Source organism: Pyrgilauda ruficollis, unplaced genomic scaffold, assembly GCF_017590135.1.
Source record: "Pyrgilauda ruficollis isolate IOZ18807 unplaced genomic scaffold, ASM1759013v1 scaffold48, whole genome shotgun sequence".
Classification (NCBI taxonomy): Eukaryota; Metazoa; Chordata; class Aves; order Passeriformes; family Passeridae; genus Pyrgilauda; species Pyrgilauda ruficollis.
Genome location: NW_024526377.1, coordinates 3,031,276 through 3,169,204, shown reverse-complemented (window position 1 = coordinate 3,169,204; position 137,929 = coordinate 3,031,276). Strand labels below are relative to the sequence as shown.

Sequence of the window (137,929 nt, the reverse complement as noted above, 5' to 3'; positions counted from 1 at the left end):
AACCCAGAGCACTGGGAATATTTCTCTGTCTGCTCTGGGGTGCCCTGACCCCCAGGGGAGCACCGACTTTGACTCTCATTCATGGAGAAAGGTCAGTTTAGTCTTAAAAGACCTTGTAACAAGAGGTTGTTGGCCATTTTGTGCCTTCTGATGAAAAGCAGCCAAACTCACAGCAGTGAGACTGTTTTATTGATAAGAAATAATAAACACCTGAGTCCAAACGTGAACTGAGGTGCCTTCAATCCAGACCCAGAGAAATCCACAACTGGGACCCTGGCAGAGATGGCTTTTCCTCTCATTCCACCTCCTCTGTGGCTGCAGACAGAGGGAGGAGAGCAAAGTCTGTGTGCAGGACAGCTCACAAAAAGGGGCAAAAAATTCCTTGCATGGTGATAAAATCAGTGATTTGGTTTTCTTGCTTGGTTTGTGTCCCTGATCCTAGTTGGAGTGAAAGGTTTATTGCATGAACAGCTTGGGTGAGTCCTGCTTGTTTCTGTGTGAAAACAGAATGCAGAGCAGAACATAGAGACCTCTTGGACATGGGGTGGGAAGAGAAGAAATCCTTTCCAAATACCCCAAAGGGGAGTTTATTTACTCACGAGAGTAAAGATCAAAATGTATTTTTTTTTTGTCATTAGCACGTTCTAAAATAGCCTGTAATGAGTGAGTCAGAGGAAATGCTGGGGAGAGAGTGAGGCCTGTCATTCAGCACATGAAAGGCTGGAAAAGCTCTTTGTCTGTTTTACAGATTAAAGTATAACGATTGGAGATTACTACAGGCTGCAGATAATGGTGGAGCAGCTACAGCCTTGGAGCAGTGGAAGGATGTGCTCTGGGCTGCTTCCCTTCTGCTGGAACAATATTGGCAGAGAGGCCAGAGCCCTGACCCTGTCTGTCTGTCCTGGCTGCCATCCCTGCTCTGAAAATACAATATTTTTTTTCAAGGAAACACCTCTTTTAAGTGCTAATATTGATATTTAAGAGTGTTTGTTTTTAAGGGCTCTTTAAGCAGAATGGAGCGTTATCTGTGATTCACCCCAGCTTGCCAGTCAGGCACAGAAGGGTGTGTGTACAAATCTGTGCACACCCAGCTGTGGCTGTGGCTGGTGGAACTGGAAATCAGTCAGTGCTGGGATGTAGTGACTGCTCATCAGGTGTGTTTGGCCACCAAATTTGGTTAATTGCTGCACTAATGACACCCTGAGTCAGAAATGCAGGAGAAAATTTAAAAATCTTAACAAATGAAAATGGCATTAAATGTAAACTCAGTCTGGACATTGCAGGATGGTTTTTAAAACCAGCAGCTGAATTACAGATTCACCAACAGGAACCTTGTTTCCAGCTCTGTTCTCCATTTGAGCAGGTCTGAAAGCTCATTCATTTTGTGCCATAAAGAAACTTTTCCCAGCAGCGAGTGCCTGCCACTGCTCAGTGGCTCGGGGTGGGAGCCACTTTTCCCTTTCCAGCAGAAAATGGGGCTGCATTTTCAGTGCTGTGGGTCATGGGTAGGAAGGGACCAGGGAAAGGACGTGGCCAGGCTCTTCCCTGGGGCAGTGGGGCATGGGGGGCTCTCCCAAGGTGGGGACATCTCAGGAGGTCACAGCACAGGTGACAGCAAAGGCTGGGGCTGGTTTAGGGGCTGGGTGTGTGAGGAGGGAGCTCCTCTGCCCCCTCTCCACCCCTAAAGCTGGGGCTGCTCAGCCTGGAGAAGACTCAGGGGTGCCCTCATCACTCTGCACAGCTCCTGAAAGGTGCCTGTGCTCAGCTGGGGCTGGGCTCTGTCTCCAGGGACTGACAGAACCAGAGCACGCAGCCTTGAGCTGCACCAAGGGAAATACAGGTTGGATATTCAGAAAAGGTTTTTTATGGAAAGAGTGATAAAGTTCTGGAATGTTCTGCCCGGGGAGGTGGTGCAGTCACCATCCCTGGGTGTGTTTAACAAAGCCTGGATGTGGCACTGGGTGCCAGGGTTGAGTTGAGGTGCTGGGGCTGGGCTGGACTCGATGAGCTTGAAGGTCTCTTCCACCCCAGTCATTCTTCCACTCCTCCCTCTCTGCTCTCCATGGTTATCTGCAGGTGGATGGGGATCAGGTCCTTCACCTCCAGCAAAGCTGGGCTTGAGCTGGGACATGAAAACTGTATAATTTTCTGATGAAAGGGTCAATTTGTGCATCCTCATCAAGAGGAGCAGGACCAGGAGTGGAATCAGGACCTGGGACTGTGATCCTGGTGCTGCCCAGAGTGCAGGCAAAGCCTACCAGGGCCCAGGTAGTTTGATTAGAAATGAATTGGCCTACATCAGAGCCTGAAAAATCCAACAGATTTGCTGCTGATCAAATTAAAATTAGAAACTGAATTGATTAGCCTGTGCCAGCAAAGGAACCAAAATGTCAGAGGCACCAGCTGCACATTTGCATTTGGTACTTAGCAAAGTTCTCACCAAAGCGAGTGAGAGATGTTTGACATTTCCATGATTTCTGCAATTCTAATGTATGATTTATTGATATTAATTTCAAAATGCAAGGGAATAATGAAGGGAGGAATGACAGGAGGGAGTTTGGTCATTCCAGCTCGGTGTCTCCCACAGAGTGTGGTGTGTGGCTCCTGCTCTGTCATTTTTGGGAGAAATTGGTGTTGGACGGGGCGTGTGTCATTTTTATGCATATCATGGTGGAAAAAAGAAAACCTGGGAAGTGTAAATCCTGGTGAAGTTTTAATTGGGAACAGTTATTTTGAAACATTTTCTTCTCTGATGTATTTTTCCTTGGGGACTTATTACTGTGGGAAAATCCTATCACGTTTATGCAAAGTTTTCTGCCAGAGTCTATTGGGATATTTTAATTTCAGTTTCACAATGAGATATTCCGGAATATTGTGAATAAATTGGAATTATTTTACAATGGGAAATTACGAACATTTTCACCAAAGGGGGAAATTTTTTGTTGTTTTTTTTTAAAACAAAAAGCTCCAAAAGTTTGTTTTCCCCTCCTCAAATCCAGGGGCATTTCCAGTGTGCTTTGTGATCATGATTGCTGGCATTCACCAGCTGCCCATTGTGCCAGTGCCTGTCACTGCCCACCCCAGCTCTCTGCCATCCCTCACCGTGCTTGGCTTCCTTTCTGTCCCTGCAGACTGAAATTATAAATATGCCAGATGAAAAGCTTTGTTCTCTTAGAGTGAAGGTGAAGGAAAGCCTATAAATTTTGCAGCCTATGTCTGACAATCCAAAGGACAGCTGCAAATTCTCTTTTAAAGACAAATCCCTCCTGCTTTATAAATATTAATTGCAAGTCAGTGGTAAGGAGAGAGAGGAGCAGCCTTTGGCTCTGATCTGTGATTGTTTGACTAATACAAGCAACAGCTGAAACACGCCGGTTATTATTTGATATGACACTAAATTAGGAGTTTCACACTTCATGTTAAAGCTTGGCTTCTGGAGAGCAGGAGGAATGTGATTCTGCAGGTCAGGACGATGCTCAGCAGACCTGGAGATTAAATCACTGCCACGTGGGACAGGAAGGTGCCACCTGGGGGAGGTCCCCAAGCTGTCCCCAGGGATGGCATGGGAAGAGTGAGGCTGGGCTGATGCCTTTTCTGGCTACCTAAAAACAGAGGCCACACAAAATTAAGGGAATAATGTCATATTTAGGGAATAGTTTATTATTTATATTCATATATTTATTTTATTTTTATATTTAGATATTTATTGTTTATACTTATATATTTATATTATTTAATTTTATATTTATAATATATATTATATATAAATATATAAAAATATATAATATTTATATATAAATATAAACATATATATGTTTATATTTATATATAAACAATAGTTTATTGTTTATATTTAGTTTTTTAAGGGAATAATGTTATATTTATTGAAGGGTCTTCAGGTACATTTTGGGCAGACAAAGAACCCCAGGGGCTGCACCCAAAATGGACAGTGGGTCACAGGTTTCCCAAGCTGTCCCCAGGGATGGCATGGGAAGAGTGAGGCTGGGCTGATGCCTTTTCTGGCTACCTAAAAACAGAGGCCACACAAAATTAAGGGAATAATGTCATATTTAGGGAATAGTTTATTATTTATATTCATATATTTATTTTATTTTTATATTTAGATATTTATTGTTTATACTTATATATTTATATTATTTAATTTTATATATTTACATTTTAAATATATGCATATGTACACTCCAGGAACAGAACTGCCCCTAAATCTTATAACTAGGCACTGGAAATGTGGGAAAATGGAATGTTCCTTCCTGCCAGCAACGTTTCCTTAGGGTCTGGGGGTCTGTGCAGTGAAGCCTCGGGAGAGCGTGGATGAGGCACAGCCCAGGGAAGGAGCAGGATGCTGGTCCTGTGTTTTCCCCCGAGAATCCTGGGGCTGGCAGAGAGCTCCTGCAGCGGCACAGCCAAAAATCAGCTCAGGTGTCTGCACAGGCACCGGGCAGCAGCTGATGGGGAGGAGAGGGGTGGCTGCAGAGGAGCAGGGAGAGGGCACAGAATCAGTGGTCATCTGGGTGATCCAGGCAGAGCTGGAATTCATCCTGTGGCACATTAACCGGGCATTCCTTGTACCCACCTGCACCACAGGCTTGGGGGAACACGGGGCATTTTTTCTTTTTTAGGGCTGGAATTCATCCTGTGGCACATTAACCGGGCATTCCTTGTACCCACCTGCACCACAGGCTTGGGGGAACACGGGGGCATTGTTTCTTTTTTAGGGCTGGAATTATCCTGTGGCACATTAACCAGGCATTCCTTGTACCCACCTGCACCACAGGCTTGGGGGAACACGGGGCATTGTTTCTTTTTTGTGGCAATAATTAATTCAGCTGCTGTTTGTGAGCTGACAGCCTCCTGCAGTCGCACCAACACCACAAACAGCACCAAAACCTGCCTGGGGCTGAACAGAGTCCTGTGGATCCCTTGGGAAGAGGCATACAAGGAATAAGCTAAGGATAACAAAAAAGAAACCTCCCCTGGATTCCAGGAGCTGCTGACATCCACTCACAATTCAAAGCCCAAGGCAGAGCGACCCTGAGCGACTCTGACCATTTGAAGTCTGGGCTGTAACGCTGCTAAAATTACCAAAGCCCACAGTTCTTAGGAAATAGCCATTATCAGAAGCTACTTTTATTGCCATGGAAACAGAAAGATAACAGAGCAAAGTCCGGCCACGTCCCTCAGCTGAGGGTGGATGTGTGTGGTGTTTGAGGATGAGCTGCTGGCCGGGGGCACTGCCAGCACAGGGGTGTGCAGGGGCTCATGTGCACCTGTGTGTGTGTGGATATGTGTGAGTGCACAGATAAAAATGCACCTGGGAAAATAAGGAAAATACAGCTTTGTGTCAGACCTCCAGAATTCTCTGTTTGTGGCCAAACACTGAATTTTGTGTCCTCCTGAACTGGAATTTTTCTGGACTTGTAGAAGGTGTAAGACTGATTCAGGCAAAAGCCAGAGCAGGAAAGCCAGCACAGCACAAAGGAAGGTTGTTACTGTCATCTTTTCTGGAAAAATCCTTCGCCAGGGTTTCTCTCCTGGGAAGCTGAGAAGCCTCAGAGAAAAAGGAAAACAATATTATCTCATTTGCTTCTCCTGTTTTCTCCTGAAAACAGTATTATTCTCATTTGCTGCTTTGGAATGTGGTAGGAATTGTTTCATTGGTTGCATGTGAATTGTTTTTACTTATTGGCCAATTATGGCCAGCTGTGTCTAGAATAAGTCAGGAGTTTTTCATTAGTATCTTTACAGCTTTCTGTAAGTATCCTTTCTGTATTCTTCAGTATTCTTTAGTATAGCATTCTATAACATTTATATTATATTATATTATATTATATTATATTATATTATATTATATTATATTATATTAACCTTCTAAGAACATGGAGTCAGATTCCTCATTTCCTCCTCTTCATCAGGGTCTCAGAAAATACCACAGAAGGTCACCTCGTTAGCCCCTGCTCCGTCTGCACCCCAGATTCCTCGTTGTCCCTCAGATTTGGGACGAAAAGCTCCAAGGCAGGGATGTGGAGCAGAGCATGGAAGGATGTGGGGCTGGTGCCACTGCTCCTGCAGGGCTCTGGGGCAGGGCCAGTGCCAGCTGACAGAGCAGCCTGCAGGGCCCCTCTCTGCTCTGTGGAGGAAAGAGGAGATGAAGTTTTCATCAGAGCTTCCCCAAGGTGCACAGGGCTGGGGATGAGGCCCTCAGATGCTGCTCCACCTCCATCTTCCTCCTCTTCTCATCATCATCATCTGCGGAGCCACCTCGGAGTGTTCTGTGCCCAGACTTTCCCCAGGACTTCACACCACCCAATTTACATTCCTTTGAAGCAAGAGACCTGCTCAATCTCTAATTTATATTTTTAATTAGGACACCAAAGCGTGAGAGAGCTCAGGGGAACCATGTCCCTTTTAAAAACAAAGTTATTGCTTTAATAAACATGGGAGGAAAGCGGTAATGGACATGGGAGCTCCCCCTGGTTAAAAATTTAGTAATCCAGCCCTGCTCTTAATGAGTCTGAGGATTAGTCCCAGGGAACAGGAACCTTTTTCTTGGCAGTGTGATAAGGATGGATGATGTGGGGAGTGTGAAAGGCACGGCAGAGCCCCTCTGGCAGGGGGCTTCGGGGCTTTGGAGCTTCCTCACCTCCAGCATTGTTTGGGTCTCTCCATAAGGGAATTCCTGCTCATGGCACCCCCACCTGGCAGCCAGCTCCGAGGAGATGCTGTGTCCTAGCTGTGATCTGGGAAATGACTGTGAACCCTGTTAAAGCCCATTTTGTGTTGTGCCTTTCATTACTCCTGTCACCTTCTCCATTCCCCTGCTCCCCTCCACAAGGGAATTCCTGCTCATGGCACCCCCACCTGGCAGCCAGCTCCGAGGAGATGCTGTGATCTGGGTACTGACTCTGAGCTCCTGTTAAAGCCCGTTTTGTGTTGTGCCTTTCATGACTCCTGCCACCTTCTCCGTCCCCCTGCTCCCTTTGAAGCAGGCACTGCTTTGCACCTGGCCCTGGCTGGCCCTGAGCTGTGGGGTCTTTGTTTTTGAGGAGCACATCTGCACAGTGACAGCAGCTCTGTCCTGGAACAAGGAGCCCAAACACCCCAAGGAGTGTCGGGGCAGTGGTGGGAGCTGGGGGTGCCCACAGTGGCAGTGCCAGCACAGGGGACACTCACAGCCTGTGCAGCCCTGGTGACTGAGCTGTCGGAAGGCTGCTGTGTGGCAAGTGGCTTAAAAACAGCAGTAGCACCTTTTTGGAAACAGAGCCAGTGAGACCAGAGGTGCTCCCACCTCTGTCTGTGCTCGGGGTAGCTGATTGAGCCATCAGGAACAGCCCAGTGTCAGGCAATAGGAGTGTGGCTGCCCCTTTATTCTGCTTTTCAGCTTCTCCCTCCTCTGTTTCCTAGTTAAAGGCATAATTCTCTGTCATATCTTGCTTGGCAGCATGTCAGGAGCCCGTGCCAGGCAAAGTGAGAAGTGAGACTAAAGGATTTCCTGTAGACATTCACTCAGTGTAAGATTTTCTCACTGTTCACCACATTGTTTTGCATTTGCCCTTGAAAATGCTTCTTGTGCAGAAAACTCTCACCCACCCCTGTCCACCTGGCCTGAACCTCCTCGAGACTGGGGCAGTGTCTGGCTGTTCCCTGAATGGCTCCAGCTCTGTTCCAGCAGCAGGAAACCCAAGGGCAGCACCCCATGGAGCACACACAACCATGAGACAAAGAGGACAGGTTTGCAAGACAAGCCAGTATAAAAGGCATTTATTCCTTCTTTATAGTTCATTACAGCAGAAACTAGATATTTCTGCTCAGAATTCAGATGCTTGGGATCCTTTCTAAAAGTGCTGTGAGCTCCTTCATCTAATTTTGGAAGGGATGCATTCACATTGCTCCTGATGCACTTTGTTGTGTCCTGAAAGGCTGGCAAACCTGCTGGCAGAAATTGCAGGAAAATGCAAGTAAAGCCAGATAAATGGTGATTACAGTGCCTGCCACAGACCCAGGGCAGGTGAGCAGTCACTGAGCTGTCCTGTGGCTCCAGAGTGTGCAGGGATGGACATTCCCACTGCACTGTGACCTGCTGCTTGTCCCCAGGTGCCCTTCCCAGTGAGTCCTGGCCAGGCTGGTGCACCCTCTCCTCCTGCAATCTCTCCTCCACCATTTAGGGATGTTTTCAGCCAGGCCATCCTTTCCCCAGCTGCAGTGCAGAGTGTGACACTGCCCTGCCCTGCCAGGGGACAGGAGTTGCCTGATGCTGTCATTGGGGTCATTCTGGGGGGTGGCTGTGTGTCCATCTGACATCTGCGCTGTGCAACATCCTCCTGATGCCCTGTGCTCCCTGCTCTGGGGTTCTGATCCTGGTTCTGGGGTTCCAATCCCTGTTCTGGGGTTCCAATCCCTTGTTCTGGGGCTCTGAACCCCATTCTCACTGCTCTGGGGTTCCAAACAATTTTCTGGGATTCTGATCCCCTGTGCTCCCTGCTCTGGGGTTCTGATCCTGGTTCTGGGGTACACACACCTTGTTCTGGGGCTCTGATCCCCATTCTCACTGCTCTGGGGTTCCAAACAATTTTCTGGGATTCTGATCCCTACTCTGGGGTTCTGATCCTTGTTCTGGGCTTCTGATCCCCTGTGCTCCCTGCTCTGGGGTTCTGATCCCTGTTTTCACTGCTCTGGGATTCCAGTCCCTTGTTCTGGGGTTCTGATCCTGTTCTCCCTGCTCTGGGGTTCTGCCTTAATGCCTTTGCACAATATATATGCATTTATTAGTCCCGTGTTAAGCAGTTTAATGAATCCAGGCCTTCGGGGAGAATTAACAGTGAATTAACACTGCATCTGAAAAATTAAAGGAATAGTCAAGCAAATTTCTTTTTATTGACTTTTAGTGAGCCATTTAATCCAAACATCTCGTTAACTGCAGTATAACGATACACTGTAATGGGTTCTGCAGTAAGAACAATTAGCTTTGCAATTAGCAGAAGAGTGAGCTCTCTGCAACCAGGAACACCCCGTGGAGAGTGAACAGCAGCGTTTCCATGGGCAGAGCAAATCCATTTCACTTTAAACCCCAATAACATTTCCCCTATTGTGACCAAGGTGTGGGGTGCAGGATGGCTGCTCAGGGTCACCTCGTTTCTCCCCTGTCACTGGCATGGCAGTGATCCCTTGCTTTGCAGGGTGACCCTGCAGCCAGCAGTGCCCACGGGCTCCCCAGAGGGTACAGATGGATTTTTGGGGAAGCCTGGCTGCTTTGGTGCGGGCATGCAGCACCCACTGCCGCAGCCCTGCCCGCCCCAGGGATGCTGCTGGGGAGCTCGTGGCCAGCCAGGCTGCATGGCTGAGGGCACACACAGATATTTCTGCTCTAGGAATTTTCTCTCCCAAAGGCAGAGTGTCTCTGTGGCTGCCCTCAAGCCTGTTTCTGAGAGAATATCCACCTGGGATCGTGCTGAGGTGTGGGATGTAGTGGCTATCCATCACTCCAGGCCTGCTTTGGCTGGAGCTTCTCTTCCTCGCAAAACTGAAGACAACAAGGTTTGACATCTCAGGCTATTGAATAAATAATAACCATCAAAATGTCAGCATTTAGGTTTTATTTAAATCTCCTCACCAACAACACTAACTTAAACTTTATGATGCACCATTACAGCCTCAGAGAGCGTTCTGCCTGCTGAACAATATGTTCCATGAAAACTGATATCATCTGCTTGTTATCTGCAGCACTGCCTTGTAGTGGGGCTTTATTGATTTTCTGCACAATCACAGTAAAATGCCTCTTTTTTTTCCCCCCCCCCCTCTGGTATCTTTTCGTGATTCTGGATGATTTGTTTCCGCTCATCTGTCATTTTTCACCCACTCTTATCTTGGCTGGTTTATAATGGTGAAAACCCACAAGTCACTATTTATTTGCTGAGCCACACTAACAAACAGAAGCTGGAGTGGAGATGAGGAGAACTCCCCAGAGCTGCACAGGCAGGCAGACAGACAGACAGACAGACACACAGACAGACAGACAGACACCTCACAGGGGGTGCTGGAGCAGGAGACAGGAGCTCACAGGAGCTCTGCCACCCTGGGGGATGCTGGGGATGTCCTGCCCACCCAGCTGTTGGTGCTGGGGGACACCTCAGTGAGGAGGAGTGTGGTGGGGAGGAATCTGCTGGCACGGGTCTGCGTCTGCTCTCTGCCTCAGGGACCAGAAAAGGGTCACAGCTGTCTCAGGGACCAGAAAAGGGTCACAGCTGCCTCAGGGGGGATGAGGGGAGTCCCACAGAGGTGTCACAGCAGTGGCTCTGGCTCGGCCATCGGTGTCTGAAGCCATCCCTCCCGCAGGGTCAATGCTCACACCCTGCTCAGGGAGCTGCTGCCCTGTCCTCACTCCATCTCCAGCAATAATCTAAAGTCAATTTGCTATAACAATTGAGACTGTTCCCTCTGATGAATTCCTGTTTGCCTTTAATTTGTTACAAGATGATGAGAGTTGGAGGAAATGTTCAGCTGTCAGGAAAGTGCACTCTCAGACACTTAAATTTGTGAACTTTGATATCATCAACTGAGTCATTTTCCAGGGACTCTCTTCTAACTCCCAGCACTGTCAGGGCTGGGTTTTCTGTCTTTCTCACATTTTCTAAGGCACCAGGCTGGATATTTTACATTAGGAAGCCTACCTGTGCCTTGGTGAGATTTAGATGCTTTGAAATGTCACTTGCCATATGTTGCCATGATCATTATGAATTACATTCAGATGAAGAGCAGCTTCTCCTGGGTCTGTAGTGCCAGACCTTTGCACTTCACAGGATGCCAAAGAGCCCCTCATGAAATGCCACTAATAAACAAACCTCATCTCTGCCCAACCGGGCACTTGCTTCATTTTAAGCTTTTGAGTTGGTGGTGTTTGAACCGAGGCTTTTGACTTGCAAGGGCCATGGCAGGGCTCAGCAGGGACATTTTAGTGGCACCAGGGTCCCAGATAATGCCAGCAGAGCCATTACCTCAGCCCAAGGGAGAGGTGTAGGCCAGCACTGTCTGCTCAAGCAAGGGATGCTGGAGCTCAATGTCAGACACAAACTGGGATGGTTTTCCTGCTCTTCCCCCACAATTTTGCTGCAGCTTCCCTTTAAAGCAGGCAGGGATACAAATGGGAAAAAAATATCTCTTTGCATTTCTGAGGGTTATGAAATAATCAGGTGGCATTTCCTTTCATCACTGCTAATCACAAGAACAAGCTCTCACAAGGAATTAGTTTGCACTAAACCTTCTGTAAATCACAGAACTGGAGATTATGACTTTTTAAAGTTAAATTCATTGCCTCAAATTAGCATCAAACTCCACAGCCCTGCAAGCAGAGCTGATGGCACAGCCCCTGCCCTGAGCTGTGCTGCACAAACCCAGCAGCTCCAGTGGGCTGAGGCAGAGCAGACTTGAGAGCCAGGCTGGAGAGGAGCAGTTCATGCTGCTGCGTGCTCCAAACAAGGATCTTCTCTTGCTAGAAAAGATCATTGGTTATTAGGCAAAATAGATTTTAGCATTGATTTCTCATCCCCTTCGAGATGCCTTTTGCTATGCTGGTCTGTTTAAGCTGAGCCTAACAGCCTGGGCATGGGAGCTGTGCCCCTGCTGCAGTGTGAGCCAGAGGTGAGGGAGCAGGAATCCTGCTCTTAGGGTTCTGCTTGGATGAGCTCCCATCTCCCTGGCAGGGACAGAAAAGGGGCAGCAGGCTCTGGGGGGTGTTAGTGATATTTGTACCTATCAAAAAAAACATCCCAGTCTGAAGAGAGGAGATGAAGAAGCTGCTGCTGGGGATGGTGGACCTGCTCCCCTGCTCCTGGGGGATAAATTATTACAGCTCCAAGAGCGGTGGAAATTTCGGAAATAAATTTTGAAGCTGATGAGTGTGAAATTCCAATAAATCCCTGAGGGGTGCTGGAAGGAGCTGGGCAGTGGGAAACCCAAAGCTGAGCCACCCTGGTCCTGCCAGGAGCAGCATGGTCTGCCTGGCCCTTCTCAAGGGGTGGGAGAGGAGCGTGCAGAGGCCAGGTCTGGCTCCAGCATCCTGGGAACATGGCACAGAGTGCAGCTGCCCCTCCCTGTGTCAAGAGCCATCTGTGGAGGCAGCTCATTGCTCAAAAGCCAATCCAGGTTCATTTATATCTGCACAATGGAGGGAAATGGCTTTGCTGCTGGGATCAATCCTTCACTCTAACGCCTCTCACTCCATTGTGACTGTATTTCATGACCTGCTCGAGGATTTTCAGGTTTTTCACTTGAGGGAACAAGAGCTGTGGAGAGAAGGACGTGAGGATAAAGAGCTCTCTGGTTTCCATTCAATGCAGAATGACCTGGGCAGGAAAGGAAAACTCATGAGCTGTGATGATACACTGCTCATGTCGTGCTGCTCTGTTTTATGGCTTTGTGGGGTTTTAAAGCAGGGCTCACCGCCTACTTGAGCATCTTCTGCCACTCATGAAATGCTCCTGCCAGCATGTGGCTGTGCTTCAGCCTGTGTGTGAGGGGATCAGGGCTGGCCAGGCACAGCCAGAGCCCCTCTGCCAGCCCAAAGGGGATTTGGCAATGCCAGAGGGGCACCATGAGGGTGCACAGGGGCTGGGTGAGGGTTCCTGCAGCCCACATTCCCTGAAAGGCTTTTCCAAGCAGCCTGCCTGGCAGCTGCTGCAGAGCTGGAGGCAGCCACAGCACTGCTGAGTGCTCACTCAGCCTGAACCAGAGGCTGTGGCAGGGCGGGGATGGCCCAGCCCTTCCTCTGTGCCTGCAATCAGGGGATGCTCCAGTGAGCCAGAAACTGAGCTGCAAAAGCCATTAGATCCAGCAACAGCACAGCCAGGCTCGTGCTCGCAGCCACACAGAGCTGTCTCCCCAGGCTGACCCAGCACTTCTCCTCCCAGTCTTGTTTTCATCCATTTTTCATCACCCTGGGCTGCAGCAGCTTCAGGCTGTCCCAGGAGCAGGGCTTTGGGGGTTTCCATCATGATTTTGCAGCAGACTGGCGTGGGGAGGGCATGACCTGGAGCCCTGGGCACAAGCCAGCGGTAACAGGCTCCAGGGCTGTGTCCTGGGGGGACCAAGGGGTCCCCAAGTGCCACCAGGTCCCCAGAGAGCAGCGGGGCCGAGCCCAGGTGTGTCTGGCAGCACCAACCCTGAGCCAGGAGGGCAGGGCAGGAATGTCCCATGCCCCGCACCTCCCTGCACCATCCCCACGGCAGCAGCACCGTAACAGTCCGTTAATTATGCCAGTTAATGAGATACAAATATTCATATTTCAGTAATGACTCTGCTCTGCTGCATTCAGCTCCTCGGCTGCAGTGACGCAGCTTCCACCCCTTCCCTCACTCCTAATGAACAGCCACTTAGAATTTTAAAAAGTGGAGAATATCTTTCTGAGTTAATTAGCTTGAAATTAGCTTAATCACAGCTCATTTAAACTTATCTAAACAACAGCATGAGGAACTCTAGGAAAACTTGGGCTCAGCCTTACTCAGCTTTCCACCCAGTGAGCGGCCGGCTGGGGGTTTTACTCCTCTGTATCAGGCTGATTTGAATATTAATTGTGTGTGACCTGTTGCATTCAGCTCATGCAGATCCAGCCCACAACTACTTTATTTACCTGCTCTGCCTCCTGCAGTAGCTGTCAGGAGGAATGAATAAAGCCTGAATTTGATCCTGAACAGAGAAACGTCATGCTGGAACAAGTTTATTATTTCATGTGCTTTTCAGGGTTCCTGAACACGATGTTAAGATCTGATCAATTGAACATCTAGGTTTCCTGGAGGCTGAGGCAGGATCATGCAATATTTACATCAATATTCTGAGATCAAAGAAGGCTGTGAGTCTCCAAGAAAACCTCCACGCAGGAGGATGAAATGGAGTGCAGGAAACCACAGCTGAAATCCAAGTCAAGCCCTGTCCTGCCCCGGTGGAACCTGACAGAGGAGGACATGAGGAGGTCCCTCAGTGCCATAGGGAGCTGCTGGGACTTGGGACCAGCAGAAGGAAGGGATCCACGAGATCCTGGGATCCACTTGGCCCACTGTGGGTGGGAGCACACCTCAGGAGTTTGCTCTCGTGTGCTCCTTCCCAAACTGCCATGTTTTTAACCTGCTCTTAGCTTCAACTTCAAAGAAGGAGGCACACCCTTTAATGCTGAATTTTGGTTTCCAGAGCAAGTTCCTCAGCACATTCCCCCCACGAGCAGCTGGGAGCTGCCTGGTAGGAGGAGATACTGATGGCTGCTACTGCAAAAAGGAAGGAGAGAGAAGGGTGAGGGCAGAACCCTCAGAGACCTCATTAGTGGGAAGCATCCTCCAACTGCTGCCTATGGCTGCCAAAGCCCAGCCTGCTCAGGGTTCCACCACAGCCCACAGAACCATGTCCTGGGACAGAAGGGAGCAGGGACAGGCTGGGCTGGGCTGGGTTACCTCTGAGCAGAGAGGTCTGGGCTGCAGCTCGTTCCTGAGCTGTGCCCACTGCCCATCTCCTGCTGCAGAGATGGAGGAACACCCCCCCATCCCCACTGCAGAGCAGCTGCTGATGGAATCAGAGGTGGAACGTGGGAGGCTCTGTTTCAGTTCCATCACACCAGGCTGAGGCTTGTTCTGCTGAGGAAGAGGAGCAGCTCACCCCAGCACATCCTGCTGAGCATGAGGAGCAGCTCAACCTGGCATGTTCTGCTGAAGATGAGGAGCAGCTCATCCCAAAACATCCTGCTGAGGATGAGGAGCAGCTCAACCTGGCATGTTCTGCTGAAGATGAGGAGCAGCTCATCCCAAAACATCCTGCTGAGGATGAGGAGCAGCTCAACCTGGCATGTTCTGCTGAAGATGAGGAGCAGCTCATCCCAAAACATCCTGCTGAGGATGAGGAGCAGCTCACCCCAACACATCCTGCTGAGGATGAGGAGCAGCTCAACCTCGCATGTTCTGCTGGGGATGACAAGCAACTCACCCAGGTACCTGTGTAATTGCAGGTTTGCTGCATGAGCAGATTATTTTCACTGTGTCAGTGCTTCCCAGAAGGAGCTCCCTGCAGGGACACTCTTGTTTCCCATATCATGGAAAATGGAAGTAGTATTTAGGGCCTGTTTCACCACTCTGGTATTTGTGCCACTCTCATTAGCTGTATGAGGCAGCACTGTGCTGCACCACAAGTGGCACAACTCCTGTTTTTAAATCAGAAACAAGATCAAAATACTTCAGAGCTCCTTCAGCAGAGAAACAAACACCCTCTGCCCACTGCAGTGATACCTGGTCCCTCTGGCTTAGTCATTACTCTGCAGTTAGCAGCAAGGTGAATTTTAATTCCAGACCATTTTTTTCAGTCCTGCTGCTCCTTGTGTGTGTTGTGTCTAATAACAGTGTGAGCCATATGGTGCCTCCAGCGCTGGGACTGCAGCCATGGGGTAACAGATGCAAAATGGCCCAAGATAATAGATGGAAAAGTTTGTCTTCTCACTTTTGAGGAGTTTGAAGAGCTACCAAAAACAGCAACATGAAATATTCAGTAAATTAAACAAGGCTGGAGTACATAAAGTCCAGCCCAGCTGGAAATTAGTTCTTCTGGGGACCCTTTCTAGGACACTTTGGAGGCACAGCTCCAGAGCCATGTCTGCAGGATGCACTGCCTGAGAGCTGCTAAAACATCTCCTCCACTGATCCTTTTAGGAACTACCCAAAAAATGTCCTTCAGAGCTGACTGGGCAGGGCCTGGAGCAGGGAGAGGGCTGAGATGGCACCCTGAGCCATCTCAGCCACACTTCCTTTGGCTGGATTTGAAACTCCCAGACTCTTTTCCTACCCAGATGCTGGCCTTGCCTACAACACACAGCTGAGCTCTGCAGAGTCCTGTCTCACCCAGACAGCCAGGTCCCATTGTCCAAGAATTTCCAAACTTATTGGCACAAAATAATTAAAGCAAAATGAAAGTTAGATTCTAAGGGATAACTTTTACAGCTCCTGTAAAAGTAGGATGTAGAGGACAAGTCAAAGCAGTTCCCAGCCCAGGTCAATACTGGGCTGAGACCCCACAAAGGCTTGGCTTTGCTGCCAGCTCTTCCCAGCCCCTTGGCTGCTCTGACACAGGGAAAGGAGTGGACTGGAAGGCAGGAGTGTATTGAACACCAAGGAGAGCTCCTGAGGATGATGTGTTTGGGTTCACTGCTCTCAGGGCACAGCCTGAGTGCTGAGGAGCTGCTATTGCTCATTAGAAAGGCATTAAAACACGATTTATAAATGACTTGTGGAGTTCCACAAATGCCACCGCCCCATCAAACAGTTATTCAGTTATTGATTTGCATTAAACAAGTAGATAAATACTTAATCTGAGTAGCAGCAGCACTCTCATCATAAAATGAATTAGTGCCTAAAATGTCTCTGGCTCATTAGCAGACTCAGAGCTGTCAGTGCTCCCAGGGCTGCAGCCAGAGCTGTTCATGACCCACATCCCCCCCAGCCCCAAGCTGAGCCCCCCAGGCTGCAGGACATGAAATGAACTGAAGAAAAATTCTTTTTTAGAAGACATTCTGCTGAGGATGAGGAGCAGCTCACCCCAACACATCCTGCTGGGGATGAGGAGCAGCTCACCCCAACACATCATGCTGGAGACGAGGAGCAGCTCAACCTGGCATGTTCTGCTGAAGATGAGGAGCAGCTTACCCCAATATGTTCTGCTGAGAATGAGGAGAGCTCACCCCAGCACATCCTGCTGAGGATGAGGAGCAGCTCAACCTCGCATGTTCTGCTGGGGATGACAAGCAACTCACCCAGGTACCTGTGTAATTGCAGGTTTGCTGCATGAGCAGATTATTTTCACTGTGTCAGTGCTTCCCAGAAGGAGCTCCCTGCAGGGACACTCTTGTTTCCCATATCATGGAAAATGGAAGTAGTATTTAGGGCCTGTTTCACCACTCTGGTATTTGTGCCACTCTCATTAGCTGTATGAGGCAGCACTGTGCTGCACCACAAGTGGCACAACTCCTGTTTTTAAATCAGAAACAAGATCAAAATACTTCAGAGCTCCTTCAGCAGAGAAACAAACACCCTCTGCCCACTGCAGTGATACCTGGTCCCTCTGGCTTAGTCATTACTCTGCAGTTAGCAGCAAGGTGAATTTTAATTCCAGACCATTTTTTTCAGTCCTGCTGCTCCTTGTGTGTGTTGTGTCTAATAACAGTGTGAGCCATATGGTGCCTCCAGCGCTGGGACTGCAGCCATGGGGTAACAGATGCAAAATGGCCCAAGATAATAGATGGAAAAGTTTGTCTTCTCACTTTTGAGGAGTTTGAAGAGCTACCAAAAACAGCAACATGAAATATTCAGTAAATTAAACAAGGCTGGAGTACATAAAGTCCAGCCCAGCTGGAAATTAGTTCTTCTGGGGACCCTTTCTAGGACACTTTGGAGGCACAGCTCCAGAGCCATGTCTGCAGGATGCACTGCCTGAGAGCTGCTAAAACATCTCCTCCACTGATCCTTTTAGGAACTACCCAAAAAATGTCCTTCAGAGCTGACTGGGCAGGGCCTGGAGCAGGGAGAGGGCTGAGATGGCACCCTGAGCCATCTCAGCCACACTTCCTTTGGCTGGATTTGAAACTCCCAGACTCTTTTCCTACCCAGATGCTGGCCTTGCCTACAACACACAGCTGAGCTCTGCAGAGTCCTGTCTCACCCAGACAGCCAGGTCCCATTGTCCAAGAATTTCCAAACTTATTGGCACAAAATAATTAAAGCAAAATGAAAGTTAGATTCTAAGGGATAACTTTTACAGCTCCTGTAAAAGTAGGATGTAGAGGACAAGTCAAAGCAGTTCCCAGCCCAGGTCAATACTGGGCTGAGACCCCACAAAGGCTTGGCTTTGCTGCCAGCTCTTCCCAGCCCCTTGGCTGCTCTGACACAGGGAAAGGAGTGGACTGGAAGGCAGGAGTGTATTGAACACCAAGGAGAGCTCCTGAGGATGATGTGTTTGGGTTCACTGCTCTCAGGGCACAGCCTGAGTGCTGAGGAGCTGCTATTGCTCATTAGAAAGGCATTAAAACACGATTTATAAATGACTGTGGAGTTCCACAAATGCCACCGCCCCATCAAACAGTTATTCAGTTATTGATTTGCATTAAACAAGTAGATAAATACTTAATCTGAGTAGCAGCAGCACTCTCATCATAAAATGAATTAGTGCCTAAAATGTCTCTGGCTCATTAGCAGACTCAGAGCTGTCAGTGCTCCCAGGGCTGCAGCCAGAGCTGTTCATGACCCACATCCCCCCCAGCCCCAAGCTGAGCCCCCCAGGCTGCAGGACATGAAATGAACTGAAGAAAAATTCTTTTTTAGAAGTGGTAAATTGATAATCCCAGGTTTTGTCTCTTTATATTGTCAGTGGGAAGGAAAGAGGGGCTGGGGGGAGAAAGGTTTTCTAAAAGTTTGTTTAGTTCTCATCATTCTTCTTTTCATTCTGTTAATAAAGTTTTCTTTATACCCTTTAAAGTTTTGAGCCTGTTCTGTCCCTAAAACATTTCCTCCTAATCCTTATTTCAACCCCATGAGCTTTATTTTAACTAGTTTTCCCCTCCTCTGCTCCAATTATAGCAGAGGAAGACGAGTAAATGATTTTTGTGAGTGCACTGGCCTTTGGCCAGCGGTCAGCCCACCACACAACCTGCTTTGTCCAGTGCCTCCAGAGGATCCATGGGTAGCAGGAGCAGCTTGGGGGGACACAGCCTGCTCCCACTGTCGGTGGGAACTGAGGCACCTCCCATCCTGCCTTCCTCAGCACCCTGGCTTAGCCGTAATGAAGTGTGGAGTGCCAGGGCGAGGGAACAGTCGAAATCCGTGTTCCTGCAGCTCCCCCCGTGTGGCGTTCACATTCTCTGAACAGACAGAGACATAATTCTCTCTCTCAGGTTTTTTTCCTGGAGAAGCACAGAGATCAAAGCAGTTCTTATCTCATTTGCTGCTCCTGTGTTTGTGCCCATGTGGAATGTATTCTGGAGATTTTTTACCCAAGATGACCAATTGCATCCACGTGTGTGGGTCAGGACTCTCAGGCAGAGAGTCACGAGTTTTTCAGTGGTGTTAGAAGTTAGAGGTAAGTATGATGTAGTATAGTATGTATCTCTCTTTAATATAGTATAATGTGATATAATACAGTCTTAATAAAGCATTCCATTAGTTTTAATTCAGCATTCCAAAGCCATGGAGTCAGATGCCAGTCATTCCCCAGATGTCAGGGGCTCCCTGCTTTTACAACACTCCTGTCTGTCCAGGGGCTGTGCTGGGCCACAGGGGCCATCCCAGTCCCCTCCAGTGGCTCTGCACAGGGTGCACTGAGCTGCTCCCACGTTCCCTTCTCCCCATGGGTCACATCCCTCTTCACAGAGAAAAGCAAGGCACATTTCTTCCCAGGAATATTTCTGGGATTCACATTCTCTGAACATCAGAGAAAGAAAACACAATTCTTATCACTTGCTGTGCCTGCATTGTGCTAAAGTAGAATGCAATATGGATATTGTTTACCCAGAGTGAGGATGTTTTGTTCCCTTGGCCTATCAGGGCCAAGTGTGTGTGTGTTGGACTGTCACGAGACAGTCAGGAGAGAATCAGAGATGGGTGCAGTTGTGAGCAAGGGTGAGTGCAAGGCAGGCTCAGTTTAGATGCAATGTATATAGTATAGTGTAGTAAAGTAATTATTTAGCCTTCTGATAAGATGGAGTCCTCCTCATCATTCTCTCCCCTTGGTCAGGGGTTGCCTGAGCAGTAAAATCCCTCTGTTGCACTGGGGCTGGCTCCAGGCTGCTGGCAGAGGCACTGAGGTATCAGGACTGTCAGAACAGCCGCAGACGGAGGCAGGAGAATTGCAAATAGTTTTAAAAGGTAATTAAGACTTTGGACAACTTTCTTATTACAGGTGGGAACTAATATTGATAACCTTCTTCCTGAGCTATTCCCCTGTGGAAGGATTTGCTGCAGGAAAGTAACTGAGCAACATATTAAAAAAAAAAATCCATTCTCATCATCCCTTTTCACATCTCATCTTGCTTCCCAGGGCCTCCTTCTCCTCCTGCCACCTATCAACAAACAAACACTTTGGCTCTAATTGCGAAGGACACCCTTTAGAGCTGGGGGCTGCATGCCCAGGGGATGGATGGGCGGGGTGGGATGTTCCCCACACTGACACCGTGTCCCGGCACGGGGCAGGAGCAGTCTGGGCTGATTTACTCCAGATTTGAGCTGGGAGTAAATTGGAAGGCATGAATCATCCTGACGCAGCTGCTGCGGAGATGGATTACCTGCTTTGGCAGCTTGCTCCTCTCTTTCCACAGCCCTGCTTTTCTCCTCTCAGTGAAGTTTCATTTCCCAGACACAGAAGCTTCCTGCTGCATGCCCATGCCCCAGGGAGCCCTGTGTCACTCTCCAGGTGCTCCCATGGCCAGGCTGGACCAGTGGCTGCCAGAGGCACTGGGTGATTCCTGCTGGTTGGAAGCTGCTGTCCTCCTCCAGACCTGGGCTTAGGGCCCCCTCCTTCCATCTGGCAGCTCCAGATTGTCAGCCACAAACAGCTCTGGGCTGAAATAGTGCCACATTAGCTCTGTCTCCTACGAAAGTGGGTGCAAAGTGCACCACCTCTTTCTGCCCAGGCTGCTACTGGTGTTCAGCACATCCCTTCCCAACTTCTTCCCCACAAGAATTGCATCTTCTTTTGTCCCAGATTGCAAGGCAAATTGTATTCCATTTGCCATCTGGAAGAGAAGCTCCTGCCTTCCTTAACAGACATCTGTCTTTCGAAACCAAAACATCTTTAAAGACTTGTAGCTGAGCAGCCACGTGCAAGGGCTGGATGGCTGCTGCCCCTCCTTGGCAAGTGACTTTTGCCTTCTCCATCTCTGTGGAAACCAGAGCTGTAAGCACAGGGAATAATGCTGCTCCACATTTCCTTCACCAGGCAGACAGACTCTCCCACTGTGATCTCTGGGGCTCCAGCAAAGGGCAGCACCCCTAAAAGAAATCTTGACTCACTTGTATGATGAGGCAGGACTCAGCCTTGCTCTGGTCCAGCAGGCCTAAATTCCCACTTAAATATGGTCCTGACACCTTCTCACCTTAAAGAATTCAGCACTTCAACACCACAAATTATGAGGTAAACAGGCAAATAAGCCCCAGCCCCGTTTTGCAGTGATTGCAGCAATCAGAGCCCAGCTCAGGTTGGCTCCCAGGGACTGGAAATCCTGAACTCTGCAGGCACAGCCCCGGTTGATGGTTGATAGCAAGTGATTAGCCTTAATTCCACTCTTCCTCTCTTTTAAGATGGTTCATCTGGAGCCCCCACGGTGTTGCTCTGATCACAGCCCTGTGCAGGAGCAGCACAGGGGGCAGAGGCTGCCTCTGCTCCTGCTCAGACACTTCCAGCCTCCTCTTCCTGCTTTCCTTCTTGTCTCCAGCTTAACTCCTCCTGGCACTGATGTTTTCCCTGGTGGGAGGGGATTTGGAAGCAGAGGGAAATCTGGGGATGGAAGCAGCCCTTTCCTGAAGGGTCCTTACAGCAGCCCTGCACCCGACAAAGCTGCTGCTCTGGGGCAGGCACATTTTGGGACCCAACTTCTCCTGCCACTCACAGCATCCAAACCCTGACTTGGGACAACCCCAGCTCTCCCCAAACCTGGTGCTGCCAGACTATGCCATTCCCCAATGTTTCCACCTGGCCTGTGGGGCTCTGGAGTTAACAAGCAAGTTGTCTGCATTTATTTTTAAGAGAAGGTGGAATTTTGATCACAGCCTTGCTTCCGTCCTCCTCTCCATCCCCTTCTCCAGCTTTCTTTGAACAAATCATTCCATTTGCAGAGTCCTGTTGTTTAATTTTGCCAGTTGCTGAGTCTCAACCTCCCGTTAATTGGTTTTGCCCGTCTTTGTGCATTCCGTTAAATGAGAAAATGCCACACATAAAATTTTAATTTTGAAAGCCGCCTTGTTTGTTTTATATTGAAATTACCCACGCCACGTCGGCCCACAGAAACAGACGCTTTCTCATTTCATTAAAAACTCTTTGTGATGATAAAAAGCAGCAGAAATGAGATAAAGAGTGGTGTTTCCTTAAAGGCACATGAAAGTGAGAGAGATAAATCCCATGTATTGTAGGGATCAAATCCAGCGCAAGGCTGCGAAGTGGCGATACCAGGAAGGAGGCTGTGCCAGCAGCAGCGCAGCAATAGCTCCTCTCCCAGGACACTGCAGGCTCTGCCTGGCCTGGCCTCTGTCACCCACCAGTGCTTCTGTCCCCTCTGTCACCCACCAGTGCTTCTGTCCCCTCTGTCACCCACCACTGTTTGCCCCAGGAATCTGCGGTGAGGCGCGCAGGAGCCCCCCAGCTGTGTGCACCCCATCCCCTGTGTGTCCCCAGCCCTGTGTGCACCCCAGACCTGTGTGTCCCCAGCCCTGTGTGTCCCCAGCCCTGTGTGTCCCCAGCCCTGTGTGCACCCCAGACCTGTGTGTCCCCAGCCCTGTGTGCACCCCAGCCCTGTGTGTCCCCAGCCCTGCTGATGGGTGGCACAGTGAAAACATCAAAGCAACAAGGGCAGAGGGGCCCTTTCTGCCTGGCAGGTGGGTACGGGGAAGAGGGAGCAGCTCCTTCCTCTCCAGCCTCGTGTTTCAGACCTGCTGTGTGAGCACACACAGGGGATTTAACCAGCTCCTTGTGAGGGATCCTCAGAAGGACCAAAGCCCTTGATGCCTCAGGTTTTAGCTTTTGTATTTTTCAGATTCTGTGCTGCTTTAGTGTGCAGTTCTGAGCTTCATATTAGGGGATGGTGAGCTCTCTGCACAGAGCAGGGAGACAAAACAATTCCTGCTCTAGCTGGGACCAAGGACAAATGATCCAAATCTCAGGCCCAAGAGCACAAACAGCGTGGGCTGGAGAGAGAAAAACAAGAGGGATGGGACTTCATAACCTAAAGCTGTCATTGGACAATTAACTCCAATATGCAAATGGACCAGAACGTATAAAAATGACAGACCTTGTGACTGGTCGTGGATTTTGTGACCATTTTGGGTTCACCTGGGTGTAGCTGGGTATGTGCTCTTATACTGTCCAAGGGGGATCCATTGAGGCCTTTTAATAAACCCCTACTTTATTCTTTAACTCCATCTAGCCTCTGTTCTAGGTCAGCCTTCACAAGGCATCACCCTCAGCACCTTCAACCACTCTCCAACAGCTGCTGGTCGTGGCAAAGCAAATTTGTTGTCACCACTCTGCTGCCCCTTGCTCTGGGGCAGATGTGACCACTGAGCACGAAGGGAGCTGAGGCCACTGGAAGCTCCTGTGCATAGGGAGGTGTTTGCTGATCCCTTGGGTGCTCAGTGATCCCATATTTATTCTGCCCAATGGGACCTGTAGATCAGCACAAATGAAGAACAAACTTCCAGCTTCAGACTTGATTGCTTCACTTCCCTTTGCATCAAAGTGAGTTTTTTCTACTTGATTTTCAATCTTCTTCAGCAGTTGCTGAATAGCAATTCAGCTTTGCACAATTTTTCCACCCACTGCCATTTTAAAGGTCATTTAATTATTATTACAGAGAACTACAAAAAGATAGACAATTGTTTAAATACCTTAAGCTACAACAGGTTATTGGAATGGATTTTTTATAGTCATGTTAAATGGATCAGTATTTACTGCTCAGGAGTTTTTCATTGCACTGTAACCTGGTGATGCTCAGAGCAGTGAGCCAGCCCAGCAGCACTGCAATGGGAGGTGCTCAACCTCTCCCTTCAGGAAGAGTCAAAGACATTTCTTTGGTAATTTCAGACCCCTCATCCCCACAGCATTCCTCTCTGGGCAGTTCTGCAGACCCTCCTGCAGGGCTGTGGGGATCACAGCTGTGTGGGAGCAGCCTGAAGTGTGTGATAACAGCAAAAGCCAGAAAGTGAGGCTGCTGGCAAGGCACAGCACCTCCTGAGGAGTCAGAACAGGCTGCTGGGTCACTGCTGTTCATGGTTCTTAGGGAGCTACTGCATGCACAAGTTTTTCCCTTAATTTCATCAGCATATTAATGTGTCTGTTAAAGCAAACTAAAATGGGAAGCAAAAGCCAACCTCCTGTTCTCATGAAAACATGTTTTCTACCAAAATGGGCAACTTTCCACCCTCACGGAAACACTGCATGGAGCAGGGAGGAAGAGGAGGAGGTGCTGCGAAGAGACAGGATTGCAAACAGGGACAGGGGTGAGGCACACCAGATCCACCTCCTGCTCTGAGCAATCAGAATTTTCTGGTAGTTACTGCAGGGAGAATTTAAGATTATAAACCTAAGGACAAGTGTTCATCTTTGCACATCATATTGGACAGACAAGCCCAGCAAAGAACATGAGTTTATCAGCAGAACTGGAAGAGGCATTAATCAGCCTTGGCCAATCATTAACCTGCTTTCTGCATCTCATCATCCTTCTCATCCCAAATGCTCGTTCCACAAAGCTGAGACAATAAATCAGAACATTTAGTCTAAGCTGTAAAGCCTCGCTGAGGCCTCTAGGTGGAAGGCTGAGAAAGCGAATCTGATTCTTAGGAAAAGGGGTAGTTGTCCCAAAGAGGAAAACAAAGATGCAATCACTTCTTTGCCCCTTTCCTTGATGTCAGCTGTGAATCAGGTGTGTGGGCTTGGGAGGATGTTAAGACTGGCGAGGTCTTAACTGAAACTGTCTGACAAACAGACCTCAGATCCCACACACTGAATATTGTGTCTGTTGAGTCTCCGCTCCAGAAGCTGTTTTGCAATAAATGCATCACTCCTGCACACAGTTGTGTAAAAGTGGAAAGACAGGCTGGGGCCGGGCTGGGCTGTCCCGCTGTGGCACAGCAGGGGGACCAGGCTTTGGGCTGGGGGTGGCAGTGGCCCAAGCCTCCAGCCACAGCATCCTGAGTTCCGCGCTGTGCCAGGGGAGCTCTCCTGCCCGGCCAGCGCACAAAGCCACATCTCCCGGGCTGCAGGCAGCGCCCGGCTCTGCTGCAGCCCCACATCAGCAGCACACGCCTCGCAGCGGGGAAATCCCCAGCCGAGGGAAACGAAAGCGCGGCGTTGCCTCACTGCGCTGGGCTGTTCCCGCAGCGCAGCCAGCGGAGCGGCGGCCGGGCTGCTCGCTGCGTTGCACAACTGCGGCCGGGGCCGCTCCGCTCCCGCACGGCTCGGCCCTCCTCCAGGCACCGGGAACGACCTTTCCCCTGCTTCGTGGGCCGGCTGACACCTTCTCCAGGTGGAGCCTGAGCAGGTGGAAGCCACCTCCGGGCCCCTGCCTGCCACCACGCTGGCACCTCCTGAGTCACATCGCAGCGGCCGCTGGCGCTGACATCACGGCAGCGGCGAGCGGAGCTGCGGCTGTTTGTCTGTGTGTCCCGCTGACACACGTCTGTGTGTCCCGCTGACACACATCCGTCCCGCGGGACGCCCACCGCTGCTCCGCATTGCGCAGAGGGACCACAGGGACCCCATGACCACAGGGACCCCATGACCACAGGGTCCCTATAACCACAAGGTCCCCATAACCACATGGCCCCCATGAACACCGGGACCCCATGAACACACAGCCCCCACGACCACAAGGTCCCCATAACCACATGGCCCCCATGACCACACTGACCCCCTGACCCCACGGCCCTCACAACCACATAGCCCCCATGACCACATGGGCCCCATAACCACACGGACCCCACGACCCCACAGACCCCAAAACCTCATGGGCCCCATTACCACATGGACCCCATAACCCCACGGACCCCAAAACCTCATGGGCCCCATTACCACATGGACCCCAGACCCCACGGACCCCATGACCACATGGGCCCCATAACCACAGAGCCCCCATGACCCCACAGACCCCATGACCATCCAGCCCCCGTGACCCCATGGCCCCGTGGCTGGGGTCCCCACTGACCCTGCTGGCCCGCAGAAAGAGGAAATGAATTTCCTGGCCCCATAACCACACGGACCCCACGACCCCACAGACCCCAAAACCTCATGGGCCCCATTACCACATGGACCCCAGACCCCACGGACCCCATGACCACATGGGCCCCATAACCCCACAGACCCCATAACCACAGAGCCCCCATGACCCCACAGACCCCATGACCATCCAGCCCCCGTGACCCCATGGCCCCGTGGCTGGGGTCCCCACTGACCCTGCTGGCCCGCAGAAAGAGGAAATGAATTTCCTGACAGGCAATGTGTGGTGAGAGCCAGGACCTCGGATTCCTAAGAAAAGCATTGGGGAAACTCAGCCTGTCCCCCAAGTGATTCACCAGCCAGCTTTGCAGAGGAGGTCCCAAAGTTGTCCAGGATTTAACTGTTGGGTTTGGGCTTTCAGAGGGGCTGCCACGTCCTTCCCTGAATTCCTGGGTGCCCAGAGCAGACACTGCTGCTCTGCTTTTCTGTTCCTTAGAAAAAACACTTCCCAGATGGATGTGACTTCTCAGGAGGTATTTGCTTAGCAATAGGCATAAATCTTCTGCTCTTCACATCGGTCTGGGTGAGATAAAATATTCTGTGACTGTCTATTTAAACATCTTATGTTAATACCATGAAGTGTTTGTTCAACTTTTATTATTATTTTAGTTCTGAAGTAGCGAATGCTCCCAGGCATGCCAGAGTACAGCAAATCCAGAGCTGCAGACACTGCATTCAAACTAAACTGGGGCTGAGCAGGCGGGGATATTTCTGGATAAGGGGACCACTGACATTTTCCGGCAGAGAGGCCGCAGCTGGGAAGAGCTGAACAAAACAGTAAAAGCTGCTGTCACAGCCACTTGCGCAATCGCTCGGTTTTCCCCAATTATTTCTTACTTGAATTTGTTGCTTCTCTCTGCTCTTGATCTAGCTGCTGGAAAGCTGAGGTTGCCTGGTGAGCCAGGAGTGCTGCTTCAGAAGGGAGAGGGTGCTGCTGGAGTGTGGATGCTCTGGGCACTGCTGCTGGACACGATACTGTGATGAGGTGACACAAAGGGGAGGTATCAGCAGATATTGAACCCCTGATGCAGCCTGGACAGGGACAGTGGGACTGTTCCCCCCTGGCTTTGGCACAGGAGTGTCAAGGAACTGCCTTCAGCTGAAAGCCCAGGTGATGCTGCCTCTCTCACTACAGCCCTCACCAATGACAGATTTATAGCCCAAAAAAGGCTGTCAAAGGACAGCTCTCTTCTTGACAAAAGCACATGAGAAAAAAATTGTCAGGGTGTGCCCAATCCATCTGTCATTGAGGAGATAGGCTCATCCTATAACTTAATGCCATCAATCACTAAGACCAAAGGTAGAGATCAAGGCTGCTTACTCAGAGGAGTACCTGAGGCCGTGTCTAGTCAGGCACACAGTGACAGCCAAATAAATTTCCTTGGTATGGTCCCTGGGGAGCTTGCACTCTCCTCCAGAGCTCAGAGAGATGCCTGCTCTGCAAGAAGCCCTTGGGCTACTCAGGGAGTAGTTACTCTGCAGAGTGTTTACAAGGATCACCTTAAAGCCCATGGAATAAGTTCAAAATAGAATATTTCAGAGAAAAATCCATCTACTTGTCTGCAGCTGCATAGGAATCCCATACTCATGGGTGAAGGCAGCACTGGGAGCACCACAAGCAGTGTGACAAGGACTGCAGGTATACAAGCTCCAAACGTGAGTTCTGCTCTTTATCATTCTTGATAAGCTCGTCCTCTAGTCCTCCCTTCCTACGTTTCCTTTTTTTTCCTGAGAAGAGCTGAGCTTTGTTTCTCCTGTGGAATCACCACAGCACTGGGCTCTGGAGGCCAGGAGCTCTTGCCCAATATACAAGTGCGAGTTATCTCCCCTCAGTGCCTCACGCCACTGGGCATGTGTCCAGACTGGCTTTGCTCAGCTGGCAGGCTTTCACTCCAGCAGCCCGTGATGGTTCTGCCATCAGACCCTTGTTCATCAAGGCCACACAGAGCAGCAGATCTCTCAAGTAACACCTCCATGAACCTGAGTGATTGCACTGTAAAAACAACCATAAAGGGATTTTGCTCAGCTTTGCTTCCAGCATTACTGCTCAGCTTTCCTCATGAGGCATGATCACCCTCTTCAAAGGAAAGGGTGTAAATCATCATTTGTTTTCACTTTCATTCCGGAATGTGCTGAGTCCTCTGTAATAAATTATATTGCTCACTGTAAAAGAAAATCCAGAGGCAGCTCTGTGAGCCTCTTGAGTCCCTGAGTTGCAGGTGATGGGAGAATTTAGTTCATCAACAGAAACACCTGAGGGGGAGTGCACTGAGATGAGCCACCCACAGATGAGCAAGGCATTGAGGACACCAAAGCTGTTGGAGACACACAGATCCCAAGGCAGCCAGTCCCAGCCCTGTCAGCTCCCTGAGAAGCTGAGGAATGAGCTCAGCCTGGAGCAGGTGCCTTAGTAGGTACCTCATTGCTCAAGGTTTGTCTATACAGGATTCTTAAGAAAATTAAATTGAATTAACTAAGTTTAAAGTAGGACATTAAAATTCTGCATAAAATTCTCATTCAGAATTAAAGCGGCCTTAATTCAGTTTAATTTACTCCCAAATGCTGCTAAATAAGGCCATTTAAGTTGTCTTTAATTAACATAATGGTCCCACATAGGCTTTTATAAATGAGATTTAATTAGCCCTTTTTCAGAAGTGAGTTAGCTGCCTTGAGCTTCCATAGGGAAGCAGCCAGGTCCAGGGCCACTTTGCTGACAGGGCTCCTGGTTGTGGCTGGTTAGCAGGAGTTGCAAAGAGCTGGCATCACCTCCCAAGGAACTGGCACAAGGCCAGCTTCTTCCCCACCAGCAGATAATGGGAGCCTTGAATATCAACTATTTTGGCTGGGTTAAATGCATGAGTGGGAGATGAAAGGCTCTGCCAGAGGATGAGCTCTTCCTTTAAAATCTGGGACATGGGGGTGGTAATCCCTAGCAAAATGTGACAACAAGGTTTTGCAGACTTGTTCATGAAGAAGGAACCAGGCTAGAGGCAAGCTTACCGTGAGTCAGCAGAGAGGGAGATGGAGCTGGAGGACAGGGAGGCACTGACCTCATCCATGGGCTCCTGCTCTCACAGAACACTTTGGGCTTCCCACTGCTCCTGGATGCTCTAGTTCCTTTTTTGCATCCCAAAATTTCCAACTCAGCAGGATGGGATGCTGCTCTTAATGACCATCCTGAGAGCACCTGGCCTTGCCAGCCCCTGTCCTCCCCTCGGCCCCAGGTTCCTGCTGGAACAGCCTGGTGTTTTCTTGTGGGGACTTCCACCTCTGTCCTGTGGCCACGGACGTGTCACAGAGGGACAGAGGCTCGGCAGTGCCAGCTGACAGCCTGTCCCACTGCAGAAAGGGCATGATGCAGCTGCCCTGCTGTGGGCACGGCACTGCATCATCATCATCATCATTGTCTGGAGGTGGAGAGCCTCAGTGCATCCACTATCCCAGCAAAGTTCTGTGAATCTTCATATCCTCAGAAGGTGCAGCCACCACTCTTGCAGTACCAAAAAAAAACCCAAAAAAGTACTGTTCAAAGCAGTTTGCAGACGTGAAAAAGAAAAAAGATAGTCAAAATCTCCCATAAGGAGCTCTGAGGTGTGACCGGCATGTGACTCCCTCTGACTTTTTGGGTGGAGAAGCCAACAGCCTCCCTCTCTCCTGGCTTCTCTTTCACCAAATTAGAGCCATGTGGCTGCTGCCACTGCTTTGCATAAATCAGGACATTCAGCTTTGTGCCTCTTCCTTGGGGTATGTCCTATAGGAAGTACATCTGTGGCCATACTTTCTGGTGCAATAGACTTTAGCCTGGAAGCAAAAGCACACAAACAATGCTAAATTCATCCTGACTGGAGTAGATTCCAAAGGAAAGAAGTGTTGGGAAAGCACCTACTTAAGAACTGAGCAAGGATTATCTCTGATCTGAATCTCGCTCTGTGTGTGTGTTACTGTTGAGCACACAGTGCGGTTTCAGACACGGCCAGAGACAAGGAAAAATGATTGTTTCGGGGTAACCACAAGGAAGATGAATGCAAATGCATTCCTGTAACTGGGAGAGTTCCTCGCTCCCGAGTTGGGCTCCGGTACATGGCCTCGGGGAAGCAAATTTGCAACTACCTTCATTAAATTGTTTAGGCATGATTAATCAGAAGTCGGAGATGTGAAGTTTTAGCACGTTTCACAATGTAGATTTTAACCCCTGCAGTTCCACACAGGTGCGTTTTAGCGCTTGGCCAGGGGCAGGCACTGGAGGCTGAGAGATGTCTCCTACCAGCGCGTATCTCCTCCGCACGGCCGGAGATAAGCCACCAGCGGCTGAATCACGGCCACCTGCCTCGCTGGGACCCAGGTGGTGCAAGGGACATGTGTCACGGCGCCCCGCCCCAGCAGCGACAGCACCGGGCGGGGCGGGCCGGGCACAGGCTGGCGCCCCACCCCTCGCTCTGCCCTTCCGCCCTGCTGCCTCTCCGGTATAAATAGCCGGCCGCCTGCCGCCCTGCTCCGGCCCCATGGAGAGGCAGCGGCAGCCCGGCGGTGGCAGCGGCGCGGTGAGCGCGGGGCTCGGGGCCGGGGTTCGGCCGGGAGCGGGGCTGGGCCGGGCCGGGCTGCGGGGCCGGGGTTCGGCCGGGAGCGGGGCGGGAACCGTGACCGGGGCTCGGCCGGGCTCCGGGGCCGCTCCTAACGCCGCTGTCGCCGCACAGGTCCCGGCGGCGAGCGGAGGCCGCGAGTCCCCCGCCGGGAGCCATGAGCGCGGGCAGCGTCGCCCCGGGCTGGCCTGAGGCGCTGCCGGGTGCGGCCCGGCCCGCAGCGGGGATGAGCGGCTGCGAGAGCCCCGAGGGGCCCGGCGACGGCCCCGAGCTGCAGCTGAAGGTGGATTTTTTCCGCAAGCTCGGCTACTCCTCGGAGGAGATCCGCGTCGTGCTGCAGAAGCTGGGCCTGGGCGCCGACACCAACACGGTGCTGGGGGAGCTGGTGAAGCACGGCCCGGCCGAGCGGGACGGCCCCGAGGCCCCGCCCGAGCCCGGCGAGGCCCCGCTGGTCCCTCGGGGCGGCGCCGGCAACAAATCCCCCGCGCCCGGCCCCGAGGAAACGGAGAGCGACAACCTGAAGCCCATCGTCATCGATGGCAGCAACGTGGCCATGAGGTGCGTCCGGGGTGGGCGCGGGGCTGTCGGGCTGTGAGCTCTGCCAGGCGCGCAGGGCTCGGAGACCAAAAGCTGTGAGCGCCCCGCTCAAAGCAGCCGCTTCTGAGTGCTTGGAAGGGGGCTGGTAATATTTTCCAAGGTGTTTCTCCGACACACGAGGACGAGCATCACGTTTGCCGGTGCGGGCCTTGCCGCTGGTCTGCCCGCCCAGAGCCGCCAGTCACGGGGCAATGGTGAGGGCAGCAGTGCTTCCTTTGAGTTTCCTTTGAAACAGACACTTCCTCCTGTGCTCTGGCACTGAGGGGATAACTGAAGAGACGTTGTCCTCTCAACTAGTGGCTTTGTGTAAGTTTCCGTAGCAGGAAGTTGCTCAATAAATAATTACAGGGTTAATTAGAGAAGCTTTGTAATATGGAGCTCCATTGGAGACTTGTCTCCAAACTGTGCCTCTTGTACATTGGTGAATTTCTGTACAAGGTAGAGAGCCATGAGATGTTGCAGGTGTCACCAAGGCAGGGCTGTGACTCATCCTTAGCATTTCATTTGTCCCAGTGTTGCTGGAGCAGGTCCTGTTGGACGCTGTGACCAGATCCCCCAGTATCCATGAAGCATCCAGAATGTCAGGGCTGGATATTTATTGGTGTGATGTCCCCATTTTCACCCTGGCTTTTGCTCCCACTTTGGTGAGCACTGCTTGCCCTCACCCCAACCCCAGCAGTATGTGTTCCCCACCTCTGCATAGCAGACTCTTGAAATTTAACACACCAGGTTCTGAACTGGGTCCTGAAAGCTTTTTTCTGTTGCAGCTCAGAAGCCGCCTCCTTTGTTGTTTATGTTAGTGTATGCAGATTTTATAAAAAATAACCCTGGGTGCGGGTGGAGCTGCCGTGTCGGTTGCAGTAGGTTTGTCTGAGGTGAAAGTGCTGCGTGGAGGTTTGTTTGCAGGGGTGGTTTTTGCCAAGCCCTGGCTGACAGTTCTGAGAACAGAACTGAGAAAGATGGGGCACAGGTGAGCCCCGCGGCGAATGAGGAATGGTGGTGACAGTGGAACAGGGCAGGAGAGAGAAAGCTGTGCCTGGCACCCCTGAAGAGAACCTGTTCCAGTTCCTACCCTGTCCACAGCTCTGGGAACACTGTGGAAAATGGCCTATTGTGAGCTCAGGCTGATAAGTGACTCTGGCAACAAAGTTTACCTTGGATAAGTGCTTGGGCTTTGCCAGCAGGATTGGCTGTGTTTGTTAATGAGGAGCCTCTTAGTGGTGAAAGTTACCCCAAAATGCAGAGGGGAAATCACAGCAGCTGTGAGTCAGGGCAGGCCAGAGCCCAGGGTCTGACATGAGAGAAGCAGTCTGGCTTTTTTAAGCAATTCGCTAGAAGGGGAATTCCATTCTGAAACTTCCTGTATTGATGGTGTGATGTTCCTTGCTGATTCATTTTCAGTATGTACAGCGGCCTCCCTCAACAGCTCTTGACAAACTTATGCAAATCATAGTGGAAATTAGCTTTTACTTCCTTCTAAGGGAATTTTTCCTTGGCTGCTGCCAAATCAGATCAGCCCAATTAGCTGCCTTCTGGAGGTTTGAGGTTGGTTGCAGAGACTCAAACAATAAGAAACGACCAACAACCCAAAACAAAGACAAACAAAAAAATCCACCAAAAAGGATTTGTTTTTCACATTTATCTCTAAAAAATTATAGTAACCTGTGCCTGGCTATTTACAGCTAAATCGATCTGATACTGGAGAAAACTTTTAGATGATCTTCTGATGGTGATTTTCAGCTTTCTGTAATTTAGGATTCTTATTGAAGGTGTGTTAGGTGTCTCTTTAGGTGTTAGTTCTGTTGCCAAGTGTTTAATTCTTCTAGAATAAGTACTTTTGTACAGCTCTTCAACTTCCTTTGTAGTTTGAAAGAAAGGGTGAGGCTGGGAGGGGAACTGAAACTTCTCTGTAGTGGTGCTGCAACAGTGCCACTGCAGGAATGGCTCTGGCGAGGGGCTGGCCAGGGGTGCTGGGGGCTGAAATGCCATTCAGGTGCAGATGGAAGGAGGAAGATTTGGGACAGGTAGTGCCCGGGTGAGGAAAGTCTTCCTGAATTCTGAGAGCAGTTCCCCTTTTGGTGTAGTGCATCATCACAGAACATGGGCAGTTGGATCCCCACAGTGACATATCAGGCTGGAATAGAAGTGTTGAAAGTTTGCCAAAACCACTATCAGCAGAAGAGCTGATTGCACTGTAAATACTAGTGCTTGTAAAACAGGAGGGGTAGTTTCCTCCTAGAAGTTCTGGAAGCTTATTGATATGACCTAATGAATAATTAAGAAGCTTTTTGCATCAGTACACAGCTTCTGACAAGGTTGTCAAACTTTGTTCTCTAACTGCCATGAGCTGTTCTCTCATCCAGCACTGATGGCAGGAGATGTTGCCATTTAGTGCAAATAGTGCATTTGTAGATGAGGTTTTGAGCCATCGTGGAGTGAATCATCTTTCCTTGAGATGAGAGTGCATATAAAGTATATTGTTTTCCTGAAGTGTTCAGAACAAGTTTGCAAAGGCCCGGTGAGGGTACAGTGCGCCCTGGCAGGAAACAGCCACTGGCTTTAGCTGTCAGAGTAGCACAAAGGGCTTTTGGGTCACATTGTGCTCTGGGCTAAAAATAACCATCAGAAGTCCAGGCTTGAAGCAGAGACTGTTTCAGAGCAGCTGCAACAGTTCCAGCTGCTGTCTGTCTCCCAGTGAGTATTTGGGTGTTTACTGGTTTCCTGAGGTGCTGACATGAACGGGGGTGCTGGGCAGGTCTGAGTGAGGGTGTTGTTACACAAGACAAGTATCTGTGTTTTCTACCTGTGCTCCTCAGCATTTCACTGAAGCTCGTCCTAGTTGCCAGCTCCCTTTGCTCTGTGCACTGCCTGACTAGTGTGCACTGAATCATGAAGGGATTAAAGTCTTAATTTCTTCCTTTTCAGCCATGGGAATAAAGAAGTGTTCTCCTGCCGAGGTATCCTTCTGGCTGTCCAGTGGTTTTGGGACAGGGGACACAAGGATATTACAGTCTTTGTGCCATCGTGGAGGAAGGAGCAGCCCCGACCAGATGTACTCATAACAGGTATGAAAATATGGAAACCAAAAGTAGCTTTTCAGGATGACTGCTCTGTCATTCAGCGAGCTTGCAGAGTTCTGGCTAAGTCAGTAATTAACTTCAGAATGGAAAGTCTGAGTAGTAGGAGCTGCAATGAGCTGAACTGACCAGGGAGTATTAGTCATTAACTTCTCCTCTAAGCCAGCTTTTGCCAGAATCAGTTGGAATAATTCAGAAAACAAGAAATGTAATACTGCTCTGCTTCCTAACTTCTTGTCTTTTATTTCTTGATATTTTTCCTCTTGCAGGGACATGCTTTGTATTTAACTGAAGCGTATTTAGTCAGAATTATTCAAATTGAGGGGAGCTTGCAGAGAGCTGAGATTTGAATAACTCAGAACAGCAATGAGCAGGTCTGGGTTGCGGAGAGACAGAATGAATGTTTTTGTTTATTTATAATGTTACTTTATCTGCATGGAGAGCTATAGTATTCAGGGCAACCCCAATGAAGGGGAGAAAATGATGCATCTGACTCCATAGATATCAGAAGGCTCGTTGATTACTTTATTATACTATATTGTTCTATATTATATTACACTATATTACGTTACATCTAAACTGAATCTGCCAAGCACACAACTGCACTCCACTGCCCTCATCTCGTGACTGTCACCGACAGTCCCCACACACACACACACACTTGGCCCTGATAGGCAAGGAAACAAAACACCATCACTCTGGGTAAACAATCTCCATATTGCATTCTACTTTTACACAAACACAGGCACAGCAAATGAGATAAGCATTGCTTTTCCTTTCTCTGAGGTTCAGATTTTCTCTGTGAAGCGAAATGTAGCTACAGAGGGCTGTGCAGGTGCGCTGACAGTTGTGTTTGCTCTAGACCAGTACATTCTGCGTGACCTGGAGAAGAAGAAGATCCTGGTGTTCACGCCGTCGCGGCGGGTGGGAGGCAAGCGCGTGGTGTGCTACGACGACCGCTTCATCGTGAAGCTGGCGCACGAGTCCGACGGCATCGTGGTGTCCAACGACACCTACCGCGACCTGCAGAACGAGCGGCCCGAGTGGAAGAAGTTCATCGAGGAGCGCCTGCTGATGTACTCCTTTGTCAACGACAAGTATGGCTCGTGCCTGCAGTTTTTAGCAGGTTTTAGTTTTTTTCAGGTTTTTTGTTTCTCGTACAGCGTCAGTGCGTTACTCTAAACTCCTTATAGAGTGTTAGTAAGTTGTTGTTGTTAGTAAGTGTTGTCACGTGTTGGTCAGATCTTGTATTTGCGGGGTTTCTGGCTGAAGGAAGGAGTGATGCATCTGACTCCGTGTTCTCAGAAGGCTAATTTATTACTTTATGACCTATATTATTAAAGAATACTGTACTAAATAATACAGCAAGGATACTTACAGAAGGCTAAAAGATACTCATGAAAACTCGTGAATCTTTCTCCAGAGTCCAACACAGCCAAGTAAAAACAATTCATATGAAACCAATGAAACAGCCACCTGTTGGTAGACAATCTCCAACCACATTTCCAAGCAGCAAAACACAGGAGAAGCAAATGAGACAATATTGTTTTCCTTTTTCTCTGAGGCTTCTCAGCTTCCCAGGAGAGAAATCCTGGGCAAGGGGATTTTTCCAGAAAATATGATGGTGACAGTCAGACAATATAATCCTTCTGGGTCTGAGAACCAAGGACATCTTCTGCCTCAGGCCGTGAAAAGTATAAACAAAATTGAATTGGGGGAAGAGGAGCAAATTGGGGAATATTACTTCATTACTTGAAGCTGTAATTGGACAATTAACCCCTGATGTGCAAGTAGACCAAACTTAGATCTGTCTGAAAAACTCATGACCATGGTCCATCTTGGGTATAGCCTGTGTGAGGCTTTTGCACTACCCAAAGTGTACTTATTGAAGGCCTTTAATAAATACCCACTTTATTCTCCTAACTCTGGCTAGCCTCTGTTTTAGGTAGCCACTCCACAGCATCATGATCACATTTTCCTGGGCTTTTCAGAAATATCTGTGTGAACACACTGGCTTGTTCTGATGAAGGTATTCAAGTGATGCGTGAGAAGAGCAAAATGCTAGTGAAGAAATAATGAAAAGCTGTAGGATACAAAGCCAAAAGTAGTTGGTGATATCTTGGTAGCTGCTCCTAATTTAGAGGTAGGAGCTCCAAGGAGAGCCTCCAGGGTGTGATTTCCTCACAAGACAGTTGTTAGCAGCAGGTACTAATTCTGGTTGACAGCCAAGCATGGAACGACAATCTCCAACCACATTTCCAAGCAGCAAAACACAGGAGAAGCAAATGAGACAATATTGTTTTCCTTTTTCTCTGAGGCTTCTCAGCTTCCCAGGAGAGAAATCCTGGGCAAGGGGATTTTTCCAGAAAATGATGGTGACAGACAATATAATCCTTCTGGGTCTGAGAATCAAGGACATCTTCTGCCTCAGGCCCTGAAAAGTATAAACAAAGTTGAATTGGGGGAAGAGGAGCAAATTGGGGAACGTTACTTCATTACCTGAAGCTGTAATTGGACAATTAACCCCTGATGTGCAAGTAGACCAAACTTAGATCTGTCTGAAAAACTCATGACCATGGTCCATCTTGGGTATAGCCTGTGTGAGGCTTTTGCACTACCCAAAGTGTACTTATTGAAGGCCTTTAATAAATACCCACTTTATTCTCCTAACTCTGGCTAGCCTCTGTTTTAGGTAGCCACTCCACAGCATCATGATCACATTTTCCTGGGCTTTTCAGAAATATCTGTGTGAACACACTGGCTTGTTCTGATGAAGGTATTCAAGTGATGCGTGAGAAGAGCAAAATGCTAGTGAAGAAATAATGAAAAGCTGTAGGATACAAAGCCAAAAGTAGTTGGTGATATCTTGGTAGCTGCTCCTAATTTAGAGGTAGGAGCTCCAAGGAGAGCCTCCAGGGTGTGATTTCCTCACAAGACAGTTGTTAGCAGCAGGTACTAATTCTGGTTGACAGCCAAGCATGGAACTACTTCTGTGCCTGAAGGGAAGCATTTTGTGCTTGTATGGACTGGGTAGCAGGAGAATTATCTCTGGAGGAAATGGGAGAGCTTTGTAGGGCTCAGATAGCTTTTGATCTTTAATGAAATAGGAGGCTTTGAGAAAAAACCAAACCTCAACTTAGAAAAGTGAACTGCTTCTGATTGAGATTTGTTTTTCTTTAGGTTTATGCCTCCAGATGATCCCTTAGGGCGTCATGGCCCCAGCCTGGATAATTTCCTCAGGAAGAAACCTGTAGTTCCAGAACACAAGAAACAGCAGTGCCCTTATGGTAAGACCTGCCTTCTTAATGTGGAGACCAAGGTGTCTGTGCAAGTGTCTTTCATAATCTAGTCAAATCCAGCTGGTCATTCCATGCTCTGGCTTTCCTTACAGGGAAAAAATGCACTTATGGAATTAAGTGTAAGTTCTACCATCCTGAAAGGATCAACCAGCCGCAGCGCTCGTTAGCTGATGAACTCCGTGCCAACGCAAGGCTGTCTCCAACCAGAAGTACCAGTGCCAAGGAGGAGAAAAAGGGGAAGCGTGGTTCCCAGGCAGAGCTCTTGTGCTCTGTGCCCACGGAGAGTGACAAAGGCTCTTTACAGAAGGTCTCTGCAGAGAGGAAGAGCTTGGCCCACAAAGCCAAGCCCAGTGACGTTGTGCTTCAGGCCAAAGGCTGTGTGCCAGGCACTGTCTCCCCTGACAGGTACCAGCAGCCTCCCATGGATTCTCTGTCTTACATCTCTCAGGAGCATCTCGACTCAGGCATTGGGTCTCTGGAGAACCAGCTGTCTGACATGTGGCCTCACAGATGTACCAGTCACTGTGACCATTCCCACGCGGAGCAGGTGCCCGTCTGCTCCTGTGGCAGGCAGAGACCTGTGTACCCCCATTCCCCCAGCTTAGAGCAGAACGGTCTGGCCCCTTACAACCACAGCTCCCACAAATCATCATCCTCTGGTGCTAGCTTCTTGCAGTACAGCCCTGAGATGTCTCGCTCAGGGGCTCCCCCCTCTTTCTCAGGCTTTGGGGTGCCTGTGCACGCGGGGGCAGCGGGGCAGTACAGCCTGCCCGGGGAGTTCGGCGCCGCGCTGCCGCGCTCGCGGGAGTTCTGGTCCGAGCCGTACGCGCTGCCGCAGGTGAGATCCCCGGGCGTGCACAGCCCCCGCCCGGTGCAGAGGGCCCCGGGGCCGGCCTACGGGGACTCAGGGCCCTGGGCTGCAGAGGAGCAGTTCGCTGAGGAGAGGGCCAGCGTGCACGTCAAGCTGTGCGGCATCTTCCACCCACACCTGGTGGATGCCGTCATGAGCCGCTTCCCCCGGCTGCTGGACCCCCAGAGGCTGGCAGCAGAGATCCTCACCTACAAGGCCCAGAACCCAGGTGTGTGAGGCAGGTGCCAAGGGCAGGCAGGTGTGGGGAGAGCTTGAGGGGCTGGGTTTGCCTCTGCAGCTGCCACAGATGCCTTCTGAGTACTCCTTCTTGTTCCCTTGGAAGTACTGGGCTCCAGCTGGAGGCTGGGTGCCAGATGTGGTGTGCTCACAGCAAATTCTGCTCCAGCTATGACCACATGCCTGTGGGAGAGGTGAGAACACCCCAGCATCTCACCTTCCCCAGGGGCTAAGCAGGAAGGGAGGCTGCAGCTCTAGAGCAGAACTGTTCCTTTGGGGTTCATGGGAGTCTGGCACACCCTGAGCTCCTGCAGTTGTCCATAACTGGATGTGAGAGAAGTGGGTGCTGCCTTTGTAGTGGCCTAAGGCTAGTTTCTGAGGACCCAAATGCCTTGTCAATGCTGTTGTTGGGTCCTGACTAAGCCTCTTTACTAAATCCCACCGTTCAGATCTGTGGCAAATGCTGCATTATTAACGTAATCTGAAGCTGGGTTTATCTGACTGGTTTTACTATTGCACTTCTTGAATGATGTGTTCCACACCCCTCCCACCTCAACTGATTTTCCTGAGGTAGTTGTGCCCCATGGACCACAAGTGCTTAGTGAGCTCTCAGCTCCCAGGAGCACAGTCCTTGCTCAGGAGGAGCGGCTGGACATGCTCCAGAGCTGTGTGTGAGTTGTGTGTTGGGTATGTGCTGACAGCTGCAGTGTCAGAGCAGGTGGGTGAGCTGAGCATGCTGTGAGTGCTGCTCTGGAGCTGTCTGTCCCAGGATGGCTCTGTACAGCACTGACAAGGATTTATTATGTGCCTTTTGCCTTCAGACAGCAATAGAACAGCTGCAGTCACATCTGGACTGCTGCCAGGGGCCTTTCCAAGGAGTCTTTAATATTTTGTGTTGTAAAGCTGTTGCTTTCTCTTCTTCCTCACCAATATTCCCCTGTCCCCTTTGGCTGTGCCCAACTAGAGCAGCATCCAGAATTGTAGAATAAGAATTATTTGGCAAGACTGTTTCTGTTCCATTTCCTCTTACTCTGTAAGATGTTTTCTATTATAGGTACTGTAAGAGATTTTAAATATGCAAAACCAATTGCTGTAGTAATTGGTTCTGGTCCTGGAATTTTGCTGTGCAAGGGATGCAGAAATGTTCCTGGCACTTGCAGGCCAGAAGCAGTTGATTTGTTGATACACATTGTATCTGTGCGTGGTGTTGTTTTCTAAATACAATACACCCTTCTGTGGTTAAACCAAGGTTATTGAGTGGCAAGTTAGGAAGGGGAGAGTGGAAGGCAGCTGGTCCTGAAACCCTCCTGGGAGCAGTGTTGTCTGTTCCTGCTCTTCCCTCTGCTGTCCAAGGAATGACCTGCCCAGACTGGCACCATGTGCCATGAGACCACAGGGACACAGGAACCTGTATACCTGGTTAATAATGATACATTACAAATTAGTAATGTTTCATGTTAGTAAGCAAAATGCTTCTTAATTTTAAATAACCTGATACTTTGCATATATGTAAATTACAGATAAAATGGTTTTTAATGTTACTGTTCAGCACCTTGCTGCTTGCAGTTTTAATCAATGCTGTTCTCACCTCAGCCACATGTTACTTGGCAAGGTGGGTTTGGGTTTCTGGTGGAATGCTGGTATCTGCTGCCTCTCTTGCAATGAGAAGATTAACATTTTGTACTCCCCAGCTGACACTTGCTGAACTTTCTGTATCACTATGCAATATAGTCATGTACTGAATAGCCATGTGACAGCCCTGGCAAAGAAAAACTGTGTTATATAAATAAAAACTGCTGAGTTCACATATTTGACCTCTGGTGGCTTTGTGGAGGAACATTCAACATTTTGGTTGGCTTTCTGGGGAAGCCAGAGAAATTATCCTTCCTCCCTGAGTTCCTCTGACAGGCTTTGATCTCTGTGTGCTGTGTGAGGCTGGTTATTGACAGGCTGTTAATCGATGCAGTGAGACCAAAACATCCATGTGCTGTGGCAGATAAGGGCATGTGCAGTGTCTGCTGCTGATTTGGCTTCCCTGGGGTTGCTCAGTGCCCAGGGCAGGTGGGACAGGCAGCAGCACTGGCTCTCACTCACCACCACAGTGTGGGTGTCTCTGGTGCTAAAGCAGCATTTATTGCCATTGAAAGCAGCAGAATTGCCACACTCCTGGCAATTTTGGAATCAGCATGGACTGTGATTGGCTTTAAGGGGCAATTCCACAGTGCAGTCTGGAAATAAACACATATTTTATCCAGTTACAGTACATCTGTGTTGGATGTTGAGTGTGGAATATGTGAATGGTAACGTGTCCAGGTTTTGCTCTGAAGATTTGTTATGGACTGGAAGTGCAGCAGGAATATCAGTGCTCACCTTGTGGTGTAAGGATCTTCCCCTCCCACCTGCTCCCCTGCAGCACAGCATGTTCTTATCTCACTGGTTAAATAACTTTATGGTCTGTATTGAAACTTGTGCTCTTCATTTACCACAGGGCAGTGACTCTGTAGTTAATCAGAAACCAGGGAGGCAGGTGCTCCCAGAGACCAGCTGCATTTCAAAACAAACCTGCAGCTCTCAGTCTGAAATCTTTATTGACTGTGTGAGAGGAAGCCTGTGAGGCTGTCACTGCAGTGACCGAGCTCGTGTGGCTCTGTGTGTGTGTGGTGGGGGGATGGAGTGGTGCGTCAGGGATTTGAGTACACCTTTAACCAGGTGAGGAGTTTGCTGCTGTCTGTAATGGCATCTGTTGATGAAAAATGCTGCAGGATTTCAAGGCTGATGTTCCTGTAAAAGACAATAGGTAATTCTAGTTTTACATGATGTGTAAAGGGGTAAATATTCGTTTTTGTGTCTCAAAGCTGCACTGAGAGACAATTAAAGGAATCAGTGCAGAGGTTCATTATCACAACCAGGAGAGGAAGAGCTGGAGCTGGCTGACTCTGGTTGTGATGTTTCTACTGCAGGGACAGTCCTGGGGGCACATGGGGTGGTTTGGGAGGGTCAGGCCCCAGCACAGATGTGGTTGAAGTTTCTCCCCCAGACTGCTGTGTGTGCTGCTGGGGCAGCCAGCAAGCCCAGCTCAATCCCACTGCTGTGCTCTGAGTGTTCTCCTTCATTCACACAAAGTTCTGTGTCCCCATTCCCCAAGCTCACTGTGGTGCCAGAGATCTGGGAAATGGGAATGCTGATTGGAACTGTTGCTGCTGCACATTTTTTCCCCTAGACGTTCCTCAGTGCCTGGAGTGGTGGGGCTGCCTGCCTGCACTTTGGCAACCCTACTGGGGCTGTTAAATTGGAGTTTTTGGGGTGCATCCTCTGGTTTAGCACTTCCTGGGGCTTGGGGGTAGAGCCTGCTGTGACTGCTGTGTGTTTGCTTTTGGGTGTTTTGCCAAACTGGGTCAGATCTGTGTGTCAGCTCTCTGGGCTGCTGGAGAGAGAAGGAGGTCACACTTGGGCCTGTTGAAGGTTTCCTGTGCTCAGGGGCTTCCCAGCCCTCATCCTGTCAGCTGTGTGCCACTGAAGCCTCGTGCTGAGCTTCAGGAGAGGCTGGTTCCTCCAAGCAGGCCAGTCTGCTCTCCAGGGCTTGCTCATCTCTCCACTGCCCTGTGCTGCCCTTGCTCCCTGAACTTCCATTTGAACTCAGCTGGTTCCTCCCCTTGGGGCTTTCCAGGATGTGGCTAGCTCAGTTCCAACATCTTAAAGCATTTCCAGAGGCAGGAATGGGGAAGGCTCCTGTGCAGGCTGTGGGGAAGGGGATGGGGTGTGTGCACCATCATTGGGGTGCGGTGATGGGAGCAGATTCAGCATGCACCCCCTGCTCCCCAGTGCTGAGGCTGCTGAGCTGCTGCTCTCCCTGCAGAGAGGAATGGATGTACCAAGCATGGCAGCAGCTCTGCACCCTGTGCCCCAAACTGCTGCTGCAGCACAGCCTCCCTGTGAGACAGGAATGCAGGAAGAGAAGGGAAAGGGCTGGGGAGGAGCTGGGTGCTGCCCCAGGGCAATGGGGGGACGCTGGGGTGGTGATGGTGGTGCTACCCATTTAATTTCCTCTTACTCTCTATGTTTTCTATTGTAGGTACTGTAAGAAATTTTAAATACCTAAATTAAATTACTATAGCAAAACCAATTGCTGTAGCAGTTGGTTCTGGTCCTGGAATTTTGCTGTGCAAGGGATGCAGAAATGTTCCTGGCACTTGCAGGCCAGAAGCAGTTGATTTGTTGATACACACTGTATCTGTGTGTGTTGTCAAGATGCTGTCAGCACTTGCCCTCCAGCCACATGCTTTTCAGCTCTTGCAAGCTTTCCTGAGTACCTGAATACCCCGGTGTTCCCCAAGGCCAGGGGCTGCCCCTGGAAGCCAAAGCCATGTCTGGGGCAGCAGCAGCGTGACAAACGCACCGAGGGCCCTGGCCAGGGCTGGGGAGCAGTGTTGCACAAGTGTGCTGGAGTAAATGCAGCCTCAGGTTAGGCAATAGGTCAGGAGGCTTTGGCTGGGGAAAGGTTTCTGTGCCCTGCGTGGTGGCTCTTGCCTTGCTGCAGGGGCTGTGGGGAGGGGCTGCTCCCTGGGGGCTGCAGAGCTGGTGGCTGTAGCTGATGCTGCTTGATGTCACCCTCCTCCTCCTGCACCCTGGTCCCTGCGGGCTGGCTGGGGATTTCCAGCCCAAGGATTGCCACGGAGGGATGAGTGGAGGCTGGAGCAGGAGCAGGACCTTGTCACATGTCTGGTGTCCCCGTGGTCCCAGCATGGAGGGTGCTGTGATTCCTGCAGGAGTGCCAGCTTGGGGCCCCCATGGCACCTGCCAGCTCAGTGGCAGGACCTGGTTTTCTGTGGCATTTCTGAGCAGCACGGGGCTGTCCCTGGCTGCGGGGTGAGTCAGGCGGCTGCTATTGGCGTTGCATCAGTTCCCTGCAAGTGGGAGCTGCACGGGCACGTTGGGAGGACAGATCCCTGCCAGCCCTGCTGCTGCTGGAGCCCAGCCCTTGCTGTGGGTGGGTGCTGCCCCTGCTCTGCTTCAGTGAAAACTCATCCTGTCCCCCTCCCCAAAGAGCTGGGGGCCTGCAGGGCACTGGTGCAGCTGTCCCAGCTCTGCTGGGGAAAGACCAGGCAGACACAAGCGATGGAGAGCACTGTCTGTATTGAGCAGTGGCAGCCTGGGGCAGGGTGCAGCCCCCAGGCCCGGGCACTGGGCAGCCCCTCAGCCCTGCAGGCTCCTGGGCCAGTTGTTCTGGCCAGCCCAGGGCCCTCAGCCGTGCCTGGGAGCCGGCTGCCCTTGACCGCTGTCCCAAGGAGCCGGCCCAGGGTTGCGACATGTGCAGGAGCAGCTGGAGAGGATGGATCTGGCCCATCAGGAAGTCAGTGGGTGAGTTTTGCAATTCCTCACCCCAGTGCAAGGTGACTGAAGCTGGTGCTGATCAGACCCTTGTTCCTGGAACTCCCAGCAAGCAGCAGAGCAGGAGGATGCTCCTCGGTGGGCTTCACCAGGCACAGTCAGCCCACGGCAGCCCTGGGCAGGGAGGGCTGTGACGTGTCCTGGGGCAGACCCAGGGCCAGTGGCTTGTCCTGACCTGCCTCCAGCTGGCTCCTGCTCCTCGGGAATGGCTGCAGCTCTGCTGGTTTGGGCTGGGCCCAGCCAGCACCAAGGGACGGATGGAGGCACATACAGGGATAGAGCTGGGGCTGCAGCAGCCTGGCCCGTGTCCTGCAGTGCCTGGGCAGGGAGGAATGTGTGCATCCTGCCTGGTTTGCCGAGGCCCTGCTCACAGCTTCACTTACATTTTCTGCCTGTCACGCTGGATGGAGCCACGTGGTTGCTGAGGTGCCTCCATCCACTGGCGTCCTGGAAAAGAGCAAAGGAGAGAGGGGACAGCAGTGGGAGCACCCAGCCAGGCTCCTGATGGGAACAGAACTGGCAGCCTTTCCCAGCACCTACCTCCCCAGGCTGCCAGTGCCACCCAGTGCCCAGATGGGAGCTGGTGGATTACCCACACTGCCCATTAACAGAACATTGCCCCCTCCTCAGCCACTGGCTCCCTGTGCCCCTCCACAGTTCCCAGCCCCTACCTTCTGGGCTCTCTCCCTCACTCCCACTGGCACTTTGGTCCTCTGCTTCCCCCAGCAGCTCGGGGCTGTCCCCACTGTTCCACCGCCACGGCAGCTCCTGCAGCTGGAGCAGGGTGTGAGGGGCTGGGGTGGCACCCCCAGGCTGGCACCCCCGGGCGATCCCAGGGCACTCACCCGTTGGCGCAGGCTCTGCTGTTCCCGCAGCAGCTCCAGGAACCGGCTGCTCCACAGAAGCTTCTCAGCCCCCAGCTCGGTGCAGAGGAATCGGACATCGGCCTCCAGAGCCTCCAGCCTCCCCAGCATGGCCTCGCTGGCCCCGCCGTGCCACTGCCCTGGCACCACAGCTCAGCTCCTGCCACCCCCCACGGCACCGGCCAGCCCCAGGGACACCCCTGGGCCGGGACCCACCTGTCCGTCCAGGCTCCCAGGCAGAATCAGAGTCCACATCCTTCTCCTCCTCCTCCTCACTCCCCTCCAGTCTAAGCTGCAGAGCTGTGCCGAGCTGGAAGCCAACACGGACAGTGGGTGCTCGCAGGTCCAAGGGCAGCTGAGCCCAATGACCCCTGGCACCAGCCCTGCCTGGGGAGCCCCCCTGGTGCCACCCAGCAGGCGCTGTCACTGGGCTCAGCTGTCCCGGGGGTGGAGAGCAGCCCGGTCTCTCCCACCGGGGAGTTACCTCCTCGGTGACCTGGAAGGCGCCATCCCAGCAGCTCTTGTAGCACATCAGCAGCACCTGCGGGAGAGGAGGGCTCACACCCACCCTGCGCAGGTGTCCCCGCGTCCCCAGGGCTCTCGGTGGGCACAACCACACCCACCCGGCGCCTTGAGCCAAGCAGCAGCCCGGGGACGAGGGTCCCGCTCCCGCACCGGGTGTTGCGGTGAGGCGCTCCCCGGCTCCAGCTGCAACACCCGCCAGCCCCCCGCAGCAGCAGCGGTGCAGCCATTGCACCCCACTTCCAGCCCCCAGCTGCATCAGCCCTCGCAGCAGCAGCAGTGCAGCGCTTGCACCCCAGCAGCAGCAGCAGTGCAGCGATTGCACCCCGCCTCCAGCCCCCAGCTGCATCAGCCCCCGCAGCAGCAGCAGTGCAGCGCTTGCACCCCAGCAGCAGCAGCAGTGCAGCGATTGCACCCCTCCTCCAGCCCCCCACAGCAGCGGTGCAGCGATCGCACCCCAGCAGCGCCCCGGCCCCGCGCCCCGCGTGGAGCCGGCAGAGGTTTGGGCAGCTCCCCGGGGCAGGGCTGTGCGGTACCGACCCAGGCCAGGCTCCAGAGCCGCCGCAGCCCCCGCAGCGCCGTCCCGCAGAGCCGCAGGAAGCGGCGGCCCCCGGCGCGCAGCAGCCGCAGCCAGCGGGGCCCGGCCGGGCCGCGCTGCCGGCCCATGGCTCCCGCGGGCCCGCACTCGCGCTCGGGCTGCCCTCGCCCCGCAGCAGCGATCCCGAGCGCCAAGGGCTGTCCCGGCTCGCCGTGAGCACGGCGAGAGGGGAGCGGACAGGCGGGAGCCCCGCTGCCCTGCCCGCTGCCCCTTTCCCAGCCGTGCCCCTCGGCGGCCAGATGAACGCTGCCTAATCCTCTTGGTGACGAGGCTGTGCAGGGATTAGCGCTTCCCTAACGCTCCACCTTTGGGGTCCGTAAGGGCAGTGGCTGCTCTTCTGTGCTTTCCTTTGCTCAGGATTCATCTATCACAAGCAAAGGACTCAGGATGTATTTCTAACCGCTATTTTTAGCTTTAACTAGCATTCAGGTAAAGCGTGTGAAGGTCCCTCTGACTCCTGTGCCCAGGCATTGGCCGTCCTGGAGGTCTTTAGTCACTCAGGCTCTTTAGGAAGTAAAACAGAAGTGTCCAGAAGTCAAATGGAAGTTTTAGGCACAACTGCTGGAGTCAGGACCCAGCAGGGAAGAGCTGATCCTTTGACTGAATCGGGTGTGTGCCATTTCTCTTTCTGCCCCATCAATGTGCCCCCCTCAGGCTGCAGAACAGGCTGTCCCCTCCTTGGTGACAAACACAGCCAGAGGCAGGAACGGCTGCACTTTGTCCCTGCAGCGCCCCAGTGTGTCACAGGGAATGCAGAGCTGGCCCTGCCACACGACCTGCCTGCACACAGGCTCCGAGCTACGCCAGCCCTTTGCTGCCTCTCCAAAATGTTCCACCCAAAAAAGTCTGGCGGCTTTCCTCGAGGACAGAGGTGCAGCAGAGACTTCAGCCTCTGAAACCCAGGTGCTCCAGCCATCCCTGCTTGGAGCAGCAGCTGCAGAACTGGCTTCATACCAAGGCCAGAGAACCAAAACCATCAGCTGAGAATTCTTTTTTCCAGCTATGGAGGAGCAAGGCTTTGTAGTTCATGCTGTTTCCTAGATCTCCCACCCCCCTGCACTTAAACTGTAGCTTAAACCACAGAAGTAGGCCGGCTTTGCAGCTTGGCCTTTAAGCTGCTCTATCCCGACCCCCCCGTGGAGAAGCAGCCGCCAGACCCTGAGCACACCCAGCTCCCTGCAGGATAAGCCAGCTCCCTCCAGGAACAAACACAGAGCTGCCTTGATCCCCAGATCAGACACAGCCCAAAGCAGAACTCTGCTCCCCCACAGTCCCAGACCCCCAACCCCGGGGAGCAGAGGTGCAGCAGAACACACAAACCCTCGGCTGTTCCATGGGCCGTGCACACTCCAGAGACCCAGTGACTCTCCCATGGCCCCTGTCCCAGGGCCCCTTTCCCACGTCTCCCTCCAGCAGCAGGGGTTACACAAACACATCCCAGCACGGATAAAGCAATTCCACAGCTCAGTTCAACAGCAGCAGCAAGATCCTGACGTGGCTGCTGTGAGAAGCACCCAGCCGTGATTCCTGTCCCTCTGCAGGACAACCCAGCTGGCTCATCCCTGATCTGCAAGCAATGCCAGCAGAACCATGGACATTCCAGTCATGCCTTGCAGCAGGATCAGCCAAACTCAGCTAGAGAACAGAGCCTGGCACTCCCTGCAGAGCTTAGAACAGCTACCCCAGGAGAGAAAGCACCAAGTGAACGTCCCATGGGCCACGGGACAAGGAACAGCTCCAGTGCCAAAGGGGAAGGAAGAATCCCAGCAAGTCCCCATAAAGCAGGTGGACACTAAAAAGCACCAGGAGTCAAAGTTTGGACTGAATAAACCATGAGAAGAGACAAACATGGAACTTTTATTGTTTATGTACAAATGACAGAGGTTTGTATTAAAAAGAGAACCCACCCAAAGTCAGCGACAGTGAAGAGTTGGCTCTGAGTTCTGGCCCTTCCTGCATCTAATGCACTGAGCAATATTGAGAGATGGTGTTTAAAATGGAAGAGAAAAGGGTTAAAATGCCTCCTTCTCTGCTTGAGTAAGAATCAAGAGCTGTTCCACAAAATGAAGAACCTTCCACTGCACGGACTAAACAAAGAAACCCGAAGTCAACTTGTAACTATACACTTCAAAAAAGGCACAACAAAACCAACAAAATAAAACAAAACCAAAAGAAACCAAACCTGCAAAGCTAAATATCAGCAACAAAAGTAATTTAAGTCTCACAAGATGGATGGGACACACTGAATCCTACCCAGTTCCAGTGGAAAGGGAAATGCCTCTCTGTGGGTCTGCAGGTGACAGGGGGCAGCAGTATCAGCCTTTTCAGCAAGTTCCCGACCAAGGTGGAAGCACAGAACAGTCAGGAATTCAGAACTACTACAGCTACTATACCACCTTTGTCTCCCTGCAACTCAGGTGATTTAAAAATGATGCAAAGTACATGGTCCAGGATTTCCTCCCCCCATCCAAGTCCCTTAGAATGAGTCACTCCTGCTGCAGCTGCCATCCTGCTTCAGGGCTTCTCAGTGGGGAGTCACAGACCTAAATCCCAGGAGCATCAGCACTGATGGCTCTAGTAGTCCTGCAGAGAAAGGACAGCACATGCACGTTAACACCTTCCCACCTCCGATTCTGCTCTTGGAGCTGGGGGTCTCAGTCCTCTCTCATCTCACACACCACTAGCTGCAGGCAAAACGGATCTTTTCCTTGTAACTAAACATTGAAAAGCAGGACCCTTCCAACCTTGAGTATCAACTCAAACCAGATGCTTTTGATGCTCCAGATCATGACAAGATAACAGGATGCAAAGCAGCTTTTTCCAAGAGAAGCACATGGGAGTTATCTGTGACCTGGGCTCAGAACAGCCCACCTGGGCTCAGCTGCTGTCACAGCCAGGGGACAATGCTGATGTCACACTGTGACTCCTCAACCATGACAATAAGAACTCAAATGACAGCAGCAGCAGCAGGAGGGTTTTTAAAGCTTGTGAGTCAGCCAGCCCTTCCAGTGAGCAATGAAAACACAGACAGAGCACGGATACTTACGGCTCTTGGCTTTTTGTTTAACTTGAGATCAATCCTGTGGTTGGAAAGACAAGAGAAACGTCCATGTCAATACCTGACCCAACACCAGAGTTACTGCACAGGGCACAGCTAGACAGAGACTACGGTTAATCCATCCATTCCCAGCTGGCTGAGCCAGGGGCTGTTCCCAGGGTTACTGGGCACGAGAGCAGCAGAGGAGAGCCGGGTTATTATTTGCCAAAAAGCAGATTCCATCCACTCCCAGACAGTTAATCAAGGGGCACAATCAATCACAGGGCATTTAGGCAGGTGAACAAGGGGAACTAGGCATGCTTTATGTTAATTTAATCTGCCAGAGGTGTAACTATGCCACAGGTAATTAGCCAGACATAGCGTGAGAGTTATTTACTTGGATAGAGGAGTTAGGATGACAGGGATTATATGAGCCAAAATTACTGAGTTTAGTAAATTTTTCCAAAAGGAAATATCCAAGTCTATACTTATCTCCTTAAGCAGCAAAGCCAAAAGAATCAGTTTTTAAACTAAGTTTTAAAGTTAAAAAGTTTTATCTATTCAAATATGAAACAGAAAGGTAAAGAAGAGTGAAGTTAATTTACAATTTGCTGAAGTTATTAAATAAAATGTTACCTCCATCACGCTTTTCTGTTTTTAAAAAAAACTTCCCAGCCTAACCTAATATACATACCTACAATTAAACAGATAAACTAGGGGTTAGCGAGGTCTCAAAAGGCACATCGGTGTCTACACACTAACAACACAGCACAAGTACTAATTCAAGTCAAACTTACTCAAAGTCATAATCAAACATGCCAGACGGGCTGAGGGGCAGCATTTGAAAGGAAGAAAGCAATAGAAATTAATATACTAATGAATTAAATCAATTAATTGATTAGCCACCCTAGCGAGATTGCTAAAAAATAAAATGAAATAAATAACAAAGCCAGTGTTCAAACACCATCAAGTTCTTCAGATATCTTAACCAGGACTGGACACAAAAAGCACTCTGGCTTGGCACTCCAGTCCCCCTCCCCACTGGATTTCTGGGAACAAGAGGTGTTAGCAGAGGTGGGTTTGGCTCACACAGGGGATTTTGGGAGCTGAAGGAGGGGCAGCTGCCAGACTCAGGGGCAGGACAGGAACCCAAGGGCTTGGAAAACCAAAGTGAGGGGTCAGGAAGCTGGGGAGGGGGCTGGGCTGCCAGGGCGAGGCAGAGGTGACACAGAACTCGGTGCTCAACCCTGCACTGGGCTGCTCCCCGCACACCCCAGCGCTGCTGTCCCCTGGTGGCCCAGGGACGTTTGGGCAGAGCTGAGCACTTTGGTGACTGTCCCACCCCCCATACAGGTGACCTCCAGACACAGCTGTGCCCACAGCTGGCAGGATTGATCATGGAATCCCATTCCAGCACCGCTAAGAGCAAACAGCACTGGGCTCCCTCAAACCCTTGTTAGCCGTGACAAGAGCCGAGCACACAGAAATCTCCAGCCTGGCCTTGCTGAGGTGTGGCAGGGAGCAGAGGGACAGCACAGCCTCTGCAGCCACACCTGAGGCCCTGTGTGCACCTGAAGGCAGAGGTCCCCAGAGGGGAAGCCAGCGAGGCCGTGCTCCTGCAGGGCCCTCTCCAGCACCTCCTGCTTCTCCAGAGCGGGGCAGCCAAACCCAGAGTCGTGCTGGCAAGAGGAAGAGCTTCTGAATAAAGAGAAAAGCCAACATTTCTTTTTATTTTTCTCTTTGTCATGCCAGACCCCTCAAGGGACAGACCCACAGGTCTGGCTGGAGCACCTGTGGGGTTGTGGGGCTTGGAATGCCCTTGCTGCACGTTGTTGCTGGGGTGTTTTTAACCTGAACATACTCGAGAATTGTTTGGTCTTGTCTGCCAAAATTTAGGGGATAGTCAGTAACAGCAATCACAATTTTAACAGAGCTTTTATTACAGACAAATTTAATTATCTTGTTATCGTTTTTAATTCTCTATCTGGCCCTGCTAAGCATTACAAACAGTCAGGTCCTGCCTCGCTGAGCCCCTCGGAGTGTCTGACGGGGCCTGGGAACACAGAAGCTGCCACAGGTGAGCAGGGCAGGGCTCCTCTGTCCAACAGCCCGGCCTGGCAGCAGCAGCCAAAGCTGCACAGGGGGATGTGAAGGAACCCAGAGCCACACAACCTGTTGGGGGACAGCTTCCCCCCAGCTCCTGTCCCCTAAGTCCAGGTCATGGACCAGAGCAAAGAGATTTATGTCGGTTCCAGCACCTGCCCTGCACCCGACCATGTTGTTGGCCATGGTTTGTCCAGGGAGAATATTTTAAAATTTGTTTGAAATGGCAGTTTTCTTAAGCTGTACTTCAGTTTTACAGGTTGTTTCTCTGGACTTGTTCACGGATGTAGTTTCTTGTGTTATTCCTGAACTTCTTCCAAATATCTACAGGCAAAAAAAGAGATTTGAACTTCTTTGGATTCCCAGCTCATGGGGAACCAAAGGGACATCCAGTCCTTTCGGATATTTGCCCAATTCAGGCTGCTGTAGAAAGGAAATTCTGACCTAAGAATTAAAGACATGCTAATGATTCAACACTTAATGAAGGCAAAAAAGGAGTTAAGCATTTTTCAAGAATTGTACCTACCTCGTGTCCCCACCCCACCTGTCCCCAGCCCCCCTTGTAAAGTTTTACCACTTTAAACCCTTTCTCTAATTGCATGGCAGGTCCCTTAAAGAGGAGAGCCTGTCCCTAGGCAGAGCCAACAGCTCAGAGCCAGTCTGCTCAAAGCCAGCACAGACTGGCTCTGAGAGAACTTTTAAAACTCTGTAGTTTTAAAAGCTCCATTACTTCTATAAAATCCTTAGGACCCAGCTTCAGCAATCCTTCCAGACAGCTCTGCAGTGTCTCCTCTCCACGGTGTTCCTCCCTCAGGGCCTGACCACAGGCACTGTCACTGCCAGAGCCTGGGCTGAGGGCACAGGACCAGCTCACTGCCCTCAGTACGCCCTAGGGGCAGAGCTGGACAGGTAAATCCAACCAGAAAAGAGTTCAAGGAATCTGTTTCACGTGAATTTCAGGTCAGTTTAATAACAAACACTCTGAGGTGAAGGTGACACAGCAACTCCTCTATGCCAGCACTGAGACTCAGTTGGGATGTGAGAGCTGGAAGGGGCTGGATGGAAATCCAGACACGGGAGTGTCCAAAACCCCAAACACATTCCCATTTGCTTTCCACCCTCCCTCAAACAAAGCACTAACATTCCTGTCCTCCTGGGCTCTGCAGAAATCAAGCAGCAAGCTCAGGAGGTCAGGACCTGCTGGAAGGAATAAACTTTATCCTGGAGAGATGGGAGAGCTGGAGAAGCTGCCCAGAAGCACAGCTGTGCCACAGCTGGAGTGAGCACCCTGTGCTGCTTGTTTAACTTCCTCAGCACTTTCCCCTCCTCTTCCAAAACCAGGAAAACCACCCAAATAACTGACCCCAGTTGCCTCTCGGTTATTCCAACGTGTGGAATTTACTGGTTCCCCTCAGGCAATAAATTCAATCCAGCCCCAGCCAGCTGTCCAGGTGTGGTGAGCAGGCTGCTGGTCCCACTGACCTGTGTCTGTTTTTGTTCTTTCTCTTTTTGTGGCTGCTGTGGTGGCTCCCAGAGGAAGTGGAGGAAGCAGCTTTCTGAGGCTTCACACCCTGCACGGAGCCATCCAGCTCTTCAGCATCCTCCTGGTTGGGCTCATTCTCCTGGTTGTGGAAGTCTGGAGAAGTGTCACTCTCTGTGCCACTGCCTGGCTCCCCTAGAGCAGGACAAAGCCAGGTGAGCACCAGGGTGAGCTCCTGGCACAGCCCTGAGTGAGAGAAACAACCCCAGAACAGCAGCAGAGGCAGCTGAGCCCTGCAGCACCAGGTGAGTCACAGAGCCTGGGAAACAGCTCTGCAGGATGCACAGGCAGCTGCTCCTCAGCACTGAGGAACCACATCCTATTTGGAGCTGATCACAAAAAGGTTCCTCAGTGTCCTGGAGGTGAGTGGTCCCTCCCCAGCTCTCCTGTGACTGACACATCTACAGATGCAGGGCTTCAGCTCATCCAGCCTCTTCCTGCACAGAGCACCAAACCAATTTCAATCCCTTTCACACACAACAAAGCCCTCTGAGCCTGGAAAGAACCTGGGAAGTCAGGAGCAGCCTGAGGGCAGCAGACACAGGGACTGGGAAGGGGAGCCAGACCCCAGCCCAGATCTGAGACAGGGCTGAACAGTGGGGAGAGTGTAATTCTTCCCAAATTCAGAGAAAAATTACAAAGGGACTTACGCTTCTCAATGAGCTGGTCCTGCACTCCAGCTAAAGCACTGACAGCCTGCAAAACCAAAGGGGAGGTCAAGCCAAGCAGGGATTCACTTCCCAGTGCTCAAAGCACAGAGCCCAGGTCACACAGACACGTCCCTCTGAAGTGCCCGTGGCACCGGGGTCTGGGGCACAGACAAAGCCAGGGGACAGCAGTGACACCAGTGACAGGCACCCTCCCACCCCCAAACATGGAAAGGGGCTCTGGGAGAGGCTGAGGGTGGGATGGGGATGCTTGGGGCAGGGAGCCAGGGCAGGGATGGGATTTCAAACGGGGAAGTCATTCTGCAGGTGATCACAGCAGGACTGAGGCACCAAGGGACAGGGATGGGATGGGATGGGGATAAAACAGGAACAGGAATGGGGACAAGGAAAGGGATGGGAATGGGGACAGGGATGGAGACAGGGATGGGATAGGCATAAAACAGGAACAGGGACAAGGAAAGGGATGGGAATGGGGACAGGGATGGGATGGGGATAAAGCAGGAACAGGAACGGGGACAAGGAAAGGGATGGGAATGGGGACAGGGATGAGGACAGGGGTGTGCACAGGGACGGTTACAGGGTCAGGGCTCATCCCGGCACTCACCGCTGCTGAGGTGACCGAGGACTTGCTGAAGAGCCTCTCGGCCTCCTTGAACTTGCGGTTCCTGCGGTCGTTTTTGCTGTTGGAGTTCCTGAAACAGAGACAGGCGCGATGGCGGGGCCGGGCGGGCGGGGGGGCCCGGGCCGGCGGGCATCGCCTCCGCCCCTCACTCACTTCTGGTTGGTGAGATAGCGATCCCAGCCGCGGATGATGTTGCCGTACATCTGCGTGTCCTCCAGGTAGCTGCCCTCGAAGGCGTAGATCTGCCGCTCCAGGTTTGCCAGCGTCTCCTGCCGGGAACACCGCCGCGCATGGAGCAGGCCCGGCCGCGCCGCTCCGGCCGCGCCGCTCCCCGAGCCGCTCCGCCGCCACCCGCACCGCACCGAGCCCCTCCCCGGCGCTCACCGCCAGCTCCTGCTTGCGTTTCACCAGCTCGGCGAGCTCCCGGCGGGTGTCCGGGATCTGCGGGGGCCCGCCGGCCTTGGCGTGCAGCGCGGCCATGGCGGCGCGGCCTGCGCGGGGCGGGGCGGGCGGACGTTCCGTGATTTACTGCCTTAATAATTCAGGTATTCCCCCATCCTGTGTCTCTAGGGTCACTCCGGAAGGAATGAGGGATTTGTCCTTACCAGCCAGTGTGGGTCTGCTGGTAGATAAAACCAGCGCTGAGAGAGAAAAGAAATAATGGGAAGGATTCTGCTGATTGATGAATGGAATGAGAGGGATTTGTCTTTACAAACAAACTGAAGGGCTGATAAATAAAGTGGATACTGAGAGATGAAAGAAACAATGGGAAGAACCATAGATTCCATAGGAATTCCACTGATTGACAGGGCTGCTGATAAATAAATGGATACTGAGAGATGAAAGAAACAATGGGAAGAACCATAGATTCCATAGGAATTCCACTGATTGACACAAGGAAAAGAAAAAAGGTGGGGGGTGTACATTAAGAGGGGGTCTGTAATAGGTGATTTGAGAAATCTGTACCTCTCAAGTACCTCAGTCAGTGGAAAAAGAGAGGGAAATGCAGCAGGAAATTGGGATAAAAAGGAGGCTGCATCCTCTAACAGTTTGACAGATCCCAGGGGAAATGCCCCATGGCCTCTCCCTTTATTGGAATAAAGTTCCAGGACTCCTCTGCCTCCTTTTTGGACACAAATCTCAGGTGTTTGTGGATGAATTTCCCTGACACCTCCAACCCAAACCCTTCTGTGATCCCATTAAACTGTGCCACTCTGATCCTCTGCAGGGACCAGTTTGCCCTTCTGCAGTACAGCAATTCTGTCACTTCTCATTCCTGTGAGAACCCTGTCAGGGGACACAGAATGAGCCACCCTGGCCACGCTCAGGTGAGAAAGGGGAGTGATACAAACCTCCTGTGCTCACAGCCTCTCCAGGATACAAATTGTGCAGTCTTGAACTTAATTGGTTTCTTTACTACAGAAACAAGTACCAAAACTTCAATTCTTTTGAGAGAAAAAAAAAAAAAAAAAGAAAAAAACCAAAACCCCAAAAACCCAAAATGAAACTTCAATTCTTTTGAGGGAAAAAAAAGACACTAGAAAAATATTACAATTGAAAGCAATCAGAGCTAAATTTACAAATTGTTTATTTAAAAACCCTTGGAGTAGATATAAAGGAGCTCCTCCTGCTCAAACCCCATCCTACCCATCTGAAACCCCACAGCAATGCCCCATATTTACACTACCAATGTGTACAACGAGCACCTTTGTGTACAGTCTGCACACAGCAGGGACGAACAGGTGAGACCACAAACACCCAGGTGAGTCAGTGACGTGTGGGACACACACATTGAACATAGAGCAACGTTGGAGAGACACCAAAAACTGCAGCTCCCAGTGAGTGGGACTGGTGCTTCTCTCCCTAAACACTGACTTCTTTACTGTTAAACAAAGGACTTGGGTAAGTTTTTATAAAAAGAGAACTTAAATAGTGCAAACTGGTTAAAACATGTCACCCTATCAAAGGTGTTTCTGTCTGACACAAACAAACCCTGGGGAGGGGGCAGAAATAAGGGCTCTAGCTTACAGCCCAGTCACTCCACATCCAGGAGTTTCAGCATCATGTGTGGGAACAGGAAACTAGGGTCACAGTCTCATCACCTGAAATTCCAGGAACTGTTTAACTTCTGTTTCACATTCCCTTGTGATTTCCAGGCGGAATTCCAGTGAAATGCCCACCCCTCAGTCACCATGAGGCAAATTAAATACCCAAAACATACAAATACATGAGGGTCTTTGCCACATTTCTGCCATTTTAGCAGTGATCCAGGTAAATTCTCCTGTCAGAACTCCCAACAGGCAGAGGAATTTGGCAAACTACGGAACAGGACGTGAATCTCTAACTAACCTTTCAGTCTGTAGCATTTCCAAAGGGCTATAACAAAACAAGTCATAAAAATAATTTTCCAGATGCTGTTTGACATGGTTTGCTGGAAGAGTCTGGCAACATCTGTGGAGGGTTTCCAGCACCAGAGTTTTCACATCCAGGTGCTCTTCGGCTTCTTGGGAGAAAAATAAAAATAAAGCTGTATTTCCTGATATGCAAAACTATCAAACATGAATAACGAGCAAAGCCCTCAAAACAAACTATGGGAACAGACCAGCAACAGAGAAAGGACTTTAAGGCAACAAGAGGCATCAGTGCTGCAATGCTCCGTGTTCACATCCCAGTCCCCTTCAACTGCAAGGAGTTTCCCTCCTCTGCCTCTCCCCAGCTTCCTCCTCATCCGTTAACTGTCAGACTCTTCCTCCTTCTCCTCATCCTCGTCATCGTCCTTTGCGTTGGCCTCGGATTTATCCGAGGATTCGTGGAGCAGGACGTACTCCCTGCTGCTGAAGCCAAACTTGAGCACGTCCTTCTCCTTCAGTTCGTAGTAGCGCTGGGGCTCGATGCGCTGGTTGTTGAGGAAGGTGCCGTTCCCCGAGCCCAGGTCGATGATGTAGGGCCTCACCCTGCGGCCCACGGTGCCGTCAGCTCGGGTGTACTCCACCAGCCTGCAAAAAAAACACTGCTCAGCCACCAGAGAGACTGCAGATGTGTCCCAAAAACAGGTGAGAAATTGTGCTCTGCGAGGAGGTGGGCTTGTGCAGTGAACACTCGTGTGTCCCAACGAGAGCAACAAGAAACTGGGAGACAGAGCAGGTACTGAGAGAGGCTGCATCACTGCCTAAACCTCTGCTGGTGGAACACAGCAGCTCCTGCACTGGGACAGTGTTGTATTTGCTGGGAAAATGTCCTGACGAAGGCAGGAATGATGAATCTGACTCCATGTGCTCAGAAGGCTAATTTATTACTTTCTAATACTATAGTATATTAAAAAATACTATACTAAAGAATACAGAAAAGATACTTACAGAATGCTAAAAAGATAATAATAAAAACTCGTGACTATTACCTATGTAAAAAAACAAACTGCATTATCAAAAACAATTAAAAAAACCTTAAATTCCTTCCAAGCCCCTCCCAGTCCCAGCTCTCACTGACAGCTTATAACTAAGTATAACTTGTAACTTTTTAACCTATACTGTAAAATCGTGAACTAAACTCTTTTCTTACTTATGTAGGAAAAAAAAACTCCCTGCATTATCAAAACCTATTCAACAATCATCTTAAATTCCTTCCAAACTCCTCTCAGTCCCAAGCTCTCACTGGTACTGGAAGACAGCTTATAACTAAGAATGTTGTAACTTTTTAAACTATACTGTAAAAACATGAACTAAACTCACTCACCTACGTAAAAAACCAAACTGCATTATCAAAAACAATTAAAAAAACCTTAAATTCCTTCCAAGCCCCTCCCAGTCCCAAGTCTCACCAGCACTGGAAGATGGCTTATAAGAGTTTTGTAAGTTTTTAACCTATACTCACAAACACAAACTAAACTAACTTTTCTTACTTATGTAAAAAACCCCCAAAAAACTGCATTACCAAAACTAATTCAAAAATCATCTCAAATTTCTTCCAAGCCCCTCCTACTCCCTGAGCTCTCACCAGTACTGGAAGACAGCTTGTAAGAGTCATGTAACCTTTTAACCTATACTGCAAAAACATGAACTAAACTCACTGTTCTTACTTATGTAAAAAAAACCTCCAAAAAACTGCATTATCAAAACCAATTCAAACATCATCTTAAATTCCTTCCAAGCCCCTCCCACTCCCAAGTCTCACTGGTACTGGAAGACAACTTATAACTAAGAGTCTTGTAACTTTTTAAACTATACTGTAAAAACGTGAACTAAACTCATTTACCTACGTAAAAAACCAAACTGCATTACCAAAACCGATTCAAAACCCTTAGGAATTTAAGGGTCCCCTCCCAGTCGCGGCTCTCACCGGTACTGGAAGACGGCGTGCTGCTTGGAGCAGGAGGGGTGGTCGATGGGGATGTCGGCGATGCGGCGGTGCCGGCCCAGCAGGTAGGCGCTCTGCCTGTGGATGTACATCACGGGCAGGAACTCGTCGTTCTTGAAGGGGTACAGCCGCCAGCGCGTCTTGGGGATGCGCGCCTCGGGCGGCTCGCTGTACTTGATCACCACGCCCCGGAAGGTGTTGGTGTCCTCCAGCAGCGCCCCCGACAGCTCGAAGCTTGGCTTCTCCTTGTTGGCGGCGGGTTTGTCTTTGGGTTTGTCCTCCGCCTGCCAGGGCTCCGCGTTGGGCTCGCCGCTGCCCTGGCGGTGCTCTCGCCTCCTCTCGTTGTGCAGCTCCCTCTCCGCCTGCTGCTCGCGCAGGTTCTGCGTGTCCCGCTCGTGGTTTCGAGCTCCCGGCCTGTCGCTGGGGTTCCTCTTCCTGTCCCAGTGCTCCTTGTGCCTGTCCCTGTCCCCGCTCCTGTCCCGCTCCCGCCGCTGCTCCTGCTCTGCCGGGTGCCGCTGCTTCCGCTCCTCGTTGCCCCTGCGGCAGTGATCCTCTCGCTCCTGGGAGGGACAACCGCAATCAAGGAGCAGCACAGCTACCTCGGCCTTTCAGAAAATTCCATTCCCACACCCTGGGGATGCGTGCGTGCAGCTCTGACACCACGTGGAACACATTTCCTTGCCAAACTGCTTGGGTTCCCGCAATTTGCACGGAATAAAGCAGCAGAAACAGGCAGTGTTGGCTGCTCTGGGGAAAGGGCACAGCTCGCAGGGACGCCTGAGCTGTGGCACAGGCAAGGCTCCGACAGGAGCTGCAGCCCCGGGTGGCACAGCCTGAGCTGGGCAGCGGGAGCTCCTGACTCGCCCGGATCCTCCCTCTGCTCACGGGACACCATGCGGGGCCCAGTCGGAACTGACAAATGAAGAGGCGCCCTCTGTACCCGCCATGGCCGAGTCTCCGTGAACCGCGCCCGCCGGGCCCCGCTGTACCGACAGCCCCACTCACCTGCTTCACCCTCACGGCGCCGTGGTGCGGGCTGTGGCTGCGGCTCCTCCTGCCTCGCGGGGAGCGGCTCCTCCTCCCGGACCTGCTCCTCCGCCGGGGCGACCTGGGGAACAACGGGAAGGGTTGAGCGGCGGGGCCGGGCCGAGCGTGAGGCCGAGCGGCTGGGCCTCCCTACCTGCTGGCCGCGCGCGGTCCTGCCGGGCCCCGCCGCTCCTCGCTCGGCGGCGACGGACTGCGCCGGGGGCTTCGCCGCTCGGCTTTCACCGCCACCTCCCGCCGCCGTCGCCGCTCTCTCCGCCGCTCCTCTGCCGCTGCCTCCATGGCGCCCGTCCCGACGGAAGTGCCGCCACTTCCGGCCCGACAGCGCTTCCGCCCGCCGGCGCTTCCGCCCGGGCGTTGCTGCGCCTGCGCGGGGCCGCGCGGTCGCCATGGTGACAGGGCCGCGGCCGCCATGGCGGCGCCGCCGGAGTCGCTGCTGCGGTACTGCCCGCCCGTGCTGGTGTCCCGCCGAGGAGACAGGCCCTCCGCGGGGGTGAGCGCCCACGGGGGCACGCAGCGGGGTACCGCGCTCCGCCGGGGCTGAGCGGGCCGGCGGCCGAGCGTGCCGCGGTGCCCTGGCCGCTCCTAGGGCGCTGTCCCGTCGTGTTCCCGCAGGCTCAGGCCCCGCGCAGCCCCGCCAGCTTCTCCTCCACGCCGCAGCCGCAGGAGCTCCTGAACGCCATCCTGCCGCCGCGGTGAGCGGGGCCGGGCCGGGGCCGGCGGTGCCCGCGGGGCGCCCGGTGACTCCGGTAACGGCCGGTGCTTGTCTGGCAGGGAGTGGGAGGAGGCGCAGAAGCTGTGGGTGCAGGAGGTGTCCACCGCGCCCAGCACCCGCCGGGACGTCGTGCAGCTGCAGGAGCAGCTGGACCGGCAGCTGCAGCAGCGGCAGGCGCGGGAGACCGGGCTGTGCCCCGTGCGCCGGGAGCTCTACACGCAGTGCTTCGGTCAGTGCCCGCCGGGCCCCGCGGGTCTCGCTCCGGGGACGGCCTGGCGGGACGTGCCTGCACGTGGAAAACTTTATATCCTCGTAGTTATCCTCTTAGCTGCACTTCAGCCAAGTTTATTTAGAGTAACTTAAAGCCGTGTGTGTGTTACACGCTCCAGTGACGCTCCCAAAGGGGAGGGTGGCCCGGGTTGGAGAGCAGGATCCTCTGAGGGCTCCCCCATCACTGCAACAAGTCATGTTTCACGTTTTGAAGTGTTTGCTGTTGCAGCTTTAGGGGATCTGCATCACTGGCATTGCCTGAAGGGCTGCACCACCACTCTGCTTTTACCTGCTGCACTCAATGCTGCGGCTGCAGTGTAACAAAATAATCAGTTATTGCTGTCTCTAGTACATATAATGTGCTAAATGTGGGCCCATTTACCCCAAAGGCCCACATTTACCTTTCCAGGACTCTCTCTATTCCCTCAGAACACTCTTTATCCTTCTATATAAAACCTAAAACTTAAGGCATCACTTCCAGGACTTCATTTCCCCGTCAGGGCCCCATTTACCCTTCCAGAACCCCATTTTTTTTTTTTGAAAACTGTTTTTTACCCTTCCAGGACCCCATTTATTCTCTGACAACCCTCTTTACTCTTCCAGGACCCCATTTATTCTCTGATGACCCTCTTTACTCTCCATGACCCTTCAGGGCCCCATTTACCCTTCCAGAACCCTATTTTACACCGTCATGTAATAGGAACAATTATTATTAGCAGTCTTAAGCTGCTCCAAGGGAAATACAGGTTTGATATTAGGAAAAAGTTTTTAATGGAAAGGGTGATAAAGTACTGGAATGGTCTGCCGGGGGGGGGTGGCAGAGCCACCATCCCTGGGTGTGTTTAAAAAGAGGTTGGGTGTGGCGCTCAGTGAGGTGTTAGGGCTGGGTTGGACTTGATGATTTTGAAGGTCTCTTCCAGCCTGGCAATTCTGTGAATTCTGTGTGTGATTCTGTGTGTGATTCCGTGTGTGATTCCATGATTCCATGTGTGATTCCGTGTATGAGTCTGTGTGTGATTCAGTGTGTGATTGGGTCATTCAGTGTGTGATTCCATGTGTGATTCTGTGAGTGATTCTGTGTGTGATTGGGTGATTCCGTATGTGGTTCTGGATTCCGTGTGTGATTCTGTGAGTGATTCCGTGAGTGATTCTGTGTGTGATTCCGTGATTCCATGTGTGATTCCGTGTATGAGTCTGTGTGTGATTCAGTGTGTGATTCCATGTGTGATTCCATGAGTGATTCCATGTGTGATTCCGTGAGTGATTCCGTGTGTGATTCTGTGAGTGATGCTGTGAGTGACTCCGTGTGATTCTCCGTGTGATTCCACATCCCTGGCTGTGTGGCACAGTGAGTGGGTGAGTGTCAGCACAACAGGTCCCCAGCTGGGTAAACAGTGACATAGACTCCATGCATTTTACAGAAGGCTGATAATTTATTAAGAAACCCATTATTTGAAGGTCTCTTCCAGCCTGGCAATTCTGTGAATTCTGTGTGTGATTCTGTGTGTGATTCTATGTGTGATTCCATGATTCCATGTGTGATTCCGTGTGTGATTGGGTCATTCAGTGTGTGATTCCATGTGTGATTCTGTGAGTGATTCTGTGTGTGATTGGGTGATTCCGTATGTGGTTCTGGATTCCGTGTGTGATTCTGTGAGTGATTCCGTGAGTGATTCTGTGTGTGATTCCGTGATTCCATGTGTGATTCCGTGTATGAGTCTGTGTGTGATTCAGTGTGTGATTCCATGTGTGATTCCATGAGTGATTCCATGTGTGATTCCGTGAGTGATTCCGTGTGTGATTCTGTGAGTGATGCTGTGAGTGACTCCGTGTGATTCTCCGTGTGATTCCACATCCCTGGCTGTGTGGCACAGAGCCCTGTCTGAGATATTGGTCATATTCCAATATACCTGCAGAAAAGGGTCTAAAGGCCACGGGGTGTAAGCTTGTTTCCTTTCCCATAGTCTGCACAGTTTAAAGCAAAGAGTTTTAGAGTTTAAAATACAGAAAAAATAAAAATAGTTACAAAAGTAAAAAAAAAAAAAAAAAAATAAAATGTAATACTTAAAATGTAAGGCTTAAAATGTAAAATGCAACTTTGTGTATTATAACATGATCAACTAAGAAAGTTTACAGTGTAACATAAATCTAGAAGATAAAATATTTAAAGATTAAGTAAAAATACATGTTTTATTAATTAAAATTATATATTTTATTAATTAAATAATAATTAATAATTAGTAAATTAATAATATAGTATACAACAATTAATAAATATCAGTTTTAGTCATTTAATAACATATTTAATAAAAAATAATACATTTAATAAATATATAAGTGTATAATAAATACATTTAATAAAAAATCTTTTAAAAGTCTTATAACTAAGAGCCTTGTAACGTTTTAACCTATACTGTAAAAACATGAACTAAATTCACTATTTTGGTAATTCCAAACCTCTAAACCTTCATTTGCTAATTCCAAAGCTCCACCTTCCACCCTGACACCTTCCTGTTTGCCTTACAGCGCTTATGTCAAGTTTCTGTGGTGGTGGATTATTTTATGGGAATTTTTGTCCAATATGCTAATTCCAAACCTCCTCCTTCCACCTTCCTGTTTGCCTTACAGTGCTTAAGTCAAGTTTGTGTTGTGGTGGTTATTTTATGGGAAGATCCTTCTTTGATAGTGTTTAGAGAATTTCTGCTCTTTAAATCTTTAGGAGGCTTTTTTAAAGCTTCCAATTGTACAATGGATTCTAAATAATTACATTAAAAACATAGTCCACTCTCTCTGCTCACCATGTATGAACTATGATACTGAATTTCTCTCTCTTTTACTGTTGAAAACAATGCAAAAGCAGAGTTTAATTAGTCCTAGTATCCCAATTAATATAATACAATTATTTTACTGAAACCTGTTATCTTTTTTCAAGTCTTCACTGAAAATTAAAGTGAGACAATGTGAGTGATGCCTTGGGGCCCCGTGACGGAGCTTTCTGCACGTGAAAATAGCAAATTTTATATCCTTAAATTTATTGCTTCCGTTTCCACAGGAGGGCAGCAAAGACCATGAAAGTCCTCGGGCTTAGCTGCACTTCTGAAGCTGATTGTGCAGCTTTAAAGACTGCACCACACACCACTTTGTCGTGATGCCTTAAATTTCAGCTCTGGTATTTTTCAGATTCTGCACTGCATTAGTATATAACTCTGAACTTCATACAGAGTGTTAGCAAGTTCTCTTCACAGTTTAGTTAGACAAAACAATCATTTTTCCTGAGAACATCATTATAGCTTCAGGCCCAAAAAGTATGAACAGCAAATTGGGGAGAGCAAACTGGGAGGATGTGACCTCATAACCTGAAGCTGTAATTGGACAATTAACCCCCTATGGAAATGGACCAATACTTATAAAAGTGTGAAAACTCTTGACCTGTGGTGCATTTTGGGTGTAGCCACGACCAGGCTCTTGTACTGTCCAAGATGTATCCTTTGAAGGGCTTTTAATAAAACCTCCTTCATTCCTTTAACTCTGTCTAGCCTCTGTTCTAGGTAGCCTCTCAAGGTATCAGTCCTATCTGAACTGAAAATTGACTGTTTGCCAACAAAACTCGAGACATCTGTACTCTTTTCCAAGATTGCAGAGCTGGAAGAGGAAAAGGAGGCGCTGGAAAAACAAGTGAGTGAAGAGAAAGCGAAATGTGAGGCCATTGAAAGGCAAGAAACTGAACGGCGAGAAATAGAAGAGAAGAAACACAGCGAAGAGGTTCTGTTCCTCAAACGGACAAACCAGCAGCTGAAGGTCAGTAAAAACCCAGAATTCCAAATACTAGTGGTAAAATTCTCATTAAAACCATTAAAGCCCTAGTAACAACACACCATTTAACATTAATGTTACCCAAGAACAACTGTGCAGGGACTGGATAATTATTTGTGCTTGTGGCTTTGGGGAGAACAGAGCTTCTGCTCTGTACTTTGTTTTTAAAAGGAAAAAAAAATCCCACATCTTTTGAGTAAGGAAAGAATGTCACCCTGAACAGCATCAAATGTTTCTGGCTACAGCTAAAAACATTTCCCTTAGAGCAAGCTGCTTTTCCTGCAGATCCTACTTTTTAACTCGCATTTTCAGGCTGCCTTGGAATGTTTTAGGACACAAAATCTTAGATCAGATGCATGTTGCCCCTGAATCCAATCCTTCCTTGAAGTACCTGTGCTTGACCAGCTGTGTGTGCCACTGCTGAGGGTTACTGTAGCTGCTCCCATCCACTAACTGGCATCAAATTTTCTCAGTAATCACAAAACTTGCTGTTCCCAGCTACTCCTGTCCCAGAGTCAGTTCACGTTCCAAATGCTAGAGAGCCAAATACTTAATTTAGCTCACATAGTCCAGCTTCAAATCAGAGAATTCAGACCACTGTTTCAACAGCTTTTATTTAATTTCCCCCTCGATGCTTCACATTCTAAACAGAGTGTCTCATCGTACAGAGCCAAGGCCAGCTCTCTTCTCCTCAGAATGCAGCAAGTGTGCATGCCAGGAACGACAAACTAATTTATAAAACATGTAGCAGCGGAATTGCTGGGGAACAAACCTGGCCTGGCTCTCCTGGCAGCAGCACAGCATCCCTCAGCTCCTTGCTGTGAACATCCAACAGAAAATTTAGCCCTTCACAGCACTGAGGGTTTATTTTTTAGGTTAGGAAATCTAATTTGTCTCACTGTCTCATTTGTTTTTCAGGCCCAACTTGAATGCATCATTACAGCAAAGAATTAATTGTTTTGTTGTCCTCAAGGCAGGCTCAGAAGAGCTGTCAGAGCAAGAAGCTTGCAATTAGTGACAAAGATTTGTCTTCCTAAAATGATCTTGAGTTTTCACTTACCAGTAACAGCAGGCAGTGTAACTGTGTTCTTTCTTTCTCTCTTGAAGAGCTGAAATTCAAGAGCTCCATTAATTACTGCTCCCTCCTTCAGAGCCATCTTAGCAGTCAGCTCTTTGAACAGTGAACTTGCCTGTTGGTACCGTGCTAATGACCTTCAAAGCAATAACTAATAAACATTTTTAAATGCAAACATCTCTGACATCATTAATTTGGAAATGTTGTAGAAGATTCAGAAACGATATAGAAGTGCCTACAAGAAAAGTAAGTCACACGTACCAAGAAAGAAATGGCAGCTCACTCTTGGGACAGGTGTCTTGGGGGCATTTCCTTGAGTACCTGCAAGCTGCTGTCAGCTGTACATGGAAATCCCTTGTCAGAACCATCAGCAGTAACTGAGCCCAGGCAACACCAGAGCTCTGGGTGTGATTGTTTCTGGTGAAATGAAGGGGGACAATGGCAGTCACAGATTCACTTCTCAATGGAAGCAAATTAAATCCCTGCTTGAGGTACCTCTGTGAGCAGCTGGTTACACAGAAGGTGAACAAGGGAAAGAGAATTCCCTGTAATCATGTGAAAACCCCATAAAGCCAGTTTCCAGAACAAACCCACCCAAACCCCACCACTGAGCAACACTGGAATAGCTGTTTGGCTACTACTGCAGTGTTTGCTGGCCTGGGACAGCGATGTGGAAATACCATCAGCTCCAACTGCACAAAGAACTTTCAGATGATGCAGAAACAAAGAGAGAGATGCTGCTCCTGGGGCCAGGACAGACCGGTCACACTGGGCTTTGAACAGGAACCGCAAGTTTTATAGTAAAAAAAGCCACCGCATACTAGAGCTGTTTTATGTAAAATTTAATAGAATAAGCAGCTATTGCTTATGTTTGTATTTTTTCTGCTTTGATCTTTGTCCCTCCAAGCCAGTTTTTTTCTTGTTCTTATTCTTATTTTTCACGTTGTGAGTTTCATAATACCGGACTCCGACTTTCTTGGAGCGCTGCTGCCTCTCGGCTCGTCTCCTCTGCAAACACAAAACACATTAGCAAATCCCCAGCATCCAGAGCCTCAGTGTCTGCAACTCTCCAATGGTGTTCACTTTGCATTCCACACACGTTAAGTAAAATAAATAATTTCAAACAAAATGTTACTGATGTGACTCTATACAGAACCCACCCTCCCTGGTCTTACGAGAGTAAGCTCTGCTTCAGTGTTTGCAGCAAGATACAAGATTCAATCTGGTGTGCACAGTCAGGTAAGAGGGGGGTGACAGAATCTGTCACAGAACATTCATAACAGAATTCAGTTTTCATTCCCCTTCTGCTCATGCCCAAGTCTCAAAGCTCTTTGGTGACAACAGGCTCTTTAGTGATACTGCCAAGGATAAAAAAGCCAGCTTATTTCCCGGCTCAGCTGTACCACAGGAAAGCACACTTACTTCTTTGGATGTCAGCTTCTTACAAGGCTGTTTACCCAACTGGTCATCATCATCATCATTTTCCTCTTCTTCCTTCTTCTTTCTTTTCTTCTCTATGCTGCCTGCAAACAGCAGAGATCACACACTTGGTATCTTCCAGAGCAGTCATTAGTTTAAAGACCTTCAGGCTGAGGTCACCATTTCAACGCCTTGAGCAACACATTCCCTTGGCTGTATTTAAGAACTTCTACCAAAACAACATGAATGTTCCTCACAAGGGAATCACAGCTATTACTGTGAAAACTGCCCTCGAGAAGCAGGTTGCTCTAGCCCCATCCAAGTCCAGAATTCCACAGTCCTGTCAGGACAGGGCTCTCCCACCTGATTGTGCCTTTACTCAAACAATTGAAGCCTTAATAAAAACCTATAGCCTGAAGTATCTCTGCTTTTATAACATCCCAAACCCCATCCACTCCTTCCTATAACACCCAGGGCTGCTCTGGCTGCAGCCTGCCAGGAGCCCAGGCTGCTGGAACACAAAACTTGCCTTCTCTGGATCTTCCCTCACTGAGAGGGACATCTCCCATCACACACACAGCTGTTCCACAGGAAGGCTACACCAGGTGAGCAGCAGCCCTTGGGACAGCTAAAGGGAGATTTAAGTAGTTTTAGGGGAAAAGATCTTGCATGCAGGATCCAGTGGATGCTTCTCCCCTTAATGCTATTTTTTTCCCTCTGGCTCATAGGATTTCCAAATGTAGATTAAGAACATCTACTAATCTTGTTTTACCTCTGTCTTCAGTTTCTTTGGGTTCTTCATCCTTCTGCATGTATTTTGCAAACACTGTGTCACTCAGTCTCTTGGGGATTCTATGGAAGATAAAACCAGCAATAAAAGATTGTTGTTACACAAACAGTGACCACCTCTGAGAAGCCATCAGACTCCAGCAGATCCCAGTCCCCTGTCAGCATCAAAGCCAGTTTTTGCAGCAAGATATTGCAATACCCTTGCTGCTGGAGTTACTGTGCTTGTGTGCTATATGAGAGAGAAAATGTAGCACTTAAACCTTGAAATCTCTCTCCTCACAAGGCTGGTGGGTGAGCTTTGCTAAAACTGGACCTGCTGTATGGGCCAGGATTCACTGCACAGGCATATCCATTGGGATTACCCAACATAAGGAGATCCAAGGATGCAGTACTGCTGCCCACATAACCCAGATAATGCTAACTCTAATCCATAGTTTAAGAGGCAGCTTTCCAAAAGTGAGAACATTTTTAATTTGCTGGTAAATAGCAGCTCTTGGAATAATCTTTCAAAAACAAACTGCTACTTGACCCAATTCCCAACCCTTATAGCTAAGCCAGATAAGCTGTGGCAACTTATGTGTGTCAAGCAAGTCAGAAATGGAGTCAATCTACAGCAGAGCCTCATCAACCCTTTCCCCCCTGCAATGTATTGGGCAGATTCAGGTACCTTATTGCTGAGAATCTCTTGGCCTTGGCTTTATCCAAGAACTTTCTGTATTTTGCAATCTTGTCCTCCAAAGCCTTAAGAACTGCTTTAGAGCTCTCCTGGACACCTGGTGCAGCCACCTGCAATTCCTCCTCTCCTGGATCCTGATGTTCCTCATTCTCCTCTTCCTCCTCTTCCTCCTGCTCCTCCTCTCCAGATGAATCATCGTCTGTGTCATCAAAACCTGGCACATCCACAGGAACCAGGTCTTCTTCTGAGAACTGAGGTGCCACGTTAATCCTGCCGAAGTTCTGCCGAATGTGGGACATGAGCTGGCTGATTTCGGTGTTTGTGTTGTTCCCCTCTTCTGCTGGCTCCACACCTGGTGCCACCAACTCAGAGGCATTCTCCTCAGTGTTATCTTGGCTGGATGTCACAGCTGCTTCCAACACAGGAGGCTGCAAGGAAGAGCAAGATGTATTATCCCCAAAGTCTGTGCCACTATCTCCAGGATCAACTTCCATTTTCTGTTGTTAGAAAAAGCCTAAGATAACAACATGATTTCTGACATTTCTGGTAGTAATGACTCAGACATCTCTGTAAAGAGCACTGCTACCTGGTCCTCACCAAACTCAGGTGTCACCTGAAGGACCATGCTTGGGCAGAGCCCGGGACATGCACTGCCCAAGGTCCATGGCACTCTGGGAAAAGCAGCAGTGAACACCATCAGGAAAATCAAGTATGTGGAAAGAGGAGGCACAAGCATCACATTCTTACCTGGGGACCTGGCTGACCTGGTTGATCTGGTTCTGCAAATGGTGGCATCACAAAGTAAGGGATTCTGCCCCTCTGCCAGTCATTGAGAACCATCTTGCTCACAGTCTGCAAGTCAGGCTCACCACCCTGAGAAAAACAGAACAGTTTATGTCCATGTTTGGCACACAGCCCCCCCATGCCCCGTGAGCAACAGAAACATTTCCCATGTTCAGAACAGGCCACGGGCTCTTCCAGCCCTCAAATACAGGAAGATGGCACACCTTTAGCAGTTTTCCAGTCCTAGCAGCAAGTTTCTCAAGGAAGTCTTCTGTATCCGTCCAGCAATCAATTTTGTATGTCTTCCTGATGTACTCTGCTTTGGCTCTTTCCAGCACAGCACCAATATGGTCTTCAGGGCTCTTAATCTTCTCAACTTGAACCTGAAAAACCACAGCAGAGGATCAGCAGAGGATCAACCCTCTGAGACCATCACAGTGCCAACAAGCAAAGCCTTCCAGCACCCAGTGCAGACACATACCACTCCCTTCAGCACAATGTCTGTCTCTGAGTCTCCTGATGGATAAACCACCCCGGGGCAGTCGATGAGAAAGATCCGCCGCATCAAGGTGATGTACTGCCACACCTGGAAGAGATCAGCAGCTCCCCATCAGCACCTGCACACAGGCCTTGCTTCATTTCTGAAGACCAGAGTCAGAGAAACAAAGCCTAACCCAGCATTTGGATCAGGAGAGCACAGACAGGGAGCGAGGGCAGCTGAGCTTCCCATCACAGCCCTGCAGTATGACAGTGTGGGAACTGGGGAATGCTGCCTCAGAGCAGGGACTGTCCATGAGCCCCTCCTCAGGGTCACACAACCTGTGCAGGTCAGTGCAGAACCTGACAAGGTCAGCAGGCTGATTTCACATGACCACATTTGTATCTTTAACACTGGGGTGTTCCTACCTTTGTTTCCCCTGCAATGGGGGCCACGCTGCAGACCTTCTTGGAGCGTAGGGTATTGATCACTGAGCTCTTGCCAACGTTGGGGTAACCAATGAATCCCACACTGATCTGCTTCTTGTCAGAGTGTAACTGGTGAGAAATAACAGATCCTTTTATATCTTGGAGTGAGGGACAGAATTACCACTTCAGTTCTGAACCCCGAACACTAACAAAGCAAAAGACCACACACAGTAACCCCCAAACCAACCACAGATCCCCAAAATTGTTTTGTACCTTTCCAAACTGCCTTAGGAGCTGTATGAAAGCACCTTTGCCGAATGGGTTTGTGAGGCTGGCATGGAAAGCCAGTGTTGGATACTCCTGGGAAAGGACAGCAACCCAGCGCTTCTGGAGAGGCAAAGGGGACTGGGTTAGAGACTGGGGCTGGACAGTGACACTGTGAGCTCAGAGAGGAGGACACAGCATCTGCACTGGGCTCACAACTGCAACTGGCCATGAACACTGCTAGGGAAGAACCTTTGAAGCACTTCCCCAGCCCAACAGCTAAAAGCCCTGAGTATTGTTTGTATTAAAGACAAACAATTTCCCAAAAACGCCTTCACTGCTAGCTAAAACTCATTAGTTTAATGACATAAAGCAAACCAGCTGGGGTGGATATGGATCCTAGGCAGACTAACATTTAGCACACTCTGGAGACAACAGCTGAACTGTTAAATCCAGACAGAGGAAGTAGGGAATTTGTGGCTGGCGTGTGTTGCTCAACATGGCCAAACTTGGACAGATTTACATGGTAATTGTTACTTTTACTGCAGGCAAGCAGAGAACTCCCAGCGCCCCAGCTGCAGTACGCCCTTCCAGAGCAGCATGGGGACTGGCACAGAGCTGCAGCACAGCCACAACAGGAACAAAGAAGGTCCACAGAAGAAGAGTAACAGGCAGGACTGTGCTTACAGTGGCCCAGGTAGGAATGAGATCACATTTGTTCAGGACAAAAATGAGATGTTTCCACTTCTTCTCCTTTTTAAGGTAGGATTCCACATGAGGAGAGCGAGTGCCCATGGGATCTCGGGCATCAAGAACTTGAACAACAACATCTGATGAGTCAATCACCTGAAAAATAAAAAAAAAAAAAAATACACATAAGTAATGGATTTTGCAGAAAGCAAGATATCTGTACCTCCCAAATGAAAATTAGTCATATTTGAAACTACATCATTAATTTAAAAACCTTGCAGCCTTCACAAACTGCTAGTTCCCCACAGATAGTGAAGCTCAGACTAACATCCATGGATGCTCTACTCCCTCCTCTCCTAAATCCCCTCCAAATTCAGCCTGGACAGCTGAATGACTTTTACCTGTTCTTATGCACCAGGGAAAGAAAACACTACACCCAAATGGGAAAACTAAAGTGCTGCAGCACACAAACCCCCAGTGCTCATCCTCCATTCAGCAACAACTCCCTTCTACCATTTCATAATGGATCAGGGTACAAAGGATGTTTTCTGGACCAATATGAAACACACAACCAAGCAGGAACCTGCTGTTAGTCCATGAAGCAACTACAGCAGGGAGCTGTCATTTTATGACTTGTTTCAAGCCAAGTGAATTTGTTTCACAGCTTTTTCCTGCAGTTTTGGCAGCCTCTTACTGAAATCTGTTTTGCTCAACCATTCTCAGTGCTTTTAGTTCCAAATGAAAAGGTTTCAAGCTACATTCAGAAATTCAGAGCAAAAAGTCAAGCAATTTCACACCTAAGAGTCACTGAGAACACACAAACTGCTCATACCACCCCGATTCACTCCGTCTCCATTTCTCTGGCAGCCATGGTGGCTCATGGAGAATTGAGGGTCAGAGCTCTCCCAAGATGACCCCATCCACATGCCAGATGTTTTCAGCCTAAAGAAACTTAAGGGAACATGACTCTTTTACTTGTGGTGAAGACACAGGAATCCAAGAGAAACTTACACCTTCACTCTGCCAGTCCCCTTCTGGATCATGTATCTTAACAATGTTTGTTCCTGTAGGACAAGAGCTCAAGAATCAAGCTCAGTCAGGCACAGATTTAGAAATTAAAATCTACTCTTTTTGTTTTTCTCATTGCTGCTGTACAGGATCTCAATGCTCTGCTGAAGCCCCTAACTGCGTAAAGGCTGACAGATGTGACTGCTGCAAACTCCAAGTGCCATTTACCTTGTAGAGCTCACCCCAGATTCTTTTGGACTGTCCTTTTTTAAAGATCTCCTCTTGTGCTTCATCCCTAGAAGACATCACCAGAAACATCAGCAACCACAGATACAGGATCAGGATCTTTTTCTCTTCTCTTAAGCCATTTACAAACAAAAGAGGGGACAAAGCCCAAGTAACAGTTGGTATTTAGCCAAAATCCCACATTCAGCTAATCTCCTTTTCCTTCCTCCTTACACAAGTAACAGCATTGATGGAGGTACCAGATCCTTCTTTAAAAACAAGGCTGGCTTTTCATACATGTATACAAGGAATCATTTTTCCTTTCCAGTCACCTTACACCAGTGTCCTCTGTCACCAGGTCTCGGTCCTTGCCCTGGTCATAAGATTCTGACGAGGCCTCAGCATTCTCCACCAGAGACTGCACATCACTTGCAGACAGAGTTGGTCTTTTCCTTTGTGATTTGGGGCCAAACGTTGTTTCAAATGTTTCTGTGTCAAGAATGTGAACTCTGGAGGTCTGAGGAAAAACAGGTTGGTAAAAAAAAACAAACTCCAAGCACTATTTTTTCCCATGTCTCGTGACACACAGGAAGGAGCCCCAAGTTCAACACAGCCCTGGCAGCCTCTAACAAGTGACAGACACTTCCTTAACAATGTTTGAGTTTTCCAGCTCAAGCTTTGAGAAACACAAGAGTGGATACTTAATAACCAACAAAACACTCTGCACTTGCCAACGAACCATGCTTCAGTTCTTCCACCATAAATGGTGTCAAATGCAATTACAGCCACCGTGATGAAAATTCAGCTGCTATCTTTGATCATTGCTTGTTTTTCTAACAAGAGCACAAATCTCGCCAAATTCTCAGATTTTTGTCAGGCATAATTACAATCAAAACTAGATTTTAAAGCTTGCAATGAAAGCCAGCTTGTCTTGGAACAGCAATCAATCCATGGCTGAAAGCAGCAATTTGTTTTTGTAATGCATGTTTTAACACAACCTTTTCCCTAATTTAAATAACATTCTTATGACATGAACTTACAAAGTTTCCATATGACAAAAGAGCTACCAATAGCCCAAAATAATTGTTTAGACACCCTCAAAAAAATGGCATTAACTACAACTTGATGTACTAGAAATGAAGGCTGAGTGGACAAGAATTTCTGAGACAGGATAAAACACATGTGTTGCAGTTCAAATTCATCATGTGAGTGTCTGCAGGGTGCAGCAGCCTCAGGAAAGGCCCAGGAGCTGTCAGAGGCATCAGAACTTCAGCTGGCACACAAACCTATCAGACATCAGATCATAACAGGACAGCATCAGAACCTATCACAGAAGGCTTTGGGCTGGAAAGGACCCTAAGGCCCATCCAGTGCCACCCCTGCCATGGCAGGGACACCTCCCACTGTGCCAGGTGCTCCAGCCCTGTCCAGCCTGGCCTTGGGCACTGCCAGGGATCCAGGGGCAGCCACAGCTGCTCTGGGCACCCTGTGCCAGGGCCTGCCACCCTCACAGAGAAGAATTTTTGGGGTAATTTCCTATTGGAAAATGAGGATTTTTATTAAATAATCTTTGCCCCTACACTTGATGGCCACAGGAGATCAGAACCATCCTTCCCCAAGGAATCCACTACAGCTGCCCTTCCAGAAGCCAGTATTTCCCAGCCTGAGCAGGGACAGCTCAGCTGTTGCCAGGAGTGCACACAGTGCACAGTCAGTGATACCCACATGAGGTTTGATCCTGTCGTAGAACAGGGACATGGGCAGCTTCTTCTGCTTCATGATCACCCTGTAAGGATCCTTCATCACAGTCTCCATCTCCTCCTGGAATTTCTGGAGGGATGATTGCTTGATCACACGAGTATTTCCTGAGGGTGAGAAACAAACATCACACCTGGCCATTCCTGATCTCAACTGCTCCAACTGGGGAACTAATAAAACATGAACTTTCCATCTAGGAACAAAACACCAGTGAAAACCCAAAGGGTTTTACTTGAGACCAAGCCCAAATAAGCAGCCAATCCCTTTCTTTCCCACCATTTATAGGAAATTTTGTAAGTATCTCTAGGACACTTAACAGGCATACACATGGGCAAACCTTGGGGGAAAAAAGAGGAGCCAAAATAACCACCCTTAGGGGAGTGTGTGGAAAACAAAGCCCCAAAGCACAGGTACAGGCAAGGGGTGACAATGATGCCTTAGGATTTTGCCTTTTGTATTTTTCATATATTTGTAATCCTGCAGTTCTTTAGTGCATAACTCCAAACTCCACACACAGTGTGAGCTGCTGCTTTCCCATTTTGGGCAGACACAACAATTCCTCTCCAGGCCTGGCAATCAAGGACACCTCACTGCCTCAGGCCCTGAGAGATGGAAACAAAAGTGAGTTGGGGGAGCAAACTTGGGGTCAATGACTTCATTAGCTGAAGCTGGAATTGGAAGATGAACCCCCAATGTGCAAATGGCCCAAACTTATAAAAGTGTGAAACCTGTGACCCATTGTCCATTTTGGGTGCAGCCCCTTGGGGGCTTTGTCTGCCCTAAATGTCCCTGAAGGCCTTCAATAAATAGAATTGCTTTTTACTGCCTTAACGTTGTCTGGCCTCTGTTTTTAGGTAGCCCCACAAGGCATCAACAGCAGCAGGGGCCCTTCACCTTCCCACACAGCTCTCAGACCACCATTCTGAAACAAACACCTTGCAACACACTAAGTTCAATAATTTTGAAGCTTGCTGAGTCTGGAAGTTGGACAAAACTCACCAAACCATTTGATATTTGGTTCCACTCTTGCAACAGTGCCTGGTGCCACAGTTGACTGAAACTGCAGAGGTTTGATCACTTTGCCACGTTTGTTCCTAAGGGACAAATGAAGCCATGTCAGTGCACACAGGGCAGCACTGACCCTCCAGCCCTTGTGTGTGCCAGGCCAGAAGCAGAGGCACAAAATGCAGAGGGGCCCTTCCCCTGCAGTGGTGGATGCTGCTGTGCCCTCCATGGGGTGAGTTAGCCCAACCCTGAGTGCAGCCATGGCAGTCACAGCCCCTGGTCTCACTCCAGCCTGGCCAGACCCTCCCTGCAGCTGCAAAAGGCACCAGTGCTGCTTTCTGGCAAATCCCACTGTGCTCTCTCACAAAGCCTTTTAACCAGCTCCGCAGGACTCACCCACACAGATCTGCAAGATGAGACCTGGTTTGAACTCAGCAATCTCAAAATCCCTCCTCCCTGTCTGCTCTCCAAAGAGTGGGAAATTTGGAAATTTGAATTTGGCAAAAGAAACCAAACAAGCTGATGTGAAACAGGGCTCTGAGAAGTGCCATGGCACAGACACAGGGGTGCTGCTCCCCTGCCATGGATCTCTGTGGAGATGCTGAGGGGAGCTGAGGCTCTTCAGGGGTTTTGGGGGAGCTTTTGAGCTGTGCTGCTCTGGGAAATTCAGGAATTCTGGGTGGTTTGGGTCTCTCCAGCAGATGCATCAAGTCTTTCCCAGCTGCATCCCTGATGCATTGCTGGACTGCTGAGAGCTCAGGATCAGGATCAAGCCTGGTATCAGGCTCTGGATTAGGCTCAGGATCAGGCCTGGGATCAGGCTCAGGATGAAGCTTGGGATCAGGCTTGGGATCAGGATCAGGATCAAGCCTGGGATCAGGCTCAGGATTGGAATCAGGCCTGGGATCAGGCTCAGGCTCCCCAACTCACAGGGTTACAGAGCCCACCACAGAGCAACTTAGAAAGTTTCCATATGACAAAAGAGCTACCAATAGCCCAAAATAATTGTTTGAGGTAATTTCCTATTGGAAAACGAGAACTTTTATTAAATAACGTATCTTTCCTTCCCAGCACCAGCACCGAGGCGTTCTGTGGCCTGTCCGTGGCGCGGCCCTGCCCGGCCGGCACCGGGAACGCGGCCGGGCTCACCTGCGCTCCTTCTGCCGGTACATGTTGAGCCGCCGGATGGTCGCTCGGTCCCGCATGTTGTTCCCTCCCTCGCCCCCGACGCGATCTGCGGAGACAAGAGAACATCAGCCCCGGTTCGGTTCGGTTCGGCCCGCTGCGCTCCAGCCCGCCCGGCCCGCGGCCCCGCCCGTACCGGGGTTGGTGCTGGCGCGGGAGGGGTTGATGGAGCAGCGGCCCTTGTAGCGCGGCTTCACCATGGTGCCGGTGTGGGTGCCGGTGCCGGTGCCGGTATCGGTGTGGGTGTGAGTGCCGGTATCGGGACAGGCCCGGAGCGCTCGGACACGCGCACGGCACTTCCGGCGCGCAGCAGCGCCTGACGCACTTCCGGGAGCTACAGCGCGGCGGCGCGCGCGGCGGAGCAGGCGCAGTCGGCACCTCCGGGCCCGGTTGCCACGGCAACGCGCGGGCTCGGCCTGCCCGGCCTCGGGGTCCCTTGGTGTCCCTTGGTGTCCCCCTCGTGCCCCTGCGCTCCGTGTCACTGCGCTCCGTGCCCCTGCCCGTCTCCGGAGTGGCGGTGCCCGCCCGGAGCGCCGCGGTCTGGCCGGGTCCGGCCCGGGGCCGCGGGGTCGTTGGAAGGCCCGGCGGGGGCGCTGGCACGGGAGCCCCCATTGTTTGGGAAGTGCTGTTTGTGCAGTGACACATCATGGGAATCGTTCGGGAGAGCGGCAGGAACGCTCCCTGCGTCTCGCTGATGGATGGGGGCGGCTGGTGGGACACTGGGGTAGCTGGTGGGACACTGGGACAGTCAGAGGGACACTGCGGCTGCTTGTGGGGCACTGGGACTGTTTGTGGGACACTGGGACAGCCAAAGGGACACTGGGGCTGCTCGTGGGACACTGGAGCAGTAAGAGGGACACAGGGACAGCCAGAGGGGCACTGGGGCTGCCAGAAGGGCACTGGGGCTGTTTGTGGGACACTGGGACAGCCAGAGGGACACAAGGACAGTCAGAGGGGCACTGGGACAGCCAAAGGGACACAGGGACAGCCAGAGGGACACTGGGGCTGTTTGTGGGACACAGGGACAGCCAGAGGGGCACTGGGACAGCCAGAGGGGCACTGGGACAGTCAGAGGGGCACTGGGACAGCCAGAGGGACACAAGGACAGCCAGAGGGACACAGGGACAGTCAGAGGGACACCGCTGCAGCAGACAGTCGAGCACAAGGCAGTGCTGGTGGGTGTTTACAGGCACACGGGGCTGCTCTTTCTGGGTTACTGGCAAAGAATTTTAAAAATTAGCAATAACAACACTGCGTGTTTTTGTGTGCGGGTAAAGAATTGCGTGGATGGTGCGTTAACAGATGAAATCTGTGCAAGGTCTGCGTCCAAAGGCCACATTCCTGTTACTGCCAGATTGTAACAGCAGTTTGAAAGCTCCTCACCTAGGGGAAATGAACAAAGCTGAACTCAAACAGTGTTAATTGATAGCAGAGCTTGGGCCAGGGCCAAGCTCAGCACCTTGGGGAATACTTGCCCAAAACACAGCTCTGGCCCATCCTTCCCAAACACTTATTAGCAGCAGAGCGTTCCCAGCCAGTGCAATGTCCTTCTGGTGCTGCTAATGCTCCTTTAAACCCAGAACAATAACAGAGCTGCTGGGATTTTGTTCTTCTAATGATTTTCAGCGTTTTGCTGTGAGGTGTAGAGTCCCTGCTGTACAAGGGAGCCACGATGAGTCAGGCCTTGGGACATGTTTTGTAAGACTGAGTCTGGAGTTGGAGGCTGTTTGGCTTAAGCCTACACGTTCTGGTTTTTCTCTTAATAGAATTATCTGTGCCTTGGGCATTGAAAAAGTGCACATTGATGTGGCTATAAAAAATCAATTCCAAATTGTAGATAATTGTTTAAGCTATCAGACTCGAGGCTCATGCAGAAGAGTTTTCCCGGGACAAGTGTGTTTTCTATTAGAGTCGATATCAATCTGTCAGAAGAGCCTTTTGATTTTCAAAATTTTAGACTAAATAGTTGAGTAATACTTTTGCTCTGCTGTCCCCAACTCTTTCTTCCTTTCCCTTAAGAAAACTCCCTCTTTATTGTTAGCAAGAGATCTTGGGGAGCAGCCAGGAAGTCGCCGTCTCTTTCTGTGAGGGAACAGACCCAGCCGGCTTTGGGCAGGAGGCTGTGGCAGGGAGAGCTTGTCTTGGGGATGCCCCGGAGTTGGGTACTGAATTCCCAGGTTGGCAGCGTTGGTGGGAGGGCTCAGACCCCTTACCCAGCCCTTGGGGTGGGCTATGAGCCTGGATTTGTGTCATAAGAAAAGATCCTACTGATAACATGTGGGACCTGCTTTCAAACTGGCACCTCTCACACATCCCCTGACCCAAATTCCTGCACTGGGGCCAGCAGTTGAACTTGCAGCATCCCTGAGGCTGCAGCTGCTTATTGTGTATCTGATAACGTGCAAGTCAGATATTTTGCTCCACTAAACTGATGTTTTGTTGCTCCATGACTCACAGCTTTTCCTTTGCTGTTGATACATCCTCCCATTTCAATATTTAGCTTTTTCTCATTCTGTCCTGGCCACGTTCATGTCCTGGCCACAACCAGCCTGGACAACAGGGTCACAGATCGTTGTCCATCGCCTCTGCTACGTGGCCTCAGCTCCTCTGCCTGACCAGGGCTGAAATGAAATAATTTTGAGTTTTATGTGGCCTCATCTTTGTCAAATCCCAGTGAATGTGGTTACATGATGCCATCGGAATGACTCATTCCCATAATTACATATGTTCTGAGGGGTTATTCCCATTGTATTATTAAAAACTAGTGATGTTGGATTTTTGGCAGGCACTGTCTTCCTCGTATGATCTACAGATTTTGTCAATTAAATGAAGGAAAAGTAGATTTCCAAGAGTTCAGGACAAGACCAGACTTGCATTTGCAGCCCTTTTTCAGTGTGGCACTGAGCTCCCCTGTTTCATTTACAGGATAAAGCAGCCTCAGCCATCTCCCTCTATTGCAGCACTTCCCTGCAGAGCACAAGTGGATTTTGTAGCTCATCTTCAAAATCACAGCAGAAGATCTTGTAGGCAGTTTATCAGCACAGCTCAGTTCCTCAGCCATGGCTTCCCAGGGACTCAGGAGCAGGAGGGAGGGCTCCTTGGCAAAAGGTTCCAGGTGTGACAGGAAAGACAAAGTGATCCTGAACTGTTGCTTTGAATATGGAGTTCCCAAAATGGTGACTGGAACAACAGAGGAACTCGGGAGGGAGGAGAAAAGTGAAGTCAAGAAAAAAGGCAGAAAGGTGTAAGAGGGCTTTGAGAGCCCAGGCTGAGCTGTGGCAGCGGGGTGCAGCCCTGGGAGCCTGTGGGGGCTCAGAGCTGGGCTGCAGAGCCCTGGGCTTCACCCTGGGAACATCTGCCAGCACTGCAGATCCAGCAGGCACCCGTGCTCTGGGAGATAAAGCAGCTAAAGAGGAATGTTTCCCCTGGTTTGATTTGTCAGTCAGGAAAAGTAACTTCTGGCCTTATGGGCTGGGCTCCTCTGTGGCCCTGTCAGTGCCTCTAAACCAGAATTTTCCCTCAGGCTGGAAATTACAATATACCACCTACCTGGCTGCCTCTCTTTTCCTGTTCTTCAAAAATCCTGGAAATTCCAGCAAGCAGCTCCATCCAAACTCTGGTTTGGCATTCAGTTGGTGTGATGTATTACCATGTACATAAATGCCATCAGGGTGATTTATTGATGGTGACTGATTAAATATACTGGTATTTCTGTACTTTTAATATAGATTTTTTAAATGTGATGCCTACCATGTCTCTTTGTGAAGTCTATTGACTTCATAAAATTTGTAAATGTATATCTGAATTATCCCTTTTAGTGTTCTCAGACAATGTAATCCAAACAATAGTTTTGGAGATAACCTCTTTCTCACTATCCTACTTTGTTTCCTTTAATCAAAGCTAAGATTTCTCCTGAGTGAGAAATCATTTAAACATAAACATGGGCTAAGGAGTATATACATTACCTCCAACTCTCTGGGGGTGGAAAGTCAGTGAATTACTGTGTGAGGAGTGTGTGTGCACACAGTTAATTGACTGTAGATGATGAAAAATACTGATTTATATTACCCAGAGAGGGTTAAGAATGTGATAGAAGCAATGTGTGTTTGGTGACATTCATCTTCTTTAGGTTCCAAATCTCAGCAAATAAGAGAGAAATGAAACAGTTCCAAACCCACAACTGCAAGCTGTCCATTACTGCTGTCCCTTTGTTCCCCCATGGCATGGGATGTATTGCTCAAAATCTGAGGAAACAGACCAGAAACCATCCTGCAGATTCTGACTTAATGGAATTCTGTCCAGCAAATAACACCAGGTTGTTCAGCAGGGAAAACAAAGCTGTTTCCTCTGCAGTGGAGCTCCTGACAAAGCATCTGTCTGTCTGTCTGTCTGTGCATCCAGCAGCTGCTTCTCCAGTCCAGCACCGAGCTGAGCAAAGCACAGGCTGGGAGTAGGTGCAGGAGTTGGAGCAGTGACATTCCAGCCATGATCCATGTGGTTCTTTGGCTCCCCATGTGGGCAGAAGGCGCTCAGGAGAGGCTCGCTGTGTCTGTGGACATTTTTGATCAGTTGGGTTTGACTCCAGTTTTAGTGAATAAACAAATGAAGCTGGTTCAGCAAACCCATTTATTGATTTATTTGTTTAAAGGCATGTATTTTACAGTGATGCCATGGAGACAACACCACAACAGGGTAATTTAGTGCATGGAAAGAGAGCATTCACATGTGTGTGAGTTGAGGTGACATCACCCAGCTAAGGACATCTCATCTTGGACTGGGGAGCTCAGTGTGCAGACACTTTGGTCAAAGGCAAAATGTTCCTAAATTCATAAATGAACCAGCTCTCTGGGAGTGGGAATAAGCACAATTCTTGAGCTGACTCAGAAAAAAAAGAAAATAAATTGGATTTATTTTTTCTCCTAATTGTTCTAAAACAATTTAATTTTAAAATCACCCCTACTGAAAAATCTTGGATATTCTTAATATGCATCTTAAACTTCCTGTTGCCTTTGTCCCTTTTCCTTCCCATTTTGCTCTGAAAAAAGGAAGAAAGTAGGGGAAAGGCTACAACAGAAAGAAGTTTGTCAGATTTTCTAATAATCCCTAGAGTTCTCTAAAATAGGTTCTGGTGATTTATTACATGCAGTTTAGTTTTGAAATAGTTGTGCTAATAGTGCCAGGAGTTACTGTAGGGAATCAAGTCATTACCAGAGCCTGATGTAGAAAAGTTTCCTAATGCATTCTCTTTTCCTTAATCCTCGCTGAGAGCTCGGTGGGGATGTGGCTCCAGGAGGCAGGCACAGCGAGCCAGGGAGCTGAGCTTCACCAACGGGTGACTGGTGGGTGCTGGTAAAAGTGGAAGGGAAAATGGTTCTGCTTATGAGCAAAATACTTCTCTCACAGGCTAGAAAATAGAGGAAGGCTGGATCATTCAGCTGGGAAGCTTTCAGAAATCGTATGAACATGATCCGTAAACAACTTAAAGAATGACTTTAAAGAAACTCTTTCTCCCCCTGCTTGGTATGCTGGTCGTTTATCATTGTGCTGAAATGGAATCCCCTTTCAAAGATGTAACAGCTTCTTGTTTACTTAAACACAAAGTGGGCGATAGGCTGAAAGGTTTTTCTGCCAGCAGAGCAGCCACGGAGAGCTTGGTACAGCTCCGGAGCCCAAACAACTGTGCAGCCTCCACATCCTGCCCCGAGCCAGCCCTGGGGAGGCTGGGCGAAGGGAGTTGGGGTGTCCTGTGCCAGAGCTGAGTCCTCAGTGGTCACCTCGAGCCACAGGAGAGAAGCAGGGCTGTGGGTGTGGGCAGGTGACCCTCGGAGAGACCGGGAGCTCTCTCCTGCACACCTGCTGGCTCGCTCTGCCCTCAAACCACAGAGCAGAGCGTGGTGTGGAAGCGAGTACAGCCAAGATTGGATTCACCAGGGTTAGGCTGGGGTGAGGTTTCCCCTGCCAGGGGAATTGGAGCTCCAGCAGCACGTCCCTGATCCACCCTGTGAGCCATAGCACCATCCCTCGGGAGCAGAGAGCTTCTGCTGAACTCTCGAGAAATGAAATGTGTCTCTATGCATTTATACAGAGAAATCACATTTTAAAAGCCCAGGGCAGGGAGGGGGAGCCGCCCTGTGACACTGCCCTGAGCAGAGCAGGCAGCAAACCCACGCAGGGCTCGCCAGGTCTGGCTGGCACAGTCCTCGTCCCAGTTCCTCTGCTCAGGTGTCAGCTCTGGCAGAGCAGGAGAATCCAGGGAATTCCAGCCAGTGGCACGCAGACAGGTAGTTTCTACCCAATTCAAAAATGTGTTTCTCTTCTGCAGGACCCGAGCTGTGCCTCCCCCCTCCCGCCTGCCTCCCTCCTGCCACACGCCAAGGTGGTGGCCGGCCCCAGCTGTCCCCAGCCCGGGATTGTCCCACAGCTGGGACTGACCCAGCGGAGTCACAATGTTTCAGCCACCTGTGGTTTGTTGTAACCTCTCATTTTCTCAATCTGCTGTGTGTTAAGTGGATCCTTCAGTGGGGAATTCCTCGGGGCTCAGCCGGGTGCAGCTGGGGTCCCTCTCGCAGGACGGCTGAGTTGTGGCTGCACTGCAGCTGGCAGCATTTCCTGGGATTTTCTTAAAGCTTTGGTGAGTTTCCCTTCCACAAGTGAGTCTCTGTCCTGTGGGACACCAGCCTCCATAGGGGCCAAGGTATGAACCACACACTCAGGAAGCTGGTTGTCATTTTGATTTTGGGTTTTTTGTTTTTTTTTTTTTTTTTTTAATTTGAAATAGTTCTTTGAAGCAGATTCAGGGCAGATGCCACTGACCTCTTACCACAAACAAGTATTTGCAATGATAAAGTCATACAGCTTAAAACACAAAATAAGGGGTGAGGGAAGAGAAAGAGGCCCCTGCTCTGTGTCTGGGCCCCAGGTCAGGGAGAGTGGCCATGTGGGTTCAGTCTCGTCCCCTGGCTGAGTGGGGCTGTGCTGGGGCTATGTGCTTGGGCTCCATTTGAGGCCTTTGATCATGAAATCAATCCCATGGGGGTCTGGGTCCTTCACTGGCTTATGCTCCACCTCTGCTCCCTGCAGTGTCCCCACAGAGCCCTGGGGACACTGTGGCTTTGCCTCCGTGTGCGCTCCCACTCCTCAGCAGCGTTCCTCCACAGTCCTGGGCGGGGTGTGTGTGCAGCCTCCTTCAGCGTGTGTGTGTGGCCTCTGTCAGTCCGTGGGTCAGTCTGGAGTATATGTCTGTCTCTGGACACGTGTACATGGTGTAGCAGTGCTCTGTTCAATAAAGCTTTCATATACATAGCAGCAATGGAGTCTTGCCATCCGGTGACGCGCTGGCCAGCTACTGGGCAGGGCTAGCGGGCGTCGCGGGCACCGTGGCCCCTCTCTGTCTGTTCTTCCTCTTCTTGGTGCCAGACTTAGTGTCTTTGGTGTCTTTCCGATTTCTATTCCCATTGTCTTGCTTTCCTTGCTCTTCCTTTTTCTTCCTTTTCCCTGCAGTAAAGCAAAGGGGCAGCGTGAGGTGGAGCAAGGTATTGGGGAACAGGTCGGCCCCGTTCCCCTCGTCCTGCCCCACTGGTTAATTCCTCTGCATTTAGTCACTGCTCAGAGCCCTTTCCCCTCAGAAGATTCAACACAGCTGCAATCCTTGTCCATTCTGTAACAAGATAACCAAACCACCATTCATCCTCAAGACTCTAATTCCTGGGAAAACCAGAGCAATTCTGGTAGGGAGCTCCCATCACAGCAGCGCAAAGGAATGCACCCTTGGCTGCTCTCTGGCCAGGGAAGAAAATAAAATGGGGTTTTTTGGCATGGGTTGGACTTGATGATCTTGGAGGTCTCTTCTATCCTTGCCATTCTGTGAATTCTGTAAAATAGCTGGAACCTGTGGCACACAACAAGCTGTGCCAAGGATCACCCCATGGGGGCTGTGCCTCTTCCACCTGCAGCTCTCCCAGCTGCCATCACATCCGCATCCCCTGCACTCCAGAGGAGTCAGGAGCTGCACAGCACATTTGTGGCACTGGACATTTGGCTGGCTACTGTGCCTGAGCTCTCTGGGGTGTGGGGAGGGATGGGGAGCCCCCCAGCTCTGCTCACCTTCGGGGCACTGGTTCTTCTGCACCGTGCAGCGCCGCACCTCCGTGGTTGCAGGACACAGAGACACATCCCCAGAGGGAGCCTGCAGAATCCGCCTTGTTCGGTCTTCATTGCCCTTCTTGAAGCCACAGAGCTTCCTTTTCTTGGAGCAGGGCCCCCACGGCCCCCACTCGCTCATTTCACATTGTGCTGCCAGATAACAAGAGAGCCCAGCTGTAACTCCTGCTCCTGCCTTGCCAGCCCAGGCCATCCCAGAGCCCACCACTGCATCTCTCCCCGCTTAGGCTGCAAGGCAGTCTGTGTTTCCCCAGCAGGTTCCTAAGTCCCTGAGCACCCCTTCCTTGCCACACCACAGCAGCCCTGGGTCACAGCTCACAAACACCAGGGGCTGCTCCCCATCCAGGCTGGTTCCTAGAGGGCTCTACCCCACGACATGGGTACCATGAGGGGCTTGGATCATCATCTAAACCCCCCTGCAGCAGTACCCACGGGCAGACATCAGTGCAGGGCTGCTTACCAGGACTGCTGCACTCCATGGTGCCGTTGGCAGCAGCGTAGCCTTCAGGGCATGTGACGTAACATCTCCCTTTGTGCAAATACAAACCTTCCTTACATTTTGTGCAAAAGTTTCGACTGAAACAGGACTCACAGTTCTCAATTTTGCATTCTGGGGGGGAAAAAAAAGTCAAAAAAATCACCAAAGCCATCATGTAGTCCGATGTGAACAGAAGACTCAAGGAGCTCCACACTGCCAACCCAGGGGTCCCGCAGCAGCCAGGTCTCTGAGCATCCTGCCAGGCCTGGCTGTGCCACTCAGAAGTGAGTTTTCTTTGCACCATTCCCTGTGCAGGACAGCCCTGTGCTGCAGCTCTCACAGCCAGCCAGCAGCAGCCACTGCCAGGCCAGAATCAGGCAGGGTGGGAAGGTTTTGGGCTGGGGTTCAGCTGAGCATCAGTCAGCCAAAGGGAACGGTGCAAAGGATACAGCCCTGGCTCCAGCTGCAGCTACAGGACAGGCTGCACGGAAAGGGAGCTAGATGGAAAGCTGGCTGTGAGGGTGCTGTGCATGGACCTGCCAGGGGAGTGATCCCGTGTTTCCATGTCCAGCTCTTTCTGGTGCTCTGGCTACAAGATGCAAGTCAAGGATTTCACTCAGAGCCGCCTGAGTCTGGCGAGCAGCAGAGCAGAAAAAGAGGCACTAAGTGCCTGAAAGGATCTCCCTCCTCCCAAAGGCTGCCAGTCTGGCAACCCATACAACAAAACTGCCCAGAGGTCCTGCAAGATCCCACATCCACAGCATGCCCGTGCAGTGCTGAGCAGGGCTCTTAGGCTGCCGTGCTCAGCCCTGCCTCACCCCTTCCTTACAGCCACAGCACCTCCTGCACCTGGGCAGAGGCTGCCCTGCAGAGCCCTGCTGTAGCAGGCACAGGAGCTGCAATGGCTCTCTGGTGTTCAGCAGCCTAAGATAGGAAAGGCCAAGTCATGATGCTGGACCTTAGAAGCCCCTCTTTCACCTTTCAGACCCTTGCTTATCTCTCTGTAAGACTATAGGTCACTTTCCCTTGACCCTTACTGTTGGACAATTCCTAAATCCCCTGTACCCGGTATAAAGAGCTACTTTTGCCCAGCTTGTCAGAAGAGCTGTCACTGAGAACCTTCGCAGAAGATCAATAAAGACTTCCCTGTGGAACCTCACACAGCGCTTCTCCCCACGGCTCTTAGCAAGCAAAGAGCTGAAATCACTCAATGAGCTGATAATCACTAAAAGAGCTGAAATCTCCTAAGAGCTGAGCTTGCTAAGGTAGCCTGTGGCTGGGAGCTGCCTGGGAGCTCGGGCAGGCTGTGCTGAACAGGACTGAGCTATCCAGACCATTGCAGCCCACCGGGGACACCCCAAAACCTGGCAGAGGCCACGTTACCCTGCCCACCCCTTCCCTCCAGCCCCACACTCACTGATGCACTTGTTCATGTCTGTATTGCGAAGGCCGAAGTATCCCAGTGGACAAGAAGGCAGGCAGATCCCAATCTGTCGGATATCGTTGCGCTCCAGGAGGATGAAGAGTTTGGGGGAGCACCTCAGGCACCCGTTGAACTCAGAGCACAGGTCACAGCCTCTGGCACAGCCCTGACTCAGCTCGGTGCTGACTGCAAGAGCAGGAGGGAGGCAGTGGTTGGTGCTGGGCTCTGCAGGCACCAGCTGTGACCCCCAACTGCTGGCACCACTGGCAGCAACTGGGGCACAGCAAGGGTCCTGCAGCACTGGCACACTGCAGCACTGCTCTGGATGGCCACAGGAGCCAGATCTGTGCCAAGAATGGGCACAAGAGTCACAGCAGTGGCTGTGCTGAGGAGCAGGACCCTGAAACAGCCACCAGCTGTGCCCAGGGCCCAGCACTGTCCACCCCAGCCTGCTGCCCCCCAGCCCTGGTGCCCGTGTGGGGCAGACAGTAACAGGGGCATGCCCAAGGGGTCCAGCACCTCCTGCTGCCTCCCCTGCAGTGCCTCCATGCCGAGGAGCAGAGTGCATGGCCCTGGAGCAAAACTGTTCCATTAATTCTGTCCGTGCTGTGTCCCAGGCTGGATCTCACTCTGACCCTGCCTATGTTAAATTCTCTCTGGCAGTCAGGAGGTGTCACTGCCCCCAAAATAGAGATGTGTTCTCAGCTCCTACATTCAGTCCAAGAAAAATACTCAATCCCATGTCTTGAGAGTTTTCTGCTTTTAATTATCGTATAAAATGCTGCTTGTTTTGAAACCAATCGCATTCTTTGCAGACTAGAATGCAGGTTATTTTTATTAGTTTATTATGCAAGCCATGTCCTTGTTTATAGAAAAGCTGTGTATTTAAAAGATGTATTCTTTTAAATACCATGTTTACTACACTTCAAAAGCAAGCACAGAGCAGCACAGTGTTCAAGTGCCAGGACTAGAGGTGAGGGAGCTGCTCTGTCCCCCCACCATGACCCAAGAGCTGCTCTGTCCCCCCACCATGACCCAAGAACTGCCCTGTCCCCCTGCCATGACCCAAGAGCTGCTCTGTCCCCCCACCATGACCCAAGAATTGCCCTGTCCCCCTGCCATGACCCAAGAGCTGCCCTGTCCCCCTGCCATGACACAAGAGCTGCTCTGTCCCCCCACCATGACCCAAGAGCTTGGCAGCCCCCGCTGCCTGCCCCAGCCCCATTGCGAGGCCTGTGGCTGTGGGGGCTGCTTCAGCCTTGGGAAAAGACACCGAAGGCAGAGGGGTCCTCAGCTCTCAGCTGCCAGGAGGGTCCCCTGGTCTGGATTGGGACCCCCTGGCACTGTGGGCCTTGGCCCCTCTCCACAGAGACCCCCAGGGATGCAGCCCCATCCCTCCTGCAGTGCTGGGCCCTGGTGCCAAGCTCTGCATCCATGGCAAAGGTATAAACTGGGCTCTCACTGGAAATTGCTCTTTATAGCATTAGCCATGACGTCAGGTTTTCCTTGTTCTCCCAGGGCTCAGCAGTCCCAGTTTTAATATAAAATCAATTTTACTGCCCTGTCCCCCTGCCATGACCCAAGAGCTGCCCTGTCCCCCTGCCATGACACAAGAGCTGCTCTGTCCCCCCACCATGACCCAAGAACTGCCCTGTCCCCCTGCCATGACCCAAGAGCTGCCCTGTCCCCCTGCCATGACACAAGAGCTGCTCTGTCCCCCCACCATGACCCAAGAGCTGCTCTGTCCCCCCACCATGACCCAAGAGCCTGGCAGCCCCCGCTGCCTGCCCCAGCCCCATTGCGAGGCCTGTGGCTGTGGGGGCTGCTTCAGCCTTGGGAAAAGACACCGAAGGCAGAGGGGTCCTCAGCTCTCAGCTGCCAGGAGGGTCCCCTGGTCTGGATTGGGACCCCCTGGCACTGTGGGCCTTGGCCCCTCTCCACAGAGACCCCCAGGGATGCAGCCCCATCCCTCCTGCAGTGCTGGGCCCTGGTGCCAAGCTCTGCATCCATGGCAAAGGTATAAACTGGGCTCTCACTGGAAATTGCTCTTTATAGCATTAGCCATGACGTCAGGTTTTCCTTGTTCTCCCAGGGCTCAGCAGTCCCAGTTTTAATATAAAATCAATTTTCTATAATTTAATTTAAACCAGTTTTAATGTAAAACAGCTCTAACATGAGCTTACATAAAGGAGGGCAAACGCCTGTGGCTGCTCTTGTGCCAGTTCTGCCTGGCTGCCCTGCACGAGCCCCTCCAGGGACCCTCTGGGCTGGAGGCAGAACTGACCCCCCTGTGACCTCAGGGGACAGCTCAGGGCACATGGGGAGTGGGACTGGGGGGTCTCTGCAGGCTCTTGGGGCGCCACAGCCCTGCCCAGCTCTCTGTGCTGCAAACACATTCACACCAGCGCGACCTTCACGGCATCATGCGAGGAAGTAGAGAAGAAAAGCATTTCATACATACTTCGTCTTTGCCTCTTGCCCTTCACCACTTTGCTGCTGCCTGTTAGATCCATCGAGCTCAGAAAAACCACCACCACAAGCAGTCCAAGCTGCATAGTAACTCTCCAGCGCTGCAGCCCCTCCGTCCTGGGGTGGTTGGGGGAGCGTGCTCCACAGCTGGGCTCTCTGCTGCCGCTAAATCCTCTCGGGTGGGATCAGAGCTGAGAGTCTGTGCACGGAGCCAGGGCTGGGACCATATCCACAAACTACAGCAGCGCCAGCCAGCTTAGGTAGCAGGTAACATGGCTCTACCTTCATCCCTGTCCGGAGTGCAGGAGCTCGGCCCTAGTCCCACCGGGGGCTCGGCGCTGCGTTAGCTGCTCGCAGTTCCCAGGGACGCTGGCAGGAACTGCAAAAGAAGAGGAGAACAGGTTAATTTGACAGACAGCATCGCTCCCACAATGGCTGGGGGCGAGCACAGGGGTTATGGGGTGCACTGGGGGTGCTGGCAGATAGTGGCACCCGGAGAGGTGTGGGGAGAACTGTGCTCCAGCCTCATCCATGAGTCCCTGTTCTAATAACGAGCACCCATCTGAATGCTCAGTGCATCTTTGCCATCTGCCAGTGCTGCAAACAGTAGTTAGAGCTGGAACTTGTTTAAAATAGAGCCAGACCCCTGGGCTGCCCTCCCCAAGAGGCAGATGGCTGCTGCGGGTGCCAGGCACACAAGATGTTTCCCATCAAGTGGGCACCTCTGGGGCTGGTAGTCAAGCCTAGCAGAGAGTGAGCCTGCAGTGCCCAGCCGGGGCTGGGGCTGTCTGGGGACGGGGTGGGATCCTCTGCGAGCTGCCCAGAATGCTGCCTTTCTGCTCTGAGGGAATTTCCAAACCTCCCATCTCCCGTTCCCTGAAGCACAGGGCAGGGTCAGCGCTGCCTGCACAGGGAGCTGCTCTGCCCCAGGCTCACCGGCAGAGACAGCCCGGCCAGGGGCAGCGAGCCTGGCATGGGGGAGAGAGCCTGGCATTGGGGGAGAGAGCCTGAGACAGGGGAGAGAGAGCCTGGGACAGGGCAGAGAGCCCAACATGGGGGAGAGAGCCTGGCATGGGGGGAGAGGGCCTGGCATGGGGGAGAGAGCCTGGCATTGGGGGAGAGAGCCTGAGACAGGGGAGAGAGAGCCTGGGACAGGGCAGAGAGCCCAACATGGGGGAGAGAGCCTGGCATGGGGAGAGAGCCTGGCACAGGGCAGAGAGCCTGGCACGGGGCAGTGAGTCTGGCATGGGGCAGCAAGCCTGGCATGGAGCAGAGAACCCAACGTGGGGCAGAGACAGCCTGGCGTGGGGTAGAGAACCCAGCGTGGGGCAGAGAACCCAGCATGGGGCAGAGAGAGCTGCAAGTGCCACGCTGCCCTCACCGAGCCATGGCACAGAGCGGCCCAATGTGCACGGCAGGACAGAGTGATGAGATGGCAACACCAGCAGGCCAGGCTGGCAGCAAACCAATGGCTCTGCATGAACTTGGGGAGAGAGAAGGGAAGATCAGTTGCCCGCCAGCCAGCCAGCCAGCACTCCACAAGTACCATCCTTCCCTGAGAGTGCCCAAACTCTTGCTCAGCTGGCTCCTGACAGGGCATTTCCCTGTAGTTTTCAAGTGGTTTTCCCTGTGCCCGGTGTGAAGGAAGGGCAAGCTCCATGCTGCACCAAGAGATCTGGCACTGCCAAGCCGGGCCCCACTCCTCTGTGCAGCTGGCAGAGCAAAGCCCTGCCAACGGCAGACATTGTGCCGGAATAAAGGCGACAACATTTGCTCTGTGAAGTCAAACGAAACAGAAAATTGTTTTAATCCCTTTATAATAACTGCGCAATCACCGATGCCCCAAACAACTGGTGGCGACAGTGCTGGAAGCGAGCCCGGCCTCCGCCTGGGATGGACTCGGAACCCGGGGGGCTGGTCCCCTCCCTGGCCCACCCTGCCTGGGGGACCTGCTGAAGGGCCGCTGGCCCAGCAGCCCCCTGCTCCAGCCCACCTAAGGGGGTTATGGCCCCACAGCAGAGCGCCTGCAGGGAGGGGGCTGTCCCAGCAGCAGCGTGGGCTGCTGTGACCTGCGTGCCACTGAGCTTTGTGGCAGCACATGGCACAGACACTCCTGGCAGCCCTGGCTCACCTGGGCCATGGCCACTGTCCCCCTGCCCTGGTGGCTCTGAACTTTTCACCGTGTCCCCGCTGCGACTGCCGGGGCAGGAGCCCAGCGCTCGCCATGTGCTTGTCGTTACGGCCCACGGCTGGTCCGCAGGATTTTCAAATAAATAATTAGTCACTTGTGTAAACACCAACTTGTTCTGCACTTCCAAGCCTGTTTGCTGCAAGCGGCTTTATAAACACTGTCAAGTGCTTAAGCCGGGCTGGTGGGAGTACTGACGGAGCTGAGCGCAGGGGGATCCCCGCAGCTCCTCTGCACTGGTGCGGGGACCTGGGGGGCAGCAGGGGGTCGGGACAGGTGGTGTGGGACAGTCCACATGCCCAGCAGGGCCACGGCACCCCGGGGATGCCATCAGTGCAGCACAGCCCAAACTGTCCCGAAGCAGCTCCGGAGGGACCGTGGTGCTCCGGCCGCCCCCGGTGTTTAATTAGGGCGGCTTTGCGGTGCAGCGCGCCCACAGGAAGCACACGCCGTGTTTACACAACACTCACAGCTCGGGCACGGCCTCCCGGCGTGGGCCAGCAGCAGGGATGGATGTCCTGAGGGAGCAAACACAGCCCTGGTGTGCCAAGAGCCAGCGGGACACTCATGCCACCACCACAGACCCCGTTTCTGAGCGCAGCCCAGGGCAGGGAGGTGCCATGGGAAACCTTGAGACCGCAGCACAAACCAAGCGAGCACACACTTCTCCCTTGTTTCCTCACTTTCTAGCCCAAAGAGAGCCTGGGCTTGGCCGTAGCTGCTGCCTCAGCACAGAAAGGCCGCTGGCATTCTAGGTGCTGCCTTGGCAGGCCACACGTGATGCACAGGTCTCCAAATGCCCCCACGAGCACCTGGGGGTCTGTGGTGAGCTGGACTGTCTGGCTGGACTGCCTTCCCCACCCTCACTGCAGGACACGAGTTATGATTCTTTCTGTTACTGCGGCCATCAGTCAAGCTCAGGTTGCTACAAACAATTTCCAGTCTAAACATTCGCAGGATTTATGCCATTATCCAATCTACAGGAAGAATTTGGGGTAACCTGAATTGTTCTGAATTCATTTATGGAGAGACCTGGCCCCTGAATCTGAGATGGCACTAAGCCTTGTTTGCAATTCAATCAGGATAAATTGGTCCTTGGGAGCTCAAATAGAAACCAGAAAATGTAAACCATCCAGATAATTTGCCATTAGTCCTCCTACACACAAGGTGAGAAAGACCAACATTATATCCCCAGGATATTTGAGACCTAATCCACAATAACTAAATTGCTGATATATTGCCTCTTGCTGAATGTACCAGGGATCCCAAATGTAAACAGGCTCTCCAAAGGTTTACTGAGCCTTGGAGAGAAGGACCAGATGCTGGAGGCAGGACAGGCCTGGTTACAGCAGCAGCAGGAATGAACCCCTGGGAACTGCCAACAGCTGCCAACAGCCCAGCTGCGAGGTGGGGAATTTGGGTTTCCAGGTCCTGGATAGAGAATTTGAATTTCCTCTGTGTGATTATGCACAAAGTGGCTTCCTGCAGGAGGAGTCATGGTTTTGCAGGTCCCACATCTCCCAGCCCCACACCAGGGGACAACACCCAGGACACACCACCCCAAAGGCTCCCAGGACACACCACCCTGAGGGCTCCCAGGACACACCACCCTAAGGGCTCCCAGCCCCAGGACACACCACCCCAAAGCCTCCCAGCCCCAGGACACACCACCCAAAGCCTCCCAGCACCAGGGCAGAGTCCAGCTCTGTAAAGTTGTGGGTGGCAGCAGCAGCTCCACGCTGCTCACTCCCCAGCCTGCCTTTGTGGAGCTTTCAACAGCCCCCTCAAACACCAGAGATGGCAGCTGGTTGTCCCTTGTCCCTGTTCCACAGCGCCCAGGGATGTGCCCACGCTGCTGGTGCTCCCTGAGCCCGCTGCCTGCCCTGCCTGTGCCCTGTTCCCTGTGCTGGTGACCCCATGGCAGAGCTCCCTGCCTGCTCCACCAGCCCTGCCGTGGGAGGGAAGGGCTGAGGGAGCATGTTTGGGCCCTCATTCTCTTTGGGAAAGTCCCTCTGTGCTGCTGTGTTCCCAAGGGCTGATGCTCCAGGAGCAGCACTGGGAAACCCTCTGCAGTGGAAGGTCCCACCAGGCTTGGCTGGGCCATCACAGCTGCCACAGGGTGTCTCACATGCCTCTGGCAAACATCTCTGCACGTGCACAGGCACAGCCACTTTGTTCTGCTTAATCCTTGAAGCAATAAAAGACGGCTGCATTAAGTCAAATTTCCGAACCAGAAGGTCTTCATTTGATATTAGATCCCAGTGCCAAGTTCTGCAAAATCCCCAACCCATAAACTTCAGTGAAAAAAATAAAAATAATAAAAGCCCAATCTGGCAGCAGAGCTATCCACAGCATTGTTGAGGTCTGACTTCCTCCACCAGCTCCTGCACTGCATTCCCCGTGCTGTGACACTGAGGAGGGGCTGCTGCTCTTGGCCATCCCTGTGCCCTTCCCTGGCAGTGGGAGCTGCTCCAGGGCCAGCAGCTCCCCAGCCCCTGCAGCTCCCCCACAGTAGCTGCTCCAAGAAACGCTGTGATCCATAGTGCCACAGGCCTCCCTCCAGGAGCAGAGTGCTTCAGCACTGTAAAACATCAGGAAATGTTTTACAGGGGGATTCCCATGGCCCTCATGCCAGCACACAGGCAGCACGCTGCTCTGGAGAAGGAGGAGGAAGGCAGAGCCTGAGGCAGGCTGCAGGATCTGTGCCTGCTGCTGCTCCACAGAACCAGAGCAGCATCTGGAGCTGCACTACAATCACCCTGGCAGGCACAGCTCTGAGCCTGGGGAGCTGACTGCAGTCATGGCAGAGGCAAACCTGTCTCTGTTAGGCACAGCTCGGGTGTGTTTGAGCCTCCTGCAGATCAGTAACTCACCAGAACAGCACAAACAAATTTCAGACCGGGAAACAGAGCAGCCCAGTTTGAGGCAGCACAGAGTAGGGCACAGAAATCTGGCTTTTCCCCCAAAAGGGCTCCCTAAAAGCCCATAGCTGAGCAGGGACATGCTGGCAGGTGCCCCAGGAGGTGGGGATGGACACACACTGTGTCAGCTATAGCCCTGGGGTGGGAGCAGGGGGTCTGACACACACCCAGAAGCACAGGCAGGGGTGCTGAGGCTCATCCTACAACAAGTGCACACACATCCAGCTCAATACCCAATTCCCCTCTTATTTCTCTGGAAATGCATGCAAACAAGGGCTCAGAGCTCCTTCCACCACAGACCCTGCCTGCCAGCTTTGTCAACACAAATGTCCAGGCTCACAGGGGCCCGATGAGCCACAAGCTGCTGTGCTGAGCTGCCAAAGCCTGGAGCCCAGGGCAAAGCCCTGAGCACACCTGGGGCTTTCTGGTGGCCATGTGCACAGGAACCATCTGCCAAGAGGAGCTTCCTGAGGGGATTCCCAGTGCTCTGGCTCTCCCAGACATCACTGCCTGCGAAAGCTGAGCCCTACAGAGCCAGGGGTAGCACCAACTCCAGCAGCAGAGGAAAACAAACTGGGAAAAATCACCCACAGCCTCTTCTCTGGGTGTGTGGCAGGACAGAGAGAGGAGGGAGCGAGCAGGCAGCAAGGGTGCCCTCCAGACCAGTTGCTGCTGCCAGCTGGACTGAGCCCATCCAAACTCTGCCTTTTTGTGGGATGACAGCCCCCTGCAGCACTAGGACAGGGGGAGCAAGGTCTGAGCTCTGCAGGCCTGGCAGTGCTCGGGGTGGCTTGCAATGGATCCTGCAGCCAGCCCACGTTGCCCTGCTGCCCTTGAGGATCTCCCTGGAGGATGTTGCTGGTGGGCATGACAGGAAACCTGTCACTATTTGCCAGGTCTTAGGCAAGGACAGGCACTTCCATCCTTGGCAAGATGACAGGTCCCCCTCACGCCGCACAGGGAAGGCTCTCTGCTGCCAGTGCCACCTGCCTCAGCTGCATGGTCCCCTCTGTCCCCCTCCAGGGCTGTCCCCACAGGCCAGGAGGGTTGACCTGGCCCTCGGCTCTGTTGCTCACCAGTCCCAGCCTCACAGTCCAGGAAGAGCTGTGCCAGCTCACATCTGGCTTGGCTGATGGAAATGTGGGGTTTGTGCTCAGCTCAGCTGCTGCCTGCACACGGTGGCACAGCTGGCCTTGGCCGTGCTCAGAGCATCCCTGCCCTGCATCTGCACAGCTTTTGGCTGTGCTCAGGGCATCTGCAGAGCTTTTGGCCGTGCTCAGGGCATCCCTGCATCTGCAGAGCTTTTGGCTGTTCTCAGGGCGTCATGCCCTGCATTTTCAGAGCTTTTGGCTGTGCTAAGGGCATCTGCAGAGCTTTTGGCTGTGCTCAGGGCATCCCTGCCCTGCATCTGCAGAGCTTTTGGCCATGCTCAGGGCATCCCTGCCCTGCATCTGCACAGCTTTTGGCTGTGCTCAGGGCATCCCTGCATCTGCTGAGCTTTTGGCTGTGCTCAGAGCATCCTGCCTGCATCTGCAGAGCTTTTGGCCGTGCTCAGGGCATCCCTGTCCTGCATTTCCAGAGGCTTTGGCTGTGCTCAGGGCACCTGCAGAGCTTTTGGCCGTGCTCAGAGCATCCTGCCCTGCATTCCCAGAGCTTTTGGCCGTGCTCAGGGCATCATGCCCTGCATTTCCCGAGCGGGTGCCTGCACCCGGCTCCTCCCTGCCGCGTCCCTCAGGGTGGTGCTGCTGCTCTCGCAGCGGCCGCGCAGGGGCCAGGGAGCTGATCCAGCTGAAACGAGCCTTTTTTCCAGGGTGGTTTCCAGGCATGTTGCAGCACTGGCATTCCCAGGCCCGCGGTGCTGCTGCCATCCTCCCCCCTAGCCTGCACATCCCTGGCCCCACAGCGGGGTGAGCACACGGTGACATGGGTCACCAACAGAGCTCAGACAAAATCACTCCAAGCAGAGAACCCTCCAGGCAGAGGCTTCCCTGCAAGTGCCCGGTCCCTGGGAGATCTCAGCACAGACCTGGCACCCCACACAGCATTGCAAGCACTGCCCCAAGCTCACAGACCTTCAGGTGACAGATTTTTTTGTGTGGGTACCTGCTGACCCCCGTGCAGCAGAGCGGAGGCTCTGTGAGTGCCTTGGCGTTTTCTTCTGCCAGTATTACCCTATTTTAATGCCTTTCACTGTAAGGTGCCTCTTTAAACCCAAACCACATCACCTGAACTGTTCAAGGGGAACACACATGCCTGAGACTCAGCAGCCCAGGGGTGAGCAAGCCCAGTCACCCCCAGCCAGGGTCTCACAGCACCTGGCTCCATCAGCACTGGGGCTGGAGCCACCCTGACCCACGCCAGCTGTGTCCCAGCCTGGCTGCAGGAGCCCTCGCTGCCCTCACTGCATCCAGCAGCACTTCCCTGCACATCATTACCAGCTGCTCGCACCGCTCTAATTAGTGCCATCACCCCCGTTAATGATTTCCCCCATTGCAGCTGCACCGAGCCCGTACTCACCCCGCGCTCTCCGGGCGCCTGCCGTGCCCCCATGGCTGCGTGGCAGGAGCCTTGCCTTGGCTGCAGCCACAGCAGGACTGGGACAGCAGCAAATTAACTGTCCTTCCTCCCGCTGCCCCTGGCATCAGAGGGAGGGCAGAGGGCACGGCTGGGCCAGAACCAGCCAGCAGCTCCGGCGGCTGATCGATACCCCGGCTCCCTCCGTCCCCGTCCCCAGCGCGGTGCCAGGGGACACAGAGAGCAGCCCAGCTTCCCTGCAAGCCCCACGGACCTCGGGGGAGGGGGAGGGAGGAAGGGGATCCCACAGATGGTGCTGTGATTCCGCACAGCTCTCATTGTCTGGGCTCATTATCCACGTTGCACAAGGCAGACCCGCGGGCAGATGCTGACACGGCTCGCCTTCTTCATTAGCAGCCCGCGTTGCAAAAGCTCCATCGACACAAACATGCATGCTGAAGCCCTTACCTTCAACTTGTCACTCCCTCATCACTGCGGAAAAGACTCTAGTGGGTTCTCAGATTTAAAATACTATAAGAGCAACTACAAAATTCCTCAGTTCCTCCAGAGAAAGTTACACACGCGTTTCTGTCAAAAAAAATGAAAAACATATTCATGGCGAGTTCATGGAGAAGTCTGGTGCGTTTGGATATTGTGGTGGCTCGTTTTTTAAAGCAGGTTTCTAACGGGGTCCCGGGTTTGCGCAGAGAAACAAACCCCTCTGCGATGTGCAGGATCTCAGCTCGCAAAGATCGCTCAGGCTAGCTCCTACTCCATCAGCCCACGCTGCTCCCTGCGTATGCAAAGCAGAAAGTTTGTGATCATATCACAGCAATTTGCACATTCATAAATCCTGGGCTCAATCCGTAGACTCCGTCCCCATCCAGGGGTAGGGGCTTTTTATTATTATTATTACCAGAGTATCCAGCTTTGTAAAGGCATCCAGTGCAAACTCCTGCATGAGGGAATTCCACCCCACTAGTACCACCTCCTAAGACAATATCCAGCCAAAATATTGTGACTGTTGCAAAACCCGGACTGGAGCTCCACAAAGGACCTTCCAGCCTCGCATCCAGAGCCAACAGGGTCTCAGTAAATTACTGCAGAGTGACACACCATCCAGTTGTCTTTGTAGTCTTTTTATTTATGACAGTTAATTCCGAGTTATTACTAACATTTTAGTGGTAAGTGGCATATGAAGTCATCAGCTGTCACAACTGCATCTGTTAATAAACATGTCAGATATTAAAAGCAGCTTATTATCCTCTGGAGGGGGGAAGGCATGAAGGCAAAGAGCTCAGAGCCTGGTTGTTTTTCCATTGCTGGCTGTGCAGCAGGAGGAAACACTCCTGCTCAGGAGAGCAGCAGGGCTGTGCTGGGACTGCCTGGGACACCTGCCCTCCAGCACACCTGAGCAGCCTGGGAGCTCTCCTCCCTTTCTCTCCTCCAGGGCAGACACGTGGTAGACCCTGCTCCGTGCAGGGGAACAGGGGACATCAGTGCTCAGGCACCTTCCCTGAGCCCCACCACACCTGCTGGGGTGAGCAGATCCTGCCCAGGGGCTCGGGCAGCAGCCAGGGGTTCCCAGGAGCCACGCTGGACCCTGGCCAGTGCTCTGTCCCAGCCACACAGAGGAGCTGGTGGCCACCAGGCTCCCGAGGGCCAGCAGCCATGAGTGACCCTCACCCCTGGTTCTCACAGGGCTGATGTGATGCTCAGGGCCATGGGGCTCTGCCCAGAGCCCTGGTGCCCTGGAGATTGTCCCAGGGCTGTGTGACAAGCTGCCAGGCAGCCCCTGGGCATGATGTGGACCCTGGCAGTCTCCTGGGGAGACTCCCCAGGCTTGCAGGGCTCTGAGCTGGAAGCCAGAGGGCTCAGGCTCTTTCAAACCATGTGAGGAGCCCTGTGGTGGCTCCTGGGTCCCTCCTGGGTCCCTGCTGGGGCCGGACAGTTCCCCTTCAACACTGCTGGCCATGAGCCCATTGAAGGGAGGTCCCTGAGTATCCCTGACAGCTGCTGGCATCAGCCCAGGAGTGCTCAGTGACTCAGTATGGACCTGACAGCCCCGAGGAAGAGGAGGGCAAGGGTATGGATACAGAACGGGGCACCAAGCACCCCCCAGACATAGAGATCCTCATGAATTCCTCACACACCTGCCTCACACAGCGCTTGTGTGGGGGCAGCTGTGAGCACAGAGGTGCAAAATACCCCAAACACAGCAAGAGGGGAAACTCACCCTTTCTGCAGCTTCTCCTTTGTGCTGTGTGTGTCAGTGCTCATGTACATGGACATTTTATTCATCCTGAACTCTCCTTGGCACCTCGTTAAATGTCCCTCGTTTCCTATTTGCAAATGATGTCACTGAGATCTTTGCTGTCTGAATGTGTGCTGCTTGCTGGCAGATGCTGAGCAGTCACTGCTGCGAGTCTCCATATCCAAGACCTCTTTCTATTTATACTTAGAGCTTTTTTTAAACTTTCTATTCTAGGAAATTCTCAAGTGCCATCAAATGTTGTCAGGGACAATGTTACTCCATTGACTGGATGAGTAAAAAAACTGATGAAGCCAAAATCTGTATTTGATGCACATTGAGCAGCCAAATCTCCTTTCTGATACTGGAGTGGTGCAGCCTCAGCTGACAGCTGTAGATCAAGTTTCCAGCTGAGCAATAAACCCCAAAGTCAGAGCTCTGTACTGGCAATGCTGACAGACCCAGATGCAGCAGCAGGGCTACCAGCACAGCAGTAACTAGCCAACAGAGCAGTGGGGCTGGCTGAAGGCAAAGGGACACACTCCCTGGTGCCAGAGGTGTCATTGCAGAGACATCTGCAATTTTAGTGTGAATCACACCAAAACCTGCACAATAAACCCAGCACCAAGTCCTACATTTCTTCCCCCTCTGACAGGAACTCATTTACAGGCTTGGTTTTCTTTGAGCTAATGGCTCTTGAGGCTGATCCTAAATTAATCCCAAGCAGGTTGTTTCTCTCCTCTACAAAGGGACATGAAATTCCCTGGTTTAGCAGGATGAGATGCCAAGCTGCTCCAGATGGAAAGCAGAGGGTTCCTTGACACTCACAGCGGGCTCCCCGGGCTCCTCTGGCTGGGACATGGGCACAGTGGCTCTGCACAAAGCTGCGGGGACAGCCCCACTCTGCCCCTGCACGGGAAGTGCCAATTGCCCCACACCCCCCAGCCCACCCTTAAAGTGCATGCTTCTCCTCTGCATTAAAAACCTGCACTACATTGGTCCAATTTCATCCCTCTACAGCTCCTGCTTTGCAAAGCCCTCTCGAGGAGGGGAAGGGGTCTCCATGGAGGGCTGGCCCTGCCCAGGGACAAGCAGGAGCCGTGTCCCTCAGCTGGTGCAGCTGAGGACAGGAGCTGTGCCTGCACCCAGGTCTGCAGCAGGCAGATCCAGCACTGAGCACCACAGCTTCCTTCAGACCCACATTAACCCTACCAGTGCCTACCAATTCCCAGCTGGCACAGAAGGTGCATGACTCATCCCTGGTGCCTCATCAGCCTTTGATAATATCTCAGCGTAAGCAAAAAGCAGAAAAGACACTCACAGAGAAAGCAGAAGGAAAGCGAGTACGTCCTGAAGGGTCTGTGACACTCCCAGCCTGGACACGAGCTCTTTTCTGGCTGCTGCTCTGAGGTTCTGTGCTGCAGGATGACTGCCAGCCCAGGCAGTTTGTAACAGCACCTGAACATCAGCAGAGTGTCAGGAGCAGGGCTCTGCCTCCACTCTGCCCTGGTTTCAGGCAGTGCCTGTGCCCCTGGCAGGGCTCACAGGAGGAACGGGCTGGAAATGATGCCCAGGAAGTTCCCCCTGGACATGAAGCAGAATTTCTTCCCTGTGCAGTTACTGAAGATTGTCCAGAGAGGGTATCTCCCTCCCTGGGGATATTCCAGAACCATCTGGACACAATCCTGTGCCATGTGTTTCTCTCTCTTCTTGACCCTGCCGAAGAAGGGAGGCTGGACCAGATGACCTCTGTGGTGCCTTCCAGCCTGACCTATTCCATGATCCTGTGATTTCCTCTCATCCCTCATTCATATTTGAATGAACAACCTGTATTCCCCGCAGATATCAGACAAATATGGTATTGAGTATGTCTCCTAAATGTCTCCAGCCTGCTCCCTTGAGCAGCAGAGGTGGAGAGGTTCCCTTGGGGCACTGCTTAACCCTCTTGAGGTTCACAAAGGCTCTGCCTCAAGCACACAAAGCTCCTCCTCTACACACCCCCAGACAGAGCTGAGGATGGTGGAGAGCTGCTCTCCCTGGTTTCACCACCACCCTCTGGCATGCCAGGGGCACCGGGATCGGGCTGCTCTGGAGGTGTGAGAGCCAGAGGATGTGGAGCTGACCTCCTGACAGGATCACCCGGGCACGCTTCTGCTCCTCGAGCAAGCCTGGGCTTCCCTCCAGCCGTGCTGCTGCTCCCTGCTGGGAGCCTCTCCATCTGGGATTGTCCCCAGTCCTCGTCCCAGGCTGGTGCTGAGAGCCACAGCTGGGCAAGGGGAGCCAGGATGGGGAGGATGAGGAGGGAAAGGCTCCTTCTGTGCACAGCCATGGCATCTCTGCCCTGTCTCTTTCTGCCTTTTGGCCCCTTCCAGTTTTTGGACGCATTCATTTTCTTATTTTTTTAAGTTTTTTTAAGCCTTCTGATGTTTACATTTTTGTAACAAACTTTCTAATGTGCTTTATGTAAATAATTAATTGTTTTGTATTTTTTTTTTTGGAGGAGGAGAAGTTTGATAGACTGTTGGTTTGTCCAGTGTCATTGGAGAAGTGGCACTATCACCCTCCAATCCACTGTCACTTTAAAAAAACTATAAATGTTGGAATCAAAAATTAAACTTCCCTTCTTTTTACCTTAAAAAATTCCAATATCCACATAGTTTTATTCCGTGTCCTGTAACAACAAGCCTGCAGCCCACAGCAGTGTCAAACAATCCCCTTTTCTTATCTCAGCACAGCTGCAGAGCCACAGCTCCTGCAGTGTAAAACCCTCTGTGGGTGACAGCACAGCGGGACCCTGTCAGCCCAGAGGTGGGGATGAGATGCCCACCCCAGCCCAGATGTGGGGCTGGCAGCAGCCCCCCTGCCCCGTGGGCTGCTCAGGAGGGCCCAGCAGGGCTGACCTGCTCTGGGCTCGCCCTGCCCAGGGCAGGGGTGGCTGCTGAGTGCCCCACCTCGCTGTCCAGACCCCCCTCCAGGGCCTGGCATCTCTCCTGGCACCCCGTCCGCGCAGTCTGGACATTCCCCTCTCCCCAAGGAGCAGCATTCTGTGCATGTTGGGAAACAGTCCTTTCCCATTTGCTCCCAAGGCCCTTTCCCCTGTTGTTTGAGGAATGCTGTTTGAATTAGCTGCACGGATTGCAAACAGACCCCGTTGTTTTCCTTTCCCAGTGCAGGGAGGCTTCTGTTCTCTCTGGCCTGCTGGATTAACCAGGGGCCTTACACACTGACCTCTCTGCAGCTCAGGGAAGCTAATTTAATCCCAATATTGTTACAGATCACAGCAGGACGGATGTCACAGATTCCTTGAGGCAAACCAGCACGGAGTGCTGGCAGGGACAGCAGCACGCTGTGTTTGCAGAGGCAGGAGCTGCTGCAGTTCTTCTGTTAAATTCCCTCTGCAAAACTCATGCAGCTGGGGAGGACAGCAGCCCTGGGGAACAGGGGGACCCCCTGAGCACAGCGGTCTGAGGAGATGCTCTGCCTGCATCCCCAGTGCCCCTGGCATGCCAGGGGCTGGAGGGTGGCTCTGAATCCTGGCAGAAGACAGGGAGACTCAGACTCGTTTCTCCTCGCTATTTCTTTCTCATTATTATTCTTTTTCCCTTGGTACCTGCTCCTGAAAGTGATCTGTGAAGTGATGCTGAGCCTGGAAAGGGCCTCAGCACCCTCTCAGCAGGGCAATCCGTACCCATTTCACTTGTGTTTTCAGAGGGAAGATCTGCATTCTCCTCTTGTCACAGCTCTGCCTCCCCTGGCCCCACCTGAAACCATCGCTGTCCCTGGCACAGCCAGGGGGGTGTCCAGCCCCCCGGGCATGGCAGAGGGGTGCAGCAGCCACCAGGCTCTGGGGGGAAGCCCTGCCTCTCCCAGCATTGCTCAGGGGGCTTTGATGTTGGGGAAAAATAAATTCCTTTGGGATACTATTAAAGAGAAGTTTGAATGATGACACATCACAGGGCTGGGGCTTCCAGCATTTCTTGTAAACTCCATCCAGAGCTGGAAGTGGAAGAGCCACTGGCACAGCCAGGAGGACATGAAACCAAGAGCCTCTGCAGCAGGAGTGGCTTTGTGAGCAGCTTGTCCCTCTCCAGGCATCTGCTCCCTCCCTCCTGCCTCTGCTGCTGCTGCAGATGTCCCTGAGGACCACGGGCAGAGTTTGAGGAGCACGGATGGGGCACCCAAGGGAGCCACAGCCCTGGGAGCCAGTCCTGGGAGACTGGGACAGGCATGGGAGCTGGGCATGCAGCCCCTGCTCAAGCCCATCCTTCTCCCAGCCATGATCAGCTCTTGGGAACATTCCTGCTGGATGACATTTCCCAAGGCATAGAGGAAAAAAAAAAAAAAAAGCACTTTTTTCCCAATATAAATTCTTGCAACATTAAAAACCCCACACAATAGTTGTAAGCCCTGGAACGGCTGGGGGTAAAAAAGTTACAGTTCAACATGGAAATAGCACTGCCATCTCCAACTGGTGAGTCCCAGATGTGGGACATCATGTGTGACAAAACCCCACGGGCGGGACACGCAGGAAGCCTGGAACTGTTGTGGGCTCCCATCACCGTGTGGGGACAGGCTGGTAACCTTGGCAGTCCCCTGGGTCACCTGCCACAGCCAGGGCAGAGCCCTGACCCTGGGCTGGCTCTGGCAGTGACACAGAGCTCCTCGCTGGCCCAGCTGTGCCCACGGACAGCAGGCTGCAGCAGAAGGGACCTGCGGCAGTTTTGGGACCCTGGGGTGGTTTTGGGATGCTGGGGTAGTTTGGGAATGCCCCAGGCATGAGCTGGCGGTTCCTGCTTACCCACAGAATAGGTGCTGGTGCTCTGGGCTGTCCTGACACAACAGCAGTGGGTGGGAAGTGCCTGTCCGTGTGTCCTCAGCAGCAGTGGACGTGTGTCCCCTGGGCAGGGACCCCTTCAGGCTGCCAGGAGCCTCACTGCACTGAGAGCAGCTGAACAGATCAGCAGCAGACACGTGGAGGGGAAGCCTGGGCAGCAGAAGCAGTTAGTGGTGTGCTCGCTCTGCTGTACCCTGAGCCACGTGCAGAACATATTAATTACAGGTAATTAATTACAGCTTGGCACTCCGCCATGCCCGTGCCAAGGGCGCATGTCTGCTGTGCCCAGCCACCTTCTGCCATGCAGCAGCCCTGCAGAACTTTCCAGCAGAGCCAAGAGCTTTGCTGGTGTGGATGGGAAATGTCTACATATTGTGTCTTAAACTATATAATTAATTGGATGCAGCACTGAGCAAGGAGCTAATTCTGCCTGGGGCTTTTGGTCATTGTACAGACATGGAGAAGAGACAGGCCCAGCCTGGCACTGCAGGATGAGGCTGGGATGGAGGAGGCTGGGCAGGGAGCAAGGCTCAGGCTCCCAGAGCCGGGGCAGGGGGAGGCCAGGATGGGGAGGATGAGGAGGATGAGGAGGGAAAGGCTCCCTCGGTGGGAGGGACAGGCAGCACAGCCATGGCAGCTCTGCCCTGTCTCTCTCTGCCTTTGCCCCCTCCAGTTTTTGGATGCATTCGTTATGTGGGAGCTCGAGGTGAGGCTGGCCCAGCCAGTGCCAGACAATCCCCTGTTCTTACCTCAGAGTTGGCATACAGATGCAGACTGTGTGGGCCTTCTGCCAGACCCCAAGAACTTTCTACAATCCATTTTCCCCCAGCAGCACCTGAATCCCCTCACCTCACCCCACATCGCCCTGAGCCACCATCCCTTGTTCCTGCCCATCATCCCCACCCCAATAACCCCACACCAGGCACCCAGCACACACCAAAGACACCCGTGCCTGCATCTGCATGGATTTTAAATCTCTGTAGGACGACAGCATGAGGGAGAGACGGGTCAAGCCTGGCTTTTTCAGGAGGCACACCATCCCAGAACAGGGCAGGACAAGCAAGAACAGAGCCAGGGCAGCTGTGGGGCAGGGGAGCAGGAGGTGGGGCAGTCTCTCGTGGTGCCTCTGCCCTGGGAGCTTTGAGGTTTCATTTCCAATTAAGTTTTTCATATGGTAACATTCAGAATTTTGATGGGAGATGAGGCTACTTTTGCCTGAGAGAGAACATACTTTCACTGCTGCGCCTGGCCCGGGAATGAATTCTCCACTATTAAAATGTAATTTAATTTATCTCCATGGGTTTTGTGATGACTGGGATTTGTTCTAAGGAGACCTTTAAAGGAGAATTTTTGCATTATTGAATGTATGTGCTAGGAAGTTGAGTTCTGGCATCCTCTGATAACCAAATTTCTTTTCTATCCTCCACTATATCAATCATGATAAAAGCTCCTGCCAAAGCCCTAACTCAAGCCATGCTTCTGGCATATTGTGAAACAAATCAGCAGGGGAAAAAAGCAAAACCCACAAGATGCTCTAGTCCAGTATTTTTTAATGTAAGTTTCAAGGATATTGATGGTTTACCTCATCAGGTAAATATTTGTAACACAGTTGTGTTCCCAGGGTTAAACCAGGAGCAAGTGGCTGCTGAAACTGCAACTCATTTGCTCTGACAGACCCCAAGTAGCTTAAAAATGAGTTTTCCTGAGATCTGAGGCCTTGCACATGCCAAGCAATAGCACTGGTGCCTTCCCAGCGAGGGCTGCAGGGATTTCCCGTTTTCCAGGGATGTCTGATGGACACCCAGCTCCCCCAAACACAGAAGACCCCGCTGGGCTGTGGGCGAGCTCTGTGCATGGAGCGATGGTCGAGGGACCCTTGGCCCTTTGCCTCTTTGTGAGATGGTGGCCAGACAAAGAGAATTCTTGTTTAGAATCTTAATTTTATCCCTTCCCTGACGCATCAGCACTGCATCAGCAGCATCATGCAGCTGATGAGCACCATCATGACGAGCACCATCAGCAGTGCATCAGCAGCAAACCACGCTGTGGGAAGAGCTCCCTTCCCTGAGAGGTCTCCAGGGCACAGGGCAGCAGGGAGCCCAGGTGTGTTCAGCTCCGAGGCTGGCATCGCTGCCAGGACCCTCGTGGCACGCAGGGCTCGCTGGCACAGCCGGCGTGGCCACCCCACAGTGCCTGGCTGGCCGAGGACAGGGTGCCTGTGTGGTCCCGGCTGCCGGCTGCAAAGCTGCTGCTCTGCTTTGCGTTTAAGTCAAAACCTGTGAGCTACTGCTTGCAGGCACTCGCTGCTCCAGCAGGCTGAAGTGGGAGAAGGGAGAGAGCTGCCAGATCCAGCTGCTCCCCGCTCCAGGAGCTGATGGAGGATTAGCCCAGCAGCGTGTCTTTACAAATTGTCAGTTCCCAGAGTACACAAAACAAAGCTCTGAGGATTGAGTGTCTCAGCACAGAGGCAAAGGCAAAGACTTTGGGAACCTGATAGCACTTTCCAGCCAGACACGGAGGCGTGTGGACCCCGGCCTCCTGCGGCCCCACAGAGCCCAGCCTGTCCCACAGCAGCTCAGCCTTGGCAAGCGCAGCTCTGGGGCTGGTGGCTCTGCCTGCAGCCCCCCGAGCCTCTCCCTCTCCAGGCTGGAGCCCCACAAACCAGAGAGGGTTTGTAAAATCACCAGAGATCCCTCCTGGGACACAGAAACCCATTCCCTGCTCTCCAGTGCCACTCTCCTGCAAGAGGCTGGGGCCTCCCCTGCATGCTGCCCTGCCACGCACGGTGGCAGAGCTGGAAGCTCTCGCTACTTGTTTCACGGGAACTTCCGACATTTCAAAAATTGTTTTCATTCTGGCTTGGAATGAAGACAAATATTTCAGAAATTTCCTGGATAACATAAAGTTTAAAATATCTGCCAAACTAAAATAGAAGTGTTGGGCTATCTCAGCTCTTGCATTATGTCATATCATGCCAGCTCACAGTACACTATGCAGTCACAGATGACTTCTCACGAGGAGACATAAACAAAAATACAAATAATGTCAGCAAGGCAGAAATGAAACGCTGAAATGACAAAGTCTCTAAAACTACTTTTTCCCCCCCTTGTGCAAATTAATTCTCCATGGGAAATCGCTTGGATTTTTTTTGTTTTTTTTTTTTTTTAAAAGAGCACAGTCTGGCCAAAGCACCGCCGCTGCTCTCCGGAGCAGGAGGAACGTGATGCCGCGGTCCAGCCGCGCTGCTCCTGCAGCCGGGCTGCTCCGGGATGTCCCTGCCCCCGTCTCCCTGGCCGCGCTTGACCCCTTTTGGTGTTTCTCGCAAACCAAGGGCGGGCGATGCCGGCGCGGCGGGGCCCGCGATTCGAGCGCACCGAGCGCACCGAGCGCACCGAGCGGCTCCGTGCGAGCGCAGGACGGCGCTCCGTGCTGCCGCTCCGCCCGGTGCCGTGGCACGGCGCTTACCTGGCTCAGCTCTGCTCGGCCGGGGCTGGCTCCTGCCCTCCCTGCGCCCCGCACATCGCCCGCCCAGGCTCAGCGCCGCGGCCCCGAGCCGGGGCTCCGCGCCGGGCAGACCTCCGGGCGCCGGCTGGCACCCATCCCCCTGCCTGCCCCGTGCCTCTCCAGAAAGGCACTGCTGGGAAGGAGTGCCGGGGCTCATGTCTCCGGTGCTGTATCCACCCCTTCCCACCCTCTTGGGGTTCGGTCCTGCCAGTTCCACTTGTGGGCTGTCCTCACCACTTTGGGCCTTTCTACCGCTCCCCTTCTTGTGGCTCTGGATGTCACCACAGACACGCTTTTATGAGAGTGGGCTTGTGCAAGGCTTGTATAAAGTGTTCTCAGAAATACGAGGTCCTGTCATTTGTAAAACTAATAAAAATGTCCAATAATTTTTACAAGGGAAAAATGAGTCATTGGATGGCACATTTCTCATTACTGGCATTTTACAATTAAAATGAGCATCTATTGAATCAATCCAAAGCTCTTATTGTTAGCAGACACTAATAACTTCCTGAGCTATTGAAGATATTTTTTTTCTGAAGAAACATGACCCTTTGCCACGGCATTTCTCGTTGAGAGTGGTATCCAGCTGAGACCAGCTCTGCTCAGCTCCTGCTGGAGGCTTTTCAAACACATCCTGATGAGACTGGTGGCTATAACTGGGTGGGAAATTGTTTTTAAGCCCTCAAAAATGTTCAAGATTTCAAAATTTTTCCCGCTCCACATGGGGACGAAACCAGAATTGTTCAACATTTTTACCAAATAATAAAAAAAAAAGTCCTCATGGAAACCATCTCCGGAATAGCCAATAGCCATGGGTCACGCTGAGCCAGGGAAGCTTGGACTGCCACGATGGTGGCTGCCCTGGCATCAGCCAAATTTGCTCCCAGGGTGGGACACCCATCCCAGACCTCGTGACCTTTGCTGGTGAAAAATTAATTCATTGAAATTTCCCGGTTTCCCTGCAGCGCTGCATGTGCATGTGCCCCACACAGGACAAGCCAGGGTGGAGGCATCACCACCTCCCACCTTTGGAAGACCAAAAATTTTGCAGCTGCTTGTGTTTTAAGGACAGCATATACAGTCAGAGCCTAATTTTCAACAGGCACTAAGCCCATCTGCTGCTGCTTTCTAAAGATCAGCCTCCCTCCAGATGTCTTGTGATGGATCCTGGTCACCACAGTCACCACCTGCTTTTTGGAAATGGACACCCTGGTGGAACAGAAGGTGTGGTCTGAGGAGGTTCAATGAGAAGAAGCCCCACAGAGGCACAGGGAGACTCTGCGTGCCCTCAACAGTGCTTCCTTGTCCATGGGGGCTCATTTCAGCCTCAGGAGATGAGACAAGGAGAGCCAGCCTGACTGCAGGACTTGTTTCTCAAAGTTATTCCAGATGAAGCAAAAGAGATCAAAATGCAAAACCCATTTATTCCTTCAGCAGATGTGCCCAGGGAAAGCTCCCACTGCAGGATTTAGCAGAAGAGCTCCAGGTTGCTGTCTGGCTTTAGGAGTGCTCTTTTTCTGTGCACAATCACCTGTAACTCCTCAAGGCAGAGTGGGAAGCCCTTCCCCTGCCATGACGCCAGAGAAGAGAAGCCAAATTGTTCCACATGCCCAGTGAATACAGAGAGTTTCTGACTGTGAATGGACATCTTTCTTCTCAAGTCCCAGCAGGCCCCAGGCAGCCAGGCTGCTGTCACTTGTGGGGAGATTCAGTTCCTATTTGTACTATCTAACACGTGCAAAGCTTATGAAAAACTGCCATGAAATCCCACTGCACAGCAGTAACAATCCTGGCTTCTAAACACTGAGTGCCCTGCCAAAGGGCTGGCAAATCCAGATCCTGCTGGGCGGAGGCATCCAGATGCCACATCTGCCACCACAGATCCTCTTGGTGCAGATCTGCAGCCCCAGCCCAGCCTGCCCAGAAGCCAGCTCTTTTCCAGAAATGAGCACCTGCAGGACTCAGAGACATCCCTCATGGAGACTTCTCTCTGTCTTGGGTGGAAGAGTCCTTATTTGCATGGAGCAGAGGGCTGCAGCTTGGTTTTTTCTGGTTGAGCAGTCCAAACTGGGCACAACAGAAGGATGCCAGGCTCTGCTCCCTGGGCACCACACCTGGGACTCTCCTGTCCCATCCTCCCTGTGGATTTCTGGAAGGGATGGCTCTGTCTCTTGGGAAGGCACCATGGGAGTGGGGATGCTGGTGCTGGGGAGAAGCAGATGAGTTTGTTTTCCATTCTCTGCTGTTGTGCAATGGCCCCAGCGCTGGAGATACTTCCCACTCCTTTTCCTTTGCTACTGAGCATGGGGGTTGAATGACAATATGCATTGTCATTTATAAGCTCTGCAGGACCCTCCTGGGACCCACGTACATAAATCTTGGGTTTGCTTTAGCATTCCTTTTTTCCTCTTGCATCCTTGCAACACAGCTTCTGCCTGTCCTGCCTGTCTGCAAGCCTGAGCTTTTTGTAGGATCTGGAGTCCTGCTCCCCAGAACATCGGGCTGTGCTGCTGCCATGCTCGCCTGCTCCTGCTCCAAAAGGAGAGCCTTGGGAACGAGCTGCTAATGCAGCTTGGCCTGGCCACAGTCCTGCTGCGGCTGCCAGGTGCCTGAGCACACACACACAGCGGGTACTGCCGGCAGCCGACAAAAATGCCAGGAAATTCCCTTTATGGCTCTGTATTTCCTGTTAAATTTTTATGGGATTTCCTCAGCACCCAAGAGCTCGGTCACTGGCAAGACCTGCTGCCCGGAGGGGACAGGGCTGGGGACTGCCCGGCTCCCCGGTGCCATCAGCCCGGCCAGGTTCCCGGCCGCAGGGACAGCTCCCAGGTGCCAGCGCAGGTCCCCGGCTCGCCGGGGGCTGCCGTGCCCGGCCGGCAGTGAATTTGGCCGGCAGGGACTCATCGGCTGATGTCGCAGGATTTCCTCCCCCCGCCGGGAGCGCACAATAGGGGGACAGGCTGCTCCGCAGACACCCTAATCCCTCGGCGATTGTGCCGCGTTTCGGGGGGTGACAATGGCTCAATGAAGGTCTGCAAGGTTAGCAGGAACGTTAATCCTTACAGAAGAAAAATGTGACAATTACTTCATGCCGCGGCTGGGAGCTTTTGTGCAGCCCTTCTGGGCAGTGCCTCATGGACAGGCGCTGCCGAGAGCGGCTTGCCCGGGTACCTGCGACAAGAGGGGACAGCAGCCGGCGCTGCCACGCATCTGCCCAGCCCGGCTCGGCTTCTGCTCGTCCCTTGGAATTCCCATTCGAGCGAGGGAGTTTCTGCCACCACCCAGTGAAAGCACAAACATGTCCATGGCCGGAGCACAGGCGGCTCCGGGGAGCAACAGAGCTTTTTTTTTGTCTCAACTTAATTTCCAGAAAATCGGGTGTCTCTTACAATTCAGAAATGCTGCAGAAGAAGGGCAGCTGGGGAGCTGCTGCGGGAAGAACGTGCGGGGCACACGCCACCAAGCTGCTCTGGGGGCACGGTGGGGAACACGCTCCAGGCAGGGCCCAGAGACCTGCAGGAGGGGCAGGTGGAGGGAGGGGGGCTTAGAGGGGCTGGGGAAGGTGGAACAGCAGGTCACTCGGGACAGTGATCCCAAGGGTTGGTGATGCCACCACCCAGCAGGAGGGCAGGGAGCTGTTATCCTACAGAGTTATCCTACAGAGCAGAGCTGCCCCACGGGGCCGGTGTCCCGGGTGGGGAGAGCCCTCGGCTGGGAGCCTGCGACAGCTGCCGGGGCTGGGAGCGAGGTGCGAGTGCACGGGACGCTTCTTCTGGCATCGGGGAGTCGCTGGGAATGAAACACCCTCGGCGCTGCCAGCGCAGCTTGTGTGCCGAGAGCTGTGACAGCCATCCGGGGATTTCTCTGGCTGCAGCGACTGAGCAAGGGAAGGAAGGGATAAAGCACTGAGATCACAGACGAGATCCCGCCTGCTCGCCCAGAGGCAGGCGCAACACCACAGCACGCCCCGCCAACCTGCTCCCGGCGGCGCTGGCGAAAGTGTCGCCGTGCTGTCCCCGCCTGACCCCGCAGCCGCGCCCGCGGAGCACCGGAGCCGAGGGCAGCGGGGACAGCCGGGCCACAGGGACCCCGCAGGGCTGCCTGGGGCAGCCTCTGAGCCTGGATAGAAGGGAACACCTCTCCAGGTGTCCCTGAGTGCGGCCGGCAGCCTGCAGCCCTGGGATGTCACCAAACCAGCCCCAGGCAGAGGGGAGCTGCCAGAGGCAGATGCCCGTGGGCAGCTCGGGGCAGCCTTCCCTCACCTGTTCCTTCCCTCCCTCACCTACTCCTTCCCTTCCTGACCTGTTCTTTCCCTCCCTCACCTGTTCCTTCCCTCCTTCACCTATTCCTTCTGTTCTTTCCCTCCCTCACCCGTTCTTTCCCTCCCTCACCTGTTCCTTCCCTCCTTCACCTATTCCTTCCCTCCCTCGCACGTTCTTTCCCTCCCTCACCTGTCCCTTCCCTCCACCACCTATTCCTTCCCTCCATCACCTATTCCTATTCTCCATCACCTATTCTTTCCCTTCCTCACCTATTCCTTCCCTCCATCACCTGTCCCTTCCCTCCATCACCTATTCCTTCCCTCCATCACCTATTCTTTCCCTTCCTCACCTATTCCTTTCCTCCCTCACCTGTTCTTTCCCTCCCTCACCCGTTCTTTCCCTCCCTCACCTATTCCTTCCCTCCCTCACCTGTCCCTTCCCTCCCTCACCTATTCCTTCCCTCCTTCACCTATTCCTTCCCTCCCTCACCTGTCCCTTCCCTCCCTCCTGCTCCTGGTCACACCCTGGTCACACCGGGCAGGGCAGGAGCCCACGAGCAGTGGGGCAGCAGGGCAGGCTGAGCACCGAGCACCCTCCTCGGTGGGCGAGCAGCCCCCCGAGTCGCCCCCAGCCCGACTCTCATGGCACCGTGCGTGTGTGCGCTCTCGTGGGTGCGGCGAAGCCATCGTGGCTCGGTGGAGTTCAGGCACTGCAGGCGGAGAGCGCAAATCTGCCTCTGATTAAATCGGCCCTTTGTAATATAACCTATATGAGCCTGCACTTAACACCCATCATCGTGAGGAAAGCCCAGGCTCTCTTCCAGCCGGTTGGGCTGCGTGCCTCGGGGGCAGATCTCCCAGGGACATGAAACTGCCGGGGCAGGAACTTGGATGCATTTCTGTGCGGATTCTTCCCCCTTCTAGAGAGGCACAATGGGGCTTTGCATGAGTGATACAAACATGCCAGTTGTACTTAAGGTTGACAAATAATGTAAACCACACAATCTGGTTTGAGGGAAACGACTTCACCACAATTTATTTTAGTGCTTTAAACATCACGCCAAACTCTGTAGTGAATTGCTAAATTAATGCCGGGCTGCCATCTAAATAGACATCTTCAGATCACAAGCATGTTATAGGGGGAATGGTTTCCTTTGAAATGGTTCCCACAGCTTAAAGGCTGTGCAGAGAAAAAATGTGCCCAGGATTCAATTGCTGCCAACATGTGGTGGCCACATTTCTCCACTGCTATTGGCCAAGATGCGCAGTAAAGCTGGGGAAGCATCATCTGAGGTGGATAGATAAACTGGTGATTGCAGAGAGACAGGGAATGCCATGAGCAGCTCACTCTGAGGAAACGGGTAAAGCCAAAGAGCCTCTGTTCCAAGCTTTCAGCCTGGAAAAATGTGCCCTACCCAGGAAGGCAGCTGGTTGTCCCCATGACACATTTTCTCGGCTGCTTGGGATGCAGCAGAGCCCAGCAACAGCACAGTGCATGTGTCCTGCACTCTTGGTTTTACATTGGTGCCTTGGCTGATGCTCTCAGCGCTGCTGCACAAGCGGCAGCTCCCACGTGCTCACAGCCATGTCCTACACATCCTGACACAGAAGCCTGCCAGATCCCCTTGGCATGGGGAGCTGGAACTCCGGGGCCAATGATCCCCACAGGTGTCAGGGAAGGGGACAAATGAGACCAGGACATGTTCCTTCCTGCTGGAGAGCTGGGGAGGTTCATGGTGAGTGCTCAAACCCCACATCTGCACTTGAAACTGGAGATACCCCAGCACCCATTGACCAAGTGTGGACAAAGGATGAGGAGACAAAGGAGAGGGAAGGGAGCAGTCATTTGTCCACTGTTCCCACCCTGGCAATTTTGTTTCCCCATCACCAGCCTGAAGTCCATCTTCCATGATTTCGTGGCTCAGTCGCTCTTCCCCCTTATGGTTTCCTTCAGCTGAGCTGGAGGAAGAATAAAGAAATGTCTCTCTGGGCCCCAGCCTCTTACAGGGCTCATAAATATGTCTCTGCTTAAAAACTCAAGGATTAATTAACTCATGAGTATCTCCTAACCAAAGTTCTGGGAAAGAGCACCCTCCTGCATGGGAGGCAGCACATCTGTGGGAGGTTTCCCTGGGGCCTCTCCCCTTTCCACAGATGCCTGGCCGGGATGGCCCCGGAGCCAGGCAGTGCCCACCAAGAGGGATCCTGGCCTGGCACCACCACGGCATGCCAGCTGTGCCCTGCTGGGACCCCAGTGCCACGAGGCACCTGGGTGGCCATCAGCATGGCTCTCAGGCCATGCTGCCGTGTTGCCTTTACAGTGTTTTCAATTAGGTGCTTGACAATGCCCAGGCTTGGTGGTCCCTCATAAATTTGGAGCGCTGACGGTGCCATGGGAAAGTTTGGGCCAAGGGGGGGTGGTGCCTCGGGGTGCAGCACGGGGCTGGGCTCTCTGGACACTCCAGCCCTGCCAAGCCCTTGCCAGAGCAGCCACCCTCACTGCTGGTGGCGTGGCTGAGCCCTGCCCATGGCTCCCACCTGGTCCCCACGCCCTGGCTCACCTGGGGAGCTGCCAGCTGCACTGCTGGGTGCCCCTTCTCCCCAGAGGTACAGGACAGGCCTCCCTGCTGTCCCTGCCTGGTCGGGAGGCAGCTCAGGGCACTGCTGGATGGTGGGCAGGAGCTCACCCCACGCTGACAGCACCTCTGCCTCAGCATCTGCTCGGGGTCTGCCTGGCAGCAGCTCTGCAGCCCAGTGGTCCCACATGGTCACGGGCACCCTGGCCAGGGAGCTGGGCTGGTGCAGGGCCTGCCCGTGCCCCCAGGGAGGGAGGGAGGGTGTCTCCAGCAGCGTCTGGTCCTTGGCACGGCGTGTCAGCCCAGCCATCGCCGCTCTCCGGAGAGCTGAGCTGCCAGCAGCCACTCCTTCTGCAGCGGGTCTGTGCGGAGCTGCTCCGAAACAAACAACTTTTGCAACATGTTTTGTTTTCCACCATTGCATTTAAAAAGTAAATAAATTAAGTTCATTTTGCTGCCACTTCACTATGTCAAGTGTAACCTGAGCGCTGCTGGCAGGGGAAGCAGCGCATGGTGCGAGGCCTCCCCAGCTCGTGGCAAGGCTGCCTGGCTGGGCTGGAGCCTGGGAGCTGTGCAGGGAGGGACCCAGAGGAGCTGAGCTGAACCTGTGCCCGTGGCCGTTCTGCCCTGCTCAGCCCCAGGAGGAATGGCCCTCATGGGGAGCTGGGATTGAAGGACTGCTGCTGCCGCAGAGAGCTGAGATACCCGAGCTGGGCAAGGACCATCCGTGGCACAGAACTGCAGCTGAGGCTGGGGGTGTCCCCCAGGCTGTCCCCAGGCCTCTCTTCACTTTGCTGAATCACTTCACAGTGTCTGCAGGGATGGTGCTGCTGCCTCAGGCTGCACACATCCATCCTGGGCTGCTGGGTGCCACACGGGCTGCACACACAGTGTCACCCACAGGGCACTGACCCCAGCAGGAGCTGTCCCCAAGGGCTGCCACTGGAGGCAAATGATCCCCCTCAGTGAGAGTCCTGTCCTGTCACTGGTCTGGGTGGTGAGGGGCCCTGGGCACAGCTCTCTGCCAGTCCATGCCCAGTCCCCAGGGCTGAAAGCATCTCCCATGGCCACGCTCACCCTCCCCGAGGGACAAAGGGACTTTGCACACACCACCCACCACCCCCAAGGCAGCCCCCTTGTTTTCCCCACCCCTGGGGCTGCCACAGCAGCAGAAGAGGCAGGGGGATGCCCAGTCCCAAACTGGGACTTTGCTGGGGCTCTCTGGGCCAGGGGCTGCTGGGTCCCACTGTCCCCGCACAGCCTGGGGACAGAGCACTGTGGGCAGTGCACTCCAAATCCCTGCAAACGAGCAGCAGGGAGGGATCCTTTCACTCAGGGAGCACCATCCAGAGGCCTGGATTTCCTCCTCTCTGTGGAGGCAGCTGTCTGCACCCGGGACAGACCTTGGTTCCTTTGGCACGGCAGTCAAAGCACCCACTGATGTCATGAGAAATGGAACTTGGCCCTGGGTGCGAGAGGGCTCAGGCTGCTTCCAGCTGGCCTCCTTGCTGCTTCTCGCACTGTCTTTGGGACATAATTAATTTTCTCTGTTGGAAGGGTAGTTTCCAGCTAAGCAGGGATCCTCTGGGTTTAAAAGTCAGTGAAAGTGATTTCCAAAGCACGGGACACCCTTTCCTCTCAAGGACTGGCTTGGAGAGGCTGCAGCAGCACTCCTGGGTTCCCGCCTGCCCCAATGCCATGCTGCTTTGTTTTTGGACAAGCCTAACTGTCTGGCTTTGTCAGACACCTCTAGACACAGCCTGCTTCTCTGCAGCACCAGGGGACAGCTGTGCCAGCTGTGCAGGGTGTGCTGGCCCTGAGCAGTAGCAGTGGCTGCACACCAATCCACACACTTGGCCTTCTCCTTCTTCCACAGAACTTCTTCCTTTGCCTCTGCACTGCCTGTGCAAGGCTATACTGAGCTGGAAGCTCAGAGTGTTCCTGCCCTTTTTCAGCTTCAGCCCCAGCTCTGGGAGATGGCAGTGTGGGCACCCAGCATCAGCTAGGCCTGACAAGATCATGGTGCCCAGGATGTTGTCCCCTCCTCTACCCTGGTCACTTGCAGAGGTGTTTGATGAGACAGCTACCTCCATCCCATCCCATCCCATCCCATCCCATCCCATCCCATCCCATTATCCCATTATCCCACCCCATCCCATCCCCATGGTCAGGCCCCATGGGTGCTCCCATCAGGTTCTTCTCTGAGTGGGAGCAGAAGAGGAAACATTGCAGCAAACTCTTTTACCAGAAAACACGCAAGTGACTTTTTAAAATAATGACATCCAAATGAAAACAACGTGAGCTTCAAAGTCTGTCCTGGGGGTGCTTTGTGGTTCACAGGCTTTCATTTCTGACAGCAGAACTCCTTTCCCTCCCAGGGAACGCACCCAGGAGCACCAGCCCCTTCCTGAGGTGCCTCTTGCCACTCGGGCACCCCGTGGGGCCACGATGCAGGCAGGGAGAGTGGCTGCTGGCAGGGCCTTGCTGGGACACCAGGGATTCTGTCGCTGCCCAAATTGGCCGTTCAGCATCTCCTCGGTGCTGCCCTTGGCCAGCAGTGCTGGCGAGGATCTGCATGGCCCCGGCTGTGGCTGCTGCAAAGGCCATCTCCTGTTACCCAAACGCAAATGTTGATGTTTGAGGAGGGGAGATGCTGATGAAAATGGAGCTGGCTCTGTTTGTTTGTCAAAGCAGCTATTTTAAACAAGTTCTGTTCACACAGCTTGCAGATCGGAAGGAAGTTTTCCCAGCCATAATATCCTAGCTCAGCGCTGGGCAGACAATGGTTCAGCAGTTGCCCGGGATTAGCTGGTGAAATCACCCTGTACAGCCTGGAAAGGACGTCTGGGAAAGGGCAGCACTGGATTTTGTGCTGGGGAGGCCGGGGGGGTCAGGAGCTGCCCTGGGGTGGCATGATGGGGGGGCAGCCAGGCTCAGAGCAGGTCAATGTGCAGCTGCTCCAGCTTGTCCTGGACAGGAGTTCAGGACAGCCCTCCCTGGCCCCTCACCATCCCTCTGCCCTGCTTCTTTTTCTCAAGGAAAATTCTTAAATGTAAATTTAGGATGAGATACTTCCCAAAGCAGCAAGCCTGAAAACAGGGCACCTTGTCACCTGCAGTGTGACAGGGAAGCCCTGCTCTCTGAGCAGGGGGAGCAAGAGACCCCATCAGAACATCTGCCTGTCCCCTGTGCCCTGTTCCCTGTGCCCTGTACCCTGCGTACTGTGCCCTGTCCCCTGTTCCCTGAGCCCCGTGCCCTGTCTCCTATGCTCTGACCCCTGTCCCTTGTCTCCTGTCCCCTGTGCCCCATGTTCTGTGCCCTGATCCCTGTTCCCTGTGCCCTGTGCCCTGTGCCCCATTCTCTGTCCCCTGTGCCCTGTACCCTGTGCCCTGTCCCCTGTGCCCCATGTCCTGTGCCCTGATCCCTGTGCCCCATGCCCTGTGCCCTGTCCCTTGTGCCACATGCCCTGTCCCCTCTGCCCTGTCCCCTGTGCCACATACCTTTTGCCCTGTCCCTTGTGCCCCAGGCCCTGTCCCCTGTCCCCTGTCCCCTGTGCCCTGTGCACCATTCCCCGTGTCCTGTCCCCTGTCCCCTGTTCCCCATGCCTTGTCCCCTGTCCCTTGTTCCCCGTGCCCTGTCCCCTGTCCCCCATGCCCTGTCCCCTGTCCCTTGTTCCCCGTGCCCTGTCCCCAGCTGCCCAGCCACCAAGGCTGTGCTGTCACGGCCGCTGCTCCCCGTGTGCTGCCCCAGGAAGGCAGACAGGGCTCCCGGAGGGTGGCGGAGGCGGCAGTGCCAGCTCCTTTATTCATTACAGCCTCGTGTACAAATAAAATCTTTACAAGCTTGCTTCGAGCCTTTAAAAATGCTGTTTAGGACGTGTCACTTGCATTGTCTGACTCGGGCTGCTCTGCACCACCACTGAGCACAGGGGCACTAAAATCTGCTCTCCGTGTCCAACCCAAATGAGTTTATTTGATTTGCAGGGCAAGGGCAGCTCTTGCCAGCTGTGACACCCCAGTGCCCACTGCGGGCATGGCACTGCCAGCTCCCTTGTGAGCACCCTGGGGTCTCACGGGACAGGGACAAGGAGCCTTGTGGATGCTGCTCTCCCCAAGAAATCCTCCTGCTGCCTCCTGTGTTTCTGCCTGGGACATCCCAGAGAGTGGCTGTGGCATGGCTGTGATGCCACCAACATCAGAGGGAGACACAGAAGATTAAAGCAAATTAATCTCGGCCAAGCCTTTGGCTGCTCTGCGAATGCCAAGGCGTGAAAGCTCTGACTCTGACTCCGGAGGTGCACATGGAAACTCCACCAAGGGGAATTAATTGCAGCAGCACTGGCCTGTGAAGATTTTTTCATTAAATGCTCAGATGAAACTTTCTGCTTCTTCCTCCTCTTGGTGAATCTTATTGTGATTAAATTAAAGGAATTCTTGTTAAAATGTTAGTATCCTACTAAGGCCATTTGTTGTTTTTCTCAGCTGCCTCTGGTCTCTTTAGAGACTTTGCTGCCTTTTCCTAACATTTTCCAGCTCTTCCCCCTCCACGCTGCCCTCCCCCCTGTTTCTGAGGCAAACTGGAAAGTTACAGTTGTGGTTGAGCCGTGGCTGCGGGCGGTGAGTCACGGCGAGGATCCCCACTCACAGCTCGTAAACAGGGGGAGAAACGCGAGAGCTCCTGCCCGGGGCTGGCCCGGGGGCACACACCGGGGTGGGGATGGTGGGGACGGGATGGGGATACAGGGAGGGGATGGTGGGGACGGGATGGGGATACAGGGATGGGATGGTGGGGAGAGGATGGGGATACAGGGATGGGATGGTGGGGACGGGATGGGGATGGTGGAGAGGGGATGGGGATACAGGGATGGGATGGTGGGGAGAGGATGGGGATACAGGGATGGGATGGGGATAAGGATGGGGATGGTAGGGAGGGGATGGGGACACGGGGATGGGAATGGAGACATGATGGGGATAGAGATAGGGATAGGGATGGGAATGGGGATGGGGACACGGGGATGGGAATGGGGGAGAAGACATGGGGATGGGGTTGGGGATAGGGATAGGGATGGGAATGGTGATGGGGATGGGGATGGGGATGGGGATGGGGATGGGGATGGTGATGGGGATGGTGATGGGGATGGGGATGGGGATGGGAGGGGGGATGGAGACATGATGGGAATGGGGAAGGAGATATGGGGATAGGGATGGGGATGGTAGGGAGGGGATGGGGACGGGGATGGAGACATGATGGGTCTCTCCCTGGTGTGCAGGGCAAACCCAAGGCTGTTTCCTGTGGCCATCACTGAGCTGGGGGTCAGAGGAGAGCCCCTGGTCCATGCTGCTCCCCCTGCTGTGCACGTGGCCATTCCCAACCTGTGTCCCAGCCTCCCTGCACCACGGCATGACTGCACAGAGACCTTCCAGTGATGTGACAGCGGTGCCTAAAAGCTTGCTAGAAAGCTATGGAAAAGTAGAAGAGTGATAGGTTGGGTTTTTTTCCACAGCTAAGGAAAAAAAATGCTCATTTGTGGGCATTTTCCATTCAGGAGCATCCTGTGCAAATGCATTGTTCCTCTTTGAATTCCTCAGCATATGGCATTCTGTGCTGTTAGAGTTTAATATTCTTTTCATTACCGATATCTAATACAGACAAGTCTTGAGGGTTACACAAAACATATGTGAGCCTAATTTGTTTTTACTGTGCCACATGGTTTTACTCCCTGCATCATTCAGTTTGTCTTTTTTTTTTTTTCAATCATGTGATCAGCAAAAACTTAATGCTATTTTTAAGCATGGTAAGAAAGTGAAAAACACATTTACTGTGACTGCAGAGGAAAAGGAGTTCAGATTCCCCTCTGCAAAAGTAGCTGTTACAGCGTGATAGCAAACTGACACTGCTGCTGTAAAAAGGGCATTGCTTTGGCAGTGCAGTTTGTCAAAGCAGTGCCCAACTTGTAAGGAGAATTCCTGAAAATTCTGGGCCTGGAGTGATTGATTTGACTGAGACAGATGAGAATGGGTTTCATAAATATGCAGATTTGAGGTGACAAGGCACCTTTCTGTGGGGGAGCTCACCTTCTTCCTGCCCTTCATCCTTCCCAACCTTTCCTGATCTGACACCTTTCTGGAAAGGTGGGCATTAATTTATTGCATAAATCATCTCTGATGCTCCTTTTTACCCCCCAAATTGTGTTATGGCACCCACACTCCTAGGAGGGATACAGAAATTGAGTCCCTGCTGGGTGTGGGACTGCTGGCATTCCCCATGTGAGGAATCCATGCCCGGTTCTCTGCTCTGCACTTGTGTCCCCAGGTGGCCACACAGGCTGGGGTTGAGCTTATTTGGGAATTTGGGAGCCTGGGAATGAGCAGAGCAGGGAACAGGAGAGGGTGGGTCACTGTGGGAACACAAAGGCTGCAAGGGCAGGGTGGGGAGAAGCTCACCCAGGCAGGTCCCAGCACATGGGGTTCTGTGATGAAATAACCAATATTAGAGCACAACCAGCCTTAGCCGGAGGTGGATCTTCAGCCCAAATCTGAGCCCTGTGCCCCTTAGTGATGGAGACCACCAGAAAAGGAGAGCACATGTGGGGGAGAGGGAAAAAGGTGTTGCCCACCCATGAGCTTCCCTTGCAGAGGTTCTTGGCTGCCCCAGAGCTGGCACTGGGCTGGTGTGGCTGCACCATCCTGATGCCAGCCCAGTGCCACATGCCTGGATCCTGCTGCAGCAGGTCAGGGAAACCTGAGCCCTGGCATCTGGTGCTGCCAGGGAGCTTCAGCCCTCCCCAAACACAGGAAATCCTGGTGCTGCCACACGCCTCATCCTCTGCTCCCACACATGTGCCTTGTTAGCAGTGTCAGGAGCCTCCAGCTCGTGGGTGACTGCTAACCACAACCACCAGCATTAACCTCCTGCTTGGAGGTCATTTGCAACAACCCACAGAAATGCCTCAGAACTGGGCTATATTGAAAGAAGCTGGTGCGTTCCTGACATAATTAAAAAAAAAAAAAAAAAAAAAAAAAAGCAGCTTTATTATTTATGTATTTGGGCCTTTGAGAATTCTGGAGTAGAGTAATAAAACTGCTGTGGACATCTGGAGCTTCCAGGGCAGGAACCCCAGAGTGGCTGTGGAGTAGGACAGCTCCATTCATGGGCTGAGGTCATGGCTGCTGCTCTCTGCTGCTCAGTCACAGCATCCAGATGCTCCTCTGGGGACCAAAGAATCCATGTGAGAACTATCTCACCATCCCAGGAGGAGCCTGGCCTGAAAGGTGGAGCCTGGAGCAGCGTATATAAGCTAAGGAGGCATTAAATCTTGCATCACATGACATGGATGGAAGGGCAGAACAGCAACTTTCCCAGTGCAAATCTGTTCCTTCCTTCTACCTGTTCCTTCCTTCCTTTTCCTAGATGGAAAACTCTAGAACCTGCAATCAAGGGTCACTGTGGGACCCCCAGCTTGGGAGGCTGGGAGAGCAGCAGAGGCTGATGCTGTGGGGGCTGCCCCACACATCTGTGTCAGACACACCCAACCCAAAAAACCCACCGTGCTGGGGAGCCTGGGCCAGCTGTGCCTCTGGGGGCTCCTGTGGGTCACCAAGAACTGCGTGAAGAAGCTGCTTCTGTGTCATGGAGCACATCCAAACCTTTGCTTGCACACAGGGCCTGGCCTTCAACGGGTTAAGGGTGATTTGAAAGATTCCTTTTGTTTAGATTCATTTCAGGTTTCGTGATTTCTGTTATTGCTGCACCAAATCACTTGCAGGCGCTCGAGGTGGGGTGGTTGCTCGGAGAGCAGCAGCAGATGTGAGCTAATTGGAAGCACAACAGCAGCCACAGCAAGTGCTGCCCGGCTCCTCCAGGGTGCCTCTGAGGCTCAGCACACCCACTCTGGAAATTGCACTGGCCATGGAGACAGCCTGGGGTGGGAGGGCACGGCAGGGTGGGGTGCAGGATGTGGGACAGCAGATCTCTGCCCTTCAGGGAGTGCTGGAGCTCAGGCTGGTGCCCCAGTGCTCCCGGCCTGGCTTTGGGGTTGGATCACCCTGGTTTTCTTCCAGTTCAGAAATAAAGCTGGAAAATACACTGCAGGAAGGTGAATTCTGTCTGCCAGGAATGTGGTGAAGGAACAGACCCAGAGATCTCATCGGTGCTTCAGCAGAGGGGATGTGTGCTGGTGGACAGGGAAATCCCCAGCACGGCCATCCTGGGATGGGATGGGATGGAATGATGGGATGGGATGGGATGGGATGGGATGGGATGGGATGGGATGGGATGGGATGGGATGGGGTGGGGTGGGATGGGATGGATAAGGTGGGATGGGATGGGATAATGGGATGGGAGGGGAGGCACCTCTCCATCCTGTCCCTTTGCTTACAGCACGCACTGGCCTGCAGCCCCCTGTCCCTGTGCAGCAGTGTGACCTGCTCCCACTCCCCAGCTGTGACTGGTCCCACGTGGGATGGTCACCTTGAGGGCAGCCACTGCCTGGGGGTGTGGGCAGCAGTGCTGGGAGCCGTGAGAGAACTGTCCCCTCCCACTGCAGAGGTGAGTGCCAGATGCTCTGCTGCCTGCCAGCAGCTCTTCCCTGGGCTGAGGGCAGAACCTGCTCCTTCCTCCCCCCGCAGAGCTGCCGTGATAACAGATATCCATGCCTGGCAAAGCTCACCAGAACCTGCCTCATTCCCAAGGCCTGAGCAGAAGCTGCTGCTCCTCCAGCACCCACAGAGATGCTCCTGTCACGCTGGGATGTGCCTGTGCCAGGCAGAGCAGGGCTGATTGAAACGTGCCCCAAACCTGCTCCTCATGTCTCCAGAGGGGTGAGAACCGGGAGGCCACACAATGGAAATTCAAAGCAGCCCAATCCAATAACCAGCTGGAGCTGCAGGTGCTAATGAGATTGTGTGCTGGCCGTTGTTCCCCAGCCCGGATCTGTCAGGAGCTCCGGGACCCCACCATGGCAACCTTGGCTTTAATTAAAGAATCTCTGCGTGGCACCGGAGGGCAGATCCACCCGCCCGGGATCTGTGGCACTTGCAGAGTCACGAGACAGTCTGTCTCTCTCCAGAGATTAGGCTGTGGGAATCTCTCAGGTTGCTTGGCACAGGGAAGCAGGGGAGCTTCTGTGTGAATCTGAAGAACGTAGTTCATTAACTTTTCTCACTCTCCCTCTGGGGCAGATGCAGAGCGTGTCCGGGGGTTCACACACCAGGAAGGTGACAAGGCCCAGGGTTAATTAAGGAGCTGACATTCCCAGAACCTCACTCTCCTGGGAAAGCATCCTGGCACTGGCAGCCACTGGTTTCCAGAGCTGGCAGTGCAGCCAGAAGGGTGCCCAGTGTCCCCAGCCTCCCTGCCTGCCCTGGGGGGAGCAGCTGGTGACATCTCACTCCTCACTCCCTGTTGCTGCACTGGAAAGTCACATCCACTAACAAACCCCTTGTCATGGCTGGAGAAACCACGTGTGTGTGTGTGTGTGTGTCTGTGTGTGTGTGTCTGTGTGTGTGTGTGTGTCTGTGTGTGTGCCTGTGTCTGTGTGTGTGTCTGTGTATCTGTGTGTGTGTGTCCAAGTGTGTATCTGTGTCCATGTGTGTGTATCTGTGTTGTGTATCTGTGTATCTATGTGTGTCTGTGTGTATATCTGTGTGTCTGTGTGTATCTGTATGTATGTCTGTGTGTGTGTCTGTGTCTATGTGTGTGTCTGTGTATCTGTGTGTGTGTGTCCAAGTGTGTATCTGTGTCCATGTGTGTGTATCTGTGTTGTGTATCTGTGTATCTATGTGTGTCTGTGTGTATATCTGTGTGTCTGTGTGTATCTGTATGTATGTCTGTGTGTGTGTATCTGTGAGTATCTGTGTGTATCTCTGTGTGTATATCTGTGTGTATCTGTGTGTCTATCTGTGTGTATCTCTGTGTGTGTATCTGTGTGTATGTCTGTGTGTGTGTACCTGTGTCCATGTGTGTATCTCTGGTGTGTATCTATGGTGCATATCTCTGTGCGTATCTGTGTCCATGTGTGTGTATCTGTGTTGTGTATCTGTGTATCTATGTGTATATCTGTGTGTCTGTGTGTATCTGTGGTGTGTATCTGTGTGTGTCTGTGTCCATGTGTGTGTATCTGTGTGTATCTGTGGTGTGTATCTCTGTGTCTGTGTGTGTATCTGTGTGCGTCTCTGCTGGGTATCTGTGTATCTCTCTGTGTGTATCTGTATGCATGTCTCTGTGTGTGTATCTGTTGGCATGTCTCTGTGTGTGTATCTATGGTGTGTATCTCTGTGTGTCTGTGTGTATCTCTCTGTGTGTATCTGTATCTGTGTGTGTCTGTGTGTGTACCTGTGTCCATGTGTGTATTTGTGTGTATCTGTGTGTCTCTGTGTGTGTATTTGTGTGTGTGTATGTCTGTGTGTGTACCTGTGTCCATGTGTGTATTTGTGTGTAGTGTATCTGTGTGTATGTCTGTGTGTGTACCTGTGTCCACGTGGGTGCCCACGTGAGCACACGTGTGTGCAGGTGTACCCAGGTGTGTCCATCTTGTCCCGACTCCAGGGGTTCATTCCTGTGCTGTCACCTTGGCTCAGGGCTTGGCCAGCACCGTGGGACTCGTGGCCAGCCCAGCCCGCCTGGATCAGCGCAGGCTGGAAGGAAATTCTGGAGCAGAGACAGGGAGGGTGATGTGTCTGCCCTGTCCTGTCAGAGCATGTGGTTCTTCTTCCAAAATCCCAGCACTTCCTGCAACCTGGTCCATTGAACCAAAATATCTTTCGAAAGAAATCTGGAAATAGACTCCGACAGTATCAAAACATCCTGTTTTGACATTTTCTGAATGAATCACTTTGATTTTTTTGTTTGGAATGACCTCGCTGCCTTTTTTGGTACAGAAATGGATTGTGTTTATCGACAAGTTGTAACCAAACAAAGCCATTGATTTTTGCCTCACTGAAACATCTCAACCCCCTCTCCCAAACCTTCTTTGAGGTTTGATTTGCTGTACAAGAGTATTTCTAAATATTATCGTTTTGTTCCAACTTAGAGCCAGATTTTGCAATCCTGAGTGGAGCCCGAGTCTGGCTGTGCAGTCCTGGGCACGTCCTGCTGGGACTAGGGCAGGACTGGGGGTCTCACCAGGGGCAGCCCTGGCTTGGGGACATCTCTGAGCCCCCTGAGCCCAGAGGTCATCACAGGCTCCTACCTGGGGCTGGGGGTGATGGGGCCACGGCTGATGTGGCTATTAGCACTATTTGACAACTTGTCAGGATTAGAAAGCTCATCATAAAACCCTCCAAAATGAGCAGTTTTTGTGTGTGTGTGTGTGAGTTAAGCTTTTCTGCCCCAACCAGGAACAGATGTCTGAACTGGTTGATGAATTGGAAACATCTGAAACAACTTTCCAAGCCGAAGTACAATAAATATACCTTTCATCACGATCCCTGCAAGAGGGTTTTAGAGGCAAAAATCACTGAAGTGTTTAATATGGACCGTGGTGAAGAATCATTATAACAAATGAACCAAATTAAATGAGAATTTCTCCCCATTTTAGTGACTTTGCTGGGGATCCAGGTATCACCTCCTGAGCTAGCAGTGAGGCTCTGTCCTGCCAGCCTTCTCAAATTGCTTTTCCATAGTCTCATACTGTCACCTCCCATAAGTGCAGGAGGATGGAGAAGTGGGGCCACCCCAGAGGCTGTGGGGCCCCGAGGGGCACCCAAGCTCTGCCCTGGCAGCAGAGCAGGAACCAGGTGCACAGGGTGGGAAGCTGCCATCTCACAGGACTCTGGGACCCACATCCATGAACAGGACAGGCAGAGGCAGATGCATCCCTGGTGCTTCTGGAGCCTTTCCTGGTGCTTCATCTTCTCCAGAGGCTGCTGGTGGGGCCCCATCTCTTCAACCATTGCCCTGCCACCTGCCTTGCCCCCTGGGCCACCAGTGCTGCTCCACACCAGGGTGGGATGCAGGGGGAGGCTCAGGCTGGCCCCCAGCGTGGCACCTGGGGCTCTGTGGCTGCCCAGGAGCCAACCTCATCCAGCCCAGGAGCAACCAGCAAAGCATCCTCGTGCCTCAGTGCCAGGAACATCTGCCAGAGCCTGCGGGCTGCCTGCCAGGGTTCAAGTGCTGCCATTCCAGCGCTGATCCCATGACCTACAGAGATGAGGATCTTTCAGCAGGAGTCGTCAGAAAGACTGAGTTTAAAAAAGTTTATTTTTATGTGTCTCCACTTGGTTTCTTCCACTGAGCAAAGTTGTGTTCTATTGATTTATTCTGGAATAATTTATTTTGCTTTAAGAAATAAAGCCCAGTATTTCTTCTTTCAAAATTCATGTGGCTTGCGCAGGACTTGAGGGTCAGATTTTCAAGTGTGAGCACAGCCACAAAAGCTCCTGCCTGGGCCCATAACATGGGAACCTGACACCAGACCCTGTGCTGGTGCTGCCAAGTGCAGGGAGATGCGACCTTGCAGGAGGCCTGGTGCTCCAGGGGAAATTCTCTCCTGCTCCCCTCCTGACTCCCCACCAGGGCAAAGACAGGTATAAGGGATTTCAGAATTGTCACTGAGAGCTGTAAATATGGAAACAGAACTGCGAGGCCACAGCTGGGTCTCTGGCTGTGCTCAGGAACCCACACTGCACCCCCTGGTCTGGATGGAGCTGCCAGTGCCTTCAAGTCCTGAGCCCCAGCTGCCACCATCACATCATCACCTGATGGAAAAAGGTGGAAATGATGCTGTGGGGATTTATTGGACACTCAGTGGCACACACTGACCCCTGCTAACACCTCACCATGGAGCCCTGCCCTGGAGAGAGCCCTGGGCTGTGGTGCCCTTGCAGTGACACCATCCTGTCCCTGGGAGAGCAGGGAGCTGTGCTGTGTGACACTTTGCACAAATGCATTACAGGAATGGCTACAGCATCCCTACAAGTGCTGTGAGCACAGTGAGTCACCAGAACAGACTCACAAACAAAGGAAACACCTTGGACATCTCCATTGCCCAGCCCCTCTGAGCTGGTGGCGTGGTGGGCCCTGGGGGGCTCTGGGGCTGTCACAGATGTCCCTAATGGGACACTGATGCTTCTGCCACGCCACCAGGCCGTGTGCCTCTCCCGTCAAGGAAGCATGGGCAGGGATCCACGGCCTCCAGCTTGCCTGCTTCAAACTTCCCTGAAGCCTGTTGGCTAATTCCCACCCATGGCAATGGATCAGCTTTTCCTTATGGTGGGGATCAGGGGCTGGGGGACACGGACGTGACACCCACACGTGCACCAGGGGCTTGGGAGTGCAGCCTCAGGTGATCAGAGCGAGGTGCAGCCGGGCTCCAGGTGTGGGGGCTCGGCCTGGGCCAGGAGAACCAGCACAATCTGAAGCAACTTTCTCATTTAAGAAAAAATATTTTGGAAGCCGCCACCTCCCTCCACTTGCCAGCAAGTTTAGAGTTTCATAAAGTCAGCCTGGTAATGGGTTACAAATGTACCTATCAGTTTTACATTTGTTTTCATTCAGGCTCAGTGAGTCTCCACCAAACCTGGCGATGGCAGGGAAGGGAAGGGCCCCCCCAGTCCCCTGCCCTCCCCGCTCCCCTCCCAGCACACCCACAAGTGAATTGTTCTTCCATAATCTAAACCAACACTTCTCTCCGGCAAATTGGATTTCGGTTAAACCCTGTGACTTATGTGCAAATCCTGACAGCAGCTCGCCTTGCGCAAAGCTCCCTGCGGGGCGCGGAGCCACCACGGACACGCGGAGCCAGAGCCTCCACAGCTGCTGTCAATCATGGCAGCCCTGCACCCCGGGCCCTGCAGCCCCCCATGGCCCCAGGGACATCAGTTCAGCCCCAAATCCTGGGCACTGCAGCCCCCCATGGCCCCAGGGACATCAGTTCAGCCCCAAATCCTGGGCACTGCAGCCCCCCATGGCCCCAGGGACATCAGTTCAGCCCCAAATCCTGGGCACTGCAGCCCCCCATGGCCATCGACCCAGCCCTGCACCCCAGGCACTGCAGCCCCCCATGGCCCCACGGACATCAGTTCAGCCCCAAATCCTGGGCATGGCAGCCCCCCATGGACCCATGGCCATCGATCCACCCCAAATCCTGGGCACTGCAGCCCCCCATGGACCCATGGCCATCGATCCAGCCCAAATCCTGGGCACTTGATCCAGCCCCTGAATCCCGGACACTGCTGCCCCCCGTGGCTGCTGCTGCACCCCAGATCCTGGCCAGCACACCCCAGATCCTGGGGGTCTCCCCAGCTCCTGGGCACTGCTCTTACAGCTCTCAGACATTGCACACCAGGTCCTGGGTGATGCACCCCCATCCTGGATGTTGCACCCCAATCCTGGCCAGCACACCCCTGAATCCTGGGGTTGTCCCCCCAATTCTTGGGCACCACTCTTACAGCTCCTAGGCATTGTACACCAGGTCCTGGGCACATCCTGGGTGGTGCACCCCAGATCCTGGACATTGCACCTCCAATTAAGCAGCAGAAAGCCAATCCCAGCAATGAGAAAACCAGCAAAGCCTGAGTTCAAAGAGCCTCGCATTGATGTTGGAAATTCAGAATATAAATGTTATGTAGCACAAGGCATGGTGGGCAATGGCTGAGGTCATAAAAGTTAGCTTTTATTCTGAACATTATTGAATTTTTGAAGCTGTAATAAAGTGCAGTTCCCAGAGGAGTCAGCCGAGCAGGTCTTGTCTGGATCGTGTGAAACTGAAGCTGAGCAAAGTCACCCATTTCTAATTCAGTTACATGGTGATTACATGGGCTCTCGGCTGAACAGCAACAAGGGGTTTTATTTTCTGTGATGAATGAGCATTTTTAGTGTCTGAAGTAGCAGCTGTCACACAGCTCATACTTCTGCCAAGAAAGTAATTCAGAGGGGAAGGATAAATTTTAACTCAACTTCTTTTTTATTTTGAGATTTAGGACCAAAGATTAACAGAAAAGCCCCCAGTGCTCAGGATGCAGCCACACCCGGGTGCTGGGCCAGCTGTGGATGCTGCCACCACTGCACAGTCCCCTGGGACTTCTGGTGATGTCACCTCCCAGCCTGTTCCACACTTCACCTCAGCCCACCACCATCCCATGGCCTCTGTCCATCCACCCATCTGACCCAGATGTCAGGGTGCTGGACACACAGCAGCTCTGGGGTTTGTTTGCTGCTGCTCCCCAATGCTTGAGCAAGAGCTTCATGAGAAGATCCACCTCCTGAGCACTCACTCAGAGATGTTACTGGGTCTGCTGCCGAGAGCTCTCTGATGGAAAAAAAAATCCATTTAATTTTGTCGTCTGTTAGCAATTTAAGTTGAAGAAGTGGTGTTCAGTTCCATTGTTTTCAGCCCATGATGTTCGTGTGAGAGGTTTCTTTGATTCAGGATGCTGCAGCGCAGGAAGGAACTGCAGGCACTATGCAACAGCACATTGGTGAAAACACAGATAATTGATCAGGAGCTGATTGCAAGCAAGATACCAATGTTGTTGTTTATTTAAAGGGATGTCATCAACTTAAAATTCATGTTTAATTTACCAGTTAATTCTCATGCTAAGATTGGAGACATTTTGCACTGAGTCCAAGAGAGTGAGATCAGGAACGGGTGGTTTTCCCTGTCTCACGTCTCCTTCACTTTATGCTCTTGGCTGCATCTCTGCTGTATTCTGCACGCCCTCAGAGCACAGACCTCACGGAAGCACATGCTGCAGCAAAACCAAACACACAATGCTGGGCATGGTCTGTGTTCAAAGCTTCCCCAGCACCAGCTCTGCCCTCATGGCATGTCACACCTGGCACTCAGGGCTGAGTGCCCAGCAGGAGCAGGTTATTGCAGCCAGCTCCCCAGAATCCCAGCAGGCTTGGGGGAATGGGCAGTTTTATCTTCCCCCTCCTCTCTCTGAACTGCATTTCTGGTTTGCATTAATCAGCCTCATTGTTCTGATCAGCATATCTACAAGCCAAGCAGCACTGACAGCATTTGTCTCTTGGCACTGCCCTGGGTACGGCGGGGCAGGTGCTGGCCCACATCCTCCCTCCCCAGCACTCAGCTCTGCAGCCAGGCAGGGAGAGGAGCTCCAGGAGCCCCAGCAGGTGCAGCAGGAGCTGGGATTGTGCGAGGCTGAGCCCCCAGCCCGGCGCCCAGCACAGCTCTGTCCTGGGGCTGCAGAGCAGGACCTGAGTGCAGCCAGCCCAGCACACTGGGGGCAGCGTGCCCAGGCTGTGCTTTCACAAACAGAGCACACGCTGGGCTGGCTGCTCCCTGTGCCAGGAGGCTGCTGATGGCTGACCCAGGGCTGTGCTCACGATCTGGACCTTTCCTGATTTCACCAACCTCCTCCAGTAGTTTATTGATACCAGAGCAGCTGCTGCCCAGAGGAGAGGTCAGTCTTGCTGCTGGCACAGGGCGGGCACAAAAAGAGATTTCCCTGTGTCACAAGGAGCTCAGCTTTGCTGTGCTGCATGTTTGGGTTACAGACCAGCTTGTGGAAATGCAGCAAAGCCTGTATCCACTTCTTGAGGCAGGGCCACCAGCAGCAGCTCCTGGAGACCTCATGGAGGAAGGAAGGATGCTCCAGCAGCACCATGTCCCCCACATGTCATGTCTGTCATTATTTTTCCTGCTTGGAGTGTCAGCACAGACACTGGTGTAGCACTTAAAGTCCTGAACTTGGCCCACAAACTCTGCAGTGACATTAAGCAAATCTGCTTCTTATTGTTATTTATCTGTTTAACGAAGCAGCAGGGACAGCTCCATAATTGAGGTCAAGCTGTGTTGCACTCAAAGTAAAACTCATTGCAAACTCTCTCTGAAGTGTCATCATTTTCAAAAGAAAGCTCCTTCTGAGATTTTACAAGAAAACCTCTTATTTAGGTTAGTACTTTCAGTGGAAATTTCCCTGAAGGGGAAGACTTTATATCCCAGGATCAAACAAAACAAATCCTCTCAAGTTGTGAAAAATAATGACTAAAAGTGTCCATTAATCCTGAATAAAAATTGCTGGGTTTTTTACTAGCTGTCCTGCTAGCTCTGAAGAGGCAGAGCAGGGGTGGAGGCAGAGGCGAGGAGCACGTGTGCTGTGGGCATGTGGAAGCAGAAAGGGTCACTGGCGTGGGCAGAGCTGTGCAGGGGGACACAAGTGAGCTGGGTGAGATGAAGCTGGGCATGGAGGAGCTCCAGGATCCTGCCAGTCCCACCAGGGAGGTCAGGGGAGCACTGCAGGATGCAGCACACTGAGCACACTGGGGTTGAGGTGTCACTCTAGGGCACAAAATAAAACAACATGCACACTGGAATGTCTAAGGTAAAAGAAGGGGCAGTTTAATTTCTGACTCCAACATTTATAGATTTTCAAAAGTGACAGTGGATTGGAGGGTGACAGTGCCACCTGGCACCCGCGGGCAGTGGCGGTGGCTGCGGACGGGCTCCCCCCACCCAGGCAGTGACGAGTGTCCCACGCACCGGGACTGAGGGCTGTCCCTGCCTGCGAGTGACAAGATGAATGGGCTCATTAGCGCGGCTTTCACTGCGCTGCCTGACACGCGCTCTCTGATTGTACACAACTGCCGAGCCCTCGCTGCCGTGCCAGACTGATTCATGTGTCAATAAACAGCGCAAGGGAAGCGCTCTTCCCTGCCAAACCAAACAAACGGGATCTTCTTGGTCAGGGCTACAGCATCCCTGTGAAAGCAGTGGCAAGGGGCTCTGTGATTCCCTGCTCTCCCAGTGACCCCATGGGACAGCAGCCATTGTGTTCTAGGTTTGTTCATTTTACAGAGCAGCAGCAAAATGTATTCACATGCACTTCATGCTCTCTTCCTTTAATAGGTACAGCAACTTTGCAATCATATTTGGCAATAACCAGGCCTTTATCAAAAGCTTTTGATAAACTTTTTGATAAACTATGGCTTTTGATATATGACATAGCCATAGGGTCAGCAGGTGTGGGGCACCCTGGCCCAAAATGTCCCTGCTCCCAGAGGGACAAAACATCCCTCTGCCCATCAGTGCCAGACACCTTGCAGCCAAAAGTGGAAAGGGATGGGGGAATGCATTGTTTGATGGTAGGTTTAACAATAAAAAGGAATTATTGGCCTGTATCCCTCCTGAATCTTTAATAAAAATCAAATGATAGTTTTGTCTTCTTTCCTTTTTCATTTATTTCTAATTCAGACCTGCGCTGGGATCAGATCAAGAATGCTTTTAACCTTTCCATCAGGCCTGGTGGAGGCATGCCCAGGAGCAGGATGGGCAGGAGGACACTGCCTGGGCTCTGCACCACGGTGGCACCCCGAGGACAGGCCCTGGCACTGCCTGGGAGCCCTGTGCCATGGCCCCGGGAGCTCCTGCCACACTTCCCCCAGCAGCCAGCCCCTTCAGCACGCAGTGTGCTGCTCAGTAAGTCTGAGAGCTGCACACTGGTGCACATCAGCTGAGAAAATGGCTCAAGGTTTGGGTCCTTGCACCTTGAACAAATCCGAGAGCAGGTGAGAAGCCAGAGGTGCTGGGGCAGACAGGGTGAGCCGGGTCAGGGCACTGACAGAGCTCTGCTCCTTTTAACGCTTCACCACCCCAAAGCCTGGCCAGGCAGACTCCTCCAGATCAAATTCCACTCTGATTTGGTGGAAACAGCTGGATTTGCCAAAGGATAAAGGAAAGTGTTTCCCATTAACACATCTAACACCGCTGTCAGAGCAGTTCTGGCGGCACACAAGTGCTAATGAGATTTCACTGTGACACCACGGGAGGAGAGACAGTAATTGGGGCATTTTCTCTTCATGCCTAGAGTGGCTGAATTAATTACTGGAATGAATCCTTCTGCAGGAGGCAGAAGCTCTCTGGTGAGGGGGAGCAGGAGGAAATGAGCCGCTTTGGTGTGATTATCACCTGACTGAGCACAGGTGCAAGCCTAGGTGACAGCAAACGTGGTGTGGGTGGCCCTGCTGGGGACGTGGGTGCAGGCACAGAGAGCAGAGGGACGTGGGGCACTCTGAGCAACCTCAGCTGTTCTTTACTTCATCGAAGGCTTTGGTGTGCCATGCCTGATGTCCAGGGAGCATCTGGGTGGGCAGAGGTGGCCCTGGAGGAGGTGTTGGCCCCCAGGGTGTCCCCAACACCACTCATGGGGGACCTCCCATTGTGACACTGCTGCTGGCACCAGGCAGACCCGGTGGGAGGGCGATGGACTCTGCAGTTCTGGCCCCATGGAGCAGCTCTGGCTCCCTCAGGAGAGCTCAGTTCCTAGGGAGCTGCCCCAAGGATGTGCTGGAAAGCCTTCCCAGAGGATTGCAGCAACAGAGGGAAATATTTCTCATCTTAGCAAATGAGAAAAGGGAAAAATAAGGTGAGTGAATGTTTTATTTAATGGACAATTTAATTGCTGACATCTGTGATAAAAGCTGTTTTTTTCCAAACTGGAATTTGTTTCTATCTCAGGATGAAGCAGGGATGTGGGGGCAAATTCTTTAGAAAGTCCCTTTGAGTCTCATCCAAGGAGGATGGGGAATGAAATGTGGCACATGTTAAACATGTAAATGAGGTACTGATTTACTGATTTATCTGTTTCTCGCATGAGATCTTCTTTGGCTGCATCAAAATTACTGTATTATTTATAAGTCTTAAACATTTAAAATTAGATGTGTGGTTTTAAAACAAAACATCAAAACCTTAATGCAAACCACATTGTTTCAATAAGAAATTAGATTTAAAGAAAGCAAATTCAAAAAGTTTCTGTGCTGGATCAAACCTGCACCTCATGTGGTTCACATCCATGTTGGACCTATTCTGTAGGACTGGGTTCTCTTTGCAATGATTTGCAACAGTGAACTCAAAATAAACAGATCTGGTTTCATTCATGGAATATTTCCTTGTTATTGAAAAGCATCATTTTCTGCAGTGTCCCTTGACATTTCTTGGGGAAATCCTGGAGCCTCGTAGCTCACTGGAGGCACCAGGACACCCCACTGGAGCCAGCAGCGTGGTGTGCAGGCAGCTGCTCTCCTGCCCTGCTGCCAAGGGCTTGGGAGCTGCTGCTTCACTCTCCACGGACTGTGACAGTCCCTCCAAGGGTACAGAGCCTTCCCCCGGGCAGCTGCCCTTGCTGGGCTGCTTGAGAAAGGATTCAGAGGGGTCTGCAGAGCACCACCACCCTCTGACTGTCCAAAAGCAAGACGAAGTGTGATCAGCACTGCCAGCAGCCCCTGCTGTTTGCCATTGTGAGGTGTGGGCCTGCTGCTCTGGAGCCAGCAGAGCTGCACCTGCTGAGGAGATGGAAGGGCTGAAGCTGCTCTGGTCACTGATATTATGATTATTATGATTGTATGGTATTATTAGTGTGAATTATGCCTCTGAACATGGTGAAGCTTCTCCAGCTTCTGGCCATTCATGCAACTGTGTGCTCTGCAAACGGGGCAGAACACTGATGCCTCTCACTTCCCTTCAGGGGTCACTGCCCTGGCCTGGCACCCCATAAACGTGTCATCAGTGAAACACAAACCACATGACAGCGAACCACAGTCAGAGCTGCACCAGCTTGTTTGCACTTCCTCCGTAATTGCACTTGCAGTGAGGATTGGGTGGAGGATGGAGGGCTCTGGGGCTCCACAGCGTGGCACAAGGCTCACTGGGAAGGGGGATGTGCTGAGGGCCATGCTCTGCCTGTTCTGTCACTTCACAGTGCTGATGTTCCCAAAATGTGCAGCTCTCCCCCCACGAGGCTGGGAAGGACCAACACGCCCTGAGCAGAACAGTGCCAGGCCCGGGGCTGGCAGCAGGCAGAGACAGCGTGGCACGGAGCTGTCCTGCACCCTGGTGTGAGCAGGGACCAGGGGCTGTGGAGCTGTCCCACTGCTGGGGTGCCAACAACGAGACAAGAACCACCCCACAAGCCTGGAGCCGAGCAGAGGGCGAGCCGTGGCTCTCCGTGCCACCAGGCTGCCATCAGAGCAGATGTCACTGCCTGCTGTCATCGTGGGGGTCCTTTGTCAGCCTCTGCCCAGTGGTCCTGATGGGTTTTTTTCATTTGTGGTGTTTGTCACAATGAGTCAGCGTTGCCCTCTGCAACTCATCCCTCCATCCTGCCCAGCACCCGGGAAGCTGGAATCTTACTGGAGGACAGGAAGCATTTGCTAACACCCCATTTAATGTACATTTTTCTAAGAGCAAAGGAGGAGCTTAGGGGGAAAGCATGAACTGCAGGAATTGCTCATTTCGTTTCCTGTGGTTTCATAATTTTCTTGCTTACCAGTTTTGCATTTCAAAAAGCTTCTTGTGGTTTCCCTGCAGCCCTCGTCTGAGGGGAGGACACAGTAGCATTCTGAGCTGACATGAGATCACAAATAAAAGTAATATGATGGCAACTGGCGTTCTGGGCTGTGTGAGAAAGAAACAGCTCCCCTCTGGCTGTGTGTGGGCAGGTGAGGCAGCCAAGCAGAACCCCAGCAGGTCACCTGGAGTCTGGGAGATGGTGAGGGTGTTCCCACCGCAGGGGCACAGCCCATCACTGCTGGCACAGCACACACGAGCAAGGGGACACAGCAGAGGGGCACAGGGTGCCTGTCCCTCCCCTCTTTGGGCAGGTTTCTGTCTCGTTGGGGCCAGTGCAGAGCACTCCTGAGCTTGAGGGGGTTCTCCAGTGGGGGTGGGTTCTGCTTACCCCCGGTCTGGCCCATTCCCATGGCTTGGAACTTGACCTCTGCTACGAGAGTTAAGTGGGTGACCCAGGGAGAGGTTTGTCCTGTTCAGCTGATGGACAGCCCAGGGGTGTCAGCAGGGTGAGCCCTGCAGTCTGGGGTGGCCTTGGGTCAGCTCTGGAGCTGAGCCCCAGCCCCAGGCCTGGTGCAGGAGCAGAGCTGGCACACATGGAAACGTGTCCCCAAGTGCCTCTCTGGAATGATCCACAGATCACAGGGACTACACACAGTGATGGCTGTGAACATCCTCCTCTGCAGACTGCTGAGGAGTCAGCTTGTGTTTACTGAAAGTAAACTTTCAGAGGTAAAGAGAAGCCTATTGGTGAGAAAAATAGTTTTGTGAGCTCAGAATTTATAGCCTGCCTCCATAAAGCTGTCCAAAATTTGTGGATCTTTCCTTCAGATACTCATGTTAAAATAATTTTCATTCTGTTAAATGAAAAGTGCTTTAAGTTTGGCAGGGTTGTGCTGCTCATGCTCTCACCACTTCATAAATAATACTTTATAATAACAGCTCAGAATAAAACAAAAAAAAAGGGAGGGGGGGCAAGGTCTGTGCAGAGCTCTCCTTGTCGGCTGTAAATACCTCTCGTCATGATGTCAGCCACTCTGACAGAGGATCTGCCCAAATCACTACCACATGTGAGCCAGGGGCTGGGCTTTACCTGGACTTTCCACTTAGTGAGTAATGTGGCTCGCAGTCCTGGCAGCATTCACATGACTCGGGGCTGCAGACTCCTCTCTACTTTCCTGTGAACCAGTTACTAATATTGGACAGTGCAATTTCATCAAATTCTATTTCCCCCGAAACTTTTTCATCCGCTACATAAAAATCACTTCACACTTTCCTGAATGTCTCCCATACGATTTAATTCAAAACACGCAGCCACAGGAGCAGGAGAAGGATGAGCACTCCTCGTGCAGACAGAAACCAGAGCCCTGTCAGGCTGCAGCGAGACGGCCTCGTCGCTGGGAAGGCACTGAAGTGAGTGTCAAGAAACAAACTTCTTGCAGCAGAAGATACATCTGACTGTTTGAGGCTTCCTGCAGCACTGCAAAATGGGCTGAGACGCCCTCCTTGTGCCCTGCAGAGTGCCAGCAGGGCTAGGGGGCAAGCAGAGAGGGCTGGGGTGCCCAGTCCTGCCCGCTTCATCTGGCAGGAGAGGCAGTGTTTGGAGCAAGGAGGGGCTGGGCAGATGGTCAGGGATGAACCTGGAGCACCACAGCCTCCACTGTCCCCCACAGCCATCCCACTCTGTGTTCTCACTGGTCATCCCAGGAACCATACAATAATAAATAAAATAAATAAAATAAAATCCCAGGACTCATAAAATAATGCTTTTAATGATCCTTAAAAATTATTTACCAGCCCTTGAAGGGGCTGAATTAATGGGATTGCTCAGCCGTGGCCTGGGTGTGCCAGAGCCCAAGGAGAGATGTGTCCTGGCCCTGCAGGGCAGCCAGGGCATGGAGCACGACCCCCCCTGCCCAAAGAGCTTTTCCTCCCCATGTGGCTCTGCACCCACAATCCCAATTACCCACTGTGGCTGCATTTCTCTTCACAGAGAAAAGCAAGGCACAACTTCCCAGGGATATTTTCTGGGAATCACAGCGAGGAATCTCAGAGAAAGGAAAAGCAATGCTCATCCCATTTGTTGTGCCTGTTTTTGTGTAAAAGTAGAATGCAATATGGAGATTGTTTACCCAGAGTGATGGTGTTTTGTTTCCCTGCCTACCAGGGCCAAGAGTGTGTGTGTGTGTGGGGGGGGACTGTCGGTGACAGGCACGAGATTCAGTGCAGTTGTGTGCAGGGTTGAGTGCTTGGCAGATTCAGTTTAGATGTAATGTAATATAACGTAAAATAATATAGAATAATATAATAAAGTAATTAATTAGCCTTCTGATAAGATGGAGTCCTCCTCGTCGTTCCTCCCTGCCACGGGGGTCGCCCTGAATCCGATAGCCCACTGTGTGAAGTGCTTTGGGGATGCAGCTTGTAGGGAAATCTCGGTAAATCCGAGCTCAGCCGAGTCCCTCCAGCAGGAGGACACGGCCACATGTGGCAGCTGTTAGTCACATCCCCTTTGTCTGTCTGCGGGGACTCAGCCAGCACAGCGCAGGGAGCCGAGCAGGCACGAGAAACGGAGAGATTCGGCCAAAAACCTTCACAGCTGTGCCTGCGACAGCCCATCACCAACATCCCGCTGCAGCAAAGTGTTTCTAGAAACGCTTCTTGTGTTTGTCTGTGTTAAAAATAGGTTAGAAACTGTTGTAAAATAGTTGATAGACCGCTAAGCATGTACTGTTAGTTTGGTTATGGTAAAAGGGGTTAAAAGGGTAGTTGTAAGAAATAAGGTACTCAGCGTTCCATAACACACCTAAGTAATGTGCACCACGAGCCAGCCTGGACAGAACCGTCATGGGACAATCGAGCGCCTTAAACCTTCATGCAAATGAAGGATCCAAACAGAAACCAATGCAAAGGGACAAAAAAGAGGATAAAAAGGGGATTCTGACCCAGGGAAGGTGTGCTTCTCCACCTGGAACATCGGGGACATCGCTGCTGAAGCCGTCCATCGATGCTGCAGCATCCTCAGTGGGAGCGCTCCTGCTCGCCCCTTGATTTAGGCTTTCTTTTTTTTTATAATAAATGCTGAAATCACTTTAGTACCAGGAGTCTGGTCCCTTTTTTAACATGTACTGTTAGTT

At 52.0% G+C, this 137,929-nt stretch overlaps 7 protein-coding genes across 12 annotated transcripts; 2 read left to right on the top strand and 5 right to left on the bottom strand.

Moving 5' to 3' along the window:
* Positions 1-30,429: 30,429 nt before the first annotated feature.
* Positions 30,430-40,452, top strand: ZC3H12A (zinc finger CCCH-type containing 12A). The gene is made up of 6 exons (XM_041479266.1): positions 30,430-30,548; positions 30,702-31,145; positions 34,110-34,249; positions 35,124-35,358; positions 37,442-37,548; positions 37,653-40,452. The coding sequence occupies exons 2-6, from the start codon at positions 30,745-30,747 to the stop codon at positions 38,645-38,647; spliced, it is 1,878 nt and encodes a 625-aa protein (XP_041335200.1). The 5' UTR covers positions 30,430-30,548; positions 30,702-30,744; the 3' UTR covers positions 38,648-40,452.
* Positions 40,453-44,122: 3,670 nt separating this feature from the next.
* On the bottom strand, positions 44,123-47,702 carry LOC121359911. Its single transcript, XM_041479274.1, has 6 exons — positions 45,809-47,702; positions 45,383-45,659; positions 45,115-45,208; positions 44,881-45,038; positions 44,707-44,809; positions 44,123-44,482 (listed from the first exon to the last, which is right to left on the bottom strand). The coding sequence occupies exons 1-6, from the start codon at positions 46,084-46,086 to the stop codon at positions 44,415-44,417; spliced, it is 978 nt and encodes a 325-aa protein (XP_041335208.1). The 5' UTR covers positions 46,087-47,702; the 3' UTR covers positions 44,123-44,414.
* A 152-nt stretch (positions 47,703-47,854) lies between these two features.
* MEAF6 (MYST/Esa1 associated factor 6) lies at positions 47,855-54,501 on the bottom strand. Of its 5 annotated transcripts, XR_005956106.1 has the most exons (9): positions 54,373-54,493; positions 54,142-54,257; positions 53,971-54,058; positions 53,349-53,394; positions 52,641-52,833; positions 49,853-49,882; positions 49,692-49,749; positions 49,065-49,098; positions 47,855-48,601 (listed from the first exon to the last, which is right to left on the bottom strand). XR_005956106.1 is itself a non-coding variant. In XM_041479287.1 (8 exons), the coding sequence occupies exons 1-8, from the start codon at positions 54,466-54,468 to the stop codon at positions 48,593-48,595; spliced, it is 612 nt and encodes a 203-aa protein (XP_041335221.1). In that variant the 5' UTR covers positions 54,469-54,501; the 3' UTR covers positions 47,855-48,592. The 5 variants fall into 5 exon arrangements, 3 of the variants coding, with proteins under 3 accessions (XP_041335221.1, XP_041335222.1, XP_041335223.1); XR_005956107.1 differs by lacking the exon at positions 49,853-49,882; XM_041479287.1 differs by lacking the exon at positions 49,692-49,749 and having other exon boundaries at positions 54,373-54,501.
* Positions 54,502-55,559: 1,058 nt separating this feature from the next.
* Positions 55,560-59,897, bottom strand: SNIP1 (Smad nuclear interacting protein 1). The gene is made up of 4 exons (XM_041479279.1): positions 59,522-59,897; positions 59,347-59,449; positions 58,324-58,901; positions 55,560-56,984 (listed from the first exon to the last, which is right to left on the bottom strand). The coding sequence occupies exons 1-4, from the start codon at positions 59,797-59,799 to the stop codon at positions 56,720-56,722; spliced, it is 1,224 nt and encodes a 407-aa protein (XP_041335213.1). The 5' UTR covers positions 59,800-59,897; the 3' UTR covers positions 55,560-56,719.
* On the top strand, positions 59,798-65,296 carry DNALI1 (dynein axonemal light intermediate chain 1). Its single transcript, XM_041479140.1, has 6 exons — positions 59,798-59,878; positions 60,001-60,080; positions 60,160-60,329; positions 61,580-61,650; positions 64,004-64,168; positions 65,291-65,296. Exons 1-6 carry the CDS (start codon positions 59,798-59,800, stop codon positions 65,294-65,296), a joined length of 573 nt encoding a protein of 190 aa, XP_041335074.1.
* A 789-nt stretch (positions 65,297-66,085) lies between these two features.
* Positions 66,086-76,286, bottom strand: GNL2 (G protein nucleolar 2). The gene is made up of 16 exons (XM_041479267.1): positions 76,103-76,286; positions 75,931-76,015; positions 74,776-74,870; positions 73,744-73,883; positions 72,351-72,535; positions 72,022-72,088; positions 70,783-70,941; positions 70,105-70,218; positions 69,832-69,960; positions 69,407-69,511; positions 69,150-69,308; positions 68,890-69,015; positions 68,134-68,570; positions 67,450-67,529; positions 66,681-66,781; positions 66,086-66,266 (listed from the first exon to the last, which is right to left on the bottom strand). Exons 1-16 carry the CDS (start codon positions 76,164-76,166, stop codon positions 66,117-66,119), a joined length of 2,196 nt encoding a protein of 731 aa, XP_041335201.1. The 5' UTR covers positions 76,167-76,286; the 3' UTR covers positions 66,086-66,116.
* Positions 76,287-83,308: 7,022 nt separating this feature from the next.
* RSPO1 (R-spondin 1) lies at positions 83,309-88,582 on the bottom strand. Of its 2 annotated transcripts, XM_041479281.1 has the most exons (5): positions 88,489-88,582; positions 86,022-86,213; positions 84,587-84,736; positions 84,070-84,258; positions 83,309-83,460 (listed from the first exon to the last, which is right to left on the bottom strand). In XM_041479281.1, the coding sequence occupies exons 1-5, from the start codon at positions 88,580-88,582 to the stop codon at positions 83,309-83,311; spliced, it is 777 nt and encodes a 258-aa protein (XP_041335215.1). The 2 variants fall into 2 exon arrangements, with proteins under 2 accessions (XP_041335215.1, XP_041335216.1); XM_041479282.1 differs by lacking the exon at positions 84,070-84,258.
* Between the last annotated feature and the right edge of the window lie 49,347 nt (positions 88,583-137,929).

Coding starts and splice junctions, on each gene's coding strand:
- DNALI1 (XM_041479140.1), top strand. CDS start 59,798: ATGGCGGCGCCGCCGGAGTCGCTGCTGCGGTACTGCCCGCCCGTGCTG. Junction 60,081..60,159: donor AACGCCATCCTGCCGCCGCG/GTGAGCGGGGCC, acceptor CTTGTCTGGCAG/GGAGTGGGAGGAGGCGCAGA. Junction 60,330..61,579: donor GCTCTACACGCAGTGCTTCG/GTCAGTGCCCGC, acceptor TGTGTGATTCAG/TGTGTGATTCCATGTGTGAT.
- GNL2 (XM_041479267.1), bottom strand. CDS start 76,166: ATGGTGAAGCCGCGCTACAAGGGCCGCTGCTCCATCAACCCCTCCCGC. Junction 72,536..73,743: donor ACGACAGGATCAAACCTCAT/GTGGGTATCACT, acceptor GTTTTTCCTCAG/ACCTCCAGAGTTCACATTCT. Junction 69,961..70,104: donor TCCTAAGGCAGTTTGGAAAG/GTACAAAACAAT, acceptor ATTTCTCACCAG/TTACACTCTGACAAGAAGCA.
- MEAF6 (XM_041479287.1), bottom strand. CDS start 54,468: ATGGCCGCGCTGCACGCCAAGGCCGGCGGGCCCCCGCAGATCCCGGAC. Junction 54,258..54,372: donor AACGCAAGCAGGAGCTGGCG/GTGAGCGCCGGG, acceptor TGTTCCCGGCAG/GAGACGCTGGCAAACCTGGA. Junction 53,395..53,970: donor CCTCGGTCACCTCAGCAGCG/GTGAGTGCCGGG, acceptor TTGGTTTTGCAG/GCTGTCAGTGCTTTAGCTGG.
- ZC3H12A (XM_041479266.1), top strand. CDS start 30,745: ATGAGCGCGGGCAGCGTCGCCCCGGGCTGGCCTGAGGCGCTGCCGGGT. Junction 35,359..37,441: donor TACTCCTTTGTCAACGACAA/GTATGGCTCGTG, acceptor GTTTTTCTTTAG/GTTTATGCCTCCAGATGATC. Junction 37,549..37,652: donor GAAACAGCAGTGCCCTTATG/GTAAGACCTGCC, acceptor CTTTCCTTACAG/GGAAAAAATGCACTTATGGA.
- SNIP1 (XM_041479279.1), bottom strand. CDS start 59,799: ATGGCGGCCGCGGCCCTGTCACCATGGCGACCGCGCGGCCCCGCGCAG. Junction 58,902..59,346: donor GCGCCGTGAGGGTGAAGCAG/GTGAGTGGGGCT, acceptor TGTCCCTCCCAG/GAGCGAGAGGATCACTGCCG. Junction 56,985..58,323: donor CACGCCGTCTTCCAGTACCG/GTGAGAGCCGCG, acceptor TTTTTTTTGCAG/GCTGGTGGAGTACACCCGAG.
- RSPO1 (XM_041479281.1), bottom strand. CDS start 88,582: ATGCAGCTTGGACTGCTTGTGGTGGTGGTTTTTCTGAGCTCGATGGAT. Junction 84,737..86,021: donor AGACATGAACAAGTGCATCA/GTGAGTGTGGGG, acceptor TTTCCCCCCCAG/AATGCAAAATTGAGAACTGT. Junction 83,461..84,069: donor GAAGAACCAGTGCCCCGAAG/GTGAGCAGAGCT, acceptor GCTTTACTGCAG/GGAAAAGGAAGAAAAAGGAA.
- LOC121359911 (XM_041479274.1), bottom strand. CDS start 46,086: ATGGGCCGGCAGCGCGGCCCGGCCGGGCCCCGCTGGCTGCGGCTGCTG. Junction 45,209..45,382: donor CCTTCCAGGTCACCGAGGAG/GTAACTCCCCGG, acceptor GTTGGCTTCCAG/CTCGGCACAGCTCTGCAGCT. Junction 44,810..44,880: donor AGCAGAGCCTGCGCCAACGG/GTGAGTGCCCTG, acceptor ACCCTGCTCCAG/CTGCAGGAGCTGCCGTGGCG.